Source organism: Emys orbicularis, chromosome 2 (genome assembly GCF_028017835.1).
Source record: "Emys orbicularis isolate rEmyOrb1 chromosome 2, rEmyOrb1.hap1, whole genome shotgun sequence".
Classification (NCBI taxonomy): Eukaryota; Metazoa; Chordata; order Testudines; family Emydidae; genus Emys; species Emys orbicularis.
The window spans coordinates 299,338,047-299,477,018 of NC_088684.1; the positions used below are offsets into that span (position 1 = coordinate 299,338,047).

Sequence of the window (138,972 nt, forward strand, 5' to 3'; positions counted from 1 at the left end):
AGAGATTACTGCAGGAGCTGTGAGCTGTGCCAGAAGCGTAAGGGGTTAAGGGGGCCTAGCAAGGTGCCCCTCCAGCCTCTGCCCATTATTGGGGAGGCTTTTGCCAGAGTAGCTGTGGATATTGTGGGGCCCCTCCCAAAACCTTCCAGAAATGGGAAGAAATACATCCTGGTGTTGGTAGATTTTGCTACCAGATATCCGGAGGCTGTAGCCTTGGCTAATATCGAGGCAGAGACAGTGGCAGTGGCCTTGTTCTCTATTTTTAGCAGAGTGGGTTTTCCCAAGGAAATATTGTCTGACCGTGGGTCTAACTTTATGTCTGTGGTTTTCAAGCAGTTGTGGGGGTTATGTGGGGTGAAGCACCTGAAAGCCGCTCCCTACCACCCCCAGACTAATGGTCTAGTGGAGAGGTTCAATGGAACCCTGAAGGCTATGTTGAAAATGTATGTGGATAGACGCCAGAATGACTGGGATGTTATGCTGCCGTATCTATTGTATGCATACAGGAGCGTGCCCCAAGAGTCTACAGGGTTTGCTCCCTTTGAACTGCTCTATGGGAGGCAGGTCCGGGGGACCCTAGATTTGGTTCGTGACTCGTGGGAAGGTAATGTGGAGGAGGCAGAGCAGCCGGTGGCCGAGTATGTGGCTCAATTCAAGGAGAGTTTGCAGGAAATGATGAAGTTAGTTGAGCAGAATCTGAAAGAGAGCCAGGATACTCAGAAAGCCTGGTATGACAGAGATGCTAAAGAGAGAGCGTTTGAAATAGGGGACATGGTGTTGGTGCTAGATCCTGTCCGGAAGAACAAGATGAAAGATGTTTGGTCTGGACCCATGGAGGTAGTGGAAAGGATTAATGAGGTCACCTATGATGTGAGGAAGCCCCAGGTCCAGGGAAGTGTGCAGACAGTGCATGTGAACAGAATGAAGGCTTACCATGCAAGGGAGGTAAATGTGAACATGATCTGTTATGCTGAGGAAGAGGCAGGGTCCGTCCCTTTAATTGACATGGTTGCTGAAAGCCAGGAGGAGACGCCTCTCGAGAGCATTGAGATGGGGGAGGATTTAACCCCCCCTCAAAGAAAGGAACTGCTGATGCTGTTAAAACACCACAAGCGAACATTCTCCAATAGGCCAGGGCTCACAGATAGGATGACACACTCCATTCAGACGGTGGGTCCCCGCCCAGCCCCTAGCAGAGCTTACAGGGCCAAGGGAGAGATGCAAAGACAGATCCAGGAAGAGGTGGAAAGCATGTTGACAATGGGAATAATCACCAGATCCCAGAGCCCCTGGGCCTCTCCCATTGTGATGGTGCCAAAAAAGGACAAGACCATGAGGTTTTGTGTGGATTACAGGAAGCTAAATGCTATCACCCAGCCTGACCCTTACCCCACACCCAGAATAGAGGATCTATTGGATACACTGGGAGGGGCACGGTTTATAAGCACCCTGGACCTGACTAAGGGGTACTGGCAAATACCCCTAGATGCCGAGGCACAAGGAAAATCCGCTTTCATAGTGGAATCGGGCCTATATGAGTTCAAAGTGCTGCCCTTTGGGATGCGAAATTCAGGGGCTACGTTCATGAGACTTATAAATGAGGTCCTACGGGGATTAGAATCTTTTGCGAGGGCCTACATAGACGACCTGGCCGTATTCAGCAGTTCGTGGCAAGATCACCTGAACCACATAGGGATTGTGCTGCACCGGCTCAGGGAGGCCAATCTAACGGTTAAGGTTTCTAAATGTAGAATGGGAGCTGCTGAGGTGACCTACCTGGGGCACAGGGTGGGCAATGGGCAACTGCGCCCAGAGCCTTTAAAGGTAGAGGCCATTAAAAACTGGCCAACCCCTAGAACTAAAAAGCAGGTCCAATCCTTCATTGGTCTGGCCAACTATTACAGGAGATTTGTGCAGGGATTCAGCGACATTGTTGCTCCCATCACAGACCTGACGAAAAAGGAAAAACCAGACCGGGTGCTGTGGACGGAGGCCTGTGAGCAGGGTTTTCAAAGCATAAAGAGCGCTTTGGCCAAAGAGCCTGTTTTGGCCAGCCCAGATTTTGAAAAGCCTTTTTTACTATGTACGGACGCTTCCAATATTGGGCTGGGGGCAGTGCTAATGCAGGAGGGGGAAGGAGGTAAGAGACATCCCGTGGCATATCTAAGTAAGAAACTGTCCCCCACTGAGCAAAATTACGCTACCATTGAGAAGGAATGTTATGCCATTGTCTGGGCTGTCAAGCAACTTAAGCCCTATTTGTATAATAAAAAATTCACTGTGTTGAGTGACCATGCCCCTCTGGTCTGGCTGCACAAGGCCAAGGGCAACAACTCCAGGTTGCTGCGTTGGAGTTTAGCCCTTCAGGAGTATGAAATGGATATAGTCCACATAAGGGGAAAGGAAAATATTGTAGCTGATGCATTGTCCAGAGTGGAGAGCTCTTAGGATGCAGTCAGTGATGTTTGTGACATCCCTTCCTGCATCAATTTTGCGTTGGGGGTGTGACGTTATGGATATAATCTGGGACCATATAGATCATTGTTGCAACCAAGGTCCTGTAGTGGCACCCAGATCTTGTATAGAGGGGGTCAAATGGGGTGTCTAAGACAAGGTTATGGTTTACTGGTTGTAATTGTGCTGTCTGTGTGGGTGTATCAGTTTTGTAGTTGAAGTTATGAATATTGGCTCTATACTGTCTGTATTTCAAATTTATGCTATGCTGCTGGGTGACCTCCCAGACAAATTGGTGTCAGCTCTGACTAGCCTGCTTGATGGCCCATTAAGGACCATCAGCTATACAATGGACCCATTGAGAGAAGGCAGATACGCCTTGTATCTCAGCAAAGTATGCAGGGACTGGCCCATGTGACTCCAGACTCCATTTTGCGGTAATTTTCCACAGTAAGGACAAAGAGGTGTTCTTACACCTGGAAAAGACTATATAAGGCTGATGCCTCATCTCCATCTGGTCTTCAATCCTGCTTCATACCTCTGGAGGAACTTTGCTACAAGCTGAAGCTTTGAACAAAGGACTGAGGACCCATCCCAGTGGGGGTGTATTCCAGAGACTTGATTTGAACCTGCAGTTTATTCCATCGCTGCTGCAAGCCTGAACCAAGAACTTTGCCATTACTGTATGTAATTGATTCCATTTAACCAATTCTAACTCTCATCTCTATCTTTTTCCCTTTTATGAATAAACCTTTAGATTTTAGATTCTAAAGGATTGGTAACAGCGTGATTTGTGGGAAAGATCTGATTTGTATATTGACCTGGATCTGGGGCTTGGTCCTTTGGGATCGAGAGAACCCTTTTAGTGTATATTGGGATATTGGTTTTCATAACCATTTATCCCCATAACGAGCGGCACTGGTGGTGATACTGGGAAACTGGAGTGTCTAAGGAAATTGCTTGTGAGGTTGCGGTTAGCCAGTGGGGTGAGACCGAAGTCCTCTTAGTCTGGCTGGTTTGGTTGCCTTAGAGGTAGAGAAACCCCAGCCTTGGGCTGTAACTACCCTGTGTTAGCAATTTGTCCTGAGTTGGCACTCTCAGTTGGGTCCCGCCAGAACCGCATTGTCACACCCCCCAACAGTCATTTACTTTGCTTGATTTTTATACTTTTTCCTCAAAGGAGTCACATGCCTTACAAGCGTGCCCAGTGGGCCTGTGGCTCCTGATTTTTACCTAATTGATACTTTTGGAGGAGACTGCAGAGTGGTGCCAACTGAACCTTACCCCACATTCACTCCCATATCAATCATTCGCTTCAGCCCCCCGCGTGATGTCCTTCAACAGGGTCGAGATGCCCCAGTCAGCCCATGTTCCACTCGGGATGTTCTACACGTGTCGTTTGCTTTCAAGGGGATATAGTTGCTGACCCAAAGATCAGTATTGTGTGATGTATGGCTAGAAAGGGTTAAACATCCTGCAGAATAAATAACCCTCAAAAGACATGTGGGGAGATAATGTTGGTGTTTCTGTGTATTTACATATGTATGAGTAGGATCAACGATGTAATCAGCAGTCCCTGTCTAGGCTGTATTCTGATCATTCAGAGGTCAAAAGAACATCCTAGCATGTCAATGAATTGTAAACACGGGCTATCTCAGTATTTATCTCTCTTTGAAATGTACTGTGAATGGTGGAGGAACCAGCAAATGGCCGTATGTTAATTCGTATAGCTAAGTACCGGTGATGGACCTCCTTCAAAGTCATCCTAATGACCTTTTGTTCCCTGAGGAAATCCCAACTTGTCAAAGAGGACATGAAATCGTATAAAAGATCCTTGCGTCCTGATTCTGTCATCTCAGATCTGCTTAGGCTTCATCAGGGGAAGTTTGAGTCTCAAGACTGAGGTCCCAGTTATGCTGGTTCGCCCTGACTATGAGATTTGGACATTGGACTATAACCTATGAACTGAATTCTAAAGGAACTCTTTGCAACCACAAAGCTCCCCATCTCTGCTATGAATCTGTACCTCAATGGATTGAACTCATGTCTGTCTGTATATTGATCTCTTAGTGTAGTTAATAAGAACTGGCTGTAGCGTGTATTTGGGTAAGATCTGGAATATTCATTAACGTGGGAGGTGATGTGTCCGAACCTTTGGGATTGGTAGAACCTTTTATATGATGAAATAAGATTTACAGAAATTTTCTTCATATTTGACGTGGGTACCTGGACGGAGGGCTGAGGCTGGATCACTTTAAGGGAACTGTGTTGTTTGGACTTGTGAGTAACCAATGAGGTAATACAGAATCTGCCCCATTCTCTGCAGTTCACCCTAATTGAGTTACCTCAGCTGGCTCCCCACTAGGACCCAGTCACACAAGTGGACATATTTGCTGACCCAAAGATCAGTATTGATCATACACGCAGCATGGAGCCCGTCAGTTTCACCTCTGCCATCTGCCTGATGCTAAGAGAAGCATTCTGCTCCCAGAATCCTCTTCCGCAGTTCAGTCATGTCAAGCCGTGTTCTCACCATTCATTCAGTACGGCCACACAATTCGGCACCATCGCAACGGTCCCCCATTCGATATTCAATTACCAAAGATAATTGTAACATCGCATCAATCATACCCGCAATTTATACACTAACTATTAGATCATGTGTCTCCTTTTCTGGTTTTTGAAAACTTAAAGCATTCTTTTGCAATTTTTAGTAGCATAGTCCAACAGCTCAATCTTATAAGTGTTCTGTAAAGCTTGTTTTTTCTTACATTGCTTGCACATTTGGTATTCAAAACAGAAACATACAAGGAATAATGCTGCAGTTTTAGAGATTTAAAATAACACTGCCCATTCAACTCCATTTTATGCTGTTACTTGACATACAACATTACACCAAGCACACATTTGAAATCTTATTTTTCCTACAGTTTTTTTAACAATTTTATATTTTCGAGCACGCATACCTGTTACAGATATTATCAGTCTAGTGACCGTTCTGTTTGGTCTAGTGTGCCTTCATTAGTTTGTATTTTCATATCCCAATTTGTATCATTTCACCTTGGGTTTTCACCATAATCCATTTCCTTCTGGTACTACTCCATAGTACCTGTTTCATTTTCCAGGTGCTGGTACAGTTTTTGTTGTAAGTGAGTCTATGTGAGAGCTGACTGTTTTGCATAAATACTGGGTGGTGCCTTAGTTTTCCTGCCTGTTGTCCCAATGCTTCGGTGGGAGGAACAAGGTTGTGTGACTTGCTAAGACCCTTGAGGGCCGGTAAAGCCACTCCCGTTGCCTGTAGTAAGCTATAGAAGGTGCTCTTCATAACCTAAAACCTAGGAGGGGGGATGCGACCAGGTGATACTTTGCCCGGGAAGGGAGCCAAAGACCAGGAGGAGGGGCAATGGGCGTGTTGGAGGTTGGGTTGCTGAACGCTGGACAGTCTGTGGTTGGGAGAGAGGCAGGGAGTCCAAGATGGACTTGGCTAAAAGTGACCGATTCCTGTGCCACCAAGTCCGTTCCACACCATGTACCTGTTAATAAACCCTCCGGTTGACAACGCTGGCTGAGAGTTCCAGGGGGTGAGCAGGGCCCTTTGGCTTCCCCAGGAGCCATGCCCAGGCGGACTCACTGCAAGGATGCTAAATGCCCTGAGGCTAGACACAGGGAGGCCGAGATCCTTCAGGCTGTTTTACCCCGGGAACAGTGTGAGGGGAGGCAGGCCTGCCAGGGTGTGACTGGCTTTTTAGAGAGCAGTTTGAGAGCAGGCGCCTGGTGACTCTGTGACAGACTGTTGATTATTCACTCCTTAGGGACTCGGATTACAGAAATCTGACATTTAGATTCCTTGTGTGTGTGTATACACTATGATTACAATCTGGAATGGACCATTTCCTACGTCTTGTCTTGGTTTGGTTACATTAACCCAAGTTTATCCTTCCGTATATTACAGATTGTCCCCCTATGAATATGGCATTTTAAAGCACATTTATGTCAGGACACTTTTGTTTGGACACTTTAAATACAGATTTATTCCCCGACCCCAGTAAACGTGTGTTCTGTGTGCACCAATTACAGCTGCAGTGACACATTTCCATATTCTCAGTTATGTTCTACAATTTTACAGTTGATCCTATATTTATGACTGGAATTTTAATTTTAGTTTTAAACCAAGCCCCTTGAAGTATATATTCTTGGGGTGCTTTTTCCTGATGGTGTCGGTGTCTGAGGGGTTTCTTTATGTGGTATTAATTGCTGGGATACGTTGGCCCCCAATGCATATGCACCATTTGTTACCCTTGAGGTCCCTAAACACCTTTTGTTAGTTGGATTGTATTCCCTCTGAACTACTACAGCATGTTTTCCTGAGCTTCTTGCCAGGGCCGGCTCCAGGCACCAGCTTACCAAGCAGGTGCTTGGGGCGGCCACTCCGGAGAGGGGCGGCACGTCCAGCTGTTCCGCGGCAATTCGGCGGACGGTCCCTCACTCCTGCTCGGAGCGAAGGACCTTCTGCCAAATTGCCGCCGCAGATCGCGATCGCGGCTTTTTTTTGGTTTGTTTTTGTTTGGCTGCTTGGGGCGGCCAAAACCCTGGAGCCGGCCCTGCTTCTTGCCACCCTTTTGTGAATATCTTGGCTGTTAATCCCTGTTCCCACACAGAACTACATGCCTTATTTGGTACATGAAATGTCCACATTCCCGGAGTGTCTTTTATGGCCTCAAAGGGAATGACAGATTCTGTTACCATAGGGTCCCAGATTTCCCTATCTTCCCCATACTTCCTTCTTAGCATCCCCTTTACTGGGTTTAGCAACTTGACATTCCTTTATTGAGTTGTGGAGAGCTTTTGTACTGGAAAATCAGTTAACTGGATAGAAATTTCTTTTATTCCCTTTTACTTTGCTTTCTTTCCCCCCTCTTTGATCCTAGTGAAATAAATTCTGCTAGAGTAAACATTAGCAGGGAAACAACTCTAACATGAGTTTTGTACAGGACTTTTTTGCAGAGGTTGGCTTCAAGTTGCTGCTCACAGTAATGTTTACTTTGGCTAGGACTTTGATTAAATCTGCACCGTTATCTACCCCCGATACTGGAATTGAGACTTTCCAAAAGCTTTTTTTTTTTTTTTTTTTTTTTTTTAAACTTTCCCCTCCTCACAGAATTACGCCTGGAGGCTGCTTTCAGATTTTGAGATTTTCCTATACTGATAGTATATCAAAAGCAGAAAGCCTATTACACAACCAGTAAGGCCACTGGGTAATTAAGGTCTCCTTAGCACCCTAGAACACCCAAGAAGAATAAAGCCAATATAGAAGAACTAAAGACATTTGCATTCATCTTTACAGTTAAGAAATTATAGTAAAGATTAGTTTACTAGAAGTCTTTGAGAGGATTAACAAGGATATAGACAAGGTGATTTAGTGAATATAGTGTACTCAGATCTTCAGAAAGTCTTTGAACTCTTACTGAAGGTTTTTAGGCATGGTGAGGTGTTACAGGATAAGAGAGAAAGTTCTTTATGGATCAATAACTGGTTAAAAGATAAGAGACAAAAGGCAAGAATATCTGGTTAGTTTTTAGAATGGAGAGAGGTAAACAGTAGCGTTTCCAGGGGTCTGACTGGGAAAAGGTAATACTGTTAAATGATCTATATATTAAAAAGGCAAACAATGAAGTGGCAAAAATTTGCAGACGACACAAAACCTCAAGATAGTCAAGTCCAAAACAGGCTTTAAAGAGTTGCAAAGGGGTTTTACAAAACTGGGTGACTAAGCAGATGAAATTCATTGCTGACAAATACAAAGAAATGCACGTTGGGAAAACATAATTCCAACTATACATATAGAAGAATGGGGTTTAAATTAGCTGCTACCACCCAAAAGGAAAACGATTCTGGAATCATTGTGTATAGATCCCGGAAAACATTCACTTAATGTGCAACAGCCATAGCTGAAAAAAAAGCACAGAAAAAAACCAACAAAAATAATCAGGGGTCTGGAACAACTTTATATAAGAAAAGATTAACAAGACTAGGACTTTCCAACTTGGAAAAGAGATAACGAAAGGGGAATACAATAGAGGTCTATGAAATCCTGACTGTTGTTGAGAAAGTAAATAAGAGTGTTATTTACTTCTTTTTTTTTTTTAGAACACAAGAACTAGGGGTTACCAATTAAGATTGCTAAACAGCAGGTTTAAAATAAAGAAAAGGAAATAAATACAGGAAAATTATTATGGAGCTTCTTGTCAGAAAATGTTGTAAAGGCCAAGGCCAAGACTATAACAAGGTGTTTTTTGTTGTAAAAGAAAGAGATCAATTCATAGAGGCTGTCAACCGAGATGGGCAGGGACGGTGTCCCTGGCCTCTGTTTGCCAGAAGCTGGGCATGGGCTGCAATGATTTTCACTATTTCACTAGGAGGGTGGTGAAGCACTGGAATGGGTTGCCTAGGGAGGTGGTGGAATCTCCTTCCTTAGGCCTGGTCTACACTAGGAGGTTATGTCGAATTTAGCAGTGTTAAATCAAATTAACCCTGCACCCGTCCACACAAAGAAGCTATTTAGTTCGACATAGAGGTCTCCTAAATTCGATTTCTGTACTTCTCCCCAACGAGGGGAGTAGCGCTAAATTCGACATGGCCATGTCGAATTAGGGTAGGTGTGGATGGAATTCGACGCTAATAGCTCCGGGAGCTATCCCACAGTGCACCACTCTGTTGACGCTCTGGACAGCAGTCCGAGCTCGGATGCTCTGACCAGCCACACAGGAAAAGCCCCGGGAAAATTTGAATTCCTTTTCCTGTCTGGCCAGTTTGAATCTCATTTCCTGTTTGGACATCGTGGCGAGCTCAGCAGCACTGGCAACGATGCAGAGCTCTCCAGCAGAGATGGCCGTGCAATCTCAGAATAGAAAGAGGGCCCCAGCATGGACTGATCGGGAAGTCTTGGATCTGATCGCTGTGTGGGGCGATGAGTCCGTGCTTTCCAAGCTGCGATCGAAAAGACAGAATGCAAAGATCTACGAGAAGATCTCAAAAGCCATGGCAGAGAGAGGATACAGCCGGGATGCAACGCAGTGCCGCATGAAAATCAAGGAGCTGAGACAAGGGTACCAGAAGACCAAAGAGGCAAACGGACGCTCCAGCCCCAGACATGCCGTTTCTACGAGGCACTGCATTCCATCCTAGGTGCGGCCGCCACCACTACCCCACCACTGACCGTGGACTCTGAGGATGGGATATTGTCGACGGCCGGTTCCTCGGACATGTTAGCGGACGGGGAAGATGAGGAAGGAGATGAGGAGGACAAGGCAGTCGACAGCGCTTACAACGCTGATTTCCCCGACAGCCAGGATCTCTTCATCACCCTCACAGAGATCCCCTACCAACCGTCCCCAGCCGTTAACCCGGACACAGAATCAGGGGAAGGATCAGTCGATAAGTGTTTTAAACATGTAAACATTTATTTTGAACAGAACAGGAACATTAACAATGGGTTTTTCATGATTGGTTTGCCCTAGGCGCTTAACGTTTAAGTCCTTGGCAGTGCAACTACTGCAAAAGAATCTAACAATGTCCGGTTTATCATGATTAGTTTGCCCTAGGCGCTCTACTGTTTAGTCCTTGCCAGTGCAGCTACTGGAAAATAAGGTCTATATGTCCGGGGATAGAGCTGAAATCCTCCTGGGACATCTCCACGAAGCTCTCCTGGAGGTAATTGGAAAGCCTTTGCATGAGGTTCCTGGGGAGAGCGGCCTTATTGTGTCCTCCGTGGTAGGAAACTTTTCCACGCCAGGCTATCATCAAGTACTCTGGTATCATTGCCTTGCAGAGCATGGCGGCATACGGCCCTGGTCTTTGCAGGCTTTCACGCAGCATGCGGTCTTTCTCTGTCTCAGAAATCCTCATCAGAGTGATGTCGCTCATGGTGACCTGCTTAGAATTAGGGGAATGTTAGTATTGGGACTGCTTGCCTGTTCCTTTACAGAACTGTAACCGGCGGTTTACAGCCACGCGGTGGAGGCGGGAGAGGGGCAGCATACAGGGATCTTTCCCGGGGACAGCCGCGAGGGGGTGGGACAGGGGCAGAGTTCATGCTTGCCGGATTGCCGGCAGCAGGAACTGGCCAACGCTAGGAGCACTGCTTTGAATGTGAAAGAAGGGCACTGCTATAATTTAAGTTTTAAGCAGCCAAAAGTCTACGGCTTACCATGTCAGCCTGCTACCCAAATTCCGCTGACCTGCCCCGCTTGTCTGATCTCCACTGCAAGACCCCAGGCACTGAATGCGAAGGCCGAAAATTCGACCTTGTCCTGAGTGCACATGTGATAGGTGCTGTGCATGGTCTTGTTCACAGAGAAAGACTATGTTCATTGTTCACAAAAAATTATCTTTGTGAGGAATTCACTCCCTTTTTCCCATCCCACAGCTGCGACTGTCTCCCGACCTACCCTGGCATCCCCCTCCCAGAGGCTGGCGCAGATTAGGAGGAGAAAGAAAAGGACACGGGACGACATGTTCTCAGAACTTATGGGCTGCTCCCGAGCCGAGGCGGCCCAGCAGACCCAGTGGAGGGAGAACATGTCGCAATACCATCGATCAAACATTGAACGGGAGGAGAGGTGGCGGCAGGAAGACCAGCAGGCGACTCAAATGCTGCTTGGACTAATGAGGGAGCAAACGGACACGCTCCGGCGCCTTGTGGATGTTCTGCAGGACCGGAGGCAGGAGGACAGAGCCCCGCTGCAGTCTCTCTCTAACCGCCCTCCCCCGCCACAAAGTCCCATACCCCCCTCACCCAAAGTCCCAAGAAGGAGGGGCAGCAGGGGCGGTGAAAACTGTCACTCCACCCCTGCAGACTGCTCAAGTAACAGAAGGCTCTCATTCCCCAAAATTTGATAAGTCCTTTCCTTCCCGCCTCACCCAAGCCCCCGTCCCAGTTTCATCCCCTAACTGTGTAGTTGCTAATAAAAAATATGTTTCTGTTAATTACTGTTTCCATCATGTTCTTTTACAGGAGAGTGTTTTTGAAGGGTGGGAGGGGGTTGGTAATTGGAGAGGACAGTCACCTTTACCAGGGTACCAGACACGGGGGCAGGTTCAGCTGCAGGTCACACACACATTGCAGTCACTAGGCACCCTGGTCAGTCTGGGAGGTGGTTTTCATGTTCTGTGTATGGGGGGCTATGTGACTTTGTGGCGGGGGAGGGCAGTTACAGATCTTATGCAGCGGTCCTTATCCTGGATGACAGAGCCACGCAGCAGGGGATCTGTAACCGTCCTCCCCCGCCACAAAGTCACATAGCCCCCACACACAGAGTCCCAAAAAGGAGGGGTGGCAGGCTCCGTTGAAACAACCAGTCCACCACTGCGGACCCCTCTAGGAGCAGGAGCCTGTCATTCCTCGAGTTTAGAAGCGTCCTTTGCATCACTATGCCTGCTCGCCACGACAATCTGCATCCCAGTTTCAACCCTTTACCGCGAAACCCGTAATAAAGAAAACGGGGTTCATTAACAAAGTTCCATTTATTTTATTTTTAAACGTGGGTTGGAAGGGGGGGACGGGGTGAACGGGGTATGTAGCTGGAGAGGATAGTCAACATTAACCGGGTAAAGAAACGGGGGCAGGTTCAGCTTCTCTTTAAACAAACTTAAAAGTCACTGGTTACCCTGCTCACTGAGGAACCTAGCTTTCAAAGCCTCCCGGATGCACAGCGCGTCCCGCTGTGCTCTTCTAATCGCACGGCTGTCTGGCTGGGCGTAATCAGCAGCCAGGCTATTTGCCTCAACCTCCCACCCCGCCATAAAGGTCTCCCCCTTGCTCTCACAGAGATTGTGGAGCACACAGCAAGCTGCAATAACAATGGGGATATTGATTTCGCTGAGATCAGAGCGAGTCAGTAAGGTTCTCCATCTCCCCTTGAGATGTCCAAAAGCACACTCCACCACCATTCTGCACTTGCTCAGCCGGTAGTTGAAGAGTTCTTTTTCAGTGTCCAGGGCGCCAGTATAGGGCTTCATGAGCCAGGGCATTAGCGGGTAGGCTGGGTCCCCGAGGATCACTATAGGCATCTCCACATCCCCAACAGTTATTTTGTGGTCTGGGAAGTAAATACCTTCCTGCAGCCATCTAAACAGACCAGAGTTCCTGAAAACACGAGCGTCATGAACCTTGCCCGGCCATCAGACGTTGATGTTGGTAAAACGTCCCCTATGGTCCACCAGTGCTTGCAGCACCATTGAAAAGTAGCCCTTTCGGTTAATGTACTGGCTGGCCTGGTGGTCCGGTCCCAGGATAGGGATGTGAGTTCCATCTCTAGCCCCACCGCAGTTTGGGAATCCCATCGCGGCGAAGCCATCTATGATGACCTGCACGTTTCCAAGGGTCACTACCTTTGACAGCAATAGCTCAACGATTGCGTTGGCTACTTGCATCACAGCAACCCCCACGGTAGATTTGCCCACGCCAAAGTGGTTCGCGACTGACCGGTAGCTGTCTGGCGTTGCAAGCTTCCAGAGGGCTATGGCCACTCGCTTCTGGACAGTCAGGGCTGCTGGCATCCGGGTGTCCTTGTGCTTCAGGGCAGGGGACAGCAACTCACAAAGTTCCAGGAAAGTTCCCTTCCGCATCCGAAAGTTTCGCAGCCACTGTGATTCATCCCAGACCTGCAGCACTATGCGGTCCCACCAGTCCGTGCTTGTTTCCCCAGAATCGGGCCCAGAATCACCGTTCCACAGCATCAACATGACCCATTGCCACCATGATGTTCACGGCGCGGTGTCCCGTGCTTTGCGAGAGGTCTGTGCCCCTCTCAGACTTAATGTCCTCACCGCGCTGCCGTAGCCTCCTCGCCCGATTTCTCAGCATCTGCCTCTGGAAAAGGTGTACGATAAGGTGCGAGGTGTTGACAACGGCCATAACTGCAGCGATGGTCGCAGCGGGCTCCATGCTCGCAGTGCTGTGGCGTCCGTGCTGTCACTGACCAGAAAAGTGCGCGAACTGATTGCCCGCCGGCGCTTTCAGGGAGGGAGGGCAGGAGTGATGGTTGGATGACGACAGTTACCCAAAACCACCCTCAACACATTTTTTTCCCCAGCAGGCATTGGGGGCTCGACCCAGAATTCCAATGGGCAGCGGGGACTGCGGGAACTGTGGGATAGCTGCCCACAGTGCACCGCTTCCAATGTTGATGCTTGCCCCGTTAGTGTGGACTCACAAAATCGAATTACTGCCCTTAGTGTGGATACACACATTCGACTTTGTAATATCGATTCCACATATTCGATTTAAGTAAAATCGAACTACTCTCGTAGTGTAGACATACCCTTAGAGGTTTTTAAGGTCAGGCTTGACAAAGCCCTGGCTGGGATGATTTAGTTGGGGGTTGGTCCTGCTTTGAGCAGGGGGTTGCACTAGATGACCTCCTGAGATCCCTTCCACCCTTGATATTCTATATTCTATGATCATTGCCTGTTCTGTTGATTTTCTCTGAAATACCTGGCACTGGTCACAGTTAAAAGACAGGACACTGGGCTAGATGGACCTTTAGTTTGACTCAGCGGTTTTTATGCTTGTGCCCCTAAGAAGGGTGCTCACTGTATTGAAATTTGAGTAATTTAACAATCTTCTGGCTTATTCTTCAGCTGGAATCCTGTCACACAGACAGGTCTAGTAATCACATCGCCAACAAGCCATAGCACATTTCACAGCAGACTTCTTGCTTCCATACATGTCTAGATTAACCTGCAAAAACATAAGCAAACAAAACACACAAGGCTCTGACCGGACCTGATAGGTTAGTACAGACTGTGCATTCATTTCTGAAAATTGTTATAGTTAGTCCCTTGGCAAGTATAATTGGATTTGATCAGAATGTTTTTACACGTCTCCACCCGGAGTGGTTACTAAAACTGCCACGGGACTGGCCATATACTTACCTGTTAACGGGAAAGGGTTTACTTTATATAGGGGTTATTTTACCTTTCTTTACCAAGTTTAAGCATTACTGTGTGTGACGAACTGGGACTGTTCTTAATGTGGTCTTTGAATGCTGAGTGGGGAGTGTTGGCCTGGGAAGGTTGCAGGGGAGTGTGGCTAGGACGGTCTGCATTGAGGGATGGGAGATTGGCCTTGAGGGAGGATACCTGAGCATGTAACATGAGAACCCAGGAAGGGGTTAGAGGCCAGGTGACACCTTTGCCCGGGAAACTGGACAAAGGCTGGGGGAGGAGACGTTGGGGACAGAGGGAGAGTTTCAGGAGCTGGCTGGTGTAATGGAGGGAGTCCAGACGGGGCTCTGACCCCCCAATGGGGCTGTGGTGCCCCTGGGACCCCAAGATGGACCTAACAGGGGGGGTCCTGTTATCTGTACCTGCAAGACCTGTCTTGGACTGTGTTCCTGTCGTCTAAATAAACCTTCTGCTTTACTGGCTGGCTGAGAGTCATGGTGAATCGCAGGAAGCCGGGGGTGCAGGGCCTTGTGACCCCCCACACTCCGTGACACTCTGTTTTCTATTTGTCATTGATATTTTTATGCCTTTGGCTCTTCCTTTTGTTTGTGTTGATTTCTCTGTCCAAATGTTTTCCAATGTCTGCATCAAATTTGCTACCCGGATCTTCTTCTGGACCTGCTCAGGCGTTTGTTTCTTTGGTGTTAACAGGAATTCAGGAGTTCTTATCATTTAGCCTGTTATTAATTCAAAGAGGTTAGTAACATAACAAAGAACAAATTCAGTCCAGAGACCCACCCAGCCCTGGCCACTGCTCTGGCCATTACAGGTGGACGGTCGGCTACACCAAGGGCAGATTTACAATTCTGTTTTTATAATATAATCCTGGCATGTCATCTGCCATCCGGTTTCTGTACAAGCCAGAGGGGGGAGCTGCAGGGGCTTTGACACTTTACTGCCCCTTGGGCTTTTACCTCCTGCAACGGGGGCTGTTGGTTTTGAATGTGGGGAACAGCTTCTGCTGGCTAGGACTACGAGGAGCTGCTTTACACATTTTTTTCACTATCTTTGCCACGACCTTTTCGTTCTCGCCCAAACCAGGAGAAATTTCCCTTCTCCACGGATTGTCTGGCAGTGCCCCAGCTGCCCGAGCTTTACAGGCTCACTTTCTTAATCCTTCTGAAACAACCTGATTATTTACAGTCCCTTGCTTCACTACCAGCCTTTCTGCCACATGAATCAGGCACTTGGCCCGTTGTACCAGATCTACACTTCAGACAGCTTCTCCAGTGATGCGGTTACAAACCACTGTATTTATTTCAAATTGAGTTTGATCTACTACCCACGGCAGGTGTTTTAATACTCAAAGGTGCCTTTGCTCCTGTATTAATTAATGTCAGGAACCATTATATGTTTCCTTCTGTCCCCTCTTCCATGGAAGATTTACCAGTTATGTGGGGCTGTAATTTGGCTTCTAACATTTACCTCTGGGGACAGGGGTTGCTAAGGGCGAGGCATTGTTACTGAAATGTGGAGCCACCCTGACAGGGAACTGCTAATTTCATCTGAGCCAATTCCGGGGATAACGAGCCACAAGAACTCACCGGCAGATCTCCTGTGCCTGTTCCCACACTCCCCACAGCCTTAGCTCCCGGCTGCAGCGTCGACTGTGATCTAGTCCTTGCCAGCAAATCACTTAAAGCAGCTAGCAAAGTCTCCAGAGGCTGCCCATCCAAACGGGACGTGTATCTGCTCCTCTTTCCTGAAGCTGAGCCCACACCTGTGCTCGCAATGATCCCCCACTAAACACTCCACGTCTCCTACCATACCATCCTCGGCCTTATCCTATTTCATTGCAACTGCCACATCCCGTATCAGTGTGGCTGGAGCCATTACAGCCTGTAGGAAACCTCACTAATCACTTTCTGAGAAGAACCGCCTGCTCCACTTACTGCCCTTTCTGCCTCCCGAGCTGCTTTAATCAATTCAACCTGATCTCAATCCAGCCAGGATCCTATGAACACCTTAATAGGTTTCTGTGACATTATTGACATAATCTGGGACCATATAGAACATGGTTGCAATTGAAGTCCTGTAGTGGCACCAAATCTTGTATAAAGGGGGTCAAATGAAGTGTCTAAGACAAGGTTATGGTTTACTGGTTATGATTAGGCTGTCTATATGTGTGTATCAATTTTGTAGTTGAAGTTATGAATATTGGCTCTATCCTGTCTGTATTTCAAACTTATGCTATGCTTCTGGGAAACATCCCAGACAAGTTGGTGTTAGCTCTGCCTAGCCTGCTTGATGGCCCATTAAGCACCATCAGCTACACAACTGACCCATTGAGAGAAGGCAAATACGCCTTGTAACTCAGCAAAGTATGCAGGGACTGGCCCATGTGACTCCAGACTCCATTTTGCTGTGATTTTCCACAGTAAGAACAAAGAGGTGTTCTTACACCTGGAAAAGACTATAAAAGGCTGATGCCTCATCTCCATCTTGTCTTCAGTCCTGCTTCTTACCTCTGGAGAGACTTCGCTACAAGCTGAAGCTTTGAACAAAGGACTGAGGACCCATCCCAGCGGGGGATGTATTCCAGAGACTTGATTTGAACCTGCAGTTTATTCTATCGCTGCTACAAGCCTGAACCAAGAACTTTGCCATTACTGTATGTAATTGATTCCATTTAACCAATTCTAGCTCTCATCTCTATCTTTTTCCTTTTATCAATAAACCTTTAGATTTTAGATTCTAAGGGATTGGCAACAGCGTGATTTGTGGGTAAGATCTGATTTGTATATTGACCTGGGTCTGGGGCTTGGTCCTTTGGGATCAGGGGAACCTTTTTTCTTTTACTGGGGTATTGGTTTTCATAACCATTCGTCCCCATAACGAGTGGCACTGGTGGTGATACTGGGAAACTGGAGTGTCTAAAGGAATTTCTTGTGCTACTTGTGGTTAGCCAGTGGGGTGAGACCAAAGTCCTCTTTGTCTGGCTGGTTTGGTTTGCCTTAGAGGTGGAAAAACCCCAGCCTTGGGCTGTAACTACCCTGTTTAAGCAATTTGTCCTGAATTGGCACTCTCAGTTGGGTCCCGCCAGAACCAGCATCGTTACAGTTTCCTTAAACCATTATAGATCAAATCTGTCAGCGCTTTCTCCTCGGTTTCAGCCAGGGAGCATACCAACAACAACCTAGTACAATAAGCCATAACAGATTCTCCTTCCTTCTGATGTATTAATAGAACTGTTCTCAGTTCAGAGGGGGTCAGAAAGTATCGGGCTACTTCTGGATAACACCGTCTCTGTCACCTTGGTTTGACTCTGCCTCCATTTCTGCCAACAAAGCCGTTCCCTCGTAGGGCCAGCACAAGTTATCATCAGTTCCCTTAAGTCTTCAGGATCTAAATGTTTTCTAACCATGTATTCCAGCAGCCAAGACAAACACGTTCTCTTAGTCAGAGAGTCCATTTGTCTAGACAGTGCCTGTTTTTTAGTTTCAGTCAGAGGACGATTTACTTTCTCTCGTATTTGCCGTGAAGGCTGAGGCATTTTGCTATCACTACTGGCTGGGCTGCGGGAGGCCCTGGCAGGGGCTCCTTTTCCTCTTCCACCTGTCGAGTGATTCTTTCCAGACATGTATGGGTTAAAGCTGTTATCTGCTGAACCCTGGGTACATCTGATGCTACAGCAGTTTGCAAGTCAAGTTTCAGGTTTTCATTCTGCAAGTTTATTTTTTTCCACTTCCTGTTCCAACTTTCTTGCACAACATCGCACTCCTTTACAAGGTTATCTGCAGCACTAGACATAGCACAGATGACATGTGCTGCTAGTTGGGCTTTCTCGGGAGTGCAACCCCTTCGGGACCTCAACAGCAAGTTGTCCAAAACTTCCTCATGCAGTGTGGGGACAGCATCAGGCAGACATGGATCAGACCCCAAGCTTTTAAACACCTGTCTTAACAAACACCCATCAACCACCCCCAGAGGCTTCGGGGCGTCCCCCTCGGCTTCCGGTTCGACAACCCTTCCCTGTCTGCGTTTGTGAAACATCATCGACTCCAGGAACGCCCAATACAGCCTCGCTTACCGGTATATTTCCCTCTCTGCGTACTGTAACTAAATCTGGTCCCCCGAGCTAAAATTAATATAAGTCAGAACTGATTCCGAACAATATTTAGGTTAGTTGGTTAACACCAGTGATTCAGGATACCAAGGTCCTCAAAGGCCACCAGTTCAGAAAACAGTTTGATTCAGTTTAAGACCATTTTTTTCTTGTACACTTCAGTAACCATCCTCTGCTACCAAATGTTGGCATCAGGGGGCTACTACCCCTGACTGGATCGTTAATGGCTCCCAGCGGAGCAGGTTACTGTCACACCAGTGAGAAACGCCCACAGTCATTCACTTGCACACACGGCAGTGTATTGAGAAGGAATTACATCAGCGGTAAAGGGTTCCATTAAGCACATAACTCTTATGTTAGACATTCAAGAGCTACACAGTAAGAGCGATACATGCCTCTTAGCGAGCCTCTCTGTCACAGCCATACCCAGACAGGCCCTGCGCTCGCCACACACAGCCCCTGCTTGGCAAACAGAGAAGGTGGTTACCAATTCTATGGACGGCTTCTTCTCGCCGGGTCTGGTCTCCTCAGCCCTCTGCTCTGTCTCGGATCCCCTCGAGGCCAGGCCTTGGCTGCCTGGAGACCCCTCTGGTCACAGTCCCACTCGAGCCCATGAAGCAGAGTTTTGGCTACTCTCTCTAGCAGCGTCTTCAAGCGTCAATTAAGGAATCCCCCCAACAGTAATTTACTTTGCTTGATTTTTATACTTTTTCCTCAAAGTAGTCACGTGGCTTACAAGTGCCCAGTGGGCGTGTGGCTACTGGGTCAAGGACCCGTGTCCTGGGGTCACTCCCTACCCCAGGCTCGGGCTCAGGACAGCCCAGGGGGTGGCCGGGATGGTGACCCACGGAGGCAGGCGGCTCACTGCCCCCCTCACAGCCTGGCAGGCGAGGGGGATGGGCCATGGCAGGACCCCAGCCAAGTGTCAAACCCAAAGGTTTTGGGGTGACAACAGGCTGGGGGGGGCGGAGGAAAACTCCTCCTGCACCCCCTGCTGGTGCCATCGATCTGCCCAGAGCTCAGGGAGGACGTGACCCTGCTCTGAGCCGTGTGTGAGAACCGAGGCTGAATGACTAGCACCGGTGCCGGGAGAACCCTGGACGTGCCAGCTAGGACAGTGCCCAGGCGACGGGAACGATGCTGCGGCCTGGGGGGGTAATACTGGGGGGGTCGAACTTCCCCAGGTCGCTGGTTAAAATGACCCTGCTCAGTCCCACCTTGCCGGGGGAAGAGATGTGACGCAGTGGGAATTTTCTGTATATTTTTATGACCCCTTGTAGCGGGGTGGTCACCCGCTCCTGCCTTAGAAGGCTTAAAACAGCCCGGGGAGAGGGCTGTGGCAGGGAAGGAAAAGCGGGGCTGATTGGGGGAAGCAGCCTCAGCTGGGGGCCATGCCCCAATCAGGCCGAGGCTGGCTTAATGAGGGCCCAGCTGGCCCTTATAAGAGGGCTGGGGCCAGAAGCCAGAGACAGAATCTTGCTCTCGTGGTAGAAAGGGACGGGCCTGGCTGCCTGGAAGCTGAGAGGGTACCAAGACTGGAGCAGGGCTGGGGGAAGGCCCGAGGAGCTGGGGAGCTCTGGCCTGGAAAACCCCCAGGCTGCAGGCCTTGCTAAAGGCCAAGAAGGCTACTGGGGTTGCAGAGGGCAGCCCCAGGGCAGGCAGAGGCAGCAGGTCCAAACCCCCCTTGCCTGTGATGAGTGGCTTGTATACTGCAGTCTGCCCCAGGGAATGGGGGCTAGACGGTGACTGGCAGTAGCCTGATACTGAGGTGAGGTGGGGATAGTGGGTGGGGGTTTCCCTGAGTGGGGAGACCCAGATTGTGGGTTGCTGCTAGGAGCAGAACCCTGATGTAGAGGGGGTCTGGGAAGGACATGGGGGCCAGTGGCAGGCGAGACACTGGCCTGCAGAGGGTGCTCCAGAGGCTGGTGAGCTAATTCCCTGGACAAGCAGCAGGAGGCACTGTGCCGGTGAATCGTCGCCCTGCCACACCCCTCTGTGTGCCTCAGTTTCCCCTAAACCTTGTGGTGTTGCCCAGTAGGAGAAAAAAGGATGGTTTGCTGTAAGGGTGGGTCTAAGGAACAGGGGTGTCTGGGTCACCTCCCTGTCTGGGGGGAAGGAAGAGTTGTTAAGAAACTGATTGAAACGGACCCAGATGAACAATGGGGCCAGAGAGACAAAGGCAGCTGCAATGACTCAAGGCGTTCCCAGCCTCTAGGCAGGGAATCTGAGCAAAGCCCCCTGCTGTAGAACAAAAGCGGGAGGGCAGGGTCCGTGTTGGCTTCTGAAGGAAGCTGGGGGCTCTCACCTGGGGTCTGCCCAAGGAGGCCGGACAGACAGACTGAGCTTGGACAAAGGGTTCCCTATAGCCGGGCTGGGCTCGGACTCTGCTTCGCTTGGCGCTACCCTGAGGGCCCCCTAGGCCGTGCGCCAGGTGACTGGCAAACCCGGCAGCTGGGCCCGCGCTAGGTGAAGGGCGCTGCAAGTCGAGGCTGGGCACGTTGGTCCCTGCAGAGCGAACGAGGCTTCCCCAGAGCCCAGCTCCGTGGGACTCACTGGCAGAGCTCGAGGGGGGAGCAGGAGGGCTGGAGCCCAGAGGCTGCGTCTCGGAGCCGGGGAGGCCACATGGCCGGCCCTGGAGAGGGACCCTGTAATAGTGGTTCTGGTGGGACCCAACTGAGAGTATCAGTTCAGGACAAATTGCTTAGAGCAGGGCAGTCACAGCCCAAGGCTGGGGTTTTTCCACCTCTAAGGCAAATCAAACCAGCCAGACAAAGAGGACTTTGGTTTTACCCCACTGGCTAACCACAAGTCACACAAGCAATTCCCTGAGACACTCCAGTTTCCCAGTATCACCACCAGTGCCACTCGTTATGGCCTCCAGAGGTCAGAAGCAGGATTGAGGACAAAATGGAGGATCTGCAGCACATAGTCTCTTGCCATGTGGTCTCTGATTTCTTTGTCCCGAAGACAAGCATTCGGGCACATGGCAAGAAAAAGCCGCAGAGTTCGGTCCCTAGGCCTGGCCCTGCCTTGCTGAGTCACAAGGCGAATCTGCTTCTCTCAGTGGGAGGGTTGTAGCCAATGGTCCTTAATGGGCCATCAAGCAGGCTAGGCCGAGCTGACGCCAAATTGTCTGGGGTGTCACCCAGAAGCAGAGCACAAGTTTGAAATACAGACAGTCTAGAGCCAATACTTGTAACTTTAAATACAAAACTGATCCATGCATCCAGAGAGCCTTACCATAACCAGCCAACCAGAACCTTGTCGTAGGCACCTCATTTCACCCCCTTTATACAAGATTTGGTGCCACTACAGGAGCTAGGTTGCACCAATGATCTCTACAGTCCCAGTTCATGTCAGTAACGTCACAGACCCCTGGGCTAGGGCAGCTGAGGGGTTCCTCCCAGGGGCTGTCTGCAGTCCAAGGCACGGCACAGAGCCTGTGGGGCCATGTGTCATTGATCTCCAGGCTCGGGGCTGCGCCCCCAGCTTTGGGACGGTCTCTGGGAGGCCCCTTCACTGGGCCAGCCCCCCTGGGGGTCCCGCTCTGCCTCCAGGGTGAGCCACGCAGCCTCACCGCCCCCTAGACTGGCCCTCTGGGCCTGCAGACCCCCCCCCCCCCCCACGAGCTCCGGGCAGCGAGTCCCCCGGAGACACCCCTGAGGGAGACTCGGCCGCTCGCAGGGATCAGGGCCCCTCGCCCAGCCCCGGCAGGGACACTCCCAGCGCGGGCACAGCCAGGGTCAGTCGTTAGCGGGCGCCCGGCCTAGGGGCCTTAGGGCAACCCGGGGCAATGAAGGGCGAAGCAGGGTCCGTCCTGGCCAGCCCCGAGCCCAGCCTAGCTGTGGGGAACCCTGGGGTCCGGATCTGTCTGTCTGTGCGGCCTCCTTGGTCAGACTCCAGGTGAGAGCCCGACTGCTTCCCACAGCCCCACGTAACCCCCTTCCCTCCCCCAGTCCTTTGGTCATGAGCTGGGGAATGCGGCTGCAGAAGGGGGTGGGGGGTCCAGCTCTCTCTGGTCTATGGCAAAGTCCTGGTGCTTGAATTTGCCATGGTCTTCTCAAGAGTTCCATTGATGTGGGGCCCAAGCCCCAGAGCGCCAGACGCTGTTCACACCTGCCCCGAGAGCAGCCACTCCCCTTTCACACACTGGAGAACAATGTGGCATGTAGGGGAAACTGAGGCACACACAGTGTTTCAAAACATTCCCACTGGGTCACACCGTGGCGCCGCCGGCCCTGCACACAGGTGAGCAGCCCCCAGGGTTCCAGCCAGCAGATGAAAGGAAAGAATAGACCAGGATGGTAGGAGAAAAATCGCCCCATTTCAAAGCCAGTCGGGGTTTGGGGGCCAGACCCTGGATGTTTGATGCTTGAGCTTGGATGCCCCACCATGATGCTCCCCCCCAGCCCTGCTGCTCCCCCCCAGCCCCGCTGCTCCGCTCCTAGCCTTCCCCTCCTGGTCCTGCCAGTCCCTGCCCAGCAGCGCCCCTCATCCCCCGCTTCCCTCCTCCTGCCTTTTGCGTTATTCCTCCCAAGGCTCAGGAAGGAAACCTCCCTGTGGGTGATCCGGGTGCGGCTTCCCGTCTGCAGATCGGGAACAACACGCTGGGCCCGCTGGAAGGGTGGGGGCAGGGCTGGCAGCACAGCCCCCCCCCCACAGCCCCACTCCCCCCCACAGCCTCCCTACCCCTGCCTCAGCACAGGCCCCCAACGCTGCTCCCAGCAAAGCGCTGCCCAGCAGCTGCCCCCCCCCCCACAGTCCCACTCCCCCCCACAGCCTCCCTACCCCTGACTCAGCACAGGCCCCCAACGCTGCTCCCAGCAAAGCGCTGCCCAGCAGCTGCCCCCCCCCCAGTCCCACTCCCCCCCACAGCCTCCCTACCCCTGCCTCAGCACAGGCCCCCAACGCTGCTCCCAGCAAAGCGCTGCCCAGCAGCTGCCCCCCCTACAGTCCCACTCCCCCCCACAGCCTCCCTACCCCTGCCTCAGCACAGGCCCCCAACGCTGCTCCCAGCAAAGCCCTGCCCAGCAGCTGCCCCCCCCCCCCCCGCTGGAGCTAGGGGCTCATAAGTCCCAGTCCCGGAGCTGGGAAGGGCAGGGGCATCCCAGCGGGGCGCCCATGGGAGGGGCACAGAGAGCGGGATGCCCAGCCCAAGGGGGCAGGGAGGGACCCTGGGCACAAGGCCAGCAGCATCGATTCCAGGCACTGGGTGGGGCACTGCAGTGGGGGGCAGGGAGGCACAAGCTGGGGGGCAATGTGGGGGGGGCAGGGAGGCTCAGGCTGGGAGCAGCGTGAGGGGCTGCACTGAATGTAAGAGCAGCCAGGCTGGGTCAGCCCAAAGATCCATCTAGCCCAGTATCCTGTCTGCTGACGGGGCCAGTGCCAGGGGCTTCAGTGGGAATGGACAGAACAGGGCAATTTTTGAGTGATCCGTCCCCTGTTGCCCATTCCCAGCTTCTGGCAAACAGAGGCTAGGGACCCCATCCCTGCCCAGCCTGGCTAATACCCAGTGGTGGACCTATCCTCTGTGAACTGATCTAGTTCTTTCTTGAACCTGTAACGATGCGGCCTCTGGCGAGACACAACTGAGAGTATCAACTCAGGACAAATTGTTTTGAGCAGGGTAGTCACAGCCCCAGGCGGGGGTTCTTTGCTATTAAGGCACATCAAACCAGCCAGACAGAGAGGACTTCGGTCTCACCCCACTGGCTAACCAGAAGTCACACAAGCAATTCCTTTAGACACTCCAGTTTCCCAGTATCACCACCAGTGCCACTCGTTATGGGGACAAATGGTTATGAAAACCAATACCCAAGTAAAAGAAAAAAGGTTCTCTCGATCCCAAAGGACCAAGCCCCAGACCCAGGTTAATATACAAATTAGATCTTACGCCAAATCACGCTGTTGCCAATCCTTTAGAATCTAAAATCTAAAGGTTTATTCATAAAAGGAAAAAGATAGAGATGAGAGCTAGAATTGGTTAAATGGAATCAATTACATACAGCAATGGCAAAGTTCTTGGTTCAGGCTTGTAGCAGTGATAGAATAAACTGCAGGTTCAAATCAAGTCTCTGGAACATCCCCAGCTGGGATGGGTCATTCAGTCCAGACGGGAAGCCCATGTTCAGAACTTCAGTTTGTAGCAAAGTCCCTCCAGAGGTAAGAAGCAGGATTGAAGACAAAATGAAGGGGTTTCCAGGGCCTTTTATCTCCTCTGCCATGTGGAAGGACCCCTTTGTTCTTACTGTGGAAATCACAGCAGCAAGATGGAGTTTGGAGTCACATGGGCAAGTCACATGTCCATGCATGACTCAGTTTGCAGGTAGAGCAGCCATTGCTCACATGCTACCTTGAACGTTCCCAGGGAGGCTCCTCATACGTGGATTGGAGTCTCCCAAGGTCCATTGTCCGTTAAGTGTTTCTTGATTGGGCACTTACTGAGAATAGTCCCTTCTCAAGAAGCTGACCAAATGCTTCATTGGTGCTACTTAGAATCAAACACATTGAGATACAAGTACAGAGCCAATATTCATAACTTCAAATACAAAAATGATACACACATACAGACAGCATAATCATAACCAGCAAATCATAACCTTTTCATAGACACCTTACTGGACCTCCTTTGTACAAGATTTGGTGCAATTATAGGCCCTTGGTTGCAACAATGATCTATATGATCACAGTTTATGTCAATAATGTCACAGAACCCTATTATAGTCTTGGCCCTTCACAACATCCTCTGGCAAGGAGTTCCACAGGCTGACTGCTTTGTGCGAAAAAAATACTTCCTTTTGTTTGTTTTAAACCTGCTGCCTATTAATTTCATTTGGTGACCCCTAGTTCTTGTGTTATGAGAAGGAGTAAATAACACTTCCTTATTTACTGTCTCCACACTAGTCATGATTTTATAAACCTCTATCATACCCCCACTTAGTCGTCTCATTTCTAAGGTAAACAGTTCCAGTTTTATTAATCTCTTCTCATATGGCAGACGTTCTATACCCCTAATCATTTTTGTTGCCCTTTTCTGAACCTTTTCCAATTCCAATATATCTTTTTTGAGATGGGGCGACCACATCTGCACGCAGTATTCAAGATGTGGGCGTACCATGGATTTATATAGAGGCAATATGATATTTTCTGTCTTATTATCTATCCCTTTCTTAATGATTCCCAACATTCTGTTCACTTTTTTGACTGCCGCTGCACATTGAGTGGATATTTTCAGAGAACTATCCACAATGACGCCAAGATCTCTTTCTTGAGTGGTAACAGCTAATTTAGACTCCATCATTTTAACTCCAGATCATTTGAGCAGCACTGGTCCTAGTACAGACCCCTGGGGGACACCACTATTTACCTCTCTCCACTCTGAAAATTTACCATTTATTCCTACCCTTTGTTTCTTGTCTTTTAACCAGTTACCAATCCATGACAGGACCTTCCCTCTTATCCCGTGGCAGCTTACTTTGCTTAAGAGCCTTTGGTGAGGGACCTTGTCAAAGGCTTTCTGAAAATCTAAATACACTATATCCACTGGATCTCCCTTGTCCACATGCTTGTTGACCCCCTCGAAGAATTCTAGTATATTGGTGATGCATGATTTCCCTTTACAAAAACCATGTTGACTCTTCCCCAATAAGTTATATTCATCTATGTATCTGACAATTTTGTCCTTTCCTATAGTTTCAATCAGTTTGCCCGGTACTGAAGTCAGGCTTACAGGCCTGTAATTGCCGGGATCACCTCTGGAGACCTTTTTAAAAATTGGCGTCACATTAGCTCTCCTCCAGTCATCTGGTACAGAAGCTGATTTAAATGATAGGTTACAGACTACAGTTAGTAGTTCTGCAATTTCACATTTGAGTTCCTTCAGAACTCTTGGGTGATACCATCTGGTCCTGGAGACTTATTGCTGTTTAATTTATCAATTTATTCCAAAATCTCCTCTAATGACACCTCAATCTGGGACAGTTCCTTAGATCTGTCACCTACAAAAGTCGGCTCAGGTTTGGGAATCTCCCTCACATCCTCAGCTGTGAAGACCATTGCAAAGCTCATCCAGAAGTTATCACCAGAAGTTGTCTCTGTCCTTTGTCATGCAGGATGGTCAGAATGGTCCCTTCTGGCTTTAAAATCCACAAATCTATAACCAGAATAATGCAAATACCCAGGGAGCCAGAGGGGTCGAGGTCAGGAAGAGTCTGAGGCTGAGACCGTTCCAGGTTGGGAGCAGCGACCGTGCCGGGGAGGGGGCAGCGACCGTGCCGGGGAGGGTAAAGCCCTAACTGAGAAAGGAAAGGGTGGATTTTTGATGGGTGATGGATTGTTGGCTGGTACAGCTTGTAAAAGTGAACCTGAAAAAGGTGACTGTGATTTGCTGGGAGTAGCTCAGTGTAGTGTGGAGAGCAGCAGTTTACCTGGTAAGGAAGCTGCCCGACTCTCCCAGTCTATGTCTGTAACCAGCCCTGTGTGCTGGGACAAGGGAGAGGAAGGCAGGGAAAGTTTGGATGGGCCTAGGCAGCCTGGTGAGCTGATGGTTTGTCTAGTCAGCAGTTTGGGAAGGCAAGGATAGTGGAAGATGGGTGTCCCTAGACCTTACCTTGCGTCTGATGAAGTGGGCATTCACCCACGAAAGCTTATGCTCCAATACTTCTGTTAGTCTTAAAGGTGCCACAGGACCCTCTGTTGCTTTTTACAGATTCAGACTAACACGGCTACCCCTCTGATACCTAAACCTTACCTGTTATCTGTGTGGAGAATTGTGACAGTGAAGGGAATGGGCCTGTGTCTGTCAGGGGTATTGACTTGCCTATGGAGGGAGCTACCTCAGTCTCCAAGCAGTTGTCTGTGTACAGCCCTGTGTGCTGGGACAAGGGAAATGAGATCCCGAGCTGTGTGTCTGCTAAAGGAGAATGTGTCTGTGACGAAGTGGGGGATTTTCTTGTTTTTTCCTTGTTTTTCCAATGGTTTGCATGCAGAGCGGGTGGGACTCAGTTTCCCTGGGTGTTACTGGTTTAACGAGGTGAGGGGAGAGGGAGTTTGTTGTTACAGAGGACCGGAGAGGGGACTTGGGACCCCAGCCAATGGCCTGGAGGACAGATACCCCAGCGACTGGTGACCTGACGACCGGGAGGCCCAGCTCGGGAGTCACAGCCGGTTCTGGCCAGTGGGAGGACAATGGGCTGTGGAGAGAGGACCCCAGTGACCTGACCAGCCGGTTCCAGCCAGAGGGGCCACAGGACAGAAGAGAGGAGAGGAGGCCCAGGCGACCATGTTTTCCTGGAGAGAAGACAATGGGGATTGGACAATTGAGGATTGGTCCTGCTTTGAGCAGGGGGTTGGACTAGATGACCTCCTGAGGTCCCTTCCAACCCTGATATTCTGTGATTCTAAGACTCGTGCCTGGCAGAGCCCAGCAGGGCTCTGTGGAAGGGGCAGCCGGGCAGCAACCATGTGGCTGGGAACCCCCCACCAGTCTCAGGCAGCCCCTCCGGGCTCCAGGGCCAGGCCCTACAGCCACCAGGCAGCCCCTGGGGATTCAAGCCAGTCGCCCCAGCCCCAGGTTTGGGCTGTGTGGGGCCTGCAGACACGGGCTGGCGCTGCCCTGTGCTGGGACCAGGGGCTTGGAGCTGGGCGCAGGGTGTGTGTGGGGTGTACAGACATGAGCTGGCAGTGCCCTGCACTGGGGGGGCTCGGGGCTGGACACGGGGGGTGGGGAGGGGGGCCTGCAGACACGGGCCGGCACTGCCTTGCGCTGGGGGGGTTCGGGGCTGGACACGGGGGGGTGTGGGGTCTGCAGACACGGGCTGGCGCTGCCGGGGTTCGGGGCTGGACACGGGGGGGGTGGGATCTGCAGACGTGGGCCGGCACTGCCCTGCGCTGTGGGGGCTCGGGGCTGGACACGGGGGGGGGGTCTGCAGACACGGGCCGGCACTGCCTTGCGCTGGGGGGGGGGCTCAGGGCTGGACACGGGGGGGGGGGGGTCTGCAGACACGGGCTGGCGCTGCCGGGGTTCGGGGCTGGACACGGGGGGGGTGGGATCTGCAGACGTGGGCCGGCACTGCCCTGCGCTGAGGGGGGCTCGGGGCTGGACACAGGGGGGTGTGGGGTCTGCAGACACGGGCTGGCGCTGCCGGGGTTCGGGGCTGGACACGGGGGGTGTGGGATCTGCAGACGTGGGCCGGCACTGCCCTGCGCTGAGGGGGGCTCGGGGCTGGACACAGGGTGTGTGGCTGCTGCTGGCTTGGTCCCTTCCTGGGGCGTGCGTGCAGCGTTCAGCCGGCCCACGCTGGCTGCGGGGCCCTGGGCTTTCCTGACACCTCAGCCCCAGGGGGACGACCTGGCTCCAAATCAGCTGCCAATGCCAGCAGGGCTGCAGGAGGGGAGGAAGCCCAGCCCGCGTGTCCCGGCCTCGCTGAGCAGTGCAGGGCGGGCGCTGATACGCGCCCTGCTCCAGGGACCAGCTAATCTGCTGCACAGATGAGAAATCAGGTGTAGAGCTGGGAGAGAACCCAGGAGTCCTGACTGCTGCCCCACCCCCACTCTTACCACTAGCCCCCTGCTCCCAGGGCTGGGCTAGAACCCAGGAGTCCTGGCTCCATGCCCCACACCCTCCTGCTCTAACCACTAGCCCCCACTGCCCCCAGGGCAGGGCTAGAACCCAGGAGTCCTGGCTCCATGCCCACCCCTCCCCATTGTGTGCCGGGCAGAGGCATGGGAGTGACTCAAAGGTCCCCGGTTCATCCCCTGCAGAGGAAGTGACTGTTGCCGGTCCCGGCCCGGAGCTCAGTTGACCCGGAGCTCAGTCGAGGCGCAATGGGGAACCTGCAGGGAGTGCTGCACGAGCCCGCCCGCACCTGTGCCCTCAGCCTCTGCTCCCGGCAACGGGGCTCCGTGCCCGAGGACGGCGCCTGCTGCGCCAAGGCCAGGTAAGGGCTGAGGGGACACCGGGGTGAGCTGCCCTGCCCTGCCCACAGCCCCGTTCGCCCAGGCCCTGGCACTGGGCTGGCAGTCAGGGGGGCTGGGCTCCAGTTCCTGCTCTGCCACATGCTCCCCACAGGACCCTGGGCCGGGGGTGACGGCCCAGCCCTGACCCCTGACCCCCGGGGAGCAGACACCCGACGGCAGGGAGATGCCCAGACGCTGCATGATGGAGACCGGAAAAGGGTCCCCGAGAGATGGGTTTGAGAGACAGAACCTCCAGCGACCCCGGGTCCCTCCCCGACAGCACCCCCACTGACCCCCTCCCCCGACAGCGCCCCCACTGGCCCCCTAGAGGGAGGGGAGCTGCTGGGGGGGCAGGAGCAGCGCTGCTAAAGGGCAGGAGGGGCTCTGCTGGGGCGGCAGGAGGAGGGGGGCAGGAGGGGCGCTGCTGGGGAGGGGAGGAGGGGCGCTGCTGGAGGCAGGGTGGGCGCTGCTGGGGGCAGGAGGGGCGCCACTACAGGTCACAAGGGGCGCTGCTGGGGGGGGCAGGAGGGGCGCTGCTGGGGGGGGCAGGAGGGGAGCTGCTGGGGGGGGCAGGAGGAGGGGGCAGGAGGGGCGCTGCTGGGGAGGGGAGGAGGGGCGCTGCTGGAGGCAGGGTGGGCGCTGCTGGGGGCAGGAGGGGCACCACTACAGGTCACAAGGGGCGCTGCTGGGGGGGCAGGAGGGGCGCTGCTGGGGGGGGCAGGAGGGGAGCTGCTGGGGGGGGCAGGAGGAGGGGGGCAGGAGGGGCGCTGCTGGGGAGGGGAGGAGGGGCGCTGCTGGAGGCAGGGTGGGCGCTGCTGGGGGCAGGAGGGGCACCACTACAGGTCACAAGGGGCGCTGCTGGGGGGGCAGGAGGGGCGCTGCTGGGGGCCAGGAGGGGGGGTAGGAAGAGGGGGGCAGGAGGGGCGCTGCTGGGGGCAGGAGGGGAGCTGCTGGGGGTGATGCTCTCACACAGGGTCTCCTCGCTGACTGTGCCCCCCCTCTACTGCCCCCAGCTCTGTGCCTGTCCGCCCGATTGAGCCCCCAAGATACTCACGGATCAAGAACTGGGAAGTGGGTACCATCGCCTACGACACGCTCAGTGCCCAGGCCACGCAGGTGAGGGCGGCGCCGTGGGGCACGTGGGGTGGGGGATGGGACCCAGGCCCGTGGGAGGGGGCTGCAGGTGGGCTTGAGGAGCTGTCACCAATTGGCTGGGTGCCAGGCTGCTGGGGGGAGTCCAAGCCTCTGGCTCCCTGCATCTCGGGGGGCTGTAAACCTCGGGGGCCTGACCAGAGCTCAGCTGGGTGCGTCCAGCCAGAGCCCCTGCAGCTCCTGAGACGGGCGGCTGGCCTGGAGGCTGCCCCTGGCCTGGGCCCCGCTGGGCCTGGCCCCTCGTTCCCGACCCCATTGTCCTGCTCCAGCTCTTCCACCGACCCTGGGCGCACAGTCGGGAATCGTCTCCCTCAGGAGCGGCTGACACGCCATGTCCTCGCGGGTCCTCTGCCCGCCCTGTCCCGGACTCCCAGGACTCGGCTCTCTCAGCTCCGTACGGTCCCCGGGGGAAACCCCGTCAGGGCGACAGCCCTTCTCGGGGGGCCGCTCTCTCTCGGGGTTAAGCCCCTTGGCCTCCTGGGCCTGCACCTCTGAGCCTCCAGCAGCCTGGCTCTGCCGTGGGCCCCCAGTGCTCCCACCCCCAGAGGCAGCGATGCCCCCCCACATCTCCCCACCCCCCGAAGGGGACGATGCCCCCTGTTCTCTAGACCGGAGCGACTCTCAGCCAGCGTAACACAGGAGGGTTTATTGAGAGTTGAACACAGCACAGGAAACTCTCCGGGCCTCAGGCCTGGCCTCCCTCAGCCCAGCACATCCCAGTCTCTCTGCATCCAGATGGGCTCTGCCTGCTCCCCCTCTCCAGCCCCGAGCCCCCCTGCTCCCAGCTGGGCATCTGAGATCCCCGGCCCCAGGCCCCGCCTCTGTCCATTGTCTTCCCTCCAGGGAAACAGGGTCACCTGGGCCTCCTCTCCTCTCCGCCCCCCTCTGGCTGGAACCGGCTGGTCAGGTCACTGGGTCCTCTCTCCGCAGCCCATTGTCCTCCCACTGGCCAGAACCGACTGATTGCCAAGCTGGTTGCTAGGTCCCCCATCTCCCGGCTGTTGTCCGGGGTCCCGACTGCTGGGCGAGGTCACACCAACAAGCCCCACGCCCACCCCCACCCCTTCGTTACACACGCAGCACACAGGGAAACTGAGGCACACACCGTATTCATGCAAAACACTAAGAAAATCCCCCACTTCATCCCCCCTCCAGTCTGAACTGAGTGGGGTCACTCCAGCCGGTGCCTGGGGAAGTTCAGGGCCCCCACTCCGGGACAAAGCGTTGGCTAGAACGTTTGAACTTTTATCAACATGGATCACGTCCATCTCATAACCCTGGGGGATCAGACCCCATCGTAGGGCTGGGCATTAGCCCCTGTCAGTTGGTTCAGCCCAGCCCTGCGTCTGAGCTTCTCCAAGTCTGGGTCTACCCCTGGGTTAGAGCCTCCTTCGGTGCACAGAGCGCCCGGCCCTGGTCCAGACTTCCCCGACCGGCTCGCCCTTCTCACACAGACCTGCCATCCATGAGAGACCTGGGCCTGCTTCTTGCTTTGAGAAATGGGCCACTCTCTGATCCCCCTCACCTTGGCTGGCTCTGGCTTTAGACGGATGCTTCCCGCCTTGTGGCCCAGGCCTCTGCCATCCCCACCTTCCCCTTCCAGTCTCTATAGTCATCCACCATCCTGGTGTCCCAGCTCCTCCTCACCGGGGGACACGGTTCTCCCTGGCTGGCCTGAAGACACTCTCCCGGGCACACCCCTCCACCCCCCTCAGGAACTGATCCCCCAGGCGCTGGGAGGTGGCAGGTGCCCCCTTGAGGCTGACAGGCAGGACCAGGAACCCCAAAAGCCCCATGGGGTGATGGGAGCAGATTCCAACCCAGCATCTGGGTGCCAAGGTACCGGCCAGTAGCCTTTGGTGAGGTCCCTGGAGTGAGGTCACTTGTTTAGGATCTTGTCAGGCCGAGGCATGGGGCAGGCATCGGACACGGTGACGGCATTGCGCTTCCGAGAGTCCACACACAGTCTGATGGACCCGGCCTTGGGGACCAGCCCCACGGGAAAGGCCCAGGGCTGGTGGGTGGCTGGACCTCCCCTAGAGCCAGCATGTCTCTGACCTCTCTCGCCCGGGCCTGGGCTGTTTCCCGGTGACTGGGAATGGGGAACACCTGGTGTGGGGGGGGTGTTTTATCTCCCCTTCCCCGTGGACAGCTAGACTAGTGAGCCCAGGCTGGCTGGGGGCAGCTGCGGGCAGGGGTTGGCTGGGCAGAGGGGGCTTGATTCCAGCGGGAGGCTGGCTCCTGTCTCAGGGAAGAGACCCACTGGGGACCCCCCCCCCGCCTTCTCCTCCCCGTGCCCACACACAACCAGCACCCACTGCTCCCTGTCAACGTGTGGCTTCTTGTGTCCACATGGGACATGCGCCCGAGTGGGCTGCGCCAGGACATGACTCACCTCCTTCTGCTGGTTCATGATTTCACAGGGCCCATCCCAGGCGCCCTTCGCACGGAGCCGAGACCCCTCCCCTGTCCCCGGTGCCAGAGGAGCCAGCACGCTGTCGTGCCAGCCCCTCTGCTTCCCTTGGGCCCTGGCTCGGTTCTTCCTGGCCAAGCCCGTGGGCTCAGTGAGCTTTCCCCGGGACGTACTCCACCTCCCAATTCCCATTCACTTCCCTTCCATACACCACTGGCCCCCCTGATGTTTACAGGGAGGGACATGGTACTTCTGGGGAACCACCAGCTGCCCCCTGATCCCACAAGGTTCAGTTTTCCTGGTACCAGATCCCTTTGCTTACAGGGATCTTTCCCTGCAGTTCTTCCCCAGGGTCTTGCAACACTGGGGCCCACAAGGGCCCTCAGCTTCTTCAAGGAGGGATTCTTCTGCTGCTCGGTCTGGAGCTCAGCTGCTGGGTTTGGGCCCAGCCCTCGTTGGCTGTGCCTCAGTTTCCCCACCTCAGGGCAAAGCCTCGTTCCCAGCCCTGTTAAGCACGGTTCCTGGTAATCGCCTCTCCCCATTGGAGGTTCCACGCATTGCCGGTGCCAGGCCAAGCACCACCCCCCTCCCTTCAGCCACATCCAAGGTTCAGGGCTCTGTCTGGCCAGGTCTCCAATCCATCCCCCATCTGCACCTCCGCAGATCGTGCACCCCAACCTCTCTGGGCCCCCCATTTCAGATGTATCTTCGCTACAGGACCTTAACCGGGGGCCTGACCACCCCTCCCCCCCAGGGCTAGGCATGCATTGAGCACTACTGGGTCTGGGTCCACCCAGGGATCTGGCTACAGACAGGCAGGTAACCTGGACTTCACAGGGGAAATTCCCTCCTCCCCACCGGCTGGGCCATTCAGCTGTTCACTAGCTCCAGCCCTCTCTGCCTTCCAGTCTCTGGGGTCAGCTCTTTTGCCGTTACTGGAGCCTGTCCCAAGTCCCCAGCTACCAGCCCCCCTTCCACCCTCCCACCCCCCCGTGTCTGCCTAGGGATCGGAGCGGGGACAGGGCGAATGGCTGTGTATCTGGGAGCTTTCCCCCTCAGTCCCTCAGCATCTACCACACCGCGTTCTCAGTCCCAGAATGTCTCCACCCCATGAATATCTCCCAGCTGGTCCCCTCCTGCCGCTCCCACGGGGGATCAGAGGGGCTGAGTCCAGGGGGTACAAGCAGACCTATCTGCTGGGCTTGGGGTGGAAGCCCGTCTGCCACTCCTCCCTGGCCAGCTCTGCCCCAGGACCTGCCTGGGTGACCACTTTCTCCAAAGGGACAGAGCTGAGGGACAGACAAACAGCTGAGAGCCGGTATTGTGGGCTCTCTCTGGCCAAGATCTCCTTTATCTTTGGGCACTGCACCACCTAGTGCCTTTTGCCCACAAATAATTACATCCCTCCACCCCTCGGGTCCCATGGAGGGGCTGCCTGCTCCAGCATTCATGGGCTCCCCACATTAGGCTTCCTAGAGTCCCACCTCCGAGAGGTCTCTGGGTGACTCCCCTTCTGAGTCCCCGACTTGGGTCTCCCCCCACCCCAGATCTGCTGTTTATAAGCACGTTTGCCAGCGCACCTGGTCCACTAACCACATCTTAAAGTCTGGGGGGCAGACGTTAAACAGCTGCTCCAATCCCGGCAGATGATCCACGCCCTCTGCGGTAGTGGCCCCGCACTCTTTCCCCACAGGCAGGGGTATTCTTCCAGCAGGGTGGTGATCTCCTTGTCGGGGACGCCTGGGGTCTTGCGCACACCCCGGAATCTTTTCCTATCTGCCAGCGATAAAACGAGGGGATTGAAGGAACCAGCAAGGAAAGGGCCTAGAACCAGCTCCCTACAAGGGACCTGGTACATCTGTGCAGGGGGAGAGGGCTGAGCGTGGGGAGGGTCACCTCAGGGCAGCTGATTGCCCGGCTGGTAGAGAGTGACCGGTCCGAGGAGCAAGTTCCAGATCCCAGCAGGCTCCCGGGCTGCCTGGAGAGCTGGGGAGCAGCAGGGGGTCCGGGACCCAGTTCCCCAGCCAGGAGGGGCACTTCCCACCTGGGTTCCCCCCAGTGGATGTGAAGAGATGGGAACTGGTGCTGAGAGTGAAGGAGCTGGAGCTGTAGGAGCGGAGTCTAGGTGACCGCTCGGAGCAGTGAGAACAGGAACTGGACTTGGAGGAGAGGCAGGCCAAGAGGACTTGCTGTGGGGTAAGTGGGGAAGGACCCAGATGTCAGTTCAGCAGGAAGCCCGGGGTTAGATGCTGACATATGTTTGGCTGAGTGTTCAGCCCTCTGGGTTGCCGGGTGTCCATGTCCGGGCAATTGGATTTGCCGTTGTCTCACTGAGATGGGGACTAGGCCCAGCCAGGGAAACCTGCGCCTGTGTCTCTGCCGGCCCTGGGAGCAGACAGGCCCCTCCCTTCCCCCCCAGGCAACAAGGGAGCGTATGGGGAAACCGAGGCACAAACAGGACTCAGAAAAATATTCCCACTGCATCACATCTCTTCCCCCGGCGAGGCAGGACTGAGCAGGGTCATTTTAACCAGTGACCTGGGGAAGTTCGACCCCCCCCCAGTGTTACCCCCCAGGCCGCAGCATCGTTCCCGTCCCCTGGGCACTGTCCTAGCCGGCACGTCCAGGGTTCTCCCGGCACCGGTGCTAGTCACTCAGCCTCGGTTCTCACACACGGCTCAGAGCAGGGTCACGTGCTCCCTGAGCTCTGGGCAGATCGATGGCACCAGCAGGGGGTGCAGGAGGAGTTTTCCTCCGCCCCCCCCAGCCCGTTGTCACCCCAAAACCTTTGGGTTTGACACTGGGCTGGGGTCCTGCCATAGCCCGTCCCCCTTACCTGCCAGGCTGTGAGGGGGGTAGTGAGCCGCCTCCCTCCGTGGGTCACCATCCCGGCCACCCCCTGGGCTGTCCTGAGCCCAAGCCTGGGGTAGGGAGTGACCCCAGGACATGGGTCCTTGACCCAGCCCTAGCTCCGGGCTCTGGTGCCCCAGGGGCTGGGGAGGCCGGGGCCCCGCTGGAGCCGTGTCCCACCCCAGGCTGTGCGTCTGCCAGGCCCCCAGGCCTGTGGGTTCACCTGTTCCCCTCGCCTCAGGGCAGAGTCTCTCTGCCCCCCGCCCTCGAGAGCTGGGATTCGGAACCCTCCGCAGCCCTGGCCAGTGGCCACCCTGACCGGGGTCTCTGTGCCCAGCAGTGACTGCCCAGCAGTGACCCCCCCACCCCGGGGCCTCTCTCACCCCGGGACAGGCCAAGCCCTGCCCGGGTCTGCCCACGCTCGGCGGGGGGCTCTGCCCCTGCTCCCCGGGAGGGCAGGCCGGGCGCCGGCTGCCTCGGGCACAGCCTGAGCCCATGTGATAGTCTGCGTGGGGCGCTGGGGGGCCCCTTCCTCTGCTCCCCCTGGGCTAGGCCCCCCCGAGCAGGGACGTTGGCACAGCTCCCCCTGCCCTCCCGAGCGTTTGCAGGGACACCCCCAGGCGGAGCCCCTGGCTGGCGCGGGGCCAACCCTGGGCTGAGCTTGGGCTCAAAGTGACTCAGTCAGTCCCAGCCGGTGTCCTGGCGACCCCCAACTACCAGCCCCCACCCCCGGGCTGCCAGGGGTCTGAGCTGGGGGCAGGGCAAAGTGCTCCACGTCTGGGCCCTTCACTCAGGTCACAGCCCTTCAGCATCGGGTGGGGCTGCCCCAGCCGGGGGGTGGCAAGGGGTCTCTCTGCCCCCGAATCTCCCCACCCCAGGCCTGTCTCCCCATTGACCACCCCATGCCACTGCCCGGGGCCTGAGCCCAGGAGAGTCCAACCGGCCCTGGGCCCTGGGCCCTGGGGCTGGAGTGGGGGCCCGTCTGTCACCCCTGTGCCCCGAGGAGCTGGCTGCCGGCTGCTTTCCCCCCAAGATCCCTCACACGCCGTGGCCTGGGCTGGCCAGCGTGTGACTGGGCCCCTCTGTCCTGGGCACTCACCAGGTTAACTCTTCCTAGGGCCCCTGGTTCATCAACCCTCCGACCTGGCACCCACTTCTGCGTCGGTTCTCACCAACCTCCCAGCTCAGCTCTCCATGGGCCTGCGGGGGTCTGGCTGCGTCAGCCCCTCCCCCACTTCTGGGGCGCCCCACTGGTCCCTTTCCCAGCACCCATGCTTAGGCCAGTCCCAATGGGTCTCTCCTCATCCCCGGACCTACTGTCCCCAGACTGCTCTGCCAGCCGGCCTCCTCGGGCTCCTGTCCGCTAGCCGTGGGGCCAGATCTCACTGTACAAACCCCGCACCCCATCTGCAGAGAGATCCGCCCAGCAGGCTGCCGGCTTCTATGTAGTCACACCGGGGTCTTCTGCACCCCCAAAACCGTTTCCCATGAGCCTCCGGGGCCTGGAGCCTTTGTGAACAGTTCATAGTCCCCTGTCTCCACCTCCTCCGTCTGGCTGGGCGCCTCTCTGCCTGGGCGGCATGTGCACCCCCCATTCGGGGAGGCGAACCCTGTGACGAACTGGGACTGTTCTTACTGTGGTCTGTGAGTGCTGACAGGGGAGTGTGGCTGGGATGGTCTGCATTGGGGGATGGGAGACTGACTGAAGATACCTGAGCCTGTAACATGAGAACCCAGGAGGGGGCTGGGGCGAGGTGACACCTTTGCCCGGGAAACTGAACAAAGGCTGTGGGAGGGGTCGCTGAAGGCAGAGTCTGGGAAGCTGGCTGGTGAGGTGGCTGGAGGCAGGGAGGGCTCTGACCTCTGGAGGGGGCTGGGGTGCCCGAGGACCCCAAGATGGACCTAACTGAGGGGTATCCTGTTGTCTGTGCCTGCAAGACCTGTCTCGGACTGTATCCCCGTCGTCTAAATAAACCTTCTGCTTTACTGGCTGGCTGAGAGTCATGGTGAATCGCAGGAAGCCGGGGGTGCAGGGCCCTGAGTCCCCCTTACTCCGTGACAACTGGTGGCAGCGGCGGGATCTACTGCACCCCGTGGACGGCGCTTCCTGCAGTAAGTGACTGGGGAGAAGTAAAACGAAGGGGGATTGACGGGGACCAGGCGTGCTGAGGAGTCAGAGAGAGACGGTTATCACCCCTGGGAGTGTGTGACCAGCGAGAAGGACTTTTGCAGTAACAGGGTCCCCCGGGGGATCGCAGCGAGTGGTCCCGGGGCGGAGGAGTCTGCAGCTCGACCCTGGCAGAGAGGTGGTGACCTCGAGAAGGGCTGGCACACTAGGGGTCTCCCTGGAGACTGTGGGGAGCGGTGAGCACCCAGGCCTGTGAGTGGCCAGCAGGAAGATGGATGCCAAGCGGCTTAAGAGCGACCTGGTGGAGCTGTGCAAGCAGAGGGGGGTGCGCATTGGGAGGCTCACCAAAGAACAGCTCATTGCCCAGCTGGAGGAGGGAGATCGCGCGAATGAACTGATCCCTGTCTCTGAGGGAAGCAGCCTGGCAGATGCAGCGCAGGCCCCAGTGTCTGTCCCATCTGGGAGTGGTCAGCCGGCTGCTGAGGGCTTCCTGAGACCCCTCCTTCCTATGCCTAGGGGAAGGGTGGGGAGGAGCCCAGCAAATACCGAGGGCGCAGTGACCCCCCCGGCCAGCAGGGGATCCTCCCGGCGACGCTCGGCATCCATGGAGCGGAATGGGCTGGAATGGGAGATAGAGCTAAAACTGAGAGAGCTGGAGGATCGTGAACACCAGAGACAGCATGAAGAGAAACTGAGGCAACATGAACGGGAGGAGAATGAGAGACAGAGGCATCATGAACTGGAGCTGGCGAGGCTGAAGGGCCGCGAGCCCCCGGCTGCGGTGAGTGAGGGGGGACCCAAGACTGCACGGAGCTTTGATAAGTGCATCCTGGCCCCACGCAAGGAGGGGGAGGACATGGATGACTTCCTGGATGCCTTTGAGACGGCCTGCGAGCTGCACCAGGTTGATCCTGCAGACAGACTCCGGGTTCTCACCCCCTTACTGGACCCCAAAGCCGTGGCCTTGTACCGCCAACTGGAAGAGGCGGAAAAAAGGGACTATGAACTATTCAAAAAGGCCCTGCTACGTGAGTTTGGGCTGACTTCTGAGATGTACCGGGAAAGGTTCCGGAGTCAGGATAAAACCCCTGAGATCTCATACCTGCAACTAGCCGTCCGCATGGAAGGATACGCCAGCAAGTGGGCTGCTGGGGCCCAGACAAAGGAGGACCTGGTTAAACTGCTGGTACTGGAGCAACTGTATGAGCGGTGCCCATCCGACCTGAGGCTGTGGTTGAGGGACAAAGAACCAGAGAACCCGCGACATGCAGGCCGGCTGGCCGATGAGTTTGTGAAGAGCCGGTCAGGGGCTGGCCGGGAGGAGTCCCAAAGGAACAGTCCCACCACAACGCAGAGCGAGAGTCACCATGGGCCATCCCAGCGGGGAAATACGGAGAAACCCCACCAAAGGGGAAGATCCAGCGTCAGGTCCATCCAGCCCACTCGAGGGGACCCCTGGGACATGGTCTGCTATCACTGTGACCAAAGAGGTCACATACGGGCCCAGTGCCCCAGGCTCAGGGACAGACTGAGCAGACCAAACCCACAGAGGGTTGACTGGGTAGAGACCCAGCCGGGCGAGAGGCAGCACTCCCAGGGAAGGGGGGCTGGCAGAGTACCACCTGCTAAGGAGGGAGGAGAGCCCCAGGCCTGCTCCTCTGCGGGGCGGGATGCTCCAGACTCAGGGTTTTTGGTTTATACGGTGGGCGCGGGGCGGTCCCTCCGGAAAGAGTACCTCGTTCCCCTGGAAGTGGATGGGAGGAAAGTCGATGGATACTGGGATACGGGCGCAGAGGTGACGCTGGTCCGGCCCGAGGTGGTGGCCTCAGATCGGATGGTGCCCAACACTTTCCTGACTCTGACGGGGGTGGGTGGGACCCCATTCAAGGTACCTGTGGCGAGGGTACGCCTGAAGTGGGGGCCCAAGGAGGGCCCCAAGGACGTGGGGGTACACCCGTATTTGCCCACTGAGGTGTTGATGGGGGGGGACCTGGAGGACTGGCCAAGCAACCCCCAGAATGCACTGGTTGTGACCCGCAGTCAGAGCCGGCGAGGGGCACTGCGCCCTGGCCTTGGGGAGGGGGCCTTGCCTGAGGCGCAGGACCCTAACCTGGTGGGGAGGGAACACCCAGGGACACGGCTCAGGGAGGCTGCGGCTTCAGACCCAGCCGGCGAGAGAGAACAGGTGGCCATCCCTGTCCCAGCTGCTGAGTTCCAGGCCGAGGTGCAGAAAGATCCCTCCTTGCGGAAGATAAGGGACCTGGCCGACCTTGGTGCGGTACAGACCATGGGGAGAGGTGGCCGGAAAAGGTTCCTGTGGGAGAAGGGGTTCCTGTACCGAGAATGGGCTCCCCCAGGGAAAATGGAGTCAGGGGGGATCAGGAGGCAGCTGGTGGTACCCCAGAAGTATCGCCGCCAGCTGCTGTACCGGGCCCATGAAACCCCCCTCTCAGGGCACCAGGAAACCTGGCGTACCCAGCAGAGGCTGCTACGGAGCTTTTACTGGCCTGGGGTCTTTGTTACTGTCCGGCAGTACTGCCGGTCCTGTGACCCCTGTCAGAGGGGGAGGAAGGCCCGGGACAAGGGGAAAACGGCTTTAGGACTCTTGCCCAGCATAGAGGAGCCTTTCCGGAGGGTGGCCAAGGTTAAAAGGGGGGCTCTGAACCAAGAGAGCCCGAAGCACAGACCTCCAGACTGGAGCGCTGGGAGAAGACCCCAGCCCAGTTGGAACCCCAGGGGTATTGGGGTGGGAAAAGGGCACAGGCCGCATAACCCTTCCCACATGCGAACTGCGAATGCCCTCGAGCAATCCCGACCTAAGTGGGGGTGTGAAACTGGAGGGGCCTGGTGTAATTCTCACCAAGGAATGGGAGGGATGCGGGGGCATCCATGGGAACGGGGGTAGGTTCGAACTTCCCCGGGTCACTGGCTGAAGTGACCCCGCTCAGTTCGGTCTCGAAGGGGGGAGATGTGACGAACTGGGACTGTTCTTACTGTGGTCTGTGAGTGCTGACAGGGGAGTGTGGCTGGGATGGTCTGCATTGGGGGATGGGAGACTGACTGAAGATACCTGAGCCTGTAACATGAGAACCCAGGAGGGGGCTGGGGCGAGGTGACACCTTTGCCCGGGTGTCACGGAGTAAGGGGGGACTCAGGGCCCTGCACCCCCGGCTTCCTGCGATTCACCATGACTCTCAGCCAGCCAGTAAAGCAGAAGGTTTATTTAGACGACGGGAATACAGTCCGAGACAGGTCGTGCAGGCACAGACAACAGGATACCCCTCAGTTAGGTCCATCTTGGGGTCCTCGGGCATCCCAGCCCCCCTCCAGAGGTCAGAGCCCTCCCTGCCTCCAGCCACCTCACCAGCCAGCTTCCCAGACTCTGCCTTCAGCGACCCCTCCCACAGCCTTTGTTCAGTTTCCCGGGCAAAGGTGTCACCTCGCCCCAGCCCCCTCCTGGGTTCTCATGTTACAGGCTCAGGTATTTCCCTTCGGTCATTCTCCCATCCCCCAATGGAGACCATCCCAGCCACACTCCCCTGTCAGCACTCACAGACCACAGTAAGAACAGTCCCAGTTCGTCACATCTCCCCCCTTCGAGACCGAACTGAGCGGGGTCACTTTAGCCAGTGACCCGGGGAAGTTCGAACCTACCCCCGTTCCCATGGATGCCCCAGCATCCCTCCCATTCCTGGGTGAGAATTACACCAGGCCCCTCCAGTTTCACTCCCCCCCTTAGGTCGGGGGTGCTCGAGGGCATTTGCAGTTCGCATGTGTGAAGGGTTATGCGGCCTGTGCCCTTTTCCCACCCCAATACCCCTGGGGTTCCAACTGGGCTGCGGTCTTCTCCCAGCGCTCCAGTCTGGAGGTCTGTGCTTCGGGCTCTCTTGGTTCAGAGCCCCCCTTTTAACCTTGGCCACCCTCCGGAAAGGCTCCTCTATGCTGGGCAAGGGTCCTAAAGCCGTTTTCCCCTTGTCCCGGGCCTTCCTCCCCCTCTGACAGGGGTCACAGGATCGGCAGTACTGCCGGACAGTAACAAAGACCCCAGGCCAGTAAAAGCTCCGTAGCAGCCTCTGCTGGGTACGCCAGGTTCCCTGGTGCCCTGAGAGGGGGCTGTCGTGGGCCCGGTACAGCAGCTGGCGGCGATACTTCTGGGGTACCACCAGCTGCCTCCTGAACCCCCCTGACTCCATTTTCCCTGGGGGAGCCCATTCTCGGTACAGGAACCCCTTCTCCCACAGGAACCTTTTCCGGCCACCTCTCCCCATGGCCTGTACCGCACCGAGGTCGGCCAGGTCCCTTATCTTCCGTAAGGAGGGATCTTTCTGCACCTCGGCCTGGAACTCAGCAGCTGGGACAGGGATGGCCACCTGCTCTCTCTTGCCGGCTGGGTCTGAAGCCGCAGCCTCCCTGAGCCGTGTCCCTGGGCGTTCCCTCCCCACCAGGTTAGGGTCCTGCGCCTCGGGCAAGGCACCCTCCCCAAGGCCAGGGCGCAGTGCCCCTCGCCGGCTCTGACTGCGGGTCACAACCAGTGCATTCTGGGGGTTGCTTGACCAGTCCTCCAGGTCCCCCCCCATCAACACCTCAGTGGGCAAATACGGGTGTACCCCCACGTCCTTGGGGCCCTCCTTGGCCCCCCACTTCAGGTGTACCCTCGCCACGGGCACTTTGACTGGTGTCCCGCCCACCCCCGTCAGGGTCAGGTAGGTGTTGGGCACCACCTGATCTGCGGCCACCACCTCGGGCCGGGCCAGCGTCACCTCTGCGCCCGTATCCCAGTATCCATCGACCTTCCTCCCATCCACCTCCAGGGGAACGAGGTACTCTTTCCGGAGGGACCGCCCCGCGCCCACCGTATAAACCAAAAACCCTGAGTCTGGAGCATCCCGCCCCGCAGAGGAGCAGGCCTGGAGCTCTCCTCCCTCCTTAGCAGGTGGTACTCTGCCAGCCCCCCTTCCCTGGGAGTGCTGCCTCTCGCCCGGCTGGGTCTCTACCCAGTCAACCCTCTGTGGGTTTGGTCTGCTCAGTCTGTCCCTGAGCCTGGGGCACTGGGCCCGTATGTGACCTCTTTGGTCACAGTGATAGCAGACCACGTCCCAGGGGTCCCCTCGAGTGGGTTGGATGGACCTGACGCTGGATCTTCCCCTTTGGTGGGGTTTCTCCGTATTTTCCCGCTGGGATGGCCCATGGTGACTCTCGCTCTGCGTTGTGGTGGGACTGTTCCTTTGGGACTCCTCCCTGCCAGCCCCTGACCGGCTCTTTACAAACTCATCGGCCAGCCGGCCTGCATGTCGCGGGTTCTCTGGCTTTTTGTCCACCAACCACAGCCTCAGGTCGGATGGGCACCGCTCATACAGTTGCTCCTGTACCAGCAGTTTAACCAGGTCCTCCTTTGTCTGGGCCCCAGCAGCCCACTTGCTGGCGTATCCTTCCATGCGGACGGCTAGTTGCAGATATGAGATCTCCGGGGTTTTATCCTGACTCCGGAACCTTTCCGGTACATCTCAGAAGTCAGCCCAAACTCACGTAGCAGGGCCTTTTTGAATAGTTCATAGTCCCCTTTTTCCGCCTCTTCTAGTTGGCGGTACAAGGCCAAGGCTTTGGGGTCCAGTAAGGGGGTGAGAGCCCGGAGTTTGTCTGCAGGATCAACCTGGTGCAGCTCGCAGGCCGTCTCAAAGGCATCCAGGAAGTCATCCATGTCCTCCCCCTCCTTACGTGGGGCCAGGATGCACTTATCAAAGCTTCGTGCAGTCCTGGTCCCCCCTCACTCACCGCAGCCGGGGGCTCGCGGCCCTTCAGCCTCGCCAGCTCCAGTTCATGATGCCTCTGTCTCTCATTCTCCTCCCGTTCATGTTGCCTCAGTTTCTCTTCATGCTGTCTCTGGTGTTCACGATCCTCCAGCTCTCTCAGTTTAGCTCTATCTCCCATTCCAGCCCATTCCGCTCCATGGATGCCGAGCGTCGCCGGGAGGATCCCCTGCTGGCCGGGGGGGTCACTGCGCCCTCGGTATTTGCTGGGCTCCTCCCCACCCTTCCCCTAGGCATAGGAAGGAGGGGTCTCAGGAAGCCCTCAGCAGCCGGCTGACCACTCCCAGATGGGACAGACACTGGGGCCTGCGCTGCATCTGCCAGGCTGCTTCCCTCAGAGACAGGGATCAGTTTATTCGCGCAATCTCCCTTTTCCAGCTGGGCAATGAGCTGTTCTTTGGTGAGCCTCCCAATGCGCACCCCCCTCTGCTTGCACAGCTCCACCAGGTCGCTCTTAAGCCGCTTGGCATACATCTTCCTGCTGGCCACTCACAGGCCTGTGTGCTCACCGCTCCCCACAGTTTCCAGGGAGACCCCTAGTGTGCCAGCCCTTCTCGAGGTCACCACCTCTCTGCCAGGGTCGAGCTGCAGACTCCTCCGCCCCTGGGACCACTCGCTGCGATCCCCCGGGGACCCTGTTACTGCAAAAGTCCTTCTCGCTGGTCACACACTCCCAGGGGTGATAACCGTCTCTCTCTGACTCCTCAGCACGCCTGGTCCCCGTCAATCCCCCTTCGTTTTACTTCTCCCCAGTCACTTACTGCAGGAAGCGCCGTCCACGGGGTGCAGTAGATCCCGCCGCTGCCACCAGTTGTCACGGAGTAAGGGGGACTCAGGACCCTGCACCCCCGGCTTCCTGCGATTCACCATGACTCTCAGCCAGCCAGTAAAGCAGAAGGTTTATTTAGACGACGGGAATACAGTCCGAGACAGGTCGTGCAGGCACAGACAACAGGATACCCCTCAGTTAGGTCCATCTTGGGGTCCTCGGGCATCCCAGCCCCCCTCCAGAGGTCAGAGCCCTCCCTGCCTGCCAGCCACCTCACCAGCCAGCTTCCCAGACTCTGCCTTCAGCGACCCCTCCCACAGCCTTTGTTCAGTTTCCCGGGCAAAGGTGTCACCTCGCCCCAGCCCCCTCCTGGGTTCTCATGTTACAGGCTCAGGTATTTCCCTCAGTCATTCTCCCATCCCCCAATGGAGACCATCCCAGCCACACTCCCCTGTCAGCACTCACAGACCACAGTAAGAACAGTCCCAGTTCGTCACACCGGGAAACTGAACAAAGGCTGTGGGAGGGGTCGCTGAAGGGAGAGTCGGGGGAAGCTGGCTGGTGAGGTGGCTGGAGGCAGGGAGGGCTCTGACCTCTGGAGGGGGCTGGGGTGCCCGAGGACCCCAAGATGGACCTAACTGAGGGGTATCCTGTTGTCTGTGCCTGCAAGACCTGTCTCGGACTGTATCCCCGTCGTCTAAATAAACCTTCTGCTTTACTGGCTGGCTGAGAGTCATGGTGAATCGCAGGCCGCCGGGGGTGCAGGGCCCTGAGTCCCCCCATACTCCGTGACAAACCCCCTACCCCGCCTCTATGGCCGTGGGGCCGAACGAGGGGGTGAGACAGCGGAGCCGGTCTGCAAGGCCAGCCTGGTTCAAATCCCAGGCCTTCCCAAAGGCAGTGAGGTCAGCACCTGTAGCCCCCCCCCGTTAAACTGGGGCCTTTCCCCACATACCCCTAGTGGGGCCTCTTGCCCCTCGGCTTCGCCAGCTCCAGTTGCTGCTGCTTCTCGTGCTCTAGTAGCTGCTTTGCTCTCGGCTCCAACTCCCAGCGCTTCAAACTGTCAAGGGGAGCCTGGCCGTGAAGACCCCCTGCTGGGCGGGGAACCAGGTCTCGTGGACACCCTGCTGCTGCCTCTGCTGCTTCCAGACCCACTTGGAACCTCGCTGGGTCTGGAACTGGCTTCTTGGACCAGCCATCTGTCTCCAGCCATGCCTTCAGCTGCGCCTTGTTCAGCTTTCCAGCTCTTGGCTGTCTCCCTGCCCAGGATTGCGATGACCGTAGGGAGGTGGTTGCATGCCATTGTCTTGCTGTTTCCTTTGACTACCCTTGGTTTACTGCTGCAAAGGACTCCTGGTGGAGTCAGCATCCCACCGCTGCCACCAGCTGACATGGATCCGCAGGGTCGGTGCTACCCTCCTTGCACTAACCTGTCCTGCCCCACTCCTCCTTGCTTGTCCCACCCTGCTCTGACCCTTCCTGCCCTGCCCTGCCCCCTGGTCCCTGCCAGGGACTGACCTGCTCCCACCCTGCACCTCCCTTTTGCTGAGCCTGTTGAGTGGCTGCTCCTGTGCAGCCTCTCTAGGCAGGCCTGGAGGACCCACCTCGCTGCTCCTTTCAGGAGTGAGGCGATGGCGAGGCAACTGTTTCCACCCAAAGTGTAGCCGTGCCTGGTGGACATAAACATATTACAAAACTTCCCCACTCCTCACAGGCATTGGGAAGAAGGATGGGGGGATCCCAGGGCTGGGCTAGCAGGGGGCTGTGGGTCAGGACTGAGGGGCACCGGCAGGGCTGTGGAGGGGGGATCCCAGGGCTGGGCTAGCAGCGGGCTGTGGGTCGGGGTACTGGTGGGGGGAGGGGGGCCCTGCAGCACCGGAGCTGGGGTCCATACTGGGTCTGACTCCAATAGTCCCCCAGCCTCAGCTCTGTCTGTCTGTCTGTGCTCCAGGAGCTGCCCTGCAGTGGGAAGCGGTGTCTGGGCTCCCTCATGTTCCCCAAGCAGATGGTTTGCCAGGCAGATGAGGGGCCCCCACCCAAGGAGGAGCTGCTGCCCCTGGCCCGGGACTTCATCCACCAGTACTACAGCTCCATCAAGCGGTGAGTGCCCCCCCACCCCCCGCAGGGACTGCCAGACGGCCAGAAGGGAAGCCCAGCGCGGGGGGGCTTTTCATAAACAACCAGCAAACCCCTCCAAAGCCCAGGACTCGGGGGCGGAATTCAGCTGCCCAGACGCCGCTGGGGGAATAACACAGCGGGGCCAGATCCTGCGCTGGAGGCAGCTTCCTGCTGCAGGGGGGAGAAGGCCCCTGAGGAGAGGCTGCTCTGCCTGGGACTGGGACAATAGGGAGGAGCTGTTGGGAATTTGAAATGGGAAGAAGGATCCCGCAGGATCGGTTCTGGGGCCGGTTCTGTTCAATATCCTCGTCACTGACCTAGATCATGGCACAGAGACTCCACTTACAATTGTCACGGACTCCCAGGACTCGGGCTCTCTCAGCTCCGTGCGGTCTGTGGGGGAAACCCCCTTCAGTGCAACAGCCCTTCTCGGGGGTCCACTCTCTCTCGGGGTCAGGCCCCTCCACCCCCTGGAACCGCACCTCTCTGAGCCTTAGCACACCTGTCTCTGCTGTGGGCCCCCTCAGGGAGTCCCCTCGTTCTGGACCCCCCGGGCCTCCACCCCCAGAGGGAGCAATGCTCCCCCCCCCCCCCCCAGTCTCTAAACCAGCGTGACTCTCAGCCAGCGTAAAGCAGGAGGGTTTATTGAGCATCTGAACCCAGTATGGGAAACTCTCCAGGCCTCAGGCCTGGCCTCCCTCAGCACAGCACACCTAGGTCTGTCCTGCATCCAGGGGGGGCTCTGCCTGCTCTCTCCCCCCAGCCCAGAGCCCCCCTGTAACGATGCTGCCTCTGGCGGGCCACTTCTGAGAATATCAATTCAGGACAAATTGCTTAGAGCAGGGCAGTCACAGTAAAGGTTTCCTTTACTTCTAAGGCACCAAACCAGCGAGACAGAGAGGACTTCGGTCTCACCCCACTGGCGAACCACAAGTCACACAAGCAATTCCCTTAGACACTCCAGTTTCCCAGTATCACCACCAGTGCCACTCGTTATGGGGACAAATGGTTATGAAAACCAATACCCCAGTAAAAGAAAAAAGGTTCTCCTGATCCCAAAGGACCGAGCCCCAGAGCCAGGTCAATATACAAATCAGATCTGACCCACAAATCACGCTGTCCCCAATCCTTTAGAGTCTAAAATCTAGAGGTTTATTCATAAAAGGAAAAAGATCTAGATGAGCTAAAATTGGTTACATGGAATCAATGACATACACTCATGGCAAAGTTCTTGGTTCAGGCTTGTAGCAGTGATGAAATAAACTGCAGGTTCAAATCAAGTCTCTGGAACATCCCCAGCTGGGATGGGTCCTTCAGTCCTTTGTTCAGAGCTTCAGTTTGTAGCAAAGTCCCTCCAGAGGTCAGAAGAAGGATTGAGGACAAGATGGAGGAGATGCAGCTGCCTTTTATAGTCTCTTGCCATGTGACCTCTGCTTTCTTTGTTCCAAAGACAAGCTATCCAGCACATGGCATAGAAATACCTCAGAGTTCTGTCCATAGGCCTGTCCCTGCCTTGCTGAGTCACAAGGTCTATCTGCAGAAGCAGAGCACAAGTTTGAAATACAGACAGGATAGAGCCAATCCTTGTAACTTTAAATACAAAACTGATCCATGCATCCAGAGAGCCTAACCATAACCAGCCAACCAGAACCTTGTCTTAGGCACCTTATTTGACCCCCTTTATACAAGATTTGGTGCCACTACAGGACCTTGGTTGCATCAATGATCTATACGGTCCCTGTTCATGTCAATAACATCACTCCCCCCTTCCAGCTGGGCATCCTTTATCACCGCCCCCCAAGTCCCGCCTCTGTCCTTTGTCTTCTGTTCCAGGTAAACAGGTTGCCAGGGCCTCCGCTCTTCCTCTCTCAGCCCTCCTTTGTTCCCCTCTGGCTGGAACCGGCTGGTCAGGTCACCGGGGTCCTCTCTTCACAGCCCATTGTCCTCCCACTGGCCAGAACCGGCTGTGACTCCCGAGCTGGGACCTCCCAGTCACCAGTCGCTGGGGTATCCGTCCTCCAGGCCATTGGCTGGCCCTCTGAAACAACAAACTCCCTCTCCCACCACCTCATTTAACCAGTAACACCCAGGGAAACTGAGTCCCACCTGCTCTGCATGCAAACCATTGAAAAAAACAAGAAAACCCCCTGCTTCATCACACAAGTGCTTTGGAGGATAGGATTAAAATTCAAAATGATCTGGACAAACTGGAGAAATGGTCTGAAGTAAATAGGATGAAATTCAATAAGGACAAATGCAAAGTGCTCCCCTTAGGAAGGAACCATCAGTTGCACACGTACAAAGCGGGAAATGACGGCCTAGGAAGGAGGCCTGCAGAAAGGGATCTGGGGGTCATAGTGGATCACAAGCTAAATATAAGCTGTATTAGCAGGCGTGTTGTTGTGACAGTCACAGGCCTGATGCTCTGAATGGAGCCAGCCAGGAGTCTGCGTAGCGTGACTCCTTTCAGGGTCACCTGGTCGCATCCCCCTCCTGCTTCTCAGTTAACGAGGGGCATCTGCCATCCCTTACGTGCAGGCAGCTGGAGCCTCCTCACGTGGCCCCGAGGGTCTCAGCAAAATTCACACACCTTTATCCCCACCTCCCAGGCATTGGTGCAATACACAGGGAAACTGAGGCACACACAGTATTCATGCAAAACAGTTAGACTCACATACAGCATAACCAGGGAAAACCCACTTTGTTACAGTTATAAGCAGGACATGAGAAGTAATTCTTCCGCTCTACCCTGCTCTGATACGGCCTCAGCTGGAGTATTGTGTCCAGTTCTGGGCGCCACATTTCAGGAAAGATGTGGAGAAATTGGAGAAAGTCCAGAGAAGAGCAACAGAACTGATGAAAGGTCTAGAAAACATGACTTATGGGGGAAGATTGAAAAAACTGGGCCTGTTTGGTCTGGAGCAGAGAAGACTGAGAGGGGCCATGAGAACAGTTTTCAAGTACATAAAAGGTTGTTACAAGGAGGAGGGAGGTAAATTGTTCTCGTTAACCTCTGAGGACAGGACAAGAAGCAATGGGCTTAAACTGCAGCAAGGGAGGTCTAGGTTGGACGTTAGGAAAAACCTCCTAACTGTCAGGGTGGTTAAGCACTGGGATAAATTGCCCAGGGAGGATGTGGAATCTCCGTCACTGGAGGTTTTTAAGAGCAGGTTAGACAAAGATGGTCTAGATCAGTGGTTCTCAACGCGCAGCCCGTGGGCCACATGCGGCCCAATTAGCACACAGCTGCAGCCCAGCTGTGTGCTAAAGGTCGCAGGGCCCGCGGGGCTGGGTCCAGGATGCCAGGCTGCCCCATCGGCATGGAGGGATCTGGGGCTGCTGGGCAGCCACAGTATCTAAATTGCAGCAGAGTCTCTTTTTATCAGGGTCGATGGCCTGTAGACAAGAGATATTTTGCTGATCTATCTTCCAAATCAGCTATAATATGGACATCGGCTAATGCTTGTTCAGTCCATGGGCTCTGCCCAAACTTTTGCAAAATTTTCTTAAAAGGAGTCGTTTCCTGTATGCATGTGTGTCGGTGCTGCCCGTGGGAGCCAGCTGAGGTCACTCAATCAGGGTGAACCGGAAACAGCACGGGGCAGACAAACCCCAAATGCTGGTGGATATTCCAATACTTAGATTTACCAACCAGCCCAAAACAGCTTCTGTATTACCTCACTGGTTACTCAGAAGTCCAAACAACGCAGTTCCCTTAAAGTGCCCAGCTTCAGGCCTCCGTCCAGACACACACGTCAGATACGATGATGATTACTGAAAATCTTATCTCATCATATAAAAGAAAAGGTTCTTCCAATCCCAAAGGATCAGCCACATACCCAGGTCCAATTATAACTTAGATCTGACCCAAAATACACGCTATAGTCAATTCTTATTAACTAAACTAAAATTTATTAAAAAAGAAAAGAGAGAGAGTGTTGGTTAAAAGATCAATACACAGACAGACTTGAATTCAATTCTTGAGGTTCAGATACATAGCAGAGGTGAGCTTGTAGTTGCCAAAAGTCCTTTTAGAAATAGTCCATAGGTTATAGTCCAATGTCCATATTTAGGGTGCCTCCAGTCAGTGACTGGGGATCTCAATCCTTGTGGCTTAAGGTTCCCCCTCTTGAAACCAAAAGCAGATCTGAGATGAAGCAGGATCGTGTCCCAGGGTTTTTATACATTTCCAGCAGCCTTTCGGCCTGAGAAAACAATAGGCCTAACTCTCCTTCTTCCAAACATCCTGGCAATTAACACAGGGTAATTTATCCATTAAACAGTTCAGATACAGGTACCACAACCTTCAAAGAGACATAGAGACAATAATACTATTTCACTCAAGTGTCATCATAAATGTTAATATTCCTTTTTTGATCTTTGAATTAAAGCTATAGCAATAGATAAGACTTGTTTGGTTACATCACAAGACGTGAGCAAACATCTCCCCTTCTACCTCTAACAATGCAGACTTGCATTTCACAGCTCTATTCATTTACACATCTTCCTAACCAGTCTCTAAAGTTCGGCCATGGGTCAGGTCAGTCGGTGAGTTAATTAACTCTTTCTGGCCCTGTCAGCTTCCAAGGAGATATTCTATCACACTCAGAACGTCACAGCCAGGGACTTTTTTCTGCTCTTTTTGAGCTTTGTTTTTAGGAGATTCTTTTCACCTGAACATATTTTTTTATGAATTTTCTTTACCTTTATAATTTTTTTGTGCCCACGCTTGCGCTGGGACTTACTTAACACTAAAACCCTGCCTGACAGAACAGAAGGGGGGAACGCTAAGCCCCCTACCTTTTGGGCTCAATCCTGCTACGACTGAGGGTATAATCACCTGTGCCATTTTCCCCAGACAGACGGGTGGGAGCGAGGACTCTAACCCTCCCCCTTATGGCCCGGCACTTCTACGACCGGGGGGGTGTACACCTAGACAGTTTGTATATCTCTTATCTCTATAGCTTTCCCCAACAGACGGGTCAGAGCAAGGACTCTAATCCTCTCTCTATTGCCCGGTATTTCTACGAGCCGGGGGGTGCACACCTGTATGATCGATCACCTTGGGATACGGATGGGATACCTTGTAGCAATATTTATCAGTGTGTTCAACAGACACAGTGCATGTCTTCCCCCTCTCGCAATTCTCCACCAAAAATGTTTTGCTTATAAGAAGCACACGGGATGTTTTTCAGGGGAAAAGGCAATACGCCGCATTTATTGGAGATACAACAATTAGCATATGCATTTAATCACACCACACACACACACACACATACACACTGTCCCGCCAGTCGATGTTCTAGTTACCAGTCCAGAGTCCGGATCAATCTAATGGCCAGCCAGGTTGATCACAGGTAGGGAGGAGCCGGGTTCCGTCGGTCGCGACACGATGCTCCGGGGAAGTCTTGGCAGGACGAACCCAAAGTTTCATGGCAAAGCACCTGGTTTATATAGTGATTTTCCTTCATTGGGACCAATGAGTTTTGCACCATCATGCTGTAATCAATTGTTGTTTGACGAGTGCTTGTTTTTTTTTAATTTTTATTTTATTATTTTGTTTTTTAATTGTTTTTAGGGAGTTACCCCAGGTTGGTTTACAGCTATCGTGTCCCCATTGATAGGTGCTTGTTTTGTTTTTAGCGTTGTTAATTTGCCCTTTTTTGACATTTCAATGGGGCGGGTTGTAATTTGCTGGTGCTCTTGCATCTGGTTTTGGGTTTTTCCTAGAACATCTGGCTCGGCGATGGCCTTTACATTTATTTTTTAACACCCACATTCCTCATTCCCACACAACACAGAACTGATTTACACAGAACGTTTGAACAGGAACATCAAGTTGCGATGCACAAGAACACAATCCTGGCATTCTTTTACTTATTTTAAAATGCTAAACCTACAACAAAGTGGTGACCCTCCAAGGTCTGTTACTGCCTTGAAATCAGCCCAGACACAGATTCCCGCTGATGCATTTTTATCAATGGCCCATTAGGCCGTTCTTTTCTGCTGTTTACAAAGGGTGGCTGGCGGGATATGGTTAAATCCTACACCAATAGGTTTAAGACATGCTACATTATTATTTTTTATTTTAAATTATATTAAATTCATACATAAAATCCTACTACTACAGTGGGTTCCGTAGCCGTCGGGCCTGCCCTGCCCCACATGGCGGGGTCCAGAGCTGCTGGGCTGCCCTGCCCTTCCCTGCTCCGAGCAGCAGGGTCCGGGGCTGCCCTGCAGTGGGGTCCGCTCTTGGCCCCACTCTGTGGAGGGGTCTCTGGGCGGGGCGGGTGCTAGGCATAGGGGTTGGGGGGGCGCAGTGGCTCTCAACCTGTGGCCCAGGTAACACATTGTGGCCCACAATGATAAGTAGGCTGAGAACCCCTGGGCTAGATAATATGTGGTCCTGCCTCAGTGCAGGGACTGGACTAGATAACCTACATTTCTCTGGTGCGCCCACACCTTGAACACTGTGTCCATCTCTGGACGCCGGGTCTCGAGGATCGAGTGGAACTGGAAAAGGGTCAGAGAAGGGCAGCAAAGAGGATCGGGGGATGGAGCAGCTTCCACGCGACGAGAGACTAAGAAGATTAGGGTTGTTCAGCTTGGACAAGAGATGACTGAGGGGATGTGATCGAGTGACTAAGGCCGTGTTATTTACCCCTCACACAACACAAAACCCAGGGGCCACTGGACGAAATTAACAGGCACCAGGTTTAAAATGAAACCAAGGAAGGACTTTGTCACCCGATGCCCGTGCTGCCGGGACAGTCTGTGTAGCGGGGGTGCCGAGAGCCACTGAACCGAACTGTAACCCTGGATGTTGTACTTAAAGTACTGCACAGGAGCTTTTCAGGGGGAAAAAAGGCAAAATGCCACATTTATTAGTAATACATGTATTCATTAACACTGTATCATATGCATATAATATATATATTACACTCATGCACTCACACACACACACACACAAGCACACTCCGTCTTGTTGTTAAGTATCAGGGGGTAGCCGTGTTAGTCTGTATCTACAAAAACAACAAGGAGTCTGGTGGCACCTTAAAGACTAACAGATTTATTTGGGCATAAGCTTTCGTGGGTAAAAACCTCACATCTTCAGATGCATCTGAAGAAGTGAGGTTTTTACCCACGAAAGCTTATGCCCAAATAAATCTGTTAGTCTTTAAGGTGCCACCAGACTCCTTGTCATCTTGTTGTTGTTACCAATCAGTTGCTCCCCTTAACTGCACTGGCCAGGTGAGTTAGATGGGGGAGGGGTGGAGCCGGGCTTCTGCCGATCCGGATTGATGCTCCCATGTTGACAAGACGAGACCCGGAGTCCTCTGCAAGACACCTCACAATTATAGCAGCTTCCCTCCCATGCAAATCTGTACCAGCTTCAAAATCTGGGTCTGTGTCCGTTGGTCCTTTGTGCTGCTTCCTTCTGGGTGTTGTCCCAATGCTGTTCAAAGAGGGTGTTTCCAAAAGAAGGTGCTGGCTTCTAACCCCCGAGGCCGTCAGTATGTCTGCTCTTCTGTAGTGCGCCCACTTGACACGTTTTATTGTCCTTGGGTCTGGCTCCCATCCCCTCTCCAAGGGTTGCAGCTGTTTGGAGGTGCTGCCTTCCATGCCTTCCTCATCCACACCTCGTTCATTCAACAGGGCAATTGATTAAGAGTGGGGGGGAAGATCTTGTTCTACTGCTAGCAAAAAGACATTTTTCTTCTATCTTATTCTATCCTTAGGGGCTATAACATTATACCAAGGTTCAATGCAAAGTTTCTACATGAGGCTTTGATACAAAGTTTCATGAAAACAGAGGTCGCACGTGGGTAGACCGACTACAAGGTTATATGAACAGGCACAATGTAAAGTCATATGAACATTATCAGAGATTTATCCACATGGATATCATGGAAACCACTTCAAGCCAGGGGCGCAGCAGCCCCCCCCCCCCCCCCCGCAGTCCCAGCACCTCTGCCCAACACACAACCAGTGGAACTCACTGCCAGGGGATGTTGTGAAGGTCAAGTCTATAACTGAGTTCAAAAAAAGAACTAGACCAGTTCCTGGAAGATAGGACCATCGATGGCTATTAGCCAGGACAGGCAGGGACACAACCCCATGCTCTGGGTGTCCCTAACCCTCTGCCTGCCAGGAGCTGGGAGTGGGCGACATTGTTCTCTCCCCATAGGGCTGACTCCAGGGTCCACGTGCAGCGGCTGCAGGAGGTGGAGCAGGAGATCGAGGCCACGGGCACCTACCAGCTGCTGGAGCCCGAGCTGATCTTTGGGGCCAAGCAGGCCTGGCGCAACGCCGCCCGCTGCATGGGCCGCATCCAGTGGAACAAGCTGCAGGTGGGGGGGGGGCACCACTGCTGCCAGATGGGTAGTACAGGGCAGTGCCCAGGACAGGGCCCCCAGAGCTCCCCCTCGCCCCCAGGCAGGACCCCCCCAGGGTTCCTGCTGCCCCCCAGGACAGGGCCCCCCCACGGCTCCCCCTAACCACCCAGGCAGGGACCCCCAGGTTTCCTGCTGCCCCCCAGGACAGGGCCCCCCCAGGGCTCCCCCTCGCCCCCAGGCAGGACCCCCCCAAGGTTCCTGCTGCCCCCCAGGACAGGGCCCCCCCAGGGCTCCGCTCCTGCCCCAGCAAGGCCCCCTGCGGCTCCCGCTCCCAGGATCAGGGAAGAACAGGCACTTCCATGCCACTGGTGGTGAGCGCTGGCCAGGGAGGACAGCGGGGCCTCTGGGTTAGAGCTGGGGGATGTCGTGCAGAGGGCCCGAGGGGCTGCTGCTGTGCCGCTAACTGCTGCCCCCTGAAGGTGTTCGACGCCCGCGACTGCGCCAGCGTCCAGGAGATGTTCGGCTTCCTGTGCACCCACCTCCAGTACGCCACCAACCGAGGCAACCTCCGGTGAGATGCCCACCTCTCCGGGCCCGTCCCCCTTGGGGCCACCTGCCTCCCTGGGCCCTTCCCCCTGGGGCCCACCCGCCTCCCCGGGCCCATCCCCCATGGGGCCACCTGCCTCCCTGGGCCCATCCCCCTGGGGCCCACCCGCCTCCCCGGGCCTGTCCCCCATGGGGCCACCTGCCTCCCTGGGCCCGTCCCCCATGGGGCCACCTGCCTCTCCGGGCCCGTCCCCCATGGGGCCACCTGCCTCCCTGGGCCCATCCCCCTGGGGCCCACCCACCTCCCCGGGCCCGTCCCCCATGGGGCCACCTGCCTCCCTGGGCCCGTCCCCCTGGGGGCCACCCCTGACCCAGCCACCCACCCATCTCCCCAGGCCTGTCCCCCATGGGGCCACCTGCCTCCCCGGGCCCGTCCCCCACCCGGGCCTCCACGCCTCCCCGGGCCCATCCCTCACCCGGGCCCACCCCCCACAGGGCCACCTGCCTCTGGGGCCCACCTCCCCCACGGCACCACCCCCCACCCTGACCCACCCCCCATGGGGCCACCTGCCTCCCTGGGCCCACCCCCCATGGCACCACCCCCTTCCTGGGCCTGCCCCCATGGGCCCAACCCCCACAGGGCCACCCGCCTCCCTGTGCCCACCCCCCACGGGCCCACCCGCCATGGGGCCACCATCCCCACGGGCCCACCCCCTACAGGGCCACCCGCCTCCCTGTACCCACCCAGGCCCATCCCACACTGGGCCACTGGCCTCCCCGGGCCTGTCCCCCCGGGTGGCTCTGACCCACGCCTCTCTCACAGGTCGGCCATCACCATCTTCCCGCAGCGCGCGCCGGGCCGGGGCGACTTCCGCATCTGGAATAGACAGCTGATCCGCTACGCCGGGTACCGGCAGCCCGATGGCTCCATGCTGGGGGACCCGGCCAATGTCGACATCACCGAGGTGGGGCAACCGTGACTGGGGAGAGCGCCCTGCCCTGCCCCTCAGGGCCCCCTGCCCCCCCCCCGCAGCACCCCCCGCCCTGCCCCTCAGCGCCCCCTGCCCTGCCCCTCAGGACCCCCTGCCCCCCCCACAGCACCCCCTGCCCTGCCCCTCAGCGCCCCTTGTCCTGCCCTGCCCTGCCCCTCAGCGCCCCCTGCCCCCCCCCGCAGCACCCCCCGCCCTGCCCCTCAGCGCCCCCTGCCCCCCCACAGCATCCCCCGTCCTGCCCCTCAGCGCCCCTTGTCCTGCCCTGCCCTGCCTCTCAGCGCCCCCTGCCCCCCCCGCAGCACCCCCCGCCCTGCCCCTCAGCACCCCCCGGCCCTGCCCCTCAGGGCCCCCTGCCCCCCCGCAGCACCCCCTGCCCTGCCCCTCAGTGCCCCTTGTCCTGCCCTGCCCTGCCCCTCAGCGCCCCCTGCCCCCCCCGCAGCACCCCCCGCCCTGCCCCTCAGCGCCCCCTGCCCCCCCCACAGCACCCCCCGTCCTGCCCCTCAGCACCCCTTGTCCTGCCCTGCCCTGCTGCCCCTCAGCGCCCCCTGCCCCCCCCCCGCAGCACCCCCCGCCCTGCCCCTCAGCGCCCCCGGCCCTGCCCCTCAGGGATCCCTGCCCCCCGCAGCACCCCCTGCCCTGCCCCTCAGCGCCCCTTGTCCTGCCCTGCCCTGCCCTGCCCCCAGCGCCCCCTGCCCCCCCCGCCCTGCCCCTCAGCGCCCCCTGCCCCTCAGGGCCCCCTGCCCTGCCCCCTGCCCTGCCCCTCAGGGCCCCCTTCCCCCCCCCCGCAGCACCCCCCGCCCTGCCCCTCAGCGCCCCCTGCCCTGCCCTGCCCCTCAGGGCCCCCTGCCCCCCCGCAGCACCCCCCACCCTGCCCCTCAGTGCCCCCTGCCCTGCCCCTCAGGGCCCCCTTCCCCCCCCGCAGCACCCCCTGCCCTGCCCTGCTGGGGGCTGGCGATGGGGGCTGGGGAGTAGGGGCTGGGGAGTGGGGGCTGCCCCTGCCCCGCTCTCGGCCCCCGGCTCTGCCCCGCTCTCAGCCCCCGGCCCTGCCCCTGCCCCGCTCTCACCCCCCGGCCCTGCCCCTGCCCCGCTCTCAGCCCCCGTTCCGGCCCCGCTCTCACCCCCCGGCCCTGCCCCTGCCCCGCTCTCACCCCCCGGCCGGGCTGTGTTCACACTCTCCCCTTGCAGCTCTGCATCCAGCACGGCTGGACGCCTGGGCACGGCCGCTTTGATGTCCTGCCCCTGCTGCTGCAGGCGCCAGACGAGGCCCCGGAGCTTTTCCTCCTGCCGCCCGAGCTGGTCCTGGAGGTGCCCATCCAGCACCCCACGTAAGTCCTGGGAGGGGCAGAACGAGCAGGGCTGGGACCCTCCCCGTCCCGCAATGCAGGCGCCAGTTCCTGCTAACCCCTTGGGCAACTTGCCTAGTAGTGTGCTGGGGACCCTGTGCCCAGGCGGTGCCAGGGGGCAGCGCTGGGGCTGGGGCAGTGCCAGGGGAAAGCACTGGACATGGAGCAGTGCCAGGGGGCAGCGCTGGGGACCCTGCGCCCAGGCGGTGCCAGGGGGCAGCGCTGGGGACCCTGCGCCCAGGCGGTGCCAGGGGACAGCGCTGGGGACCCTGGGCACAGGCGGTGCCAGGGGGAAGCACTGGACATGGAGCAGTGCCAGGGGGCAGCGCTGGGGCTGGGGGCGGTGCCAGGGGGCAGCGCTGGGGCTGGGGGTCCTAGTGATGGGGATGACCGTTCTGTCCCAGAACATCAGGCCCTAGCTGGGTTGGGGGCAGAAGGAGGCCCCCGGGGAAACTAATCCTCCAGCAGCCTGGCAGGGAGGGAGCCAAGTCTGGTGGTTAGAGCAGGGGGCTGGGCACCAGGACGCCTGGGTTCCATTGCTGGCGGTGCTGTAGGATGGACTGTGTGGCTTGGGGCGCGTCCCTTCGCTCCATCCTGCCCGTGCCCTGAGTGTGGTGTCGGGCACAGGCTGGCGTGGTTCGGGGAGCTGGGCCTGCGCTGGCACGCGCTGCCCGCCGTGGCCAACATGCTGCTGGAGATTGGGGGCCTGCAGTTCCCGGCCGCCCCCTTCAACGGCTGGTACGTGGGCAGCGAGATCGGCATGCGCAACTTCTGTGACAGCAACCGCTACAACCTGCTGCAGGTACGGGCTGCCCCCCAACTCCCCCCACTGCCCCCCATCTCCCCCTGCCTCCCACCTCCCCCCACTCCCTCCAGCTCCCCCTGCCGCCCACCCCCCACCGCTACAACCTGCTACAGGTACGGGCTGCCCCCCAGCTCCCCCTCCCCCCCACCTCTCCCACTACAACCTGCTGGAGGTATGGGCTGCCTGTCCCTGTGGGGCAGGAGGTGGAGCGGGGGCAGGGCAGGGGGCTGGGGGTGACGGTCCCTGTGGGGCAGGAGGTGGTGTGGGGGCAGGGGGCTGGGGGTGACAATCCCTGTGGGGCAGGAGGTGGTGTGGGGGCAGGGCAGCAGGGCAGGGGGTGACGGTCCCTGTGGGGCAGGAGGTGGTGTGGGGGCAGGGCAGGGGGCTGGGGGTGACGGTCACTGTGTGGCAGGAGGTGGTGTAGGGGCAGGGCAGGGGACTGGGGGTGACGGTCGCTGTGGGGCAGGAGGTGGTGTGGGGGCAGGGCAGGGGACTGGGGGTGACGATCCCTGTGGGGCAGGAGGTGGTGTGGGGGCAGGGCAGGGGACTGGGGGTGACGGTCGCTGTGGGGCAGGAGGTGGTGTGGGGGCAGGGCAGGGGACTGGGGGTGACGATCCCTGTGGGGCAGGAGGTGGTGTGGGGGCAGGGCAGGGGACTGGGGGTGACGGTCGCTGTGTGGCAGGAGGTGGTGTGGGGACAGGGCAGGGGGCTGGGGGTGACGGTCGCTGTGTGGCAGGAGGTGGTGTGGGGGCAGGGCAGGGGGCTGGGGGTGACGATCCCTGTGGGGCAGGAGGTGGTGTGGGGGCAGGGCAGGGGACTGGGGGTGACGGTCGCTGTGGGGCAGGAGGTGGTGTGGGGGCAGGGCAGGGGGCTGGGGGTGACGGTCGCTGTGGGGCAGGAGGTGGTGTGGGGGCAGGGCAGGGGGCTGGGGGTGACGGTCGCTGTGTGGCAGGAGGTGGTGTGGGGACAGGGCAGGGGGTTGGGGGTGACGGTCGCTGTGTGGCAGGAGGTGGTCTGGGGGCAGGGCAGGGGGCTGGGGGTGACGATCCCTGTGTGGCAGGAGGTGGCCCTGCACATGGGGCTGGACACCGGGAAAACGTCGTCCCTGTGGAAGGACAAAGTGGCTGTGGAGATCAATGTGGCCGTGCTGCACAGCTTCCAGGTATGGGGACAGGAGGAGCGACCGGGTGTGGGGAGCACGTGGGGGACAGAGCTATGGGGGGTGTTCCAAGCCCCTACAGCCCTGGCCCTGTCTCGGGTCCCTCCCCCACTCGTGGGATTCAAATGTAACCCACACCCCTCCTGGAGGTGGGGTTCTGTCCCTCTGGTGGCACCGAGACCATGTAGAGAGAGATGAAGGAGTCTGTCTGCTACAGCCTTAGCTCATGCACTGAACTCCAGATGTCCCAGGTTCGATCCCACCTGCCACTGACCGGGGTCTGTTGGTGTGACACAGGTCCTGGGTCTCACCCTCCCTCTTTGAGCTGGGTCCCCTGCCTCGCTCCCGGGCCTCCGGAGTCCCCTGCCCTCAGACACACCCTGTCCCACAACCTCTCAGAGCTGGGGCAGGAGCACGGGGCAACTGGGAAGCAGATCACACGCATACATGTATGCATACAAAGGCAAGCACTCGCCAGCTGTCAGACCCACAGGATCGGGGCTGCACCCCCAGCTTTGGAACGGTCTCTGGGAGGCCGCTTCACTGGGCCAGCCCCCCGGGGGTCCCGCTCTGCCTCCAGGGTGAGCCACGCGGCCTCACCGCCCCCTAGACTGGCCCTCTGGGCCAGCAGCCCCCCTTCGCCCCCCGCGAACTCCAGGCAGCGAGTCCCCCTGAGCAGCGGCGGCTCCAGGCACCAGTGCTCCAAGCGCGTGCCTGGGGCGGGAAGCCCCGGGGGGTGCCCTGCCAGTCCCTGTGTGACCGTGCTGCCCGTGGGAGCCAGCTGAGGTCACTCAATCAGGGTGAACTGCAAACAGAACGGGGCAGACAAACCCCAAAAGCTGGTGGATATTCCAATACTTAGATTTACCAAACCAGCCCAAAACAGCTGCTGTATTACCTCACTGGTTACTCAGAAGTCCAAACAATGCAGTTCCCTTAAAGTGCCCAGCCTCAGGCCTCCGTCCAGACACACCTGTCAAACATATGATGATGATTATTGAAAATCTTATCTCATCATATAAAAGAAAAGGTTCTTCCAATCCCAAACGATCAGCCACATACCCATGTCCAATTATAACTTAGATCTTACCCAAAATACACGCTTATAGCCAATTCGTATTAACTAAACCAAAAATTTATTAAAAAAGAAAAAAGAGCGAGTGTTGCTTAAAAGATCAATATACTGACAGACTTGAATTCAATTCTTGAGGTTCAGATACATAGCAGAGGTGAGCTTGTAGTTGCCAAAAGTCCTTTTAGAAATAGTCCGGAGGTTATAGTCCAATGTCCATGTTCAGGGTGGCTCCAGTCAATGACTGGGGATCTCAATCCTTATGGCTTAAGGTTTCCCCCTCTTGAAACCCAAAGCAGATCTGAGATGCAGCAGGATTGTGTCCCGGGGTTCTTATACATTTCCAGCAGCCTTTCGGCCTGAGAAAACAATAGGCTTAACTCTCCTTCCAAACATCCTGGCAATTAGCACAGGGTAATTTATCCATTAAACAGTTCAGATACAGGTTACGACAACCTTCAAAGAGACAAAGAGACAATAATACTATTTCACCCAAGTATCATCATAAATGTTAATATTTCTTTTTGATCTTCGAATTAAAGTTACAGCAATAGACAAGATTAGTTTGCTTACATTACAAGACCTGAGCAAACATCTCCCCTTGAGATCTCTAACAATCCAGACTTGCATTTCAAAGCTCTATTCATTTACAGATCTTCCTAACCAGTTTCTACAATTCACCCCTGGGTCAGGTCCGTCTGAGTTAATTAACTCTTTCTGGCCCTGTCATCTTTCAATGAAATATTATTTTACACTCATAACGTCACGCCCTGCGAGGGCGGCAGGCAGGCTGCCTTCGGCGGCGTGCCTGCGGGAGGTCCGCTGGTCCCACGGATTCGGCGGTAATTCGGCGGCAGATACACCGAAGCCGCGGGACTGGGGACCTCCCACAGGGAGGCTGCCGAAGCCGCGGGACCGGGGACCTCCTGCAGGCACGCCGCCGAAGGCAGCCTGCCTGCCATGCTTGGGGCGGCAAAAAAGCTAGAGCCGCCCCTGCCCCTGAGACAGCCCCTGAGGGAGACTCGGCTGCTCGCAGGGATCAGGGCCCCTCGCCCAGTCCCGGCAGCCTTTGGGGTCCCAGTTCCCCGGGTGCGGAGCGGGGTGGGGGCTGTTCATTCCCAAGGGAGTTGGCAGCCTGCCCCAGACCCACACGCAGCTCAGAGACCCCACATCCTCACATGGGCACCAGCTCGGGGGGGTGACTTGGTTCCCTGCCCTGGGGAGGGGCCTGGCTGCCTGCCATGGGGGGAGCCTGGCTCAGGGGCGTGACTTGGTGCCCTGCGGGGTGGAGGGCTGGCTCTGCCATCTGTTCCTTTCCTGCCATCTCCCGCAGGTTGCCAAGGTGACAATCGTGGATCACCACGCGGCCACGGAGTCCTTCATCAAGCACATGGAGAACGAGCTGCAGATGCGCGGGGGGTGCCCGGCCGACTGGGTCTGGATCGTGCCTCCCATCTCGGGCAGCCTCACGCCCGTGTTCCACCAGGAGATGGTCAACTATCTGCTCTCGCCCTGCTTCCGGTACCAGGTGGGTCCCTGGATCCAGGTCCGGATTAGCGCAGGGGCTTTAGGGGCTGCAGCCCGGGGCCCCAGGCTAAGGGGGACCCCGGTGCTGCAGGGATCAGGCAGGCTGCCTGCATGCCATGTCCCACACCGCTCCCGGAAGCAGCCAGCTGCTGGCACGTCTCTGCGGCCCCTGGCCGGGGGGAGGCGGCTCTGCATGCTGCCCCCGCCCCCAGCACCATCCCCGCAGCTCCTATTGGCCAGTTCCGCTGCGGGGGTGGTGCTTGCGGGCACGGGCAGCGCATGGAGACATGCTGACCCCCTCCCCCAGCGGCGTGCAGAGACATGCCAGCAGCCGGCCGCTTCCGGGAGTGGCGTGGGGCCAGGGCATGCAGGCAGCCTGCCTGAGCCCTGCTGCGCCGGCGGCTGGGAGCCACCTGTGGTAAGCGCCTCCTGGCCGGACGGAGCCTGCACCTTGCACCCCCTCCTGCACCCCACCCCCTGCCCCAACCCGGAGCCCCCTCCTGCACCCAAACTCCCTCCCAGAAAGAAACTACTATAACAGCTGTTCGAGTGCTTGTTCATGTCCATTCCAATCAGGTGTGTGTGCGCACATGTGCCCCGTAGCCGGAAGATTTTCACCCTACCAGCATCTGTGGGGTTGGCCTGGGTGCCCCCTGGAGTGGTGCCATCATGGGGAGACTGATCTCCGGGGTGTCCCTGCAGGCGGCACTTGATGGGGCAGATGCTGCCACCAGGGTTATGACCACAGGAGTGGCCATGAGAAGGGGCTCATGGCTCCAGGTTTCCGGGCTCCCCTATGAGGTCCCGCAGCCCAGACAAGACCTGCCTTTTGAGGGTGAGATTTTTTCCAGAGAAAATAGACAAGTAGCTGAACAGCCTAAAGGACTCCAGAGCCGCCCTCAGGTCCCTGGGCCTCTACACACCGTCAATGCAGCGGAGACACGTCCGTCTGCAGCCTCCTCAGCGGTGCGGTCACCAGAACCGCCAGGGCGGGTCCAGAGGGAGAAACAGGACAGGCAGGAGAAGGTCGCATCAACCCTCTGGCCAGTGCTCAGGACAACCCAAGCCGTCTTCAGGGCCCAAACCGGCCTTTGAAGGCACGGTCGAGGATGGTGTACCACACCAAAGACTGGATCCACCCCGCCTTACCTTCTCATCCCAACTATCCTCTTTCTACTGTGCCTGGTCCCGTATCACCTCGGACCGCTGGGTGCTCCACACGGTAGAGAGGAGATACGCCATCCAATTCTGTGCCTTCCCGTCCTTCCACCCCCCTTCCCCGTCCCTCTTCAGGGACCCCTCTCACAAGCAAATCCTCTCACAGGAGGTGCAGTCGCTCCTTTTGCTAGGGGCAGTGGAGGAGGTTCCTCAGGGCTGAGGGCTTCTATTCACGGTATTTCCTAATACCGAAAGCCAAAGGCGGCCTCAGGCCCATCCTGGACCTGCAGGAATTCAATAGGTTCGTGAAGAAACTCAACTTCCGTATGGTCTCGTTGGCCTCCATCATCCGTTCACTGGATCCAGCAGACTGGTACGCCGCCCTCGACTTGAAGGACACGTACTTTCATATCGCGATCACCCAGCCCCGCAGGAAGTACCTCAGGTTTGTGGTGAACAACACCCACTCCCAATTCACAGTCTTCCCGTTCAGCCTGTCAGCAGCACCTTGTGTTTTCACCAAGTGCATGGCAATCATCGCTGCGTTCCTGTGCAGGCACTGAGTACAGGCGTTCCCGTACCTCGACGACTGGCTGATCAAGGGCCGCTCCAAGACCCAAGTGGAAGGTCAGGTCAAATTCATCAGGGCCACCTTCGACAACTTGGGTCTCCTTCTAAACGGAGCAAAATTGACTCTGTCCCTGGTCCAGAGGATATTGGACTCGACCCAGGCCAGGGCATACCTGCCGCAAGCGAGGTTCCAGACCCTGGCCGGTATCATTCGAAGCCTCAGACAGTTTCCCACCACCACAGCAAGAAACTGCCTGAAGCTTCTGGATCACATGGCTTAGCGCAGGGGCTTTCGGGGCTGCAGCTAAGCCATTTACCTATGTGGTGCAGCACACCAGACTCAGGCTTTGACCGCTCCAGTCATGGTTAGCATCGGTGTATTGACCAGCCCGGGACAGCTTGGACAGGATTGTGACCCTGCCTCGCCTGGTCCTCGACCCCCTCCTGAGGTGGCTCGACCCTCAGGAGGAGTGCTCAGGCATCCCCTTCGCCAGTCTGCAGCTGTCTCTGTCGCTAGTGATGGACGCATCAGACGTGGGCTGGGGAGCACATCTAGGAGACTGCAGGACTCAACGTCTCTGGTCTCAGACAGATCTGGCTCTCCACATCAATGTCAGAGAGCTGAGAGTGGTGTGCCTGACGTGCCAGACCTTCTGAGCACACTTAACGGGACAATGTGTATCAGTCATGATGGACAAAACCACAGCAATGTTCTATATCAACAAACAGGGGGTGCACGCTCCTCTCCCCTCTGCCAAGAAGCCCTCATGCTCTGGGACTTCTGTGTAGAACATTTAATACACCTGCAGGCGTCGTACCTCCCCGGGGTACAGAATGAGCTGGCGGACCACCTCAGCAGGTTGTTTCATGGCCACGAGTGGTCTCTTCACCCGGCCGTCGCAATTTCAATCTTCCAGAGATGGGGATTTCCCCAGATAGACTTATTCGCCACGTGATACAATGAAGTGCCAGCAGTTCTGCTCCTTCCAAAATCACAGCCCGGGCTCCAGCGCAGACGCATTCCTCCTCCATTGGGGATGTTGTCTCCTATACGCCTTTCTGCCAATACCGCTTGTTCACAAGGTACTCCTCAAGATCCGGAGGGAACGAGCTCAGGTCATATTGATACCACCAGCTTGGCCCCGTCAGCACTTGTACACATCTCTCCTAGACATGTCCATGGAAGCCCCGATGACCCTGCCGCTCTTCCTGGACCTTCTAACACAAGATCACGGTCATCTTCAACATCCGAACCTCGAGTCACTTCACCTCACCATGTGGAAGCTCCATGGTTGAACCCAGTGGAGCTTTCCTGTTCAGATCAGGTTAGACAGGTCATCCTTGGCAGCAGAAAACCCTCTATGAGAGACACGTACCTTGCCAAGCGGGTGAGATTTTCAATCTGGTCGGCGCAGCATCATTTGTGCCCAACACTAGCTTCAGTGCCGCTTATTCTGGACTACCACCTACATCTGAAGCAGCAGGGGCTTTCGTTATCGTCAATAAGGGTGCACTTAGCTGCCATTTCGGCCTTTCACCCGGGCAAGGAGGGCCTCTCTGTGTTTGCTAACCTGACGGTCAGCCTGTTCTTAAAAGGGCTTGACAGGCTATACCCTAACATCCGTTAGCCTGTCCCGGTCTGGGACCTCAACCTGGTCCTGTCTAGACTCACGGGACCACCCATTGAGTCCTTGGCGACGTGCTCCCTGCTCTACCTCTCTTACAAGGTGTCACGGAGTATGGGGGACTCAGGGCCCTGCACCCCCAGCTTCCTGCGATTCACCATGACTCTCAGCCAGCCAGTAAAGCAGAAGGTTTATTGAGACGTCAGGAATACAGTCCGAGACAGGTCTTGCAGGCACAGACAACAGGACCCCCTCAGTTAGGTCCATCTTGGGGTCCCCGGGCACCCTAGCCCCCCTGGGAGGTCAGAGCCCTCTCTGCCTCCCAGCCATGGTGCTCTAGCCAGCTCCTGAAACTCTGCCTTCAGCGACCCCTCCCACAGCCTTTGTTCAGTTTCCCCGGGCAAAGGTGTCACCTGGCCTCTCACTCCTTCCTGGGTTCTCATGTTACATGCTCAGGTATTCTCCGTCGGCCAGTCTCCCATCCCCCCACTGCAGACTATCCTAGCCACACTCCCCTGTCAGCATTCACAGACCACTTTAGAAACAGTCCCAGTTCGTCACATCTCTCCACTTTAGAAACAGTCCCAGTTCGTCACATCTCTCCCCCCTTCGAGACCGAATTGAGCGGGGTCACTTTAGCCAGTGACCCGGGGAAGTTCGAACCTACCCCCGTTCCCATGGATGCCCCAGCATCCCTCCCATTCCTTGGTGAGAATTACACCAGGCCCCTCCAGTTTCACGCCCCCCCTTAGGTGGGGGGTGCTCGATGGCACTCGCAGTTCGCATGTGGGAAGGTTTATGCGGCCTGTGCCCTTTTCCCACCCCAACACCCCTGGGGTGCCAACTGGGCTGTGGTCTTCTCCCAGCGCTCCACTCTGGAGGTCTGTGCTTCGGGCTCTCTTTGTTCAGAGCCCCCCTTTTAACCTTGGCCACCCTCCGGAGAGGCTCCTCTATGCTGGGCAAGGGTCCTAAAGCCGTTTTCCCCTTGTCCTGGGCCTTTCTCCCCCTCTGACAGGGGTCACAGGATCGGCAGTACTGCCGGACAGTAACAAAGACCCCAGGCCAGTAAAAGCTCCGTAGCAGCCTCTGCTGGGTACGCCAGGTTTCCTGGTGCCCTGAGAGGGGAATGTCATGGGCCCGGTACAGCAGCTGGCGGCGATACTTCTGGGGTACCACCAGCTGCCTCCTGATCCCCCCTGACTCCATTTTCCCTGGGGGAGCCCATTCTCGGTACAGGAACCCCTTCTCCCACAGGAACCTTTTCCGGCCACCTCTCCCCATGGTCTGTACCGCGCTGAGGTCGGCCAGGTCCCTTATCTTCCGCAAGGAGGGATCTTTCTGCACCTCGGCCTGGAACTCAGCAGCTGGGACAGGGATGGCCACCTGCTCTCTCTTGCCGGCTGGGTCTGAAGCCGCAGCCTCCCTGAGCCGTGTCCCTGGGCGTTCCCTCCCCACCAGGTTAGGGTCCTGCGCCTCGGGCCAGGCACCCTCCCCAAGGTCAGGGCGCAGTGCCCCTCGCCGGCTCTGACGGCGGGTCACAACCAGTGCACTTTGGGGGTTGCTTGGCCAGTCCTCCAGGTCCCCCCCCATCAGCACCTCAGTGGGCAAATACGGGTGTACCCCCACATCCTTGGGGCCCTCCTTGGCCCCCCACTTCAGGTGTACCCTTGCCACGGGCACTTTGACTGGTGTCCCGCCCACCCCCGTTAGGGTCAGGTAGGTGTTGGGCACCACCTGATCTGGGGCCACCACCTCGGGCTGGGCCAGCGTCACCTCTGCGCCCGTATCCCAGTATCCATAGACCTTCCTCCCATCCACCTCCAGGGGAACAAGGTACTCTCTCCGGAGGGACCGTCCCGCGCCCACCGTATAAACCAAAAACCCTGAGTCTGGAGCATCCAGCCCCCCAGAGGAGCTGGCCTGGAGCTCTCCTCCCTCCTTAGCAGGTGGTACTCTGCCAGCCCCCCTTCCCTGGGAAGGCTGCCTCTCGCCTGGTTGGGTCTCCACCCAGTCAACCCTCTGTGGGTTCGGTCTGCTCAGTTTGTCCCTGAGCCTGGGGCACTGGGCCCGTATGTGGCCTCTCTGGCCACAGTGATAGCAGCCCATGTCCCATGGGTCCCCTCGAGTGGGTCGGATGGCCCTGACGCCGGATGTTCCCCTTTGATGGGGGTTTTCCGTATTTTCCCACGGGGAGGTCCCATGGTGGCTCTCTCTCTGCGTTGTGGTGGGACTGTTCCTTTGGGACTCCTCCCTGTTATCCCCTGACCGGCTCTTTACAAACTCATCGGCCAGCCGGCCTGCCTGTCGCGGGTTCTCTGGCTTTTTGTCCCTCAACCACAGCCTCAGGTCGGATGGGCACCGCTCATACAGTTGCTCCAGTACCAGCAGTTTAACCAGGTCATCCTTCGTCTGGGCCTCATCTGCCCACTTGCTGGCGTATCCCTCCATGCGGACGGCTAGTTGCAGATATGAGATCTCAGGGGGTTTATCCTGACTCCGGAACCTTTCCGGGTACATCTCTGGAGTCAGCCCAAACTCACGTAGCAGGGCCTTTTTGAATAGTTCGTAGTCCCCTTTCTCCGCCTCTTCCAGTTGGTGGTACAATGCCACGGCTTTGGGGTCCAGTAAGGGGGTGAGAATCCGGAGTCTGTCCGCAGGATCAACCTGGTGCAGCTCGCAGGCCGTCTCAAAGGCATCCAGTAAGTCATCCATGTCCTCCCCCTCCTTACGTGGGGCCAGGATGCACTTATCAAAGCTTCGTGCAGTCTTGGGTCCCCCCTCACTCACCGCAGCTGGGGGTTCGCTGCCCCTCAGTCTCGCCAGCTCCAGTTCATGCTGACGCTGTCTCTCATTCTCCTCCCGTTCATGCTGTCTCTGGTGTTCACGATCCTCCAGCTCTCTCAGTTTTAGCTCTTTCTCCCATTCCAGCCCATTCCGCTCCACGGATGGCGCGCGTGGCCGGGAGGATCCCCTGCTGGCCGGGGGGGTCACAGCGCCCTCGGTATTTGCTGGGCTCCTCCCCACCCTTCCCCTAGGCGTAGGCAGGAGGGGTCTCGGGAAGCCCTCAGCAGCCGGCTGACCACTCCCAGATGGGACAGACACTGGGGCCTGCGCTGCATCTGCCAGGCTGCTTCCCTCAGAGACAGGGATCGGTTCATTCGAGCGATCTCCCTTCTCCAGCTGGGCAATGAGCTGTTCTTTGGTGGACCTCCCAATGCGCAGCCCCCTCTGCTTACACAGCTCCACCAGGTCGCTCTTAAGCCGCTTGGCATCCATCTTCCTGCTGGCCACTCACAGGCCTGGGTGCTCACCGCTCCCCACAGTTTCCAGGGAGACCCCTAGTGTGCCAGCCCTTCTCGAGGTCACCACCTCTCTGCCAGGGTCGAGCTGCAGACTCCTCTGCCCCTGGGACCACTCGCTACGATCCCCCGGGGGACCCTGTTACTGCAAAAGTCCTTCTCGCTGGTCACACACTCCCAGGGGTGATAACCGTCTCTCTCTGACTCCTCAGCATGCCTGGTCCCCGTCAATCCCCCTTCGCTTTACTGCTCCCCAGTCACTTACTGCAGGAAGCGCCGTCCACGGGGTGCAGTAGATCCCACCGCTACAACCAGTTGTCACGGAGTGTGGGGGACTCAGGGCCCTGCACCCCCGGCTTCCTGCGATTCACCATGACTCTCAGCCAGCCAGTAAAGCAGAAGGTTTATTTAGACGTCAGGAATACAGTCCAAGACAGGTCTTGCAGGCACAGACAACAGGACCCCCTCAGTTAGGTCCATCTTGGGGTCCCCGGGCACCCTAGCCCCCCTGGGAGGTCAGAGCCCCGTCTGCCTCCCAGCCATGGTCACTAGCCACCTCCTGAAACTCTGCCTTCAGCGACCCCTCCCACAGCCTTTGTTCAGTTTCCCGGGCAAAGGTGTCACCTGGCCTCTCACTCCTTCCTGGGTTCTCATGTTACCTGCTCAGGTATTCTCCGTCGGCCAGTCTCCCATCCCCCAATGCAGACTATCCTAGCCACACTCCCCTGTCAGCATTCACAGACCACTTTAGAAACAGTCCCAGTTCGTCACATCTCTCCACTTTAGAAACAGTCCCAGTTCATCACACAAGGTGGCGATCCTGGTGGCGATAACCTCGGCCAGGAGGGTGTCTGAACTCAAGGCCCTAACCTCAGAGCCCCCTTATACTGTGTTCTATAAGGATAAGGTGCAGCTCAGATCTCCTCTTGCTTTCCTCCCGAAGGTGGTATCACAGTTTCACATTACCCTAAGCCACATTCTAGCAGCAGGGAGCAGAGACTCCACTCACTAGATGTCTGCAGGGCGCTAGCGTTCTACATTGAGAGAACGAAGCAGAAAATTGGTCCAGCTGTTCGTGGCGGTGGCAGACAGAATGGAAAGGCCTACCCATGTCATCACAACGCATTTCGTCATGGATTACAGCCTGCATCCGCGAGTGCTACAACCTGGCGGGGGTTCCCCCACCCCCAATCATTGCGCACTCCACCATCAACAGCATTCCTGGCTCAGGTTCCCACTCAGGAAATCTGCAGGGTGGCGACGTGGTCCCCCATCCACACTTTTACCACGCGCAGTATGATTACGCAGCAGGCCAGAGACGATGCGGCCTTCGGACGAGCAGTGCTCCAATCAGTGGACGACTCCGACCCCGCCTCCTGAACTTGGGCTTGTGAGTCACCTGATTGGAATTGACATGAACAAGCACTCGAGAGTGAGTTGTGGAAAAAATGATTACTCATCTTCTCGTAACTGTTGTTCTTCGAGATGTGTTGTTCATGTCCATTCCAATACCCACCCTTCTACCCCTCTGTCGGAGCAGCGGCAAGAAGGAGCTGAGGGGGTGGAGGGTCGGCAGGACCCTATATTGGATGCCATGAAGGCGCAACTCCAGGGGGCACCCAGGCTGACCCTACGGTTGCTGCTAGGGGAAAAATCTTCTGGCTGGCGTGCCTGCGGCGCACACACACCTGATTGGAACAGACGTGAACAACACGTCTCGAAGAACAACAGTTACGAGAAGTGAGTAACCGTTTTTTCTAAGGTAAGAAGTAGCTATTTTGAATTCCCTGTATTCCACGTTTTAAGACTGAAATGTAACCACAGAAAGGCTTTATGTTAATGAAAAGGCAGGTTTAGTTCAGCGTTAATAGCCTCGATGCCATAACTGTGATCATTTCATTTTAAATTAGGAAAAAGACTTGTATACGGGGCCCCATAAAATCTAACAGCCCCGGGCCCACAGGAGAGTTAATCCGGCCCTGTCTGGATCGTCCCTCCCCAACATTCCCCACCAGGGACTGCCCCTCCCCCTGAGTCCACCCCAGGGATCACATCTCCCCAGACACACCCTCTCCTTCCCAGCCAGCCCCATCTGGGCCCAGCGCCCCACCAGGGGCTCCCCCCAGCACCTCCATGGGGTGCCGCACAGCCAACCACTTCTTATCCTCCTGTGCAGTGGGGCTGGCTGCCCCCAGACCATCGGGCGTGGCTGGTCCCAGGCCCTGGTGGGCTGCACGGCCGCTTCCCCGCCCCCTCCCCATGGCTGCCCGGGGCTGACCTGGCTGGTTCCTTTGCAGCCAGACGCCTGGAAGGTTTATACCTCGAAGGGCACCAGCGTCACCAGGAAGAAAACCTTCAAAGAAGTGGCCAAGTAGGTGCCAGTCTGGCCTCGGGGTGGGGAATAGGGGGAGGGGGTGGGGAGAGGGGTGGGGTGGGAGGAGCATGAGGGGTGGGGAGGAACGGGGGGGAAGGGTAAGGGCACCATGAGCGGGCGGGGGGACTGTGAGCAGGGGGGGAGTGAGAGCCCTGGGGTGGAAGGCGGGAGTGTAAGGGATAAGAAAGGGCAGAGCCCGTCCCCTCAGAACTCCCCTTCTCGGTCCCGGGACCTCACACTGCCCCCACCCCTTGCACTGCCTTACCCCCATCCCTCGCCCCCCCCAGGGCCATAGATAGGTGTGTCTGGGCATGGCGGGACCGACAGGGCGTGGATAGGTGTGTCTGGGCGTGGCAGGACCGGCAGGGCATGTCGTTTCTGGGTGTGGCAGGACCGGCAGGGCGTGGAGACGCATGTCCGGGCATGGAGACGCATGTCTGGGAGTAGCAGGACTGGCAGGGCGTCGAGACACATGTCTGGGCATGGCAGGACCAGCAAGGCCTGGAGATGCGTGTCTGGGCGTGGCAGGACCGGCAGGGTGTGGAGACGCATGTCCGGGCATGGAGATGCGTGTCTGGGCATGGCAGGACCGGCAAGGCCTGGAGACGTGTGTCTGGGCATGGCAGGACCGGCAGGACGTGGCAGGATCGGCAGGGTGTGGAGATGGGTGTCCGGGCGTGGCAGGACTGGCAGGGTGTGGAGATGCGTGTCCGGGCATGGCAGGAGCAGCAGGGCGCGTCGTGTCTGGGCATGGCCAGGTGCTTAGAGGTGCCAGGAGCTGCAGCATCCCTGACCCCTATGAGGGGCATAGCGGGGGTTTGGGGGGTGCAGAGAGGAGCTGGGGGGCTGACAGAGGCCTTGGCCAGCTCTGCCCGGGCCAAGCTATGGCAGAGGCACTGAGGCCATATCCTGCCCCATTGCTGTCTCCTCCCCCCACCCCGCGGCTTGTAGCCGTAGGACCCGGCTGCCCGGCCACTGCCCTGGCTGGCTCAGACCACTGGCCTGGCAGGGGCCCAGGGCTGGGGCCTGCAGGAGGGAGCTGGCGCTGGGCATGGACTGGGGCGGGCCTGGGTGACACCCTCTGGCCTCCCCACAGCGCGGTGAAGTTCTCAGCCAAGCTGATGGTCCAAGTGATGGCGCGTCGCGTCAAGGCCACCATCCTGTACGCCACCGAGACGGGCAAGTCCCGCACCTACGCCTGGAACCTGGGCGAGCTGTTCCGGCGCGCCTTCGACCCCAAGGTGGGGCTGGGGCACGGGGTGCAGGGGGAGGGGCTGGGGGCTGCAGGGTACTTCCTGTGGGGCGGGGGGCTGGTTGTCGGGGATGGCCGGGGGCAGGATGGGGGGCTGGTTGGGGTGGATGGGGGTTAGCGGGGGATTGGTTGAGGGCTGGCTTGGGGAGAGGGGGACTGGCAGGGAGTATGGGGTGGAGATTGGCTGGGGGAGGAAGAGGATCTGGCTGAGGAGGGTGGGGGTGCTGGCTGGGGGGGCTGGGTGAGGACAGGGCTGCCAGGGGCAGTGGCAGGGGGCTGGCTGGGGTTCAGGGGATGAACGGGGGCTGGCTGGGGTGGGTGGGGGGCACATGGGGGGCTGGGGGAGGATGGGGGCTGGTGGGCAGGAGGCTGGTGCGGGGAGGATGGGGGGCTGGCTGTGGCTGGCACATTGTTGGCCCCTTGCCGGGTTCCCCCATCTCCCCAAATGCTTTTCAGGTGCGGGGGAACCTGCCACATTTGGTTTCCCAGGGCTCCTGCGTTCTCTTCCCAGCTCGGGGGAGGGGAGGGCAGAGTCTGGTGGGTACAGAGGGGGAGGGGGGGGGAAACCAGGATGCCTGGGTTCTATTCTGGCTCAGGGGGGGCAGTGGGGTCTGGTGGCTAGAGTAGGGGGAGCTGGGAACCAGGACGCCTGGGTTCCACCCTGCTCTGGGAACCCAGACACTGCTGGCGGCTCCGCCCCAGGGCCCCCGTAGCCCCCTGGCCCGGCTGCTCCGGAGGAGGCAGGGAGACCCCTATTGGTCAGTGATGGAATAACCAGCTCAGGTGAAAATAACAGGAGTACTTGTGGCACCTTAGAGACTAACAAATTTATTAGAGCATAAGCTTTCGTGGGCTACAACCCACTTCTTTGGATGCATATAGAGTGAACCATATATTGAGGAGATATATATACACACACATACAGAGAGCATGAACAGGTGGGAGTTGTCTTACCAACTCTGAGAGGCCAATTAAGTAAGAGAAAAAAAACTTTTGAAGTGATAATCAAGATGGTTCAGTACAGGGTGAGGCGCCCTGGACCCCTAGAGGAGGCTGGCCCAGCAGCTGCAAGGGACCCTACCCAGAGGGAGACCCCCCGAAGCCCCTAGCGGACGCCGGCCCAGCGCTGTCGCAGGCAGCCCGAGCGGATGCCCCGGGGGCTCTGGACGGTCTCATTATACACAGCAACGTCGGACGCTCTGACCATGCCTGACTGCTTGGCCCGAGCGAGACCCTGTGGCAGGGAGTTCCACTGGCTCAGCGTGGGTGGGGCCAGAGGGATCCATCCCCCCAGCCTGGAGCGTGCGGCCTGCCTGCCCCGCATGGGAGACGGGCACAGTAGTGCCCATCGGCCCCGTCCGCTGCCCTGCGTCCCCGGCCCCACTGACCCCCCCGTGTCACCCCTAGGTGCTCTGCATGGACGAGTACGACATCGTCAGCCTGGAGCATGAGACCCTGGTACTGGTCGTGACCAGCACCTTCGGCAACGGCGACCCGCCGGAGAGTGGGGAGGTGAGGGGGCCCAGGGGCAGAGTCTTGGGGCAGCACCTACGGATCTTTGCTGGGTGGGGAGCTGGCATTAGAGGGCCGGGGAGGTGCCCGGGGTGGCAGGCAGCACTAGAGGGCCGGGGGGTGCCCATGGGAGCAACACTAGAGGGCCAGGCGGGTGCCCAGGGATCAGTGCCCAGGGGAGCAGCGCTGGGGGGCCGGGGGGGCCCGGAGGATTGGTGCCCAGGGGAGCAGCGCTAGGGGGCCGGGGGGTGCCCGGGGGTCGGTGCCCGGGAGAGCAGCGCTAGGGGGCCGGGGGGTGTCCGGGGGATCGGTGCCCAGGGGAGCAGCGCGGGGAGCCGGGGGGTGCCCGGGGATCGGTGCCCGGGGGAGCAGCACTAGGGGGCCGGGGGGTGCCCGGGGGATCGGTGCCTGGGGGAGCAGCACTAGGGGGCCGGGGGGTGCCCGGGGGAGCAGCACTAGGGGGCTGGGGGTGCCCGGGGATCAGTGCCCGGGGGAGCAGCGCTAGGGGGCCGGGGGGGGGCCCGGGGGAGCAGCACTAGGGGGCCGGAGGGTGCCCAGGGGATCGGTGCCCGGGGGAGCAGCGCTAGGGGGCTGGGGGTGCCTGGGGATCGGTGCCCGGGGGAGCAGCGCTAGGAGGCCGGGGGGTGCCCGGGGGAGCAGCACTAGGGGGCTGGGGGTGCCCGGGGGATCGGTGCCCGGGGGAGCAGCACTAGGGGGCTGGGGGTGCCCGGGGATCGGTGCCCGGGGGAGCAGCGCTAGGGGCCGGGGGGTGCCCGGGGATCGGTGCCTGGGGGAGCAGCACTAGGGGGCCGGGGGGTGCCCGGGGGATCGGTGCCCGGGGGAGCAGCACTAGGGGGCTGGGGGTGCCCGGGGATCGGTGCCCGGGGGAGCAGCGCTAGGGGCCGGGGGTGCCCGGGGGAGCAGCGCTAGGGGGCCAGGGGATGCCCGGGGGATCGGTGCCCGGGGGAGCAGTGTTAGGGGGCCGGGGGGTGCCCAGGGATCGGTGCTTGGGGGAGCAGCGCTAGGGAGCCAGGGGGTACCCGCCCGAGCCCCTGACCCCTCTCTCTCGGCAGAGCTTTGCCAAGGCACTGATGGAGATGTCCTGCCCCTATGTCAGCTCCACGCAGCCCGAGCAACAAAAGTGAGTGATTCCCGCGGGTGTGGGGCAGCTCTGGGCCCGCGCTGAGGCCCCCCTGTGCCCGGGGCTGTGGGGTTAGCGAGGTCCCTGGGCTGGCCAGGGTCACTGCACCCGGGGCAAGGCTGCGGGTGGCACGTTCCAAACCTTGGCCTGGGGAATGCCTGGGACATGCCCCCATCACACCAGCGCCCCTGAGGGGTGAAAAGGCCCCCGGGGGTTGGATCGGAGCTGGTGCCCCCTAGAAGGGAAAGGCCCCAATCCCAGTCCCCGCCCCCCGTGCCAGCCGGCCCCCGCTCTGGGGCCGGAAAGAGGGGCCCAGCGGTGCCCTGCCCAGCCTGGGGCTCACTGTGCATTCCCCCCTAGGAGCTACAAGATCCGGTTCAACAGCGTCTCGCAGAGCGACGGGCTCGTGGCCTCGTGGAAGAAGAAGCGGAAGCAGTCGAGCAACACGGACAGCGCCGGGGCGCTGGGCACGCTCCGGTAGGGGTGCTAGGATACCAGGGAGCCGGCCCAGCTCTGCCCCTTTTAGCGACTGGCTCTGGCTGCATTTCCTTGTCCGTTGGGTGTGGGGGAGAGACAGACTCGCCCCTTGTCATGGAGCTGCAGGGTCTGGGCTGTGCCTGGCCTGTCAGCAGGCTCCGGGGCGTGACCCCTTGGCAGGCCGGGCCCAGGGACCCTGTGACGGTGCTGCCCGTGGGAGCCAGCTGAGGTCACTCAATCAGGGTGAACTGCAAACAGAACGGGGCAGACAAACCCCAAACGCTGGTGGATATTCCAATACTTAGATTTACCAACCAGCCCAAAACAGCTTCTGTATTACCTCACTGGTTACTCAGAGTCCAACCAACGCAGTTCCCTTAAAGTGCCCAGCCTCAGGCCTCCATCCAGACACACCTGTCAGATACGATGAAGATTACTGAAAATCTTATCTCATCATATAAAAGAAAAGGTTCTTCCAATCCCAAAGGGTCAGCCACACACCCAGGTCCAATTATAACTTAGATCTTACCCAAAATACACACTATAGTCAATTCTTATTAACTAAGCTAAAATGTATTAAAAAAGAAAAGAGAGAGAGTGTTGCTTAAAAGATCAATATACAGACAGACTTGAATTCAGTTCTTGAGGTTCAGATACATAGCAGAGGTGAGCTTGTAGTTGCCAAAAGTCCTTTTAGAAATAGTCCATAGGTTATAGTCCAATGTCCATATTCAGGGTGACTCCAGTGACTCAATCCTTATGGCTTAAGGTTTCCCCCTCTTGAAACCCAAAGCAGATCTGAGATGCAGAAGGATCGTGTCCCAGGGTTTTTATACATTTCCAGCAGCCTTTTGGCCTGAGAAAACAATAGGCTTAACTCTCCTTCTCCCAAACATCCTGGCAATTAGCACAGGGTAATTTATCCATTAAACAGTTCAGATACAGGTCACCTCAACCTTCAAAGAGACATAGAGACAATAATACTATTTCACTCAAGTATCATCATAAATGTTAATATTCCTTTTTTAATCTTTGAATCAAAGCTATACTAATAGACAAGACTTGTTTGCTTACATCACAAGCCCTGAGCAAACATCTCCCCTTCTACCTCTAACAATGCAGACTTGCATTTCACAGCTCTATTCATTTACAGATCTTCCTAACCAGTCTCTAAAGTTCGGCCATGGGTCAGGTCAGTCTGTGAGTTAATTAACTCTTTCTGGCCGTGTCACCTTTCAATGAGATTATATTACAGACCCCCAGTTTCCTAGGGACCCGCCTGTGGCCTCCACACTCCAAGGCTGGGCCTTCACCCCAGCACCCCGTCTCTCCATGCACCCAGCAGCAAGGCCTGCGGGAGGCCGTGCTGGGCCCTGCCGGGGGCAATGCTCCCGGGCGCGTTCACCGCCACGCAGGCCGCCTGTGCCAACTGGGATCCGTCGACTAGTCGCCAGGCCAGTCTGATGGGCCGAGGTCAGCGCAGCGAGGCAGGAGTGCAGCCGCGGGCCAGTACCCGCCGGGCCAGCCGAGCGGTGCCCGACCCGGCCCCAGCTCCCTCCCACCACCCATCTGCCGGAGGTTTCCTGCTGCCAGGCACGGCTGGTTCGGGCCTTGGCGTCGCTGTCTTGCGGGATGTGCTGTGGAGCCGAGGTCGGTTTCAGCCGGTGCATGACGCTGTTCGCTCCACCCCCCCGTCGGGAGCCCCCAATCCCCTGCCGCCTGCACTGGGTCCCCAGGAGACTCAACCCTTCAGTCACAGTGCAAAGTGCAGAAGGAAACTGAGGCACGTGCAGGTGTCATACAGATATCACCCAACTCCTCCTTTGGCCCCCTCCGCCCATGTCCCCAGCTCAGCTCCAAGCGCAGCATTAACCCTTCTACCCCCACTGGAGAGCAATGACAAGTCCAGGGGAAACTGAGGCAGACATAGGCTTCGTAAAAAGGTTACCGAAAATTCCCTTTGGCACTCGGGGAAGCCAGCGAGGGCCGGGAAACACCCCCTGGGTGAGGGCAGCAGGCGGGCGATGGGAGTGGGAAAGTCACACTTGGGCCAGGGGGCATCTGGTGAGACCCCTCCCCCCCACTCTCAGTGCCTCCCCAAGAGCCCTGGCGCCCCCTGCTGTCCTGGGGGCAGAGGCAGCCCCAGCCAGCGCCCCCTTTGCTGATGCCTCTTAGAGCAGGAGGGCACCCTGCTCTATCTGCAATCCCAGCCCTGTGCCCCCCAGCGCTGCCAGTGCCCCTCACTCCCGACCCGCAGCCCCTGCCAGCCCAGCCCTGGGCTCCCCCCGTCCTGCAGAGTGTCCCCTGGGGCTGGTGGGAAGTGACTGGGTGACCTGTATGTTCCCACTCGGCCCTGGGGTCCCCCTCTTGGTGGGGCTGGAGCGGGGGTCGGAGCAAAACACCAGCAGGGGCTCAGCTGCTGTCTCCTGTGCCCCTCAGGTTCTCGGTCTTCGGGCTGGGCTCCCGGGCCTACCCCCACTTCTGTGCCTTTGCCCACGCGGTGGACACGCGGCTGGAGGAGCTGGGGGGCGAGCGCATCCTGGCCATGGGGGAGGGCGACGAGCTGTGTGCCCAGGAGGAGGCCTTCCGCACCTGGGCCAAACACGTCTTTCAGGTGAGCGGGGCGGGGCAGGCATGAGGGGGAGGGGCTGGGTGCAGGGGGAATGGGGCTGGAAGGGCAGAGGGGAATTGGGGTGCAGGGGAGGGGCTGGGCAGAGGGAGAGTAGGGGTGCGGAGGAAGGGGCTGGATGCAGGGGGAGTTGGGGTGCACAGGGGGATTGGGGCACACAAGAGGGGAAGGGCAGGCTCTGGAGTGGAAGATTGGGGTTCTGGGAGACGAGGGTGGCACAGGACCAGGAGGGGTGGGGGGTGGGGAAGGGTACCGGGGTCTCCTCCCCCACTGGCTGTGCACTCGGCTCAGGTCCCACTGGCAGCCAGCTGCCCCCAGAGGTGGTACTGGGGTTTTGGGCCCCCCGCAGCAGGGCCTGGGGGTTGTTACATCAGAGATCTGGGCTCCCAGTGACCACCCCCCCCCCCCCCCAGGCTGCCTGCGACACCTTCTGCGTTGGGGACGACGCCGAGGAGGCTGCCAGGGAGATTTTCACCACGCGGCAAAGATGGAAGCGCCAGAAATACCAGCTGAGCATCCGTGACAACCCCCCGGACACACTGACAGGTACCTGCCAACCAGTCCCCCCACACCCTGCAGGGGGCGCTAGCCTGGGGGGCCAGTCACAGCTGGGCGTCCACGCCGAGCTCCCAGACACGCTGACAGGTACCCGCTGGCCAGTCCCCCCGTGCCCTGCAGGGGGCGCTAGCCTGGGGGGCCAGTCACCAGCTGGGCGTGACCCCCCGTGCAATGGTGTAGTCACAAGGGCTCGTGTGATGCTGGCTGCAGGACCTGGGCAATCTCCTGCAGGGACAGGGAGGTGCTTTTCCCTCGGCCTGGCCCTGGGGCGACCGGGTACCTGGGTCCAGCCCTGGGGCCACATGTCCAGAGGGAGGTTGGCGCAGAGAGCGATTGAGGGGCTGGGGACCCGCCGGTGCCAGACCCCGGGAAGGGAGCTCATCTGGTTAGCGTCTCCCAGCCACGCTTCGGGGTGAGGGGATCAGTGTGTGAGGGCCTGGCTCAGCGCTGCTGGAAGGTCTCTGTGGAGCGGCTCTGTCCCTCCGGCCCGTGTAACTCACCCAGCGAGCGCGGGGGCAAGGCCAGGGGAGACCCAGCGCCGACCTAGCGCTGTGCACACCGGCGCGGCTGTCGGGGACACGTCACTCGGGGGAGGGGGGGGTCATGCCCCAGCTGACCACAGTGCTTGTGCGGACGTGGCCGGGGCACCCACGCGGGGCACAGATCCAGCACCAGCTCCACGCTGGAGCAGCGGCCGGTCCAAGAGGAGCCAGTGGCCGGAAGCTGAAGCTAGACAAAGCCAGGCACTGGGGCACGTTGTTAGCACCAAGGGGCGTTAGCTATGGGGACGACGGAGCCAGGCTCGGGCTGGATTCTCCATCACCACCGGGCTTCAGGCCGGCTCGGCCGTTTGCTCGAAGCGCGGCTCTGGGAGTCGCTGGTCCCTGGCCCATGTTACGCAGGGTCAGGCCGACTGGACACGCTGGGCCTGCTGGCCTTGGCATCCATGGATCTGAGAGAGGCTGGGGCTGGAGTAGCCGGGAGCCCCCCAACCCTCTGCTGCGAGAGGCCAGGGTGGGAGTAGCCGGGAGCTCCCCCTCCCCCCCCCCAACAGCCAGCACTCCCACCCCCTCCCCACAGCGCCCCCTGCTGGGGGCTGGCCCCCACTGACCCCTCTGGCTGTGCTTGGTTGGCAGGTTTATCCCACGTGCACAAGCGCAGGGTGTTTCCCTGCCGTGTCCTTTCCATGCAGAACCTGCAGAGCAAGGAGTCCAGGTGAGACACGCCCCCCCGGGCCGCCCTGCCTGGCGCTGGGAGCCCCCTGGCGCTGGGGCCTGATCTGACGCCTCCCTTCCTCCCAGCCGCGCCACCATCCTGGTGCGCCTGGACACGGCCGGGCAGCCGGAGCTGCAGTACCTGCCCGGGGACCACGTGGGCATCTTCCCCGCCAACCGCCCGGAGCTGGTGCAGGAGCTGCTGGAGCGCGTGGAGGACCCGCCCCCTGACGAGGAGCCGGTGGCCGTGGAGTTCCTGGAGACGGTGACCAGTGGTGAGAGGCGAGGGGCTCCTCCCCAGAGCCAGCACTGGGGGCAGGGACCCTGGTGCTAGTCCTGGGGGATCCCATGGGGGTCCCATGGGGGGATCCCGGTGCTAGCGCCTGGGGGGGGGTCCCATGGGGGGATCCCGGTGCTAGCGCCTGGGGGGGTCCCATGGGGGGGGGCAGGAATCCAGCAGCTGGGGCCCCCTTTTGTTCTGACTCTGTGTTGCTCCCTCCAAAACAAATCTGTGGTTGGGCACGTGGGGGGCCGCCCCCGCTGGCAGCAGAGCTCGGGCTCCGTCATGGACCCCCCAGGTCTGGTCTGTGCCCAGCCTGTCACCAGCCCTTGGGAGTGACCCCTTAGCAGGCCAGGCCCAGGGCCTCCAGTTCCCTAGGGCAGCCCCGTGGCCTCCACACTCTGGGACGGGGCCTCGGGCCCCTGCGCCCCATCTCGCTCCGTGCTCCTGGCCCTGGGCCTGCGGGAGGCTGTGCACACCCCTCCTGCCCCCTGCTGAACACCTAGGGGGTAGCCACAAAAAGCAAAAAGGGAAACAGGCATGGCTAGGGGTCCTATCCCAGACTACGTTCACTGCATCACAGGGCAGACGTGCCCCCCCCTCGGTCTCTCTGCAGGCGGGCGTGCCAGCCCCAAGGCCAGCTGGGTGCCCCTCAGCCGCCTGCCGCCCTGCACCCTGCGCCAGGCCCTCACCTTCTTCCTGGACATCACCACCCCGCCCAGCCCCCAGCTCCTGCAGCTGCTGGCCACGCTGGCCGAGGACGGCGCCGAGCGGGAGCAGCTGCAGCGGCTCAGCCAGGTGCAAGGGGCCTCCGGGGGGCGCAGTCTGGGACATTGCTGGGGGAGCAGCATGGGCAGTGGCCATGTGCTGGGTGGGGGTGGCCACGGGGGCAGCCAGGTGCCAGGCCCAGCACAGGGGGTGAGGGAGGGTCCGCGGGCTCCCAGCCCAGCGCTGTGGGTGGGGGTGCGGTTAGCATTGTCGAGGAGGGCCCTGTCATTGGGGGCAGGGGGAGGTAGTGTTGGGAAGGTGGGGGGCAGTGTGGGGGATGGGGGGAGAGCATGGGAGGGGCTGTGGTTGGGGCTTGGGGGGGTCCCAGCCCGGCTGTGGTTGTGGTTGGGGTCGGGGGAGGGAGAGCGTGGGGGGCTCGGCGGGTCCTAGCCCGGCTGTGGTTGTGGTTGGGCTTGGGGGAGGGAGAGCGTGGGGGACTCGGTGGGTCCCAGCCGGCTGCCGTTGCAGGACGCCCGGCAATACGAGGAGTGGAAGTGGTTCCGGTGCCCCACGCTGGGCCAGGTGCTGGAGCAGTTCCCCTCGCTGGTGCTGCCCGCCTCCCTGCTGCTCACCCAGCTGCCTCTGCTGCAACCGCGTTACTACTCGGTCAGCTCCGCGCCCAGCGCCCACCCCGGCCAGATCCACCTCACCGTGGCCGTGCTGGCCTACCACAGCCAGGGTGAGTGACCCTTCCCCCTCCCAGCCAGGGTGAGCGACCCCCCCTTTCCCCCCCCAGCCAGGAGCATGACCCCCAGCCAGAGTGAGCAACCCCCTGGAACAGCTTCCCCCCAGGGTGTCCCCTCGAACTGGGGTACCACTGAGCCCCCCTGACCCACCAGCCTTGCTCCCTTTACACTGTGTTGCTGTGACCAGCCTGTCAAGCCCTGTGCCAGGCTCCAGCACACACACACAGGTAGGGACACACCCAGCTGCAGTTACATACACACCGGTTCTTTAACCAGCCCCTGCATGGGAAGGCACAGCTAAGGCACCTCCCAGTTCCTAAGGCACGGACCCCGCTCCCGAGTGTAAACACACAATTATACCGTCTTGCGCTGCCCAGAGATCTGTACAGCGTAAGCTCCTGAAAGTCGCCCCCTCCCTCAATGTGGAGAGGAATATACACCGCTTTCTGCCCCAAGTTATGATTCCCACACACTAGTTTTAGACAAAACAAAACCAAGTTTATTAACTACAAAAGATAGATTTTAAGTGACTATAAGGGATAGCAAACAGATCAAAGCAGGTTACCTAGCAAATAAACAAAAACACAATCTAAGCAGAAACCTGGTGGAATGAAGATAATCAATGGGACACAGTAATACCAGGGTACAAAATATATCGGAAGCACAGAACAGGTCCTGCTGGTGGAGGAGTGGCACTACACATGAAAGAAAGCATAGAATCAAAGGAAGTAAAAATTGTCAATGAATCAAACTACCATAGAATCTCTATGGATAGAAATTCCATGCTCTAATAATAAGAATACAGCGGTAGGGATATATTACCGACCACCTGACCAGGATGGTGATAGTGACTGTGAAATGCTCAGGGAGATTAGAGAGGCTATTAATATAAAAAAATAATAATGGGGGGTTTCAATTATCCCCCTATTGACTGGGTACAGGTCACCTCAGGATGGGATGCAGAGATAAAGTTTCTTGACACCTTAAATGATTGCTTCTTGGAGCAGCTAGTCCTGGAACCCACCAGAGGAGAGACAATTCTCGATTTAGTCCTAAGTGGAGCACAGGATCAGGTCCCAGAGGTGAATATAACTGGACCGCTTGGTAATAGTGACCATAATATAATTAATTTTAATATCCCTGTGGCAGGGAAAACACCACAGCGGCCCAACACTGTAGCATTTAATTTCAGAAAGGGGAACTACACAAAAATGAGGAGGTTTGTTAAACAGAAATTAAAAGGTCCAGCGCCAAAAGTGAAATCTCTGCAAGCTGTGTGGAAACTTTTTAAAGACACCATAATAGAGGCTCAACTTAAATGTATCCCCCAATTTAAAAAACATCGTAAGAGAACTAAAAAAGAGCCACTGTGGTTAAACAACAAAGTTAAAGAACAGTGAGAGACAAAAAGGCATCTTTTAAAAAGTGGAAGTTAAATCCTAGTGAGGAAAATAGAAAGGAGCATAAACGCTGGCAAATGACGTGTAAAAATACAATTAGGAAGGCCAAAAAAGTATTTGAAAAACAGCTAGTCAAAGACTCAAAAAGTAAACCTCTACCTCGATAAAACGCTGTAGTCTGTACCAAATGACGGGAGGATAGCTAATGTGATGCCAATTTTTAAAAAGGGCTCCAGAGGTGATCCCGAATTGTCAGACACATAGATAAACATAATTTGTTGGGGAAGAGTCAACATGGTTTTTGTAAAGGGAAATCATGCCTCACCAATCTACTAGAATTCTTTGAGGGGGGTCAACAAGCATGTGAACAAGGGGGATCCAGTGGATATAGTTGTAATGATGCTGGTTCTGGTGGGACACAACTGAGAGTACCAATTCAGGACAAATTGCTCAGAGCAGGGCAGTTACAGCCCCAGGCTGGTGGTTCTCCACCTCTAAGGCGCCAAATAGAGAGGACTTCGGTCTCACCCCACTGGCTAACCACAAGTCACACAAGCAATTCCTTTAGACACTCCAGTTTCCCAGTATCACCACCAGTGCCACTCGTTATGGGGACGAATGGTTATGAAAACCAATACCCCAGTAAAAGAAAAAAGGTTCTCCTGATCCCAAAGGACCAAGCCCCAACCCAGGTCAATAGACAAATCAGATCTTACCCACAAATCACGCTGTTGCCAATCCTTTAGAATCTAAAATCTAAAGGTTTATTCATAAAAGGAAAAAGATAGAGATCAGAGTTAGAATTGGTTAAATGGAATCAATTACATCCAGTCATGGCAATGTTCTTGGTTCAGGCTTGTAGCAGTGATGGAATAAACTGCAGGTTCAAATCAAGTCTCTGGAACATCCCCAGCTGGGATGGGTCATTCAGTCCTTTGTTCAGAGCTTCAGTTTGTAGCAAGGTCCTCCAGAGGTAAGAAGAAGGATTGAAGACAAGATGGAGGAGATGCAGCAGCCTTTTATAGTCTCTTGCCATGTGACCTCTGCTTTCTTTGTTCCAAAGACAAGCTATCCAGCACATGGCATAGAAATACCTCAGAGTTCTGTCCATAGGTGTATCTGCCCTCTCTCAATGGGTCAGTTGTGTAGCTGATGGTCCTTAATGGGCCATCAAGCAGGCTAGGCAGTGCTTACGCCAAATTGTCTGGGGTGTCACCCAGAAGCACAGCACAAGTTTGAAATACAGACAGGATAGAGCCAATATTATAACTTTAAATACAAAACTGATACACACATATAGACAGCCTAATCATAACCAGCAAACCATAACCTTGTCTTAGACACCTTATTTGACCCCCTTTATACAATATTTGGTGCCACTACAGGACCTTGATTGCAACAATGATCTATACGGTCCCAGTTTGTGTCAATAACATCACAATAGCTTACTGAGATTTTCAGAAAGCCTTTGACAAGGTCCCTCACCAAAGGCTCTTATGCAAAGTAAGCTATCCTGGGATAAGAGGGAAGGTGCTCTCATGGATTGGTAACTGGTTAAAAGATAGGAAACAAAGGGTAGGAATAAAAGGTCAGTTTTCAGAATGGAGAGAGGTAAATAGTGGTGTCCTCCAAGGGTCTGTACTGGGACCAGGGTTGTTCAACATAGTCATAAATAATCTGGAAAAGGGTAAACAGTGAGGTGGCAAAATTTGCAGATGAAACAAAACTACTCAAGATAGTTAAGTCCCAGGCAGACTGCGAAGAGCTACAAAAGGATCTCACAAAACTGGGTTACTGGGTAACAAAATGGCAGATGAAAGTCAATGTTGATAAATGCAAATAATGCACATTGGAAAACATAATCCTAACTATACGTATAAAATGATGGGGTCTAAATTAGCTGTTACCACTCAAGAAAGAGATCTTGGAGTCATTGTGGATAGTTCTCTGAAATCATCCACTCAATCTGCAGCAGCAGTCAAAAAAGTGAACAGAATGTTGGGAATCATTAGGAAAGGGATTGATAATAAGACAGAAAATATCATATTGCCGCTATATAAATCCATGGTACGCCTACACCTTGAATACCGTGTGCAGATGTGGTCGCCCCATCTAAAAAAAGATATACTGGAATTGGAAAAGGTTCAGAAAAGAGCAACAAAAATGATTAGGGGTATGGAGCATCTGCCATATGAGGAGAGATTAATAAGACTGGGACTTTTCAGCTCGGAAAAAAGAAGATTAAGGGGGATATGATAGAGGTCTATAAAATCGTGACTGGTGTGGAGAAAGTAAATAAGGAAGTGTTATTTACTCCTCATAACACAAGAACTAGGGGTCACCAAATGAAATTAATAGGCAGCAGGTTTAAAACAAACAAAAGGAAGTATTTTTTCACACAACACACAGTCAACCTGTGGAACTCCTTGCCAGGGGATGTTGTGAAGTCCAAGACTATAACAGGGTTCAAAAAAGAACTAGATAAGTTAATGGAGGATAGGTCTATCAATGGCTGTTAGCCAGGATGGGCAGGGATGGTGTCCCTAGCCCCTGTTTGCCAGAAGCTGGGAATGGGCGACAGGAGAGAGATCACTGGATGATTACCTGTTCTGTTCATTCCCTCTGGGGCACCTGGCATTGGCCACTGTCGGCAGACAGGATACTGGGCTAGATGGACCTTGGTCTGACCGTGTATGGCCGTTCTTATGTTCTTAAGCTTAATATGCTAGATAGATTGGATATGAATAGCAGATTCTCATCCTAAGAGATGATACAGGCAGGCTGCAGATTCTTAGGGGGCAAACTGCACTTGCTCACAGCTTGGAATCCCCAGTTGTTCCAATCCCTCTCGCCTGGGTTCAGCACTTCCCCCAGTTCAGTCCTTGTTCCTCAGGTGTTTCCAGGAGTCGCTTTGGGCGGGGAGTCAGTGACGAAGAACCCTGATGCTGTCACTCCCCTGCCTTATGTAGCTTTTGCAGAGGGTGGGAACCCTGTTTCAAAGCCTGGTTCCCACGCCAGTCAGTGGAAAAGTACTGACATCCCAAGATGGAGTCCCGCACCAGGTGACCCGGTCACATGATCCTGTAGTTCTAGCAGCCATGAGTCAGAGGCTGTTTAGAGCAGCCTCAGGAAAGCTCCCAGGTGGGAGATAAACTTCTTCTAAGGCCTATTGTTTTCTTTAATGGCCCTTCCCAGCCAGCCATCTAGCCCAGGGGTCTCAAACTGGGGGTCGGGACCCCTCAGGGGGACAAGAGGTCATTACATGGGGGGTCGTGAGCTGTCAGCCTCCACCCCAAACCCCGCTTTGCCTCCAGCATTTATAATGGTGTTAAATATATAAACAAGTGTGTTTAATTTATAAGGGGGGCTGCACTCAGAGGCTTGCTGTGTGAAAGGGGTCACCAGTACAAAAGTTTGAGAGCCACTGATCTAGACTGAGTGCATTCTGCCTACCAGTGGGCGTTCCCCGGGTGCAAACACATTTCTCATACAGATACAGAGTCAATATTCGTAACTTCAGATACGAAAGTGATACATGCACACAACTAAGATAATCGCATTCAGAAGATCAGAACCGTTTCACTGATCTCTCACATGACCTCTCTTGCGTAAAATACATCACAGCTATTCCTTGAATATTACACCCCCTTCCCCCCCAGCCAAAGGAGCAACCCCCCTTCCGCCCCACACAGCCAGGGGGTGACCCCACCCCTCACAGCCGGAGTGAGTGATAGCCCAGGGCCAGGGCAACCCCGCAGCGAGGTGAGCAGCCCGCCTCTTCCCCCCCCTCCCCGGGGAGATGGAGCTGGGAGGGGAGAAGGTGCACGAGATGGGGGGGCTGGGGGAGGGTATCTGAGGGGGGGAGGGGACGTGGGGAGGGCACCAGGTGGAAGGGGAGGGGACATGGGGGGCAGGTGCCATCCCCATCAGTCTTCTGAGCACCCTGCCCCTCCTCCCGTGTGTCCCGCAGACGGCCAGGGGCCCCTGCACTTCGGCGTCTGTTCCACCTGGCTGGCCCAGCTGCAGGAAGGGGACACGGTGCCCGCCTTCATCAGAGGGTAAGGGAGGCCAGGACCCTGCCCGGGGCACAGAGCCGGGGCGGGGGCTGGGACCCTGCCTGGGGCACAGAGCCTGGAGGGGGGCTTGCAGGGCTGGGACCCTGCATGGGGCACAGGGTGGGGGCTGGTGGGGCTGGGACCCTGCCTGCATGCTCCCTCCTGTGGCTCTTCCACCCCACAGGCCCTACAGCTCCCAGCATGCCCTGCTCCCTTCTGAGCCCCATTTACCCCACAGGGACTACAGCTCCCAGCATGCCCTGTTCCACCCCTAGTCTGGGGACCCCTCCTCCTCCCATTAACCCTTTCTGCTTCCGTGGCCCCTGCCCCGAGGCCCCTGCAGTGCACTGGCTGCGGGCAGAGCTGGGTGCCCGACCCGGTGCCACGCCCCAGACACCATCACTCCCCGCACAGGGCCCCGTCCTTCCGGCTCCCGCAGGACCCCAGCGTCCCCTGTATCCTGGTGGGTCCAGGCACCGGCATCGCCCCCTTCCGGGGCTTCTGGCAGCAGCGGCTGCACGACATGGAGACGGAAGGTCAGACGGGCCGGGGGGCATGGCTGGGGGGGGGGGGGGGAGGCTGTGTGGGGTCTGGAGGACCTGGATTGGGCGGGGGGGGGGGCGGGGGGTCCCTAGGGTCATGGCCTAGGAAGGTTGGCAGTCTGGGGGCAGGGCCTGGGGATGGGGGGTTGCGTGGAGGCAGAGGGGCCTGGATTGGGCAGGGGGGCTGGGGGTCCCTAGGGCTCTTGGTCGGGGGGACTTGGTGCGCCTTGCCGAGGGGCACTGGGAGGGCCGGGTGTGTCTGGGAGGGGTCTCAGCAGGGCCAGGGCGGGCAGGTTCCCGGGGCTGGGGGCCAGCATTGCCCCTAACCCTGCCCCTGCCCTCCAGGCCTCCGGGTGGGCGAGATGACCCTGGTGTTTGGCTGCCGCTGCGCCCGCCTCGACCACCTCTACCAGCAGGAGGTGCTGGAGGCCCAGCAGAAGGGGGCGCTGAGCCGGGTGCTGACGGCCTTCTCCAGGGACCCCGACGTCCCCAAGGTAACGGGGGCTGCGCCCAGGGGGGCTGGCTGGGGTGGGCCAGGGCGGCTCACTGTGACGCTCTGCCCTACCCCAGGCCTACGTGCAGGACATCCTGCGGACGCAGCTGGTGGGCGACGTGTACCAGGTACTGTGCCAGCGCGGGGGCCACCTCTACGTCTGTGGGGACGTCACCATGGCCACCGGCGTCCTGCAGACGGTGCAGCAGATCCTGGCCCAGGAGGGAGGCATGACGCTGGCCGAGGCCGGAGACTTAATCAGCGAACTCCGGGTACGGGGTGGGGGAGCAGCTCCAGCTGGCGACGCGGGGAGCCTGGCCTGGGCTACTGGGGGGGCTGCGGGTCGGGACTGAGAGGCACCGGCACAGCTGGAGGTGTGGGGACCCCAGGGCTGGGATAGGAGCTGCGGGATGGGATGGAGGGGTGCCGACAGAGCTGGGGGGCGGGGGGACCCCATGGCTGGGATAGGGGTGCGGGTGTCACGGAGTAAGGGGGACTCAGGGCCCTGCACCCCCGGCTTCCTGCGATTCACCATGACTCTCAGCCAGCCAGTAAAGCAGAAGGTTTATTTAGACGACGGGAATACAGTCCGAGACAGGTCGTGCAGGCACAGACAACAGGATACCCCTCAGTTAGGTCCATCTTGGGGTCCTCGGGCATCCCAGCCCCCCTCCAGAGGTCAGAGCCCTCCCTGCCTCCAGCCACCTCACCAGCCAGCTTCCCAGACTCTGCCTTCAGCGACCCCTCCCTCAGCCTTTGTTCAGTTTCCCGGGCAAAGGTGTCACCTCGCCCCAGCCCCCTCCTGGGTTCTCATGTTACAGGCTCAGGTATTTCCCTTCGGTCATTCTCCCATCCCCCAATGGAGACCATCCCAGCCACACTCCCCTGTCAGCACTCACAGATCACAGTAAGAACAGTCCCAGTTCGTCACATCTCCCCCCTTCGAGACCGAACTGAGCGGGGTCACTTTAGCCAGTGACCCGGGGAAGTTCGAACCTACCCCCGTTCCCATGGATGCCCCCGCATCCCTCCCATTCCTTGGTGAGAATTACACCAGGCCCCTCCAGTTTCACTCCCCCCCTTAGGTCGGGGGTGCTCGAGGGCATTCGCAGTTCGCATGTGGGAAGGGTTATGCGGCCTGTGCCCTTTTCCCACCCCAATACCCCTGGGGTTCCAACTGGGCTGCGGTCTCCTCCCAGCGCTCCAGTCTGGAGGTCTGTGCTTCGGGCTCTCTTGGTTCAGAGCCCCCCTTTTAACCTTGGCCACCCTCTGGAAAGGCTCCTCTATGCTGGGCAAGGGTCCTAAAGCCGTTTTCCCCTTGTCCCGGGCCTTCCTCCCCCTCTGACAGGGGTCACAGGATCGGCAGTACTGCCGGACAGTAGCAAAGACCCCAGGCCAGTAAAAGCTCCGTAGCAGCCTCTGCTGGGTACGCCAGGTTCCCTGGTGCCCTGAGAGGGGGGTGTCATGGGCCCGGTACAGCAGCTGGCGGCGATACTTCTGGGGTACCACCAGCTGCCTCCTGATCTCCCCTGACTCCATTTTCCCTGGGGGAGCCCATTCTCGGTACAGGAACCCCTTCTCCCACAGGAACCTTTTCCGGCCACCTCTCCCCATGGTCTGTACCGCACCGAGGTCGGCCAGGTCCCTTATCTTCCGTAGGGAGGGGTCTTTCTGCACCTCGGCCTGGAACTCAGCAGCTGGGACAGGGATGGCCACCTGCTCTCTCTTGCCGGCTGGGTCTGAAGTCGCAGCCTCCCTGAGCCGTGTCCCTGGGCGTTCCCTCCCCACCAGGTTAGGGTCCTGCGCCTCGGGCAAGGCACCCTCCCCAAGGCCAGGGCGCAGTGCCCCTCGCCGGCTCTGACTGCGGGTCACAACCAGTGCACTTTGGGGGTTGCTTGACCAGTCCTCCAGGTCCCCCCCCATCAACACCTCAGTGGGCAAATACGGGTGTACCCCCACATCCTTGGGGCCCTCCTTGGCCCCCCACTTCAGGTGTACCCTCGCCACGGGCACTTTGACTGGTGTCCCGCCCACCCCCGTTAGGGTCAGGTAGGTGTTGGGCACCACCTGATCTGCGGCCACCACCTCGGGCCGGGCCAGCGTCACCTCTGCGCCCATATCCCAGTATCCATCGACCTTCCTCCCATCCACCTCCAGTGGAACGAGGTACTCTTTCCGGAGGAACCGCCCCGCGCCCACTGTATAAACCAAAAACCCTGAGTCTGGAGCATCCCGCCCCGCAGAGGAGCAGGCCTGGAGCTCTCCTCCCTCCTTAGCAGGTGGTACTCTGCCAGCCCCCCTTCCCTGGGAGTGCTGCCTCTCGCCCGGCTGGGTCTCTACCCAGTCAACCCTCTGTGGGTTTGGTCTGCTCAGTCTGTCCCTGAGCCTGGGGCACTGGGCCCGTATGTGACCTCTTTGGTCACAGTGATAGCAGACCATGTCCCAGGGGTCCCCTCGAGTGGGTTGGATGGACCTGACGCTGGATCTTCCCCTTTGGTGGGGTTTCTCCGTATTTTCCCGCTGGGATGGCCCATGGTGACTCTCGCTCTGCGTTGTGGTGGGACTGTTCCTTTGGGACTCCTCCCTGCCAGCCCCTGACCGGCTCTTTACAAACTCATCGGCCAGCCTGCCTGCATGTCGCGGGTTCTCTGACTTTTTGTCCACCAACCACAGCCTCAGGTCGGATGGGCACCGCTCATACAGTTGCTCCAGTACCAGCAGTTTAACCAGGTCCTCCTTTGTCTGGGCCCCAGCAGCCCACTTGCTGGCATATCCTTCCATGCGGACGGCTAGTTGCAGATATGAGATCTCCGGGGTTTTATCCTGACTCCGGAACCTTTCCCGGTACATCTCAGAAGTCAGCCCAAACTCACGTAGCAGGGCCTTTTTGAATAGTTCATAGTCCTCTTTTTCCGCCTCTTCCAGTTGGCGGTACAAGGCCAAGGCTTTGGGGTCCAGTAAGGGGGTGAGAACCCGGAGTTTGTCTGCAGGATGAACCTGGTGCAGCTCGCAGGCCGTCTCAAAGGCATCCAGGAAGTCATCCATGTCCTCCCCCTCCTTGCGTGGGGCCATGATGCACTTATCAAAGCTTCGTGCAGTCCTGGGTCCCCCCTCACTCACCGCAGCCGGGGGCTCGCGGCCCTTCAGCCTCGCCAGTTCCAGTTCATGATGCCTCAGCCTCTCTCTCTCTTCATGCTGCCTTTGTCTCTCATTCTCCTCCCGTTCATGCTGCCTCTGGTGTTCACGATCCTCCAGCTCTCTCAGTTTTAGCTCTATCTCCCATTCCAGCCCATTCCGCTCCATGGATGCCGAGCGTCGCCGGGAGGATCCCCTGCTGGCCGGGGGGGTCACTGCACCCTCGGTATTTGCTGGGCTTCTCCCCACCCTTCCCCTAGGCGTAGGAAGGAGGGGTCTCGGGAAGCCCTCAGCGGCCGGCTGACCACTCCCAGCTGGGACAGACACTGGGGCCTGCGCTGCATCTGCCAGGCTGCTTCCCTCAGAGACAGGGATCAGTTCATTCGCGCGATCTCCCTTCTCCATCTGGGCAATGAGCTGTTCTTTGGTGAGCTTCCCAATGCGCACCCCCCTCTGCTTGCACAGCTCCACCAGGTCGCTCTTAAGCCGCTTGGCATACATCTTCCTGCTGGCCACTCACAGGCCTGTGTGCTCACCGCTCCCCACAGTTTCCAGGGAGACCCCTAGTGTGCCAGCCCTTCTCGAGGTCACCACCTCTCTGCCAGGGTCGAGCTGCAGACTCCTCCGCCCCTGGGACCACTCGCTGCGATCCCCCGGGGGACCCTGTTACTGCAAAAGTCCTTCTCGCTGGTCACACACTCCCAGGGGTGATAACCGTCTCTCTCTGACTCTTCAGCACGCCTGGTCCCCGTCAATCCCCCTTCGCTTTATTTCTCCCCAGTCACTTACTGCAGGAAGCGCCGTCCACGGGGTGCAGTAGATCCCGCCGCTGCCACCAGTTGTCACGGAGTAAGGGGGACTCAGGGCCCTGCACCCCCGGCTTCCTGCGATTCACCATGACTCTCAGCCAGCCAGTAAAGCAGAAGGTTTATTTAGACGACGGGAATACAGTCCGAGACAGGTCGTGCAGGCACAGACAACAGGATACCCCTCAGTTAGGTCCATCTTGGGGTCCTCGGGCATCCCAGCCCCCCTCCAGAGGTCAGAGCCCTCCCTGCCTCCAGCCACCTCACCAGCCAGCTTCCCAGACTCTGCCTTCAGCGACCCCTCCCTCAGCCTTTGTTCAGTTTCCCGGGCAAAGGTGTCACCTCGCCCCAGCCCCCTCCTGGGTTCTCATGTTACAGGCTCAGGTATTTCCCTTCGGTCATTCTCCCATCCCCCAATGCAGACTATCCTAGCCACACTCCCCTGTCAGCACTTACAGATCACAGTAAGAACAGTCCCAGTTCGTCACAGCGGGTCGGGACTGAGGGGTGCCGGCAGAGCTGGGGGAACCCCAGGGCTGGGATAGAGGCTGCGGGTCGGGATGGAGGGGTGCCGGCAGAGCTGGGGGGCAGGGGGACCTCAGGGCTGGGATAGGGGTGCGGGTCGGGACTGAGGGCGGGCTGGACTTGCAAGGCTCCCTGGGTAACATTCCCGCTACCCTGCGGGTGCTGCCCTGCCCGGCGCTCCCTCACCGCGGGTCTCTCCCCAGGACCAGAATCGCTACCACGAGGACATCTTCGGCCTGACGTTCCGCACACAGGAGGTGGCCTCGCTGATCCGCTCTCAGTCCTTCTCGGCGCAGGCGCGGAGCCTGCTGGACCCTGCCCCCTGAGTGGCCCCTGGCTCCTCCTCGGCCCATGGGGTGGGGGCAGGGCCCTTTGCCCCATTGCTGCTCTCCCCCCCCCCCAATAAAGCATTTAGTTTTGATAATTGTAGTTTGTCATTTCCCACGATGCGCCAGCGCCTGGGGGTGGCCCCGGGTCAGGGGTGGCCTCCCGCGCCCAGGGCCGGCTTTAGGCCAATTCCACCAATTCCCCCGAATCGGGCCCCGCGCCTAAGAGGGCCCAGTGGCAGGGCCGCCCAGAGTGGGGGGGCAAGTGGCCGAGAATCCCTTCCCTGGCTAGTGGCGCCTTTTTAATTTTTACTCACCTGGCGGCGCTCCGGGTCTTTGGCGGCACTTTGGCGGCGGGTCCTTCAGTGCCGCCGAAGACCCGGAGCGAGTGAAGGACCCGCCACCAAAGACTAGGAGCGTGGCCCGGTGAGTACAAGCCCCACGGGTTTTTTTTTTTACGTTTTTTTTTTTTTTTTTTTAGTCATCCCTCTCAGGGCCCCGTCGTAACTGTTCGAATCGGGCCCCACACTTCCTAAAGCCGGCCCTGCCCGCACCCCCCTGGTGTGGGGCCCAGCCCAGCTGTGGGGGCAGGGCCCCACACTCAGACTCTGCAACCCAGCCCACGGGCCGGCGCCGGCCAGCGCCACCGGCTGCACCACGGCCCAGGAGAAGGCAGCCGGGCCCAGGGGGCCCAGGCTGCCGATGCTCCGGGGGGAGAAGCAGCTGCTTCCCCAGGGCCCTGGCCGGGGGCACCGGGCAGGGTGCAGAGCTGGGGGCCACGGAGCCTCGGCCGCAGGCAGCAGCGCCCGGCCTGACTCCAGTCCGGGAGCGGGGCCATTGCTTGGATGGGCGGGGCTCTGGTTGGGGCGGGGTCAGTCCGGGAGGGGCGGGGCTCGGGCACAGGGGGCGGGGTCAGTCAGGGGAGGGGCGGGGCTCTGGCCCGGAAGCTCGCGCTCTCTCGCTGTCGCCGTGGTGACGACCCGGCCGCCCCGCTAGTGGCGCGGTGCATTGTGGGCCGCCGGCCGGTGCCGTCATGCTGCTGCTCTGGGCTCGCTCCGCGCTGCGCCCCGCGGCCAGGTACCGCGTCAGCCGGACGCCTGGGTTCCCTCCCGGGGCGGGGGGCACCAGCCTCAGGGAGCTGCCCCCCCCCCGCTTTGCCCGGCGCTGGGGCGGAGTGAGCCCGGGGCTTGGGGGGTTCCCGCTCCCTCCCTCCCTCCCCCGCGGGCCCCGCCCCCCCCGAGCGGTCGGTGTGGGGGTCCCCGGGGCACGCGCGCGTGTGACACACTCGGTCGGGCCCGGCCCCGCCCGGCCCCTCACCCCGAGTCTCCTTCCAGGTACCGCGTCAGCCGGACGCCTGGGTTCCCTCCCGGGGCGGGGCCGGGGGGCACCAGCCTCAGGGAGCTGCCCCCCCCCCCGCTTTGCCCGGCGCTGGGGCGGAGTGAGACCGGAGTGAGCCCGGGGCTTGGGGGGTTCCCGCTCCCTCCCTCCCCTGCGGGCCCCGCCCCCCCCCCGAGCGGTCGGTGTGGGGGTCCCCGGGGCACGCGCGCGTGTGACACACTCGGTCGGGCCCGGCCCCGCCCGGCCCCTCACCCCGAGTCTCCTTCCAGGTCCGCGGCCAGCGGCGCCCGAGTCTCCTGCCTGCTCCGAGCGCCCGGCCGCCTCGCCCGGCCCCGGCTCCGGCCCCGGCCGCCCCCGGCGCTGCCCCGGGGCCCCTGCGCGCTCCTGCTGGGCGTCGGGGCCGGGCTCTCCGGCGGAGCCGCGCGATGCCAGGAGGCTGCGAGCCCCGTCCTGGCCCCCGCCGCCCCCGGGCCGGAGCCCGACTTCCACTGGGCGGAGCTCTGGAAGTTCCTGCGCCCGCAGCTGCTGGCCCTGTCGGCAGCCGTCGTGGTAAGAGCCTCCCGGGGGAGCTGGGGGGAGCCGCACCTCCCAGGGACCCGTCTGAGCCGTGGCCCGGGGGTGAGGCCCCCACTGGCCAGGCCCAGCCCATGGCCCCGGGCTCAACGCTGGGCTCTGGTCTCTCTCTGCAGTTTGCCTTGGGCGTGGCCCTGCTCAACATCCGCATCCCCCTGCTCCTGGGGGAGCTGGTGAACGTGGTGGCGCGCTGCACCCAGCAGCATGTTGGGAACTACCTGCGGGAGGTGCGCCGGCCTGCCCTCCGCCTGCTCCTGCTCTACAGCCTGCAGGTGAGCTGGGGGGGCTGTGAGCCGTTGGGCTTTCTGAACACCCCCCGGTCGTCTCTAACAGAAACATGCAGCCACTGTCCCAGACCACCAGAGGGGCCAATGCTGTACCCAGAGCTAAAAAAGGCCCTGGGGTGATCCGGGGAATTAGAGCAGTCAGCCTTACATCTGTACCTGGCAAACTGGTTGAAATGATCATTAACAACAGTCTATTGAAAGACCAGGAAGAACTGGGTTTCACAGGGTCTAACCAGCGTGATTTTTGCCAAGGAAAATCACGCCTCACTCATCTATTGAACCAACTGACATAATTTAGACTTTCAAAAGGCCTTTTCCAAGGTCCCCCACAAGAGGTGGCTAAAGAAGCAAAGTCATCCTGGGGTGAGAGAGACAGTGCTGTCGTGGATCGAAGGCTGGTTGGGCACAGAAAGCGAGAGCAGGACTGAAGGACAAGAGGTTAACAGCGGGGCCTGAAGGCTCCAGGCTAGGTCCCGTGTTTAATGAATTTATCAGTGGTCTGGAAAGGAGGGTAAGCAGGGAAGTAACAGCATTGGCAGCTGCTAAGTTATTTAGGTGAGTCAGGCCTAGAGAGGGTGGTGAGGAACTCAGAGATCCCAAGCCCAGCTGGGTGAAAGGGCTGCAGGACAGCCAGTGAAGTTCACTGTTGATAAATACTAAGTAATGAGCATTGGAGGAGAAAACACACCTCTACCCCGATACAACGCGACCCGATAGAACACGAATTCGGATATAACGCGGTAAAGCAGTGGGGCGGGCGGGCGGGGGGCTGCGCACTCCGGCGGATCAAAGCAAGTTCGATATAACGCGGTTTCACCTATAACACGGTAAGATTTTTTGGCTCCCGAGGACAGCGTTATGTTGAGGTAGAGGTGTACCAAGGACTTGTCCACCTGACAGGGCTCGACATTAACTGTGTCAGCCCGGGAAAGGGATCTGGGCGTCCCTGCCGACAGCTCAGTGGAGATCTCTGCTCCGTGCACAGCTGAGGTGATGCTGGGATGCTTAAGGACTAGGGTGGTGAATAACAGAGACTATTCGAATGCCTTTTTATAAGCCAATGGCGCAGCCTCCTCCGGATCCTGTGTGCAGCACGGACGCTCTGTCCCAGACGGGATATTGCAGAGCTAGAGGGGGTTCAGACAAGGGCCACAGAGATGACCCCGGACCTGGAAACGCTCTGTTACAAAGAGAGATTGGAATGACTGGGATTGTTACCGTAGAGAGGCGGCGTGAGAAGTCTATAAAATAACGACTGGCCTAGATCAGTGGGATCGTGCCTGGCGGTGCTCCCTGACTCATAACACAAGGGGCTAGTCCATGAAATTAAATGGTGGGACGTTCCAAACTGATCCGAGGAAATACAGTCCCACAATGTGTGATTGGACTGTGGAACTCTCTGCCACAGGAGGTTGTTGAGGCCAGGGCCTGAGGAAGATTCAGAGAGGAGGTTTATGTAGGTACCAAGAATACCCAGGTAGAGCCCTGGGCAGGACTGTTGTTTAATCCCTCTCCGCTAGTATGGCAGCGGGGCCCGCGGGATCCCAGCCCCGCAGCAGGGCTCTGCACTAGTCCCGCGCAGGGTGCTACACCCAGGAATGGTTCAAGTCCTGGCACCTCCTGTGTGGCAGGGATGTGAAAGCCGCTGCTGGTCCCTGCCTGCTGGGGTTGGGATGAGACTCCAGGAGGGGCCGGTCACTCCAGATCTACGGCGGTGGGGCTCCCGCAGGCGCTGTTGGGCAGGGCGCTGGGCTGGCCTCGGGGCTGACCCGCTGTGGCCATTCCTCCATCCCCAGGGGCTGCTGACCTTCAGCTACATCGTGCTGCTGGCGCGGGTCGGGGAGCGAGTGGCCGGCAGCATGCGCAAGACCCTCTTCGCATCCCTGCTGCGGTAAATCCTCCCGCTTGGGGGTTGGGGGGGGGGGGGTGATGCCTACAGGGGAAAGGGGGAAAGGGCAGGAGTGGGCGGGGGGGGGGGCTGGGGGCAATGGCTGCAGTGGGGGGGTATGTTTGGGGAGCAAGGGGTTGGGGGAATGACGGGTTGCTTGGGAGGAAGGGGGTGTGGGGTGGTTGGGGGGCTGGAGGGGTGAGGGGGTTGGAGGCAGCAGCTCCTGCAGGCCCCGCCCCCCAGCCCGTCTCCCCCCCCACAGGCAGGACGTGGCGTTCTTTGATGCCAACCGGACAGGGCAGCTGGTGAATCGGCTCACGACCGACATCCAGGAGTTCAAATCCTCCTTCAAACTCGTCATCTCCCAGGTGAGGCCGATCGGAGCAGCCCTGGGTGTCCCGTCCCGTCCCCCCCCCCCCCCGGGCAGCCCCGTCCTCTCCCAGCCACCCTGGGTGCTGAGTGCCCACGTGAGCCCCACCCTTGGCCTCTCCTGGCACTGCTGGGAGGGCCTGGGGGCCACGCGGGATCCCGCTGACTGAGTCTCTGCCTCCAGGGCCTGCGCAGCGTCACGCAGATTGTGGGCTGCTTCACCTCGCTCTACCTGCTCTCGCCCAAGCTGACTGGGCTCCTGCTGGTGGTGATGCCCAGCCTGGTGGGCGCCGGCGCCCTGATTGGCTCCGTCCTGCGCAGCCTATCCCGCCAGGCCCAGGAACAGGTAACACCCCCTGTGACGTGTGCAGTCACAGAGACCCCCTTGGGACTATCACTTGACGTGCTGAAGTTACCTCTGAGCCCGTTTTCCCTGCCAGCTGGGGACTCCAGAACCCTGCCTTGTGGAGTCAGACACGCTAGCCTGCTACAACCCAGACCCAGGGTCTGGGCCACGCCCCCAAAGCTGCAGGCTTAACTGAAAACAGCTTAGCCTGTCTGTCTCCAGCACCCAGACACCCAGCTCCCAATGGGATCTAAACCCCAAATAAATCCGTTTTACCCTGCATAAAGCTTATCCAGGGTAAGCTCATAAATTGTCTGCCCTCTATAATGCTGATATGCACAGCTGTTTGCTCCCCCAGGTATTAATCACTTACTCTGGGTTTAATATTAAACAAAAGTGATTTTATTAAGTATAAAAACTAGGATTTAAGTGGTCTCAAGTAATAACAGACAGAACAAAGTAAATTACCAAGCAAAATAAACCAAAACATGCAAGTCTAAGCCTAATACGTTAAGAAACTGTTTACAGGTAAATCTCACCCTCAGAGATGTTCCAATAAGCTGCTTTCACAGACTAGACTCCTTCCTAGTCTGGGCCCAATCCTTTCCCCTGGTACAGACCTTGTTAGTTCCAGCAGACATGTTAGGTCGAAACTAGGGGTGTTCTCATGACTGGCAGCCCCCTTTGTTCTGTTCCACCCCCTTTTATAGCTTTGGCCCAAGGTGGGAATCTTTTGTCTCTCTGGGTCCCCACCCCTCCTTCTAAATGGAAAAGTACCAGATTTAAGATGGATTCCAGTATCATGTGACATGGTCACATGTCCTGTGAGACCTTATTTTTCATTACCCACGGGCTGGCCCACGCGTACACAGGAAGGCTTGCAGGTAAATAAACCATCTACAACCAATGGTCCTAGTCAATGGGAGCCATCAAGATTCCAAACCACCATTAATGGCCCACACTTTGCATAATTACAATAGGACCCCAGAGTAATACTACATATTTCTAGCTTCAGATACAAGAATCCTAGAAGATTAGGGTTGGAAGAGACCTCAGGAGGTATCTAGTCCAATCCCCTACATACATACAAATAGGAGGAATGTATTCAGTAGGTAATAACCTTTGTAATGATACCTTACGAGACCTTTTCCATAAAGCATATTCCAGTTACATCGTATTCCCACTCATAAGCATATTTCCATAAAACATTATGGAGTGCAACGTCACACCCCGCCCCCCCCCCCCCCCCGCCACCAGGCCCAGGGGCCGGTAACACCCCCCACCAGGCCCAGGGGCCGGTAACACCCGCCACCAGGCCCAGGAAACATACAGCCCCCAGCCCCGCCAGGCGCACACGGTGGCTGTGCATTTGTGGGTCCCCGGTACGGAGGGAGCATCGAGGTGGCAGGTGCCCCGGCCATGGCGCCTCCTGCCCCATCAGCCAGCCGGGCAGGCGGTGCCCGCAGAGCAAGGTGGCCTGTGACTGTCTCTGCAGGTGGCCAAGGCCACGGGGGTGGCAGACGAGGCGCTGGGAAACGTGCGGACCGTGCGGGCCTTTGCCATGGAGGACAGAGAGGTGGCGTAAGTACCGGGCAGTGGCTTTGTCCCCACCCTGCCCCACTTCCGCCAGCCCCACGCACACATGCTCCCTGCTGCCCAGACCCCAAAGCTGGGACCTTGTACCTTGTTCCTTCCCATCTGGGCCCACTTCCTGCCCCCCAGCCTGGCACCAGGGGGCGTTGTGCAGGGGGTTGCCACCCCCACGCCCTGGCTGGTTCCCGTAGGCACTAGGGGGTGCTGTGCGGGGAGGTGCCACCCCCAGGCTCTGGCTGGTTCCTGTATGCACCAGGGGGCGCTGTGCAGGGAGGTGCCTCCCCCAGGCCCTGGCTGGTTCCCGTAGGCACCAGGGGGTGCTGTGCGGGGAGGTGCCACCCCCACGCCCTGGCTGGTTCCCATAGGCACCAGGGGGCGCTGTGCGGGGAGGTGCCACCCCTAGGCCCTGGCTGGTTCCCGTAGGCACTAGGGGCATTGTGCAGGGAGGTGCCACCCCCAGGCCCTGGCTGGTTCCCGTAGGCACCAGGGGGCGCTGTGCGGGGAGGTGCTGTAAAGAAGGCCTTGCAGCTGCCAGCCCCACAACTGGTGCCCTGGTGTGGGACACCGCCTCTCCCCTGCCTTGCAGCCTGTACTGCCACGAGGTGGATCGGTCGAGCTGGCTGAACGAGAAGCTGGGCATGGGCATCGCTGTCTTCCAGGGGCTGTCCAACGTGGTGTTGAACTGTGAGTGGATGGCGCGTGGCTGGGCCCTGCTGTAACCAGTCCCCGGGAGCGCCCCATGCAGTTCACCAGACCCCCAGGTCCTGGCCGTTCACAAAGGTGGGCCACACAGCCCCTGACAGAGCCGGGGGGCTCCAGCCCTCCCCCTTTCCCCTGCGAGTTCTGCCAGCGAGTCCCTCTGAGCCGGGCTCTGAGGGAGCCTCGTGTGCTCTGCAGGGACCGACTCGCCCAGCCAGGATCGGCCCCGGCACCAGGAGACTTTTCCCCCCAGAGCAGGTTTCTCAGTTGCCTGGAACAAGCCCTCAGTAGCCCAGAGACGCAGTCCGGACTGGCCACCCCAAGGGCTCCCGTCAGCCATGCTACTGTAGGGCCCTGGTGACCCCTCTCCCGTCCCATCCCCCACGAGCCCCATGGCTGTGACACCCCCTCTCCCCCAGCCCTGCTCTGGCTAGGGGCTCGGCTTGGCTCCCTGCAGAGAGCTGGGGGAGCAGTTGGCTCCAGGTTAACCTGCAGTCAATGAGTCTCTGTGGGGGGCCTCCAGCCAGCCTAGGCAGCCCTAGTGGGGGGAGGGATAGCTCAGGGGTTTGAGCATTGGCCTGCTAAACCCAGGGTTGTGAGTTCAATCCTTGAGGGGGCCACTTAGGGATCTGGGGCAAAATCAGTACTTGGTCCTGCTAGTGAAGGCAGGGGGCTGGACTCGATGACCTTTCGGGGTCCCTTCCAGTTCTATGAGATAGGTATATCTCCACCTCGCCCTGACCCCCGTGGCACAGGGACAGAACGACCCCCAGGCCCTAGGGACAGACTCACTGGGATGTGGAGAATTCCCACAGGGTGTGCCTGGACCACGCAGAGCCAGCTGCCCTCCATGAGCCCCCTGGCCTGGCTCAGCCCGCCCCTGTGCACTCAGCCGGGCGTCAGCTGCTGCGCTCCACCCTGGAGGTGGCTGCCTTTCCAGGTTGTTAGGGAAATGCTTCGGCATCCCTTGGCATGAGGGCGCCATGCCAGCCCATGCGTCTGAGGGGGGCTGCAGGCTGCTCCCGTGACACTCCTCTCTCCTGTGTCCCGGTCCCTGTGGGGGGCCAGGAGCCCTCATGTCGCCGTGCCGCTCTCTGCCCCTGCAGGTATCGTGCTGGGCACCATCTTTGTGGGGGGATCCCTCATGGCTGGGGAGGAGCTCTCGCCTGGAGACCTCATGTCCTTCATGGTGGCTTCGCAGACAGTGCAAAGGTCAGAGAGCAAAGGTCGTGTGCATTGCACCCCCCAGTGTGGGGTCTGGGGGGTGGGGCTCACCATGAGAGTAGTTATCAGGGGTTCACAGTCAGGCTGGAAGGGCATAACGAGTGGGGTCCCGCAGGGATCAGTTCTGGGGCCGGTTCTGTTCAATATCTTCACTGATTTAGATAATGGCGCAGAGATGCACTTGTAAAGTTTGCGGACGATACCAAGCTGGGAGGGGTTGCAAGTGCTTTGGAGGATAGGATTAAAATTCAAAATGATCTGGACAAACTGGAGAAATGGTCTGAAGTAAATAGGATGAAATTCAATAAGGACAAATGCAAAGTGCTCCACTTAGGAAGGAACCATCAGTTGCATACGTACAAAATGGGAAATGACGGCCTAGGAAGGAGTCCTGCGGAAAGGGATCTGGGGGTCATAGTGGCTCACAAGCTAAATATGAGTCAACAGTGTAACACTGTTGCAAAAAAAGCAACCATCATTCTGGGATGTATTCGCAGGAGTGTTGTAAGCAAGACACGAGAAGTGATTCTTCCGCTCTGCTCCGCGCTGATTAGGCCTCAACTGGAGTATTGTGTCCAGTTCTGGGCGCCACATTTCAGGAAAGATGTGGAGAAATTGGAGAAAGTCCAGAGAAGAGCAACAAAACTGATGAAAGGTCTAGAAAACATGACCTCTGAGGGAAGATTGAAAAAACTGGGTCTGTTTGGTCTGGAGAAGAGAAGACTGAGAGGGGCCATGAGAACAGTTTTCAAGCACATAAAAGGTTGTTACAAGGAGGAGGGAGAAGAATTGTTCTTCTTAACCTCGGAGGACAGGACAAGAAGCAATGGGCTTAAATTGCAGCAAGGGAGGCTTAGTTTGGACATTAGGAAAAACTTCCTACCTGTCAGGGTGGTTAAGCACTGGAATAAATTGCTGGGGGAGGCTGTGGAATCTCCGTCACGGGGGATGTTTAAGAGCAGGCTGGACAAACCCCTGTCAGGGATGGTCTGGATAATACTTGGCCCTGGCGTGAGTGCAGAGGACGGGAGTAGAGACCTCACAAGGTCCCTGCCAGTCCTACGGTTCTCTGTCCCCATGCCCAGTGCTGAGCAGAGCGCTCTCCCCTTGTCTTGGCAGGTCCATGGCCAACATCTCCGTTCTGTTTGGACAGGTAGGTGGGGCAGGGGCTGGCTCGGGCCTCCCTTGACACCACCCCGCTCTTCTGGGGCTAGCACCATGACACAGCCTGCTAAGGCCGGGGTGACCCGTCCCAGCAGCCGGTTCACAGGGCTTCCCTGCTGCTTCTGGGATCCTGGCCCAGGATGGCTCCTGGGCAGAGGGCGCTGGGACAAGCGCCGGGCTGTCCGGCTGGTTGAAGGTGCAGCTGGTGGTTCTTTATCTGTACGCCCTGCTCTGGCCCGGCTGCTGCACCTTGTAAACTGAGGCAGGGACCCCTGAGGCACAACGGTGGTGACGGGGGTTCCTGCTGCACCCCTGTCCTGGCCCCAGACTGTCAGGTGGGCAAGGGAGACGGGCCGGGCCCCCACTGCCTAGGGCCCTTCCAGCACACGGCGCCATTTGGCCGTGGGGGGGTGACGCAAATGGGGCCGTGTTCGGGGCTGCCCCAATGACATGGTGACCAGGGCATCGGGCAGTCCCACCTCATCGCTGTCCCCGCAGGTCGTGCGAGGCCTCAGCGCTGGAGCCCGTGTCTTTGAGTTCATGACCCTGGAGCCAACCGTGTCCCTGTCTGGGGGGGACCAGATCCCCAGCCACTCCCTGCTCGGCCACATCTGCTTCCGGGACGTCTGCTTCAGGTGAGGGCAGCCTGGGGGGGGGGCATGGTCTGCGCCACTGGGCACTAGGGCATGGGCACCTGTCCTTCTCCTCACCCTCTGTACCGCCCTTTCCCCAGCCCCACCGGTGCCCCCCTGTGACGATGCGGTTCTGGCAGAACCCAACTGAGAGTGCCAACTCAGGACAAATTGCTCAAACAGGGCAGTTACAGCCCAAGGCTGGGGTTTTTCCACCTCTAAGGCAAACCAAACCAGCCAGACTAAGAGGACTTCGGTCTCACCCCACTGGCTAACCGCAAGTCTCTCAAACAATCTCCTTAGGCACTCCAGTTTCCCAGTATTACCACCAGTGCCACTCGTTATGGGGACAAATGGTTATGAAAACCAATACCCCAGTAAAAGAAAAAGGTTCTCCTGATCCCAAAGGACCAAGCCCCAGTCCCAGGTCAATATACAAATCAGATCTTACCCACAAATCACGCTGTTGCCAATCCTTAGAATCTAAAATCTAAAGGTTTATTCATAAAAGGAAAAAGGTAGAGATGAGAGTTAGAATTGGTTAAATGGAATCAATTACATCCAGTAATGGCAAAGTTCTTGGTTCAGGCTTGCAGCAGCGATAGAATAAACTGCAGGTTCAAATCAAGTCTCTGGAATACATCCCCCGCTGGGATGGGTCCTCAGTCCTTTGTTCAAAGCTTCAGCTTGTAGCAAAGTTCCTCCAGAGGTATGAAGCAGGATTGAAGACCCAATGGAGATGAGGCATTAGCCTTATATAGTCTTTTCCAGGTGTAAGAACACCTCTTTGTTCTCACTGTGGAAAATTACAACAAAATGGAGCCTGGAGTCACATGGGCCAGTCCCTGCATACTTTGCTGAGTCTGAAGGCATATTGGACTTCTCTCAATGGGTCCATTGTATAGCTGATGGTCCTTAATGGGCCATCAAGCAGGCTAGGCAGAGCTAATCCCAGCTTGTCTGGGATGTCACCCAGCAGCATAGCATAAGTTTGCCATACAGACAGTATAGAGCCAATATTCATAACTTCAACTACAAAATTGATACACACATATAGACAGCATAATCATAACCAGTAAACCATAACCTTGTCTAAGACACCCCATTTGACCCCCTTTATACAAGATTTGGGTGCCACTACAGGACCTTGGTTGCAACAATGATCTATATGGTCCCAGTTTATGTCAATAACGTCACACCCCCACTCCCGACTCGCAGCCCCTGCTAGCCCAGCCCTGCCGGTGCCCCTCACTCCCGACTCGCAGCCCCTGCTAGCCCAGCCCTGGGTGTCCCCCCCAACTCTGCCGGTGCCCCTCACTCCCGACTCGCAGCCCCTGCTAGCCCAGCCCTGGGTGTCCCCCCCAACTCTGCCGGTGCCCCCCACTCCCGACTCGCAGCCCCTGCTAGCCCAGCCCTGCCGGTGCCCCTCACTCCCGACTCGCAGCCCCTGCTAGCCCAGCCCTGCCGGTGCCCCTCACTCCCGACTCGCAGCCCCTGCTAGCCCAGCCCTGCCGGTGCCCCTCACTCCCGACTCGCAGCCCCTGCTAGCCCAGCCCTGGGTGTCCCCCCCAACTCTGCCGGTGCCCCTCCCTCCCAATTGTACAGCTTCTCCCAGGGCCTGTCCTGCTCTGCTCTTGCCCAGCGCTTGGCGGCCCTGTCTGCCCTGCCCAGCCTGACCCCTGTCTTCTTGCTGTCGCAGTTACCCCACGCGCCCCGGCTGCCCAGTGCTGCGGAACTTCAGCCTCACCCTGCCCCCTCGCAAGACAGTGGCCATCGTGGGCGAGTCGGGAGGAGGTACCACAGGAAGTGCCCAGGTTCCTCCCCCCACCCCCTGACTGCCCCTGGGCCCTGAGCACCCCCCCCACCCGAGTCTGTCACAGGTGGGGTCTTGCAGGGCAGCCAGGCCAGAGAGGGGCGGGGGGAGCCAAGGTCTCACAGGGAACGGGGGAATGGTCCTGGCTCCCAGCCCCGCCGCCCTCCCAGAGCTGGGATAGAACCCAGGCATCCTGGCTCCCAGCCTACTCGGGCCCCCTGCACCCCAGAGTCGGGGCCAGAACCCAGGAGTCCCGAACAGCGACTGTCTCGGCACCACCTCGGGTCAGAGCCCTGTCCCCTGCCCCTCCCTGGCTGTGGGCAGTGCTAGGGGCGCTGTGTGCCCGGGCTGTGTCGTGGCCCATGCTGCTGCCAGCCTCATCCCCTTGCCCTGCAGGGAAGTCGACGGTGGCGGCACTGCTGGAGCGTTTCTATGAGCCCATGCAGGGGGCCATCACACTGGACGGATGTGAGCTCTGCACCCTGGACCCCTCGTGGCTACGGGGACAGGTCATTGGCTTCATCAGCCAGGTGAGGGGGCGGGAGAGCGCAGGGGGGAGCGGGGCATGGGGGGGAGCGGGGCGCAGGGGGAACGGGGCGCGGTGGGGAGTGGGGCATGGGGGGAGCGGAGTGCGGTGGGGAGCAGGGCTTGGCGAGGAATGGGGCACAGTGAGGCGGTGTGGTGGGGGGAGCGGGGCGCAGGGGGAGCAGGGCTTGGCGAGGAATGGGACACAGTGAGGCGGTGTGGTGGGGGGAGCGGGGCGCAGGGGGAGCAGGGCTTGGCGAGGAATGGGGCACAGTGAGGCGGTGTGGTGGGGGGAGCGGGGCGCAGGGGGAGCAGGGCTTGGCGAGGAATGGGGCACAGTGAGGCGGTGTGGTGGGGGGAGCGGGGCGCAGGGGGAGCAGGGCTTGGCGAGGAATGGGGCACAGTGAGGCGGTGTGGTGGGGGGAGCGGGGCGCAGGGGGAGCAGGGCTTGGCGAGGAATGGGGCACAGTGAGGCGGTGTGGTGGGGGAGCGGGGCGCAGGGGGAGCAGGGCTTGGCGAGGAATGGGGCACAGTGAGGCGGTGCGGTGGGGGGAGCGGGGCGCAGGGGGAGCAGGGCTTGGCGAGGAATGGGGCACAGTGAGGCGGTGCGGTGGGGGGAGCGGGGCGCAGGGGGAGCAGGGCTTGGCGAGGAATGGGGCACAGTGAGGCGGTGCGGTGGGGGGAGCGGGGCGCAGGGGGAGCAGGGCTTGGCGAGGAATGGGGCACAGTGAGGCGGTGTGGTGGGGGGAGCGGGGCGCAGGGGGAGCAGGGCTTGGCGAGGAATGGGGCACAGTGAGGCGGTGTGGTGGGGGGAGCGGGGCGCAGGGGGAGCAGGGCTTGGCGAGGAATGGGGCACAGTGAGGCGGTGTGGTGGGGGGAGCGGGGCGCAGGGGGAGCAGGGCTTGGCGAGGAATGGGGCACAGTGAGGCGGTGTGGTGGGGGGAGCGGGGCGCAGGGGGAGCAGGGCTTGGCGAGGAATGGGGCACAGTGAGGCGGTGCGGTGGGGGGAGCGGGGCGCAGGGGGAGCAGGCCTTGGCGAGGAATGGGGCACAGTGAGGCGGTGCGGTGGGGGGAGTGGGGCGCAGGGGGAGCAGGGCTTGGCGAGGAATGGGGCACAGTGAGGCGGTGTGGTGGGGGGAGCGGGGCGCAGGGGGAGCAGGGCTTGGCGAGGAATGGGGCACAGTGAGGCGGTGTGGTGGGGGGAGCGGGGCGCAGGGGGAGCAGGGCTTGGCGAGGAATGGGGCACAGTGAGGCGGTGCGGTGGGGGGAGCGGGGCGCAGGGGGAGCAGGGCTTGGCGAGGAATGGGGCACAGTGAGGCGGTGCGGTGGGGGGAGCGGGGCGCAGGGGGAGCAGGGCTTGGCGAGGAATGGGGCACAGTGAGGCGGTGTGGTGGGGGGAGCGGGGCGCAGGGGGAGCAGGGCTTGGCGAGGAATGGGGCACAGTGAGGCGGTGCGGTGGGGGGAGCGGGGCGCAGGGGGAGCAGGGCTTGGCGAGGAATGGGGCACAGTGAGGCGGTGCGGTGGGGGGAGCGGGGCGCAGGGGGAGCAGGGCTTGGCGAGGAATGGGGCACAGTGAGGCGGTGCGGTGGGGGAGTGGGGCGCAAGGGGGGGGCGTGGCGGAGGTCAGGCTGCTCCCGGTACTGAAGCAGTGTCTCCCCCTCCCCCCCCCAGGAGCCTGCGCTCTTTGGAACGAGCATCCTGGAGAACATCCGCTTTGGAAAGCCCGACGCATCCGACGCCGAGGTCTACGCCGCGGCCCAGCTGGCCAATGCCGACAGCTTCATCCGCAGCTTCCCCCAGGGCTATGGCACCATCGTGGGTGAGCGCAGGGCCCTGGCACCTTCCTCTGCCCCCCGCTCACCCATTGCTGCCCGCGGCTCTGGAGCCAAGTGGGCAGCGTCCGTGGGGGGTGGCTGCCGTGGGCCAGTAGCTCCGGCTCCGACTGGCAGACGTAGAGCCGCTGGCTGCAGCCGCCAGACCCGCTGCAAGTGGGAATACGGCTGGGGGGGGGGAGCGGGTCTCCATCACGCGGGGTCAGTGGAGCCGGGGCAGCCCTGCTCCTGCTCTAGTTCAGCGGGTGCCATGGGCCAGAGCTGGGGTCCTGGGGGGAGGGTCCCTGCCCTGGGATAGGCAGAACGACCCCGTGGCCTGAAATCGATCACCCCCTGGAGCCCTGGCCCTGTCCCCGCAGGCGAGCGCGGCGTGATGCTGTCGGGGGGCCAGAAGCAGCGCGTGGCCATCGCCCGGGCCCTCCTCAAGAACCCGTCGGTGCTGATCCTGGATGAGGCCACGAGCGCGCTGGACACGGAGTCGGAGCAGCTGGTGCAGGAGGCGCTGGAGCGGGCCATGGCTGGCCGCACCGTGCTGGTCATCGCCCACCGCCTCAGCACCATCCAGTGCGCCGACCTCATCGTGGTGCTGGCCCGGGGCTGTGTGGCCGAGGTGAGGGGGGGCAGAGTCCTGCAGGGGAGGTTGGCAGCTCTGTGGGACAGTGTTCTGGAGTGGGGTGGTCCCTGGGTGGGGGGGTTGTGGGGGGGTCCTCGAGGGAGGGGCACAAGGTGTTGTTCTGGGGGGGATATGAGGGCGCGGGGACGAGATGGGTGTTCTGGGGGTATGGGGTGTTCTGGGGTGGGGCGGTCCCCGGGTGGGGGGGTACGAGGGCACGGGGCAGGGTGGTCCCCAGGTGGGAGGGGCACAGAAGTATTCGGGGGGTACAGGGGGCACAGGACCAAGGCTGGGCAGAGCAGCCGTTGGGCGTTGCCGGCTCTGGTGACACCCCCCCTCCCCCCGGTCTCTCCCCAGGCCGGGACCCACGCGGAGCTGCTGCGCCGGGGCGGGCTGTACGCTGAGCTCGTCCGCAGACAGGCCACGGAGCAGCCCTGAGTGGGGACGAGCCCGGCCTGGCCATGGCGGCTGCAGGGACTGAACCCGGCGCCCACGCGGCTCCCGCCTCAGCTGTGCCGAGCCCGGCGCAGACACTGGATCTGTGCACCTACCTCTGGGGCTGGGGCCCTGCCCGGCCACGGGCCCCCCTCCTCTGCCCCCGGGCGGGGCTCCCGGCCCCCCCTTCTGCTCTGCCCCCAGGCTGGGACCGGGACCAGCCCCAGCCCCCTCCTCTGCCCCCGGGCGGGGCTCCCGGCCCCCCCTTCTGCTCTGCCCCCAGGCTGGGCCCTGGCTCCGCCCCCCGACCCCGGGCAGGACCTGGCCCATGGCCGCAGGAAGGTGGTGGGGGCCCAGGTTCATGTTGTGCCCTGTCCGCCAATAAAAGCCAAGTGCAGCTGCAGCTCTCGTCTGGGGCAGGGGGTGGGGCTGAGTCCTGGGGGGAGAGGGTGTCATGGGGAGCCCCACTTCATTACCATGGCGATTGGCCTGTGATCTCATCTCATCTGCCCTCTCCCCCCCATGCCTGGAATGGGCTCTGGCCATGCCCCCCTAACAGGTGAGGGGTCTGGGGGTTGCCATGGGGCTGGGGCTGCGACTCAGAACCCCCCACACCCACTCGGGCTGTACGGGGGCTCAGGCAAACAGAGTAACGGGCAGGGGGATGAGGGGCCAAGCCCCTAGGGGCTGGTTGGGGACCCAGGCCAGGCCCTTGGGTCTCATGTCTCTGAGAAGTCTCCGGGCCCCGTCTGCTCTGGGGTCTCGTCCCACGGGTTACGGAGCTCCCTGGGCCCCCCAGCCCATTGTCCCCCTCCCCCCACGCGTTTGGGACAGGACCCTGCGTGCCCGCTCAGGGTGCCTGGCCTGGGTGGGGTAACTGTGGAGCCACCGAGGCAAATCAGGGCAAAGGGGCCGTTCTAAGTGGTTCCAGCTTCATCCGGGATCCACCAAATAGTCCCAGGCCCGGTAACACGGCCCGTTCCCAGCACGTCCTACCGGTGCTGCTGCTACCCCCTGCCCTGTGTGAGCTCCCACACGCTGCTCATCCTCCCCTGGCAGCGGAGCCCACCGTAGCATCAGCTCTTCCGCCCCGGCTCTACGGCCCGCTCCTGCTGCCCTTCAGCTTGACGTGTTCCAGAGAGAGGATGTTCCCGCCGCTGCACCTCTTCCGCCCAGTGGCCAAAAGCCGGGTGTCTTGTCCCTAAGCCCCCTTCAGCTGGATTCCTTCAACCGCTGGTTAGTCATCAGAACGGCCAGACTGGGGCAGCCCCGTGGCTGCTAGCCCAGGATCCCGCCTGCCACCGGGTCAGTGCCAGGGGCTGGAACAGGGCAATGTGGAGTGATCTGTTCTCTGTCGTCCAGCCCCAGCTTCTGGCAAACAGGCTGGGGACACTCAGAACATGGGGTCGTGTCCCTGCCCAGCCTGGCTAATCGCCATTGAGGGACCTACGCTTCAGGAACTGATCCAGTTCTTTTTTGAACCCTGTTATAGTCTTGGCCTTCAACATCCCCTGGCAGTGAGTTCCACAGGTTGACTGCGTGTTGGGTGACGAATCACTTCCTTTCGGGTGTTTTGAACCAGCTGCCTGTTAATTCTTCGTTACGGTGGGTCCTGTGGGGGAGGGTTTCTCGTTTTCATCTAACCCAGCTTTTCAGTCAATTCCTTTTCCATTAATTATATTTCCGTTCCGTTTTTCCCCTTGACTTGGGCTCCAGTAAGGCTGGAGATTTTATTTCCCTTGAAGAGTCTCTGCTCACGTACCCAGCTCTGGTCTTCTGTGCTTCTCCTGCCCCGAAACCTTTTCTATTTTCCTCCTTTCTGCCTTCTCGCGTCACAGTCCCCTGCTTTTATCCTCCGGTTCCGCCGCTAGTGCAGACCTAGGTTCTTCTCCTTCCCTCCTTCTTCTCTGACAGCTTTTGCCAACTGCCCCCTTTGGGCACATTCCAAGCCCCCTCCCCAACTCGAGCTGCCCCCTCGCTGGCAGGCTCTCCCCTAGGCCAGCATTCGGGGCAGCTGCATCGCAGCTGGGGGGTGCCAGTGTCGGGGTTACTGCACCCAGCTGGGGCTTCACCCACTGCCGCAGCCTCTTCGCGGGGGCGAGCCCAGGGGTCACTTGGCAGCACCCCAGACGTGTGCCCGAGGGGCTGGGCGTGGGGGGGGGGATTTGAGCACTGGTCCTTCTCTGGTGCAGATGCTGGCGGTGTTTCGGGGCATGGGGTCTGGTTCTCCCCACAGGAGCAGGTGGGGTTAGTGGGCTGGCACAGGGGGCCATGCTGCAGAGCTGGGGGCCTCGCTGGGTGAGCCGGGGGAAATATTAGCAAAGACGTTCCCCGCGGGGCTGAGGGCGGGGGTCCCGCTCTGGGGAGCTACCTCCAGCTGGAGAGAAGAGACAGGCCTGGTTTGCGTTGGGCTAATTTCACCGGTTTGCCCCAGCGCGGGAGCTGTGGGCCCCAAAGCGGAATGTGGTGCACGGCTGGGCCGGGGGGGAGGGGACACCCCCAGCCAGGGCCCAGGAGGAAGCACCAGCCTCAAGGAAACCCCGCCTCGGAACCACTGGGGCTGGGGGAGCCTTGGCTTGGCCTGGCCTGGCCCAGCCTGTCCCCCAGTACAGGGTCAGTCCCATACCAGGTCAGGGCAGAGCCTTCTGCCCCCTCCAGCATGGGGGCACCGGCAGGAAAAGCTCCTTGAGAATCCATGGGTGGCCCTGCCCTCCTGCCCCCTCTCCCCAGGGCCCCAGCCTGGAGGCAGGTCGGGGGCCCCTTGGCTGCTCCCCAAGCCCCTGGGCCTCGGTGACAGCCCAGCAGGGTGCACACTGAGCCCGACAGGCCCCACCAGCTTCCCCGAGATGCCCCATGGGCTGGGGGGGGCTCACTCCCGTGAGGGCTCCCAGCTGGGGCCTGCATCAGGGGAGCGGGCGTTGGGGGTCCCGGCAGGTTTATCCCTGAACAGGGAGCACCAGGGGCTCTGACCCCGCAGCGGAGTTTGTCTCTGGGCTGGAGCACCGAAGAGCAGAGCGACGCGCCGGGATCCCAGGGGTGACAGCAGAGAGTGGCTGAGAGGCTGGGGTGTGAGGAGAGCGTCCCCCAGGGAGGGCAGCTCCTGCCCCCAGGCAATGGCCAGCAGGTGCCACCTCACCCTGGTCCCCCTCTAGAGGCCTTGCTGGGTTAGGGGGGCCGGCTGGGCCCTTTGCAGGGCCAGAGCTTCATGCTGAGCCCCCCCCCACACACACACACAATGTGGGAAGGCGGGTCGGGCCAGGATGTGCCCTTCCCCTGTACCCAGTGCGGGCACCACCTCCTGCAGCAGGGAGTCCTGCGCGTACACAGCAGGGAGAGCACCCTGCCACGGAGACAGTGAGCTGGGACTGTCACGGAGTATGGGGGGACTCAGGGCCCTGCACCCCCGGCTCCCTGCGATTCACCATGACTCTCAGCCAGCCAGTAAAGCAGAAGGTTTATTTAGACGACGGGAATACAGTCCGAGACAGGTCGTGCAGGCACAGACAACAGGATACCCCTCAGTTAGGTCCATCTTGGGGTCCTCGGGCACCCCAGCCCCCCTCCAGAGGTCAGAGCCCTCCCTGCCTGCCAGCCACCTCACCAGCCAGCTTCCCAGACTCTGCCTTCAGCGACCCCTCCCACAGCCTTTGTTCAGTTTCCCGGGCAAAGGTGTCACCTCGCCCCAGCCCCCTCCTGGGTTCTCATGTTACAGGCTCAGGTATTTCCCTTCAGTCATTCTCCCATCCCCCAATGCAGACCATCCCAGCCACACTCCCCTGTCAGCACTCACAGACCGCAGTAGGAACAGTCCCAGTTCGTCACATCTCCCCCCTTCGAGACCGAACTGAGCGGGGTCACTTTAGCCAGTGACCCGGGGAAGTTCGAACCTACCCCCGTTCCCATGGATGCCCCAGCATCCCTCCCATTCCTTGGTGAGAATTACACCAGGCCCCTCCAGTTTCACACCCCCACTTAGGTCGGGGTTGCTCGAGGGCATTCGCAGTTCGCATGTGGGAAGGGTTATGCGGCCTGTGCCCTTTTCCCACCCCAATACCCCTGGGGTTCCAACTGGGCTGCGGTCTTCTCCCAGCGCTCCCGTCTGGAGGTCTGTGCTTCGGGCTCTCTTGGTTCAGAGCCCCCCTTTTAACCTTGGCCACCCTCCGGAAAGGCTCCTCTATGCTGGGCAAGAGTCCTAAAGCCGTTTTCCCCTTGTCCCGGGCCTTCCTCCCCCTCTGACAGGGGTCACAGGACCGGCAGTACTGCCGGACAGTAAGAAAGACCCCAGGCCAGTAAAAGCTCCGTAGCAGCCTCTGCTGGGTACGCCAGGTTCCCTGGTGCCCTGAGAGGGGAATGTCATGGGCCCGGTACAGCAGCTGGCGGCGATACTTCTGGGGTACCACCAGCTGCCTCCTGATCCCCCCTGACTCCATTTTCCCTGGGGGAGCCCATTCTCGGTACAGGAACCTCTTCTCCCACAGGAACCTTTTCCGGCCACCTCTCCTCATGGTCTGTACCGCACCGAGGTCGGCCAGGTCCCTTATCTTCCGTAAGGAGGGATCTTTCTGCACCTCGGCCTGGAACTCAGCAGCTGGGACAGGGATGGCCACCTGCTCTCTCTTGCCGGCTGGGTCTGAAGCCGCAGCCTCCCTGAGCCGTGTCCCTGGGCGTTCCCTCCCCACCAGGTTAGGGTCCTGCGCCTCGGGCAAGGCACCCTCCCCAAGGTCAGGGCGCAGTGCCCCTCGCCGGCTCTGACTGCGGGTCACAACCAGTGCATTCTGGGGGTTGCTTGGCCAGTCCTCCAGGTCCCCCCCCCATCAACACCTCAGTGGGCAAATACGGGTGTACCCCCACGTCCTTGGGCCCCCACTTCAGGCGTACCCTCACCACAGGTACCTTGAATGCGGTCCCACCCACCCCCGTCAGGGTCAGGAAGGTGTTGGGCACCATCCGATCTGAGGCCACCACCTCGGGCCGGACCAGTGTCACCTCTGCGCCCGTATCCCAGTATCCATCGACTTTCCTCCCATCCACTTCCAGGGGAACGAGGTACTCTTTCCGGAGGGACCGCCCCGCGCCCACCGTATAAACCAAAAACCCTGAGTCTGGAGCATCCCGCCCCGCAGAGGAGCAGGCCTGGGGCTCTCCTCCCTCCTTAGCAGGTGGTACTCTGCCAGCCCCCCTTCCCTGGGAGTGCTGCCTCTCGCCCGGCTGGGTCTCTACCCAGTCAACCCTCTGTGGGTTTGGTCTGCTCAGTCTGTCCCTGAGCCTGGGGCACTGGGCCCGTATGTGACCTCTTTGGTCACAGTGATAGCAGACCATGTCCCAGGGGTCCCCTCGAGTGGGTTGGATGGACCTGACGCTGGATCTTCCCCTTTGGTGGGGTTTCCCCATATTTTCCCGCTGGGATGGCCCATGGTGACTCTCGCTCTGCGTTGTGGTGGGACTGTTCCTTTGGGACTCCTCCCTGCCAGCCCCTGACCGGCTCTTCACAAACTCATCGGCCAGCCGGCCTGCATGTCGCGGGTTCTCTGGTTTTTTGTCCCTCAACCACAGCCTCAGGTCGGATGGGCACCGCTCATACAGTTGCTCCAGTACCAGTAGTTTAACCAGGTCCTCCTTTGTCTGGGCCCCAGCAGCCCACTTGCTGGCGTATCCTTCCATGCGGACGGCTAGTTGCAGGTATGAGATCTCAGGGGTTTTATGCTGACTCCGGAACCTTTCCCGGTACATCTCAGAAGTCAGCCCAAACTCACGTAACAGGGCCTTTTTGAATAGTTCGTAGTCCCCTTTCTCCGCCTCTTCCAGTTGGCGGTACAAGGCCACGGCTTTGGGGTCCAGTAAGGGGGTGAGAACCCGGAGTCTGTCCGCGGGATCAACCTGGTGCAGCTCGCAGGCTGTCTCAAAGGCATCCAGGAAGTCACCCATGTCCTCCCCCTCCTTACGTGGGGCCAGGATGCACTTATCAAAGCTCCGTGCAGTCCTGGGTCCCCCCTCGCTCACCGCAGCCGGGGGCTCGCGGCCCTTCAGCCTCGGCAGCTCCAGTTCATGAAGCCTCTGTCTCTCTTCATGCTGCCTGTGTCTCTCATTCTCCTCCCGTTCATGCTGCCTCAGTTTCTCTTTCTCCTCCCGTTCATGCTGTCTCTGGTGTTCACGATCCTCCAGCTCTCTCAGTTTTAGCTCTATCTCCCATTCCAGCCCATTCCGCTCCACGGATGCTGCGCGTGGCCGGGAGGATCCCCTGCTGGCCGGGGGGGTCACTGCGCCCTCGGTATTTGCTGGGCTCCTCCCCACCCTTCCCCTAGGCATAGGAAGGAGGGGTCTCGGGAAGCCCTCAGCAGCCGGCTGACCACTCCCAGCTCGGACAGACCCTGGGGCCTGCGCTGCATTTGCCAGGCTGCTTCCCTCAGAGATAGGGATCAGTTCATTCGCGCGATCTCCCTTCTCCAGCTGGGCAATGAGCTGTTCTTTGGTGAACCTCCCAATGCGCACCCCCCCTGCTTGCACAGCTCCACCAGGTCGCTCTTAAGCCGCTTGGCATACATCTTCCTGCTGGCCACTCACAGGCCTGAGTGCTCACCGCTCCCCACAGTTTCCAGGGAGACCCCTAGTGTGCCAGCCCTTCTCGAGGTCACCACCTCTCTGCCAGGGTCGAGCTGCAGACTCCTCCGCCCCTGGGACCACTCGCTGCGATCCCCCGGGGGACCCTGTTACTGCAAAAGTCCTTCTCGCTGGTCACACACTCCCAGGGGTGATAACCGTCTCTCTCTGACTCCTCAGCACGCCTGGTACCCGTCAATCCCCCTTCGTTTTACTTCTCCCCAGTCACTTACTGCAGGAAGCGCCGTCCACGGGGTGCAGTAGATCCCACCGCTGCCACCAGTTGTCACGGAGTAAGGGGAGACTCAGGGCCCTGCACCCCCGGCTTCCTGCGATTCACCATGACTCTCAGCCAGCCAGTAAAGCAGAAGGTTTATTTAGACGACGGGAATACAGTCCGAGACCGGTCTTGCAGGCACAGACAACAGGACCCCCTCAGTTAGGTCCATCTTGGGATCCTCGGGCACCCCAGCCCCCCTCCAGAGGTCAGAGCCCTCCCTGCCTGCCAGCCACCTCACCAGCCAGCTTCCCAGACTCTGCCTTCAGCGACCCCTCCCACAGCCTTTGTTCAGTTTCCCGGGCAAAGGTGTCACCTCGCCCCAGCCCCCTCCTGGGTTCTCATGTTACAGGCTCAGGTATTTTCAGTCAGTCTCCCATCCCCCAATGCAGACCATCCCAGCCACACTCCCCTATCAGCACTCACAGACCGCAGTAGGAACAGTCCCAGTTCGTCACAGGGACATCCACCATCCCGTGCACAGGCGAGTGCCCTTCTCCAGCCCTCACCACACCCAGCCCTTCTGCTACAAGGCAGCCACATCCTGCACTGGGGGGGGCCCCGGGGAGAGTCAGGTGTCTGCTCCCAGTGCAGGAGGGGCCTCAAAACAAAGGGTTCCTCCATCACAGCCTGTGCAGGCTCTGCCTCCACCTGGAACTGTGAAACCCAGGCTGGGCAGACAAGGGACGTGTGGGGCCGGGAATCAGTGCCCCACACCCGTGTGCTGGGAACGAGGTGAAGTACCGGGGGGCTGGGCTGTTCCGCCCTCATTCCCTTTGGGGGAAGCTGGTGATGGCAGCCTGGCTGCAAGACGAGAGGACGGAGCGGGCGGCACCACGACCGGCTGCTTCTCCTGGGCCTCAGCCTTGTGCTGCCTTGGCCTGGTCCTGAGGTGTCCTGACCAGGCCGGAGAGAGGAACTCCGGAGCCACCCTGGGACGCGCGGCTTTGTCCCTGCTGAGCGCCCCCATCCATCCCTACTTCTCGCTTCCCTCCCCATCCCTCGCCGGCTGCCTCCTGTCAAGATGAGGCCGGCCAGGGCTGGAGAGTTTGCACCGCTGCCAGGAGCCTGTGACCAGAAAAAGGGCACTAAACCCACCGCCTGGGTTGGCAGCAGCGTTACCAAGGGATGGGCTGGGTGTCGTTCGGGCTGCTCCACACGGGGGGGGGGCGGGGGCTTTGGTGACACCTCAAGGTCCTGGCCTGACAGCTCCAGGATGCCGAGTTGCCAGGTGGTTGTGGCTGCGCAGCCGGAGGCTGGGCCTGGCTTGCTCCAGCAGGGAGGGGGCATGTCAAGACCAGACAGAGACACGCATTTTCCATGTTTGCTGCTTTTCTCTCCCCCCCCCCCCCCCCATGTGCAGGTGTTTGGTGGGAAACAGGGTTGGCGTTGCGCTGGCCCAGAGACAGCTCCCGCCCCTCGGCTACGGCCTGGGCTACGCTGCCCAGTCAGGTCGCCCGACCGGCGCTGCTCAGAGCCTGGGGAAAGGGCCCACTCCCTGCGAGGGGGGTAAGCCGACCTACGGCCCGGGGTAGGCCTGGCTCGGGCGATGGAGGAATTCTTCCGTCACCCCAGCCACTGCCTCTGTGGAGAGGTGTATTTCCTGGGGCCGGAAGAGCCCTTTGCTCACTGTAGTTACTACGCGACAGAGCACAGCCGCAGCGGGGCCACAGCCGCCTTTCCCGTGGAGACAAACCAGAACTGCCAGTCTTTCCTCCCACTCCCCGCACACCAGTTACCAGCTAAAGGCTGCTTTTGGCGTAGCTGCAGCCCTGCCGGTCCCAGGGCATGAGAGAGTCAAGGGGGGCAAGGTCAGAGCTTTTCTGGGCTCAGCGTCTGCTGGGGGGAGAGACGAGCTCACCCAGAGCGCGGCTGCAGGGCTGGGAAGTGCTCGACGGGGCTGTCTACACTGCCAGGCTTGCCCAGGGTTAGAACGCAAGGTAGCAGCCCTGGGGTTTGTTAGCCTACGGACCGAACAGCTACACTCGTGTGTAACCCCAGCCCAGTAATTGCTGAGCCCTGGCTTCCAGTGTCCACACTGCATTATCTGGGGCCGAGTCCAACCCCGTATCCCAGACTGCCTAGCGCCCACCCCAAATGGGGCCAGTCTAGCCCTTTGTCTGTGGTGCAACAGGGGAGCCCGTGACTGACCGTCGACCCCGGGGCCCGCGGGATGCTGTTGGCAGAGTCCCAGAGCACAAGTCCAGTGGGGGGGGGGGCTGCATCTAAACTACAAAGCAACAGGGCTTGACCCTGGGTCCCGGCTTGACTCAGGTTTAGCCCCTTCATCCTCGTGGCACCCTGGGACAGTGCGATTTGTATGTAGATAGAAGGCGGGGGAGGCTTGACTCAGTCTGAGCCCTGGGCTTACACTGCAGTGTAGACATACGCAGAGCAATACAGCTAGATGCAGGGTGCACCACTGTTTAGCAGGAGTTAATACAGAGTCTAAGAGGCCACTGAGGAGAAGTGGCCCATTAACACGTCTGCAGTCATAGGACCAGAAAGGGGGGTTACAGATTGTTGTAATACGCCATTGTCAGTGTCTTGAGTTTGACCATGAGTTTTAGTGTCTAGCAAAGTTATGAATGTAAAGTTCCCAGGCTCGTCTGTTGACAGAGTTGTGCTGGTTTCCTGTGAGGACGAGGGCTGCTAGGCCAGATATCGAGTGGCTGCATTGTGAGACGTGCTCACCACAGGTGATAGGATGTTTTTGTCTTTTATCATTTTCCTGTGTGAGGTCATTTGAGTGCACAGTGATTGTCTGGTTTCACCCACATAGCTGTTATTGGGGGCATTTAGTGCACCGGATGAGGTACACCCCATGTTGTGATAGGCATGTGTAGGACCCATGGACCTTGAAAGGTGTGTCATGGGGGGGTGCTGATCATTGTAACAGTGGAGATACGGCTGCAGGTTTTCCATCTATAGTTCAGGCAGTGTCTGGTGCTGCTTTGAGTTGGTGTGTCCTGGTCTGTGGGGAGCTTGCTTCTGATGGTGAGGTTGGGGGGTTGCTTGAAGGCCAGAAGAGGGGGTTCGGGAAAGATTTCTTCTACGCTGGGGTCCCCACTGACTATGGGTTGCAACTGTTTAAAGATACCCCATATGTCACCTACTGTCCCACACTGGAACCCAACTAGGTGTGCGGGGTGAGTGGCTTTTGGGTTTTTTTTGTTCTTATCCACACAATTTAGGGCTCTCACCCCCCTACCCTCTCTTTTGGGTATTCAGGAAGTAAGGGACCCACTTTACCCCTCCATGGACTCCAGGCTAACACCCATTCCCAGTGGAGTCAGGGCTCTGCAGGGCCTTTCCCCAGTGAAAGAGCCTTAAACAATCATTTCCTTAACGAACGGTTCCCAGACAGAATGCCCACGCCGAGCATACAATGCTCCCCACTCCCGTGTACACAGCCGATCTCCACCCGACTGGCCAGGCAAGGGTCAGGTCGTCTGGAGCTCGGGTTGCTGCACCACAGGGTCATGCAGGGTCTTCCGGCAGCTTTCATTTGAGCTGGGCTGTGTCCTGGAGGTGAGTTCTTCCGCCATTTCCTCTGGGACCCCAAGTTTTACAGTGAACCTTACATCCTGCCTAGCTGTATGTTAGCCAGTCATGGTCACGAAACAATTCTTTAACCAAGCCTAATATACGGTGAAATGCGTCTTCCCCAGCTCAGACCCCACTGCCTTCATACAACAGACAGAATCAATCAAAAAAAAAACAGACAGATAAACAGTAGAGCAGTAGGGACCATAAAGACAAAACAATAATAAAGTCGAGATTTCACAGCCACAACTGTTGATAAGTGATTTCTTGCCGGACAGAACGCCATCAAGCAAAGTTTTCGGTAACCATCTTAAGCTCCGTTTCTGTATCTGGGGATGGTGGGTGCTATTAGAACAGGAGTCTTCTGAACAGGCCGATGTTACATTGTTTTAATGTAATTTAGATGGAACGTGAGGATGTGACTTTCTGCTTCTTGGCTCACGCTGCTGTTTTTATTGCAGAAGCCTCAGAGCTTACACGTTTAGGGTACCTGGGTAGTCTGTTCCATGACACAATCTACTTCTCTTCAGTGTGGTCAGGTGTATATCCCAGACTTTCTCCTTGGAGCATATTCTGTGGTAGCCGAGTGCCTGGCTGTAGATACATTTCTTGGTGAGTTTGGGGTGGTTACTGGATCTATGAAGGTAGGGGTGGTGATCTGTGGGTTTCTTGCATATGGTTGTCTGTAGGGTTCTGTTGCTAAAGCTGATTGTGGTGTTCAGAGAGCTGATGCTGGTGTGGGAGCGTTCTAGAGACAGTTTAATAGCCGGGTGGGGGCTGGGGTGGCAATCTATGAGGGTGTTTAGGACGTCTGTCCAGAGGATAACGGTATCATTGCTGTATCTCAGGTATAGCATTGGTTTCGTGGTGCATTTGTCCAGAAAGCCTTCCTCAAGGTGGCCAATGAAGAGGGTGGTACACCGGGAGCCATCCCAGTCCCCAGGGCTGTTCCCATGGGCTGGGCAAAGCGTTTGTTGCTGAATGTAAACTGATTGTGGGGGAGGATGCAGTGGATGCAGTTGATACTGTGTTTGGGGTGGATTTCGGGCTTATGACAACAATCTGTCACCCACTAACCACCCCCCTTTTTTCCTCCTACGCATGGAGAGGCATTAAGGGGCCACTTCACATCAATGGTCTCTTAGAATATGAGCTAACTCCTCACACTAAACAATCTGTTCCGCTGTGCGCTTGGAGGGTCTTTTCCAGCCCTGACGAAGAGCTCGGCGCGGCTCGAAAGCTTGTCTCGATCCCCCACAGAAATTGGTCCAGTCAAAGGATTCCCTCCCGCACCTCGTCCATGTAACAGGCTGTCAAACAGGGTGTTTTCCCTTCAAAAACTCACTCCAGCTCCAGGGAAAGGCAACATAGGAGGACGTTAAAAGCCTGACTCAAGACTTCACATTTCAAGGGCTTTAACTGGCTTCCCTGCTTCTGTGTGTTGGGTTAAAAGGATTTTCGATGGTGAATTTGCCATTGTGCTAAGCAGGCTGAGGTCCTTGACACTAACACTGGATAGCGACCGGGGGCTTTTATTCCAGCGAAAGGAATACAACAGTCGTGCTGAGCTCTGCCCATCGGACGTGGACTTGGATCTGCCAGGAAGAGACAGACTCTGCTGTGGGACCTTGCTGTGCCGCGCCTGGTCACTTCAGCCTTTTTCCGGGATCTGCATCCCTCCCCATCCTCACTAGCCAAGGGTGAAGGCAGCCCCAATGCAGTACCTGGCCCCGCTGGGAGAGGCAGGCTCAGCCCCAGAGCAGCAGTCTTTCTCCCAGCTCCCTTCCTCTCCGAGCGCCATGTTCTCATTCCCCAGGGAAATGCCCAGCCCCCTTTTGAGTCCTGCTAGGTGCTGGGTCTCCCCAATGCCTTGTGGCAGTGAGTTCCACAGCCCGAGTGCGCATTATGTAAAGATGTGACACCCCCACACCCAACCCAGTCATACGCTGGCCGTGGATGGGCAGCTGGAGGGGATTTAACATTATTTAATACATACATCGGAAGAGCATGAGAGTGTGAAAGCCCAGCACTGAAGTTAGGAGATGCCAGAGTGAAGCTTTCCTGCCACCCCTCCCTTGGTCCCTTGGGGGTCGGCATTAGGATCACACACTGTACTTCCCACGGGTCCCCGCCTCCTTGGGGGCACAGGATGGCCAGGGCCGTGGGGACAAACCAGCTGTGCTCGGCAGGACCCTGTGGTGGCAGGACTGGCTGCAGGAGGGGGAAGGTGCGCATTGAACGAGACGGGGATTGGGGGAGGATGGTTTCATGGGTAAGGCAGCTGAATGTTGCCTGGAGAAGTAGCGTCTGCCCGTCTCAGCGTTTGTGCGCGATGCTGAGCAAGTCACCTCCCTGGAGCTGGCTCTGGGCCCTGCCCATCCTCTACTGCGCACGTGAACCACAATTGCTCCAGGCTTGTCACTTGCTGACTTTCCATGGGAACAGCAAAAGGGACATCCCCGGCTCCAGTCCCTGCGCCAAGGCAGGGAGCTTCCCAACAACCCAGCAGAATATTCTCCCCAGGGCAAACGGGCGCATTTCCGCTGACCCCGCTCAGACACCGCTGCAGCAGCTGGCTGAAGCTTTCCAATAGCGTTCAGCCTGAGGCAGACACCCAGCTGGGGAACGGCAGCCTGGTAAAGTTCTAAGCAACGGGAACCAGACACTTTTACAATGGGACGGGCCAGGTCCCGTGGGGTGTCCAGGCTGTCAGCTCTGTCTACAATAAATACAGCTATAGGTCAAGGCAAGTCCACTCTTCGGACTGGGAGATGGGGGGTGGGGTCAGAGCCCCGCGGGCTCTGCTGGGATAGCTGGTCAGCCCCAGGCTTCCTGCTTCTCCCCCTGCACAGCTCTAGGTATGTTGAACGGGGGTGGGGCACAACCCCTTCCCCCCCCCCCCCCCGCACCACACTGGACACAGCCCAGAGCATTCACCGAGTGGCTTTGTCCTTCCCCAGCCCTGCTCATCTGCTAGCCCAGCACCCAGCCTTTCTGCAAGGGCCGCAGCCCAGCTCCCACGGCCGGCTGTGAGCAGCGCAGCCGGGCGCCGGCGAGGGCAGGTGGGAGCGGCGCGGCCGGGCGCCAACCAGGGCAGGTGGGAGCGGCGCGGCCGGGCGCCGGCGAGGGCAGGTTTTCATAGATTCTAGGACTGGAAGGAACCTCGAGAGGTCATCGAGTCCAGTCCCCTGCCCGCATGGCAGGACCAAATACTGTCTAGACCATCCCTGATAGACATTTATCTAACCTACTCTTAAATATCTCCAGAGATGGAGATTCCACAACCTCCCTAGGCAATTTATTCCAGTGTTTAACCACCCTGACAGTTAGGAACTTTTTCCTAATGTCCAACCTAGACCTCCCTTGCTGCAGTTTAAGCCCATTGCTTCCTGTTCTATCCTTAGAGGCTAAGGTGAACAAGTTTTCTCCCTCCTCCTTATGACACCCTTTTAGATACCTGAAAACTGCTACCATGTCCCCTCTCAGTCTTCTCTTTTCCAAACTAAACAAACCCAATTCTTTCAGCCTTCCTTCATAGGTCATGTTCTCAAGACCTTTAATCATTCTTGTTGCTCTTCTCTGGACCCTCTCCAATTTCTCCATGTCTTTCTTGAAATGCGGTGCCCAGAACTGGACACAATACTCCAGTTGAGGCCTAACCAGAGCAGAGTAGAGCGGTAAATGACTTCTCGTGTCTTGCTCACAACACACCTGTTAATACATCCCAGAATCATGTTTGCTTTTTTTGCAACAGCATCACACTGTTGACTCATATTTAGCTTGTGGTCCACTATAACCCCTAGATTTCTTTCTGCCGTATTCCTTCCTAGACAGTCTCTTCCCATTCTGTATGTGTGAAACTGATTTTTCCTTCCTAAGTGGAGCACTTTGCATTTGTCTTTGTTAAACTTCATCCTGTTTACCTCAGACCATTTCTCCAATTTGTCCAGATCATTTTGAATTATGACCCTGTCCTCCAAAGCAGTTGCAATCCCTCCCAGTTTGGTATCATCCGCAAACTTAATAAGCGTACTTTCTATGCCAATATCTAAGTCGTTAATGAAGATATTGAACAGAGCCGGTCCCAAAACAGACCCCTGCGGAACCCCACTTGTTATACCTTTCCAGCAGGATTGGGAACCATTAATAACAACTCTGAGTACGGTTATCCAGCCAGTTATGCACCCACCTTATAGTAGCCCCATCTAAATTGTATTTGCCTAGTTTATCGATAAGAATATCATGCGAGACCATATCAAATGCCTTACTAAAGTCTAGGTATACCACATCCACAGCTTCTCCCTTATCCACAAGACTCGTTATCCTATCAAAGAAAGCTATCAGATTGGTTTGACACGATTTGTTCTTTACAAATCCATGCTGGCTATTCCCTATCACCTTACCATCTCCCAAGTGTTTGCAGATGATTTCCTTAATTACTTGCTCCATTATCTTCCCTGGCACAGAAGTTAAACTAACTGGTCTGTAGTTTCCTGGGTTGTTTTTATTTCCCTTTTTATAGATGGGCACTATATTTGCCCTTTTCCAGTCTTCTGGAATCTCTCCTGTCTCCCATGATTTTCCAAAGATAATAGCTAGAGGCTCAGATACCTCCTCTATTAGCTCCTTGAGTATTCTAGGATGCATTTCATCAGGCCCTGGTGACTTGCAGGCATCTAACTTTTCTAAGTGATTTTTAACTTGTTCTTTTTTTATTTTATCTGCTAAACCTACCCCCTTCCCATTAGCATTCACTATGTTAGTGAATGCCGGGTGCCGACGAGGGCAGGTGGGAGTGGCGCGGCTGGGTGCCGACAAGGGCAGTTGGGAGCGGCGTGGCCCGACGAGGGCAGTTGTGAGCAGCGCGGCCGGGTGCCAACGAGGGCAGGTGGGAGCGGCGCAGCCGGGTGCCGACCAGGGCAGGTGGGAGCGGCGCGGCCGGGTGCCAGCGAGAGCAGGTGGGAGCGGCGCGGCCGGGTGCCGAGCAGGGCAGGTGGGAGCGGCGCGGCCGGGTGCCGAGCAGGGCAGGTGGGAGCGGCGCGGCCGGGTGCCGACCAGGGCAGGTGGGAGCGGCGCGGCCGGGTGCCGACCAGGGCAGGTGGGAGCGGCGCGGCCGGGTGCCGACCAGGGCAGGTGGGAGCGGCGCGGCCGGGTGCCGGCGAGGGCAGGCGGGAGCGGCGCGGCCCGATGAGGGCAGGTGGGAGCGGCGCGGCCGGGTGCCGACCAGGGCAGGCGGGAGCGGCGCGGCCCGATGAGGGCAGGTGGGAGCGGCGCGGCCGGGTGCCGACCAGGGCAGGCGGGAGCGGCGCGGCCGGGTGCCGGCGAGGGCAGGTGGGAGCGGCGCGGCCGGGTGCCGGCGAGGGCAGGTGGGAGCGGCGCGGCCGGGTGCTGGCGAGGGCAGGCGGGAGTGGCGCGGCCGGGTGCCGACCAGGGCAGGTGGGAGCGGCGCGGCCGGGTGCCGGCGAGGGCAGGTGGGAGCAGCGCAGCCGGGTGCCGACCAGGGCAGGTGGGAGCGGCGCGGCTGGGTGCCGGCGAGGGCAGGCGGGAGTGGCGCGGCCGGGTGCCGACCAGGGCAGGTGGGAGCGGCGCGGCCGGGTGCCGGCGAGGGCAGGTGGGAGCAGCGCAGCCGGGTGCCGACCAGGGCAGGTGGGAGCGGCGCGGCCGGGTGCCGGCGAGGGCAGGCGGGAGCGGCGCGGCCGGGTGCCGGCGAGGGCAGGCGGGAGCGGCGCGGCCGGGGGCCGGCGAGGGCATTGCTACGCTGACAGTTACAGGCAAAGGCAATGCAAGCGCTGCACAGCCCCAGGACGGGGGACGCTCTGGACCCCAGCGGCTCCGCATTAGGCCAGGTATGGGGGCAGTCCTAGAGGGCAGGGAGCTCACTTAGCTGTGAGTGAGCTCAGCAGCGCCTGCAGCACAGAACACGCACCAGGCAGATCCCAGGCCCTGCCTGCAGCGCTTCAGCTTTATTTCTCCAAACACACCCGCCGTGTCCCTCCCCCAACACGGGGCTGCAGGGGCCGATCTCCCGCCAGCTCTGGCCGCTGCAGCCCCGCAGCCTGGGTGTCGAGTGGAGCCAAGCTGGGGGCTGGCCCCTGGCCCAGACGCTCCTGAAGGAGCCTCCCAGCTCTCAGCCTACTGAGCACTTGCTGGCTGGCCTGGGGCCCAGGTAAGCACCGGCCCCTGAAACACCAGCCCCAGCCGGGAGGTTGTGATTAGCCACAGGGGGGCTGGCCCTGCCTCTGCTCCAGCCAGGCGACCCACGCAGCCGGCCCTGCACTGGAGCAGAGCCCAGGGGGACGCAGCAACCACTAACAGCTCCCTCCTGCAGGAGCCCCACACCTCTAGGGCCAGGGCCCCTGCCCATCCCCTGGCCACGGGGGCAGGCTCTGAGCCAGGGCAGAGGCCTCCCACATCTGGGCAGCTTGTTGTGGGGGTGGGGCCCTCCAGCCCCCACACACTCGGGGCTCTTTGGCCCCCAGCACTGGACTCCGCGTTCCAGCAGCCGCCTCCCCGGGGCCGTGCCGAGGCAAAGCCCCTCACAGCTGGGCGTGTGGCACGACAGCCAGCCTGGCTCAGCAGCCTCTTCCCTGAAGGGCAAACGGGGCAGAGGGGCCCAGAGAGAATTAGGGGGCACCAGGCAGGGCTGGGACACGCACCCGGTGGCAGGGCAGCAGAACCCGCAAACCCCATGTGCTCAGACACCCCACTAGCCCTTCGCCTGCCGGCACCACAGCCGTGCTTCGAGTCCGAAGCTGCCGTTCTCCCAGGACTCCGGAGCTGGTGCTTTCAGACAACGCCCAGTAGCCCAAGTTGGCCACCCTGGGTTTGAGCAGCCCGGCCCTCCCCTCCCTCTAACACTGTGCCCTGTCGGCACGCTGGGCCCCTCCTGGCCACGCTCAGAGCTCCCTTGGCAACGCTGCCCCTTTGCTGATGGCACGAGGCCTGGTAGAGGGGCTAGGTACCCCAAGGGGTGGGGCTGGTGCTCCATGCCCCGGCCGCGTGGGCTCGCTGGTGGATGATGAGGAAGCCGTTGTTCTTGAAGCCTTTCCCACACTGGGCGCAGGTAAAGAGCCTCCCGCCGCCGGGCAGGGCCTGGCGCTCCCGCCCCTCGGCCTCAGGGGCCGAGTGCTTCCGCTGGTGCATGCGCAGGTAGCCCTTGTACTTGAAGCTCTGCTGACACTGTGGGCAGGTGTAGGTGGCCGGGGGGGCGTGGCTCTGCTGGTGGATGGCCAGGTTGGCCTGGTGCTGGAAGCTGGTGCCGCACTGGGGGCAGGGGTAGGGCCGGGGGGTGGCGTGCTCCCGCTGGTGGGCCACCAGGCTCTGTTTGTAGCAGAAGCCGTCCCCGCACTCGGGGCAGCGGTAGGGCTGGGTGCCAGCATGGCCGCGCTGGTGCCGCACCAAGTTGCGCTTGTGGCGGAAGCTGCGCCCGCACTGCTGGCACTGGTGGGGGCCCAGGTCCGGGTGCTGGCGCTGATGACAGGCGAGGTTCCGGCGGGACGGGAAGCGGAGGCCGCACTCAGAGCAGGCGAAGGGGCGCTCGCCCGTGTGCGTGCGCAGGTGGGCACGCAGGTCCCCGCGCTGCAGGAAGGCTCTGCCACACTGCGGGCACTTGTGGGGGCGCTGGCCGGAGTGGGCGCGCTGGTGCACCACCAGGCAGGTCTTGTAGCGGAAGCCCCTCCCACACTGGGCACAGGCGTAGGGGCGCTCGTCCGTGTGCACGCGCTGGTGCGCCACCAGGCTGGCTCTGTGCTTGAAGCCCTTCTGGCACTGGGGGCAGGTGAAGGGCCCGGCCCCCTGCCCAGCGTGGCCTCGCTGGTGGGCGATCAGGGCCTCGTGATGCCCGAAGCTCTCTCCGCACTCAGTGCAGATCAGCAGCACGTCCCCGACACGGCCGCTCCCCGGGGCCAGGAGCTCCCCACAGCCCAGGCTCTGGGACGCGCTCTCTGCTTTCACTGCCCAGGATCCTGGCGTGTCGCTCTGCTCCTCTCTGATGCTCCAGCCCCCAGCGCCTGCTGCAAAAACAGAATCAGGAAGGAGCCCAGAGCAGCTGGGATGCAAACCCCCCATGTTGGGCCAGAGCCCCACACCCCAGCACACCCTGCGGGGATCCCCAGCTCCACCTCACCCCCTGCAGGCACCCCTCTCCCCCTTGGCTCCCCACGCCCAGCCTGTGGGCATCTCCCAACTGCTCTGGCACCAGCTGTGAGCAGGAGGTGTTGGAGTCGTTCTGGGCGGTGCCTTCAGGCAGGGGTTTGTCCTGGGAGTGGAGACGCTGGGGCACATCTAGCTGTCCCATGGGGCCAGGACTAACCCAGGGTTCGTGGCACTGAGGGCTGCCCCAGGAACTCCACGAACAGCCCAGCCTGAGTACTGCCAAGATGCCTGCTCCCCAGAAAGGGTGGGCCCGGGGCTGGCTCAGCACCCCACAGGCCAGCTCCAGCCAGGCTGCTGGGCCTGGAGCACTAGTGCGGGGTGCCCGTCTGCTGGCATTTTGCTACCAGGGCGGTGCCCTCTGCGCTGGGTCAGCATCACTCACCCGCGCCAGGAGCATCTGGGATTCCTCTGCCCCCAACACTTGGCTCCATCTCAGAGGCGCCCTCTGGGGCGGGATCTGCAGAGACACCGAGGTCACAGGCACGTTCCCTGGAGACGCTGCCAGGCGGGTTTGGAGTGGGAAGGGGTGACGGCTGGAAGGGGTGACCAGGAGACGGTCAGTTAATTCACAGCTCCCCAGCCAGGTGTGCTGTGTTGCGGGCGGGTCCAGTTCAGGCCAGCAGACGAGCCGGGTTTCAAGCTCGGCAGTTCTGGTGGAAGCACCAGCCAGGCAAGTGGGCTGGGGGGAGCCGGGTGGGTGCACTGCTCCCTAGGTCCCCAAGCAAGCAGCAAGGGCAGCTTTGTGTCCCAGCTACTCCTCCCCCGGCACCTGTGAGCGTTGCCCACTCGCTGCCTTCTCTAATGCGGCTCATTATGGACAGCAAAGGGCGTTTACAGAAACAAAGAGCAGTTCTGAGCCCTGGGCCCAGAACCACTGCCCCCCGCCCAGCTCCGAGCCAGGCCAGGGCACCCACTTGCCAGCACAGAGCTAGCACAAGTCTGACGATGAGATTAGACAGCTCAGCACATCCCGCAGGCTGGGAGCTCTACGAGCCTGAACTCTGCCCAACCCCCTCGCTTACCCTCCCCTTAACTCTGACCCCTCAGCCCAGGGGATCTTGGTGCTCACAGGCAAGGGTGTGTGAAGTATCTGAGATCCTCAGCCTGTGCTATCAATTTGGTGCACAAAGAGTTACTCTCCGAGTCTGAGCCTAGATGGACCCTGTGCCTGTATAGGGAGGGTAAATGGGGGAAGCCGGGGGCTCCAGCCCCTACGAACGCAGTGCACAGGGGTCAGAAAGATGCTGCAGGGGGCCAGGGCAGGTATCCCCGCTATAAGTAGCTATGGGTTCGCAGCTTGCAGACTAGCATGGAGCTTCCCCGGGGTCAGAGATGTCAAGCTGGGGGACCGTTCTGCCATCCCACTCAGCCTCCCACAGAGCCCAGGGCAGGGCTCTCCCCCAGGCACTCCTGCACCCGGCCCAGCTCGGCCGACTGAGCTAGAGTGGGGCTGTCAGAGAGACGCCTGGCCTGGATTCACTGACATACACTCCCCCACCAGCTCAGTTGTTCCAAAGGGGGTGACCCTCCACGGGGAAAATCTGCTCCTTATTCCCAGCCGGGACAACTCTCGTCCAGGCCCTGCCTGCCAGAGCCAAGGACCGCCTGCCGCAGAGCCCCCTCCCCTGCCCAGACCGGGCTCCGGGCACCTGCAGACCACGCTCACGGCACCGCTGACCCCTCCCCTGCCCAGACCGGGCTCCGGGCACCTGCAGCCCGCGCTCACGGCACCGCTGACCCCTCCCCTGCACAGACTGGGCTCCGGGCACCTGCAAACCGCGCTCACGGCACTGCTGACCCCTCCCCTGCCCAGACTGGGCTCCGGGCACCTGCAAACCGCGCTCACGGCACTGCTGACCCCTCCCCTGCCCAGACTGGGCTCCGGGCACCTGCAAACCGCGCTCACGGCACTGCTGACCCCTCCCCTGCCCAGACTGGGCTCCGGGCACCTGCAAACCGCGCTCACGGCACCGCTGACCCCTCCCCTGCCCAGACCGGGCTCCGGGCACCGCTAACCCCTCCCCTGCCCAGACCGGGCTCCGGGCACCTGCAGACCGCGCTCACGGCACCGCTGACCCCTCCCCTGCCCAGACTGGGCTCTGGGCACCTGCAAACCGCGCTCACGGCACCGCTGACCCCTCCCCTGCCCAGACTGGGCTCCGGGCACCTGCAAACCGTGCTCACGGCACCGCTGACCCCTCCCCTGCCCAGACCGGGCTCCGGGCACCGCTAACCCCTCCCCTGTCCAGACCGGGCTCCGGGCACCTGCAGACCGCGCTCACGGCACCGCTGACCCCTCCCCTGCCCAGACCGGGCTCCGGGCACCTGCAGCCCGCGCTCACGGCACCGCTGACCCCTCCCCTGCCCAGACTGGGCTCCGGGCATCTGCAAACCGCGCTTACGGCACCGCTGACCCCTCCCCTGCCCAGACCGGGCTCCGGGCACCGCTAACCCCTCCCCTGCCCAGACCGGGCTCCGGGCACCTGCAGACCGGGCTCCAGGCACCCGCAGACCGCGCTCACGGCACCGCTGACCCCTCCCCTGCCCACACTGGGCTCTGGGCACCTGCAGCCCGCGCTCACGGCACTGCTGACCCCTCCCCTGCACAGACCGGGCTCCGGGCACCGCTAACCCCTCCCCTGCCCTGACCGGGCTCCGGGCACCGCTGACCCCTCCCCTGCCCTGACCGGGCTCCGGGCACCGCTAACCCCTCCCCTGCCCTGACCGGGCTCCGGGCACCTGCAGCCCGCGCTCACGGCACCGCTGACCCCTCCCCTGCCCTGACCGGGCTCCGGGCACCTGCAGACCGCGCTCACGGCACCGCTGACCCCTCCCCTGCCCAGACTGGGCTCTGGGCACCTGCAAACCGCGCTCACGGCACCGCTGACCCCTCCCCTGCCCAGACTGGGCTCCGGGCACCTGCAAACTGCGCTCACGGCACCGCTGACCCCTCCCCTGCCCAGACCGGGCTCCGGGCACCGCTAACCCCTCCCCTGCCCAGACCGGGCTCCGGGCACCTGCAGACCGCGCTCACGGCACCGCTGACCCCTCCCCTGCCCAGACCGGGCTCCGGACACCTGCAGCCCGCGCTCACGGCACCGCTGACCCCTCCCCTGCCCAGACCGGGCTCCAGGCACCTGCAGCCCGCGCTTACGGCACCGCTGACCCCTCCCCTGCCCAGACCGGGCTCTGGGCACCGCTAACCCCTCCCCTGCCCAGACCGGGCTCCGGGCACCGGCAGACCACGCTCACGGCACCGCTGACCCCTCCCCTGGCCAGACCGGGCTCCGGGCACCCGCAGACCGCGCTCACGGCACCGCTGACCCCTCCCCTGCCCAGACCGGGCTCCGGGCACCTGCAAACCGCGCTCACGGCACCGCTGACCCCTCCCCTGCCCAGACCGGGCTCCGGGCACCTGCAGACCGCGCTCACGGCACTGCTGACCCCTCCCCTGCCCAGACCGGGCTCCGGACACCTGCAGCCCGCGCTCACGGCACCGCTGACCCCTCCCCTGCCCAGACCGGGCTCCGGGCACCTGCAGCCCGCGCTCACGGCACCGCTGACCCCTCCCCTGCCCAGACTGGGCTCCGGGCACCTGCAAACCGCGCTCACGGCACCGCTGACCCCTCCCCTGCCCAGGCCGGGCTCTGGGCACCGCTAACCCCTCCCCTGCCCAGACCGGGCTCCGGACACCTGCAGACAGCGCTCACGGCACTGCTGACCCCTCCCCTGCCCAGACCGGGCTCCGGGCACCTGCAGACCACGCTCACGGCACCGCTGACCCCTCCCCTGCCCACACTGGGCTCTGGGCACCTGCAGCCCACGCTCACGGCACTGCTTACCCCTCCCCTGCACAGACCGGGCTCCGGGCACCGCTAACCCCTCCCCTGCCCTGACCGGGCTCCGGGCACCGCTAACCCCTCCCCTGCCCTGACCGGGCTCCGGGCACCTGCAGCCCGCGCTCACGGCACCGCTGACCCCTCCCCTGCCCGGGCTCCGGGCACCTGCAGCCCGCGCTCACGGCACCGCTGACCCCTCCCCTGCCCTGACCGGGCTCTGGGCACCGCTAACCCCTCCCCTGCCCTGACCGGGCTCCGGGCACCTGCAGACCGTGCTCACGGCACCACTCGAGACACTAACCCAGCAAGCTCCAGCTGGATTCCCAGCCCTTGAATCGCTCTGGGATGCTGGAGGCAGCTCAGAGCTCAGTCAAAGCTGGGGCTTGCGGCTTGGCTATTTCCAGATGTTCCGGCTCAAGCCTCTCTGACACATGGCATCTCCATTCCCTTAGCGAGATGCCAGCACTGTGGGCACCAGCAGGTAGCCCCAGCAGGGCACTCAGTGCCACGGGGCCCTTTTCACTCCAAGTAGCCTGCGCGAGCCGCATGCAGAGACTGGGTCTGTGGACCCGCTCCGAGGCACCGGCAGGAGCCCACCTGGGCAAGCTGTGTCCGAGGGGTCTGTCCCACCTGTAATTCACGCGGCTTTATCCTCCCACCGCCAGGCCACGGGCTCCACCGTCACTGGCCCACGGCTCTGCCACGCCACAAATTCCACCCACGCCTGCGGGGCCGGAGACGGAGACGTCCTCACTAGGCACCAGTACCTGCAACAGAGGGGGCACAGTTCAGCACCCCTGAGCCTGGGATCTGCATGGGGGGGTCACACCCCGGTCCTGCCCTGCATTGGGGGGGGTCCCATAGCTGGGCCCTGCATTGGGGGGGCCACACACCCCGGTCCCGCCCTGCATTGGGGGGTCACACCCCTGCCGGACCCTGCATGGGGGGGTCACACCCCGGTCCCGCCCTGCATTGGGGGGGGTCACACACCCCGGTCCCGCCCTGCATTGGGGGGGTCACACAGCTGGGCCCTGCATTGGGGGGGCCACACACCCCGGTCCCGCCCTGCATTGGGGGGGTCACACAGCTGGGCCCTGCATTGGGGGGTCACACCCCCGCCGGACCCTGCATGGGGGGGTCACACCCCGGTCCCGCCCTGCATTGGGGGGGTTACACCCCCGCCGGTCCCGCCCTGCGATGGGGGGGGGGGGTCACACACCCCGGTCGCGGCCGGGCCCTGCGCGGGGGGAGCTGAGTTGTCTCTCCCGTTCCCATAGCAACGGCCAGGATCAAGGCAGCCCTCACCTGCGCGCCCCTGGCCCGGGCCATGTTGGGGGCGTGGCCAGCGCTTGCGGGGGCGGGGCCTCGCCCAGTGCCGGCTCCAACAGCGGCTCCGGCCGCGCCCGCCGCGCTGCATGCCGGGAGGGGGGGGACCCTAGCGCGCTGCATGCCTGGACGGAACGCCGCCGCCGCGCTGCATGCCGGGAGCTTCGGCCGAGCGGGCCCTGGTGCGCCCCAGGCGGGCTCTGCGCGTGAAGCGCTTCTGGCGCTGGGGGGGGGCCCGGCACGGGGCTCCCCCCCCCCAGGCTCTCGGCTTTCGCTGCCCGGGGGCTGGGGGCCGAGCGCGCGGTAGCCAGGGGGTGGCTCGGGGCAGGGCAGGCGGGGGGGTAGCTAGGGGCTGTGTGTGGGCAGGGGGTAGCTCGGGGTGAGGGCAGGGGGTGGCTAGGGGCTCTGTGCCGGGAGGGGGTGGCTCGGGGCAGGGCAGGCGGGGGGGGGTAGCTCAGGTGCAGGGAGGGGGTAGCTAGGGGCTGTGTGTGGGCAGGGGGGTAGTTCGGGGTGCAGGGAGGGGGTAGCTCAGGTGCAGGGAGGGGGTAGCTAGGGGCTGTGTGTGGGCAGGGGGGTAACTCAGGGTGAGGGCAGGGGGTGGCTAGGGGCTCTGTGCCGGGAGGGGGTGGCTCGGGGCAGGGCAGGCGGGGGGGGGTAGCTCAGGTGCAGGGAAGGGATGATTAGGGGCTCTGTGCCGGGAGGGGGTGGCTCGGGGCAGGGCAGGCGGGGGGGGGTAGCTCAGGTGCAGGGAGGGGGTAGCTAGGGGCTGTGTGTGGGCAGGGGGGTAGTTCGGGGTGCAGGGAGGGGGTAGCTCAGGTGCAGGGAGGGGGTAGCTAGGGGCTGTGTGTGGGCAGGGGGGTAACTCAGGGTGAGGGCAGGGGGTGGCTAGGGGCTCTGTGCCGGGAGGGGGTGGCTCGGGGCAGGGCAGGCGGGGGGGGGGTAGCTCAGGTGCAGGGAGGGGGTAGCTAGGGGCTGTGTGTGGGCAGGGGGGTAGTTCGGGGTGCAGGGAGGGGGTAGCTCAGGTGCAGGGAAGGGATGATTAGGGGCTCTGTGCCGGGAGGGGGTGGCTCGGGGCAGGGCAGGCGGGGGGGGGGTAGCTCAGGTGCAGGGAGGGGGTAGCTAGGGGCTGTGTGTGGGCAGGGGGGTAACTCAGGGTGAGGGCAGGGGGTGGCTAGGGGCTCTGTGTCGGGAGGGGGTGGCTCGGGGCAGGGCAGGCGGGGGGGGGGTAGCTCAGGTGCAGGGAGGGGGTAGCTAGGGGCTGTGTGTGGGCAGGGGGGTAGTTCGGGGTGCAGGGAGGGGGTAGCTCAGGTGCAGGGAGGGGGTAGCTAGGGGCTGTGTGTGGGCAGGGGGGTAACTCAGGGTGAGGGCAGGGGGTGGCTAGGGGCTCTGTGCCGGGAGGGGGTGGCTCGGGGCAGGGCAGGCGGGGGGGGGGTAGCTCAGGTGCAGGGAGGGGGTAGCTAGGGGCTGTGTGTGGGCAGGGGGGTAGTTCGGGGTGCAGGGAGGGGGTAGCTCAGGTGCAGGGAAGGGATGATTAGGGGCTCTGTGCCGGGAGGGGGTGGCTCGGGGCAGGGCAGGCGGGGGGGGGTAGCTCAGGTGCAGGGAGGGGGTAGCTAGGGGCTGTGTGTGGGCAGGGGGGTAACTCAGGGTGAGGGCAGGGGGTGGCTAGGGGCTCTGTGTCGGGAGGGGGTGGCTCGGGGCAGGGCAGGCGGGGGGGGGGTAGCTCAGGTGCAGGGAGGGGGTAGCTAGGGGCTGTGTGTGGGCAGGGGGGTAGTTCGGGGTGCAGGGAGGGGGTAGCTCAGGTGCAGGGAGGGGGTAGCTAGGGGCTGTGTGTGGGCAGGGGGGTAACTCAGGGTGAGGGCAGGGGGTGGCTAGGGGCTCTGTGTCGGGAGGGGGTGGCTCGGGGCAGGGCAGGCGGGGGGGGGTAGCTCAGGTGCAGGGAGGGGGTAGCTAGGGGCTGTGTGTGGGCAGGGGGGTAGTTCGGGGTGCAGGGAGGGGGTAGCTCAGGTGCAGGGAAGGGATGATTAGGGGCTCTGTGCCGGGAGGGGGTGGCTCGGGGCAGGGCAGGCGGGGGGGGTAGCTCAGGTGCAGGGAGGGGGTAGCTAGGGGCTGTGTGTGGGCAGGGGGGTAACTCAGGGTGAGGGCAGGGGGTGGCTAGGGGCTCTGTGTCGGGAGGGGGTGGCTCGGGGCAGGGCAGGCGGGGGGGGTAGCTAGGGGCTGTGTGTGGGCAGGGGGTAGCTCGGAGTGCAGGGAGGGGGCAGATCTTTGCAGGAGGCGGTAGCTAGGGGCTCTCTGGTGGGAGGGCTCCCCTGCGGTCCCTGGCTCTGCCAGCCCCGGAGCTGGGTCGTCCCCCCCCCCCCCCCGGGTGGCTCTGACTGGCTGCGAGAGCAAAGGGAGCTGAGGAGCAGCTTCAACCCCCTGCAACAGCAGGGTCCCGGCTCCGTGGCACCAGCCAGAGCAGCAGCAGCTGTCCCGCCCTGTCCGGCTCTGGCTTCCGACCTGGCCAGGGGGCGGGAGGGGAGAGAAGGGGGTGGAGCTGCTCCAGGACTGTCCTGCTCTTGCACTGTAGTTTGGGGGGGGAACACCCCCATGTCCCCTCAACTCTGCCCAGGGGCTCAGGGCTTCTGCCTGTGGGGAGCGCCGGGGCTCCGGAATTCAGCCCTGCTGCTCCCGGCTTCAGTCCTGCAGCAGGTGCTGGGGCTCAGGCTCTGGGTTTTAGCCACGGGGTCCCGTGGACCCCCTGAAAGGGTTTGTGGACCAACAGGGGGTCGTGGACCCCTGGTTGAGAACGACTGGCCTTGATAATGCGCAGTGCTGCCTCAGTGCAGGGGACTGGACTGGGTAACCTCTCGAGGTCCCTTCCAGTCCTACGGCTCTGTGATTCAGCACGGCTTGAACAACACACTCAGCACAGCCATGACGGTAAAGTCTCTTATTTAACACACTCTCCCCTGTAGAATCATAGAATATCAGGGTTGGAAGGGACCTCAGGAGTTATCTAGTCCAACCCCCTGCTCAAAGCAGGACCAATCCCCAACTAAATCATCCCAGCCAGGGCTTTGTCAAGCCGGGCCTTAAAAACCTCTAAGGAAGGAGATTCCACCACCTCCCTAGGTAACGCATTCCAGTGCTTCACCACCCTCCTAGTGAAATAGTGTTTCCTAATATCCAACCTAAACCTCCCCCACTGCAACTTGAGACCATTGCTCCTTGTTCTGTCATCTGCCACCACTGAGAACAGCCGAGCTCCATCCTCTTTGGAACCCCACCCTCAGGTAGTTGAAAGCAGCTATCAAATCCCCCCTTACTCTTCTCTTCTGCAGACTAAACAATCCCAGTTCCCTCAGCCTCTCCTCATAAGTCATGTGCTCCAGCCCCCTAATCATTTTTGTTGCCGTCCACTGGACTCTTTCCAATTTTTCCACATCCTTCTTGTAGTGTGGGGCCCAAAACTGGACACAGTACTCCAGATGTGGCCTCACCAATGTCGAATAGAGGGGAATGATCACGTCCCTCGATCTGCTGGCAATGCTCCTACTTATACAGCCCAAAATGCCATTAGCCTTCTTGGCAACAAGGGCACACTGTTGACTCATATCCAGCTTCTCGTTCACTGTAACCCCTAGGTCCTTTTCTGCAGAACTGCTGCCTAGCCACTCGGTCCCTAGTCTGTAGCAGTGCATGGCATTCTTCCATCCTAAGTGCAGGACTCTGCAGTTATCCTTGTTGAACCTCATCAGGTTTCTTTTGGCCCAATCCTCTAATTTGTCTAGGTCCCTCTGTATCCTATCCCGACCCTCCAGCGTATCTACCACTCCTCCCAGTTTAGTGTCATCTGCTAACTTGCTGAGAGTGCAGTCCACGCCATCCTCCAGATCATTAATGAAGATATTGAACAAAACCGACCCCTGGGGAGCTCCGCTTGATACCGGCTGCCAACTAGACATGGAGCCATTGATCACTACCCGTTGAGCCCGACGATCTAGCCAGCTTTCTATCCACCTGATAGTCCATTTTTGGATTCTGACTCTGCTCCCCAGGGAGGGGTGTAGCCTGCTTGCTTGCCTGTATAGATCTTTTCTTATGGTTTTGATTATTTGTTTTATTATAACAGATTTATAGGTGGTTGTTATTAAAGTAGTTTGGCTGTAATGCAAGGGCCCTACAGGCCACATCCTGTATGTTGAACTGAGGGTTAGGGTTAGCAGACGTGTCTGGGAGCTTTCACCCAGATCGATAGTGATAAGTTAAAGCAGAAGGTCTGTGTATGGTGTGCCCTTTAACATAGGTAAAGGATGTGCTGAAGCAGGTTGGCACAGGGGGCTTCCGAAGTTCATACCCTTTTAAACTTACCAGGTACCCCACAAGGAAAGAGCCAAAATAACCCCTTAGGACAGAAATAACTGATGTGAGAACAAGCTAAAGTCATTAATGTGTGTATGTGTCGTCAATATGTACCAACAGACCAGCCTAGGGAGTAAGTGCACCCCAGCAGTTTGTGGGTGAGGAACCAAGTTTGGATATAGAAGGAGGGCCTGATGTTCAAGCTCTGTAAGAGGGAAGGTAGCTTCTGAGCTTCTAAGTTCCAGTTTTGCTAAGCTGCTGAGCGCCAAAGCTTCTGAGTTTCAGGCTCCTTTGTTTGTCTGTTAGTCTGCATTGTAAGTTTTCAGTCCGTTCGGTCAGACTCTCGATAACTCTTCGCTCTCTTGCTTCTCCCACTCGAGAACTGAGGAACCTGGACCTGAGCTCTCTTGGCATGCCAGAGGCGAGGCTGGTCCTTGGTCTCTCACCACCAGAGAGACTGTATCAAGGAAGGGTGTGAGTATATTAACCAAAGCTTTATAGTGCACAATATCACATGTATCTGTAGAGCAGCATTACTGCATTTGTAACTGATTAGTTTACCATTGGATTACTGTTTGATTGTTATTCCAAAACCGAATTTGCTCCAACCCCTCAGACAGAGACAAACACCTACAAGATCTTTATCAAGCATTCATAAAACTACAATACCCACCTGGGGAAGTGAGGAAACAGATTGACAGAGCAAGACGGGTACCCAGAAATCACCTACTACAGGACAGGCCCAACAATAACAGAACACCACTGGCCATCACATACAGCCCCCAGCTAAAACCTCTCCAGCGCATTATCCACGATCTACAACCTATCCTGGAAAATGATCCCTCACTCTCACAGACCTTGGGAGGCAGGCCAGTCCTCGCTTACAGACAACCCCCCAACCTGAAGCAAATACTCACCAGCAACCACACACCACACCACAGAAACACCAACCCAGGAACCAATCCCTGTAGCAAACCTCGTTGCCTACTCTGTCCCCATATCTACTCTGGCGACACCATCAGAGGACCCAACCACATCAGCCACACCATCAAGGGCTCATTCACCTGCACATCCACTAATGTTATATATGCCATCCTGTGCCAGCAATGCCCCTCTGCCATGTACATTGGCCAAACCGGACAGTCCGTCCGCAAAAGAATAAATGGACACAAATCGGACATCAGGAATGGTAACATACAGAAGCCAGTAAGTGAACACTTCAATCTCCCTGGTCATTCTATTACAGATTTAAAAGTCACTATCATTGAACAAAAAAACTTCAGAAACAGACTTCAAAGAGAAACAGCAGAACTAAAATTCATTTGCAAATTCAACACCATTAATCTGGGCTTGAATAGGGACTGGGAGTGGCTGGCTCATTACAAAAGCAGCTTTTCCTCTCCTGGAATTGACACCTCCTCATCTATTATTGGGAGTGGACTACATCCACCCTGATCGAATTGGCCCTGTCAACACTGGTTCTCCACTTGCGAAGTAACTCCCTGCTCTCCATGTGTCAGTATATAATGCCTGCATCTGTAACTTTCACTCTATGCATCTGAAGAAGTGAGGTTTTTACCCACGAAAGCTTATGCCCAAATACATCTGTTAGTCTTTAAGGTGCCACCAGACTCCTTGTTGTTAAGGCTACATTTGTCTCAGTGTGAGAGTTCTTGTCATATCCCCAAGGGTCCTTTGCAAACTGCGTAGCCTGATTCTGGGACAAGAACCTTATTATCTTCTATCAGATGAATTGGCGAGTTTATCACCGATACTAGCCAAATTAATAATATTAACCCCTTAAAAGCAGGCCCCAGGGGAATGGAGCCACTGGCCTCTCTGGGAGTTGCTGGTTCAGGCACTCCAGCTGGCACAAGTCACATTTCCAAGGCTCTTTTCACAGCCAGGCGGGCAAGAAACATCCCCCTTTTTTAAATGAAAGCTGAGAGCCTTAGAGATTCTTGTGATCATCTTCTCTGACCCCCTGTGTACCACGGGCCAGAGCCCTGCCCCCACATCATTCCTAGAGCAGAGCAGTTAGAGAAACATCCAGCCTGGAGTTAACAAGTGCCAGTGATGGAGAACCCACCCCGACCCTTGGTGAATTGTTCCCATAGGTAGCTACTCTCTCAGTTAACAATTTACATCTTATTTCCAGTCTGAATTTGTCTAGCCTCAAATTCCAGCCATTGGATGGTGTTACACCTTTCTCTGCTAGATTGCAGAGCCTGGTATTA

General features: G+C 59.1%; 2 protein-coding genes and 1 long non-coding RNA gene across 4 annotated transcripts; 2 read left to right on the forward strand and 1 right to left on the reverse strand.

Annotated features, from left to right (window-relative positions):
* The first annotated feature begins 29,350 nt into the window (after nt 1-29,350).
* Nucleotides 29,351-93,324, forward strand: NOS3 (nitric oxide synthase 3). Of its 2 annotated transcripts, none has more exons than XM_065399596.1 (26): nt 29,351-29,463; nt 30,496-30,598; nt 46,553-46,701; nt 54,908-55,070; nt 55,535-55,626; nt 56,425-56,566; nt 57,779-57,918; nt 58,564-58,738; nt 59,802-59,903; nt 62,306-62,500; nt 71,449-71,522; nt 72,622-72,766; nt 74,185-74,289; nt 75,363-75,430; nt 75,791-75,907; nt 78,347-78,521; nt 78,950-79,082; nt 80,231-80,309; nt 80,396-80,583; nt 81,205-81,386; nt 81,825-82,035; nt 87,413-87,500; nt 87,912-88,033; nt 88,385-88,533; nt 88,610-88,804; nt 93,202-93,324. In XM_065399596.1, exons 1-26 carry the CDS (start codon nt 29,351-29,353, stop codon nt 93,322-93,324), a joined length of 3,528 nt encoding a protein of 1,175 aa, XP_065255668.1. The 2 variants fall into 2 exon arrangements, with proteins under 2 accessions (XP_065255668.1, XP_065255669.1); XM_065399597.1 differs by lacking the exon at nt 29,351-29,463 and adding an exon at nt 29,747-29,775 and having other exon boundaries at nt 30,508-30,598.
* A 4,023-nt stretch (nt 93,325-97,347) lies between these two features.
* Nucleotides 97,348-108,658, forward strand: ABCB8 (ATP binding cassette subfamily B member 8). The gene is made up of 13 exons (XM_065399280.1): nt 97,348-97,413; nt 97,673-97,778; nt 97,964-98,125; nt 99,621-99,706; nt 100,305-100,402; nt 101,524-101,629; nt 102,761-102,794; nt 103,304-103,440; nt 105,137-105,231; nt 105,647-105,780; nt 107,447-107,594; nt 107,967-108,217; nt 108,578-108,658. The coding sequence occupies exons 1-13, from the start codon at nt 97,382-97,384 to the stop codon at nt 108,656-108,658; spliced, it is 1,470 nt and encodes a 489-aa protein (XP_065255352.1). The 5' UTR covers nt 97,348-97,381.
* Nucleotides 108,659-127,686: 19,028 nt separating this feature from the next.
* On the reverse strand, nt 127,687-132,424 carry LOC135873485 (uncharacterized). Its single transcript, XR_010561127.1, has 3 exons — nt 132,374-132,424; nt 131,699-131,835; nt 127,687-127,762 (listed from the first exon to the last, which is right to left on the reverse strand). It is a non-coding gene; the product is annotated as an uncharacterized LOC135873485 (long non-coding RNA).
* Nucleotides 132,425-138,972: the final 6,548 nt, after the last annotated feature.

Excerpts from the sequence above, each read along its gene's own strand:
- NOS3 (XM_065399596.1), top strand. The coding sequence starts at position 29,351 with ATGGGGAACCTGCAGGGAGTGCTGCACGAGCCCGCCCGCACCTGTGCC. Across the intron at positions 62,501-71,448 it reads CGCCCTGCTTCCGGTACCAG|CCAGACGCCTGGAAGGTTTA; the intron begins GTGGGTCCCTGG and ends GTTCCTTTGCAG. Across the intron at positions 75,908-78,346 it reads GGGGCGCTGGGCACGCTCCG|GTTCTCGGTCTTCGGGCTGG; the intron begins GTAGGGGTGCTA and ends TGTGCCCCTCAG.
- ABCB8 (XM_065399280.1), top strand. The coding sequence starts at position 97,382 with ATGCGCAAGACCCTCTTCGCATCCCTGCTGCG. Across the intron at positions 100,403-101,523 it reads GTCCAACGTGGTGTTGAACT|GTATCGTGCTGGGCACCATC; the intron begins GTGAGTGGATGG and ends CTGCCCCTGCAG. Across the intron at positions 103,441-105,136 it reads TTCCGGGACGTCTGCTTCAG|TTACCCCACGCGCCCCGGCT; the intron begins GTGAGGGCAGCC and ends TTGCTGTCGCAG.